The sequence below is a fragment of the Ipomoea triloba genome, chromosome 4 (genome assembly GCF_003576645.1).
Source record: "Ipomoea triloba cultivar NCNSP0323 chromosome 4, ASM357664v1".
Taxonomy (NCBI): Eukaryota; Viridiplantae; Streptophyta; class Magnoliopsida; order Solanales; family Convolvulaceae; genus Ipomoea; species Ipomoea triloba.
Genome location: NC_044919.1, coordinates 24,257,703 through 24,401,881, shown reverse-complemented (window position 1 = coordinate 24,401,881; position 144,179 = coordinate 24,257,703). Strand labels below are relative to the sequence as shown.

Genomic DNA, 144,179 nt, shown 5'->3' with positions numbered 1-144,179 from the left:
TAATCTCTATAAATTTGTAATGTTTTTATGATTTTTTTTTCTATATTTTCTTATGAATTTATTATTATATGTATTATTTTAATTACATTTATTATAATAGGTATTATTTTTAGGAATTAGAAGTTTAGCTTTAAAAAGTTCGGTTAATCTGTTAATCGACCGATTAATCGAAAACAATTTCAATTTGGCTCGATTAATGGTTAAAGATTTAAAAACTTCGGTTAAAATGGTTCGATTAATAGATTACACACCCCGTGTTGATATACAAAACTAAACTAAGAGATATTGTCCCAATATTAAATATGATGATGATGATGATGATGATGAGTACCCATTTTGGTCCCTCGACTATTAAGTACCAATTTTGGTCCCTCAACTATTGAAAATGACGGTTTGCCCTTCTATATAACGGCTGGTGGATGGAAATTGTAACGGAGGACCAAATTGAGCACAATTTTGCAAGTTAGATGACTAAATTGGGTATTTTTAATTCTATGGGACAAAATCAAGTATTACGCTATAATTGAGGGACCAAAATGGGTATTAACTCTTTAAAGAATTATTATTTTTATTTTTATTTTTATTTTTATTTTTGAAGGAATTATTATTATTATTATTATTATTATTGAAAGAATTATTATTATTATTACAACATAAGGGCATTTTAGTCATTTTATCGCTTCCTACCTTTTTTTTACATACCAAACACTTCCTACTTTATTCGTTGAATTGTAATTCCACCGAATTACAATTTTTTCTCCCCTAATTCCCTCCTCCCAACCAAATGCCCTGTTAATATGATTCAATGAAGATGGTTGCGCCAAGATCAGAATGCCTTTTTCATTCCAATCCTGTAAATAAATGCACACAAATCTCTTGAAAGAGTGTGATAATGGATTGAAGGAATCCAATTGGTCAATGCACTACGGTATGGTGAAATTAAATATGACATATTTAGAACTCAAATCAGCTGCAAAGAGCATATCATATTATCATTGGTTGGTTAGTGAATGCTTCTTCCTCCAGTGAGGGTTCTAGCACGGGAGTCCCAATCCTGATCAATGTCAGCTTCTGGTTGAGGAGTGTATTTGTTTAAGATCATCCTCAGAGAATGGGTAAATACTTTGTTCCTTACATTTTCAATATAAGTATTACATTTTTATTTTGATCTGACCCGTTTTATGAACAAGAATCCATGAGACGGTCTCAGACAAGTTAACAAAGTAAAACCATTTTTATTCAATCCGTTTTTTTACCGCTGTTCTAAAACATTTTGTTTGTAAAAAGGTTAAGAATTTGCAGTTTTTAATTAATTAATTAATTTGCCTTTAGGTAGTAAAGCAAGAGGCTTTGAGAAAATGGAAGGATACTTAACAGGGAAGGAGCTTCCCCACATTCTTAATTCACATAACCAATCAATATGAATTGATTTTTTGGATTAGCTCCGATCCTTTTAGGAATTCCTTTTCTATCTTGCTTTTTATTTATTTATTTATTTTTGGAGGCAGACCAACCTTGAAGGCGGCCAACTTGATTGCCTTTTTTTCTACAAGTCATGGTTTAATCTTGTCCTAACCAAACCACCTCAAAACTATAGCAGTTAAAAATCAATTTTTTACTTCAGATAGTTTCTCATCCTCTAATATTGGGAGAGGTTTAATGTGGACACTTAACAAATTTCAAGAACTGCTTCAACAATATAATTTGTCAAATCATATATACAGGCTTTTGAATTCTACATTTTACAAGAAACATTTTTTTTTTTTTTTTTGCTTCATCATAATGAATGTTTCTATGGATACTGAGCTGATTGAGAAATTGCATCCTGCAGATATTTCAAGGTTCTTTGATGTTGTTGGAACCACATAAACCAAAACTCAAAATGGTCTTCTGTCACTACTTGCACGTACTTCTCTGATGGATTCTTCAAATTTTTACTTTCATTTGCTGTTTTAATTTTAGCAATTGGGATTAACACCTTATAATGCACTCTCATTGACTTCCCACTAGATGAAGGGACTCTGATTGATCTCTCACTAAGAAAAGCAATCTTCTCAGTAGAAACAAAAAGTAGGCCAGGCAATGGACCAGCTGTTGTTGATAAACAACATTGAGAAGCCTTCAACAGTTTTTCACCTTCTCTAACACCGAAGTTCTTCTTGAACACCTTTTGAACACCGCCTGCTCGGAGAAGTTTCGCCCCTAGTATCAGCTTGCCCTTCACACTGTCTGTTATCTTTAAGGAGGTAGAAGTCTTACCATTTCTTGTTTTTGATGGCTTTGAAGAGAGAGACAGATGGCATTGGGTGGCAGAATCAGGAAGAGCCCATTTTCTTGAGCTTTGATTCAATAAAACTGCCCAGTTTATTGATTTGATGGTCTGATTTTGCTTCATCTCTGACTAAATTTTCTTCTTTGTATTGGCAAGGATAACAAGAAATTATCTTTGCTAAAGGGCGAGTATGTAGATTTGAATGAGGTGCTTTCTGGGATAACTGATTCTTTCACAAACAATATGTATTTATAGGGAGTTTTTGGATGTGAAGTTTGAGTCTGATGAGTCAGATTTATGTCATCATGAGACAAAAAAGTCAGAAGATGACTATAAACCCTTTTAGAAAAGATATCATACATATTATTTAAAAAGATTACAGTGGACATTAGCTTTACATGATGAGTCAGATATCATACTAGTCCCTGTGTCAAAAAGTAGTTGGGTGGTGCCTGATCTTAACAGGTAGACGATAGGTTGACTCAGCATTCTTTTGTTGATAGCTTGCATGTGATCTGGTGTAACGTACTGTTAGGCAGAGGTCGATAAAGGTCAAATTTATCTCCGGTGACTTGGGATTGTTGGGGTAAAGGGCTTAAAGGCCAAGACCAGCACTCAACGTTTTGAAAATGTGTGGCGGTATAAGAAAATAAAGTTGCATATTCACTACTAGCTATACATTTTGGCTTATTGGTAAGCTTTTGATCCAAACACATACTTACAATCTTCAATTCTTGAAATAATATCTTTGTTTCATGTATGGGGCAAGGGAAACTTCCCACATGCTAGCAGGTGAGGTCACTCACAAGTTGTGAAAACCAGGGTGTTTTAATGCTTATCTGCGTCACCACCATCTAAACTTTGAAATACTTTTCTAATATTTGATGTGTAAAGAAGGTGTAAGTTGCTGACAGTTGAATATTAATTTTGAGGTCATTGTACATCACCCTCTTTCAATTCACCAAATCTTGAATTCATAGACTTCAATTTTGTGAACAAAGAATTCGATCTGATGTGGATAAAAGACAAACTGGATAAAACAGAACTTAATTTCATTATAACTAGTTGCACTCTTTCTTAAGCTGTCATATATATGCATGTTCTTGTTGTATCTACTAGGGCTGTAGCTATATATGTGTTGCATCTTTGTTTTCCTTATTTCATTCTTAAGACAAAACTAATTGAATCATTCAAATTAAGTATACAGACAAATTTTGATCAGGTTATTGAGATTGAGAGATCTCTTTCTTAAGGCAATTCAAGTTTATTTGAATGTTTTGAAATCCCATGAGTTAATTAGTTGATAAGAGAGAGACATGGTTGATTTGATTAGCCTAGAATGCGTACGCTATGCTAAGATATGGATTAAGGGTTGAAAGAGAAAGAAGCTCTTATCCGATTTGAATTAGAATAAGAAATTTCGTCAGTCATTAATGATAATAAGTTATTGAAATATTACGTATATAGGCGAATAATGACTGGCCAATAATGTAACAGCCCGGATTTTAATTTGCCTGCTATATATATATGTCCTGGTAACATGGCTTTGTTTTGTTTTGAATTTCAAATAGTTTCAAAATATGGAGGAACTCAAATTTCGCTTTGCTTTCAATGTAAGTACTATGCCTTCTAGGCAGACTGAAGAATAATCAGTCTAGTCCAGTCTATTTTACATGCTACACAAAAACAATTTAAAAAGATCATATCAAATACATTAGAAAATAATAATTAGATTCAACAGTATGTTAAACATAAACGGAGAAGAATAAAGGGCAAATTTCTGATTGTCTAAAAATACCATCAATTATAAAATCTGCTTTCAACAAGGTAATAGATTTTCCAACGACCAAATCAAAAACAGGGATAAACACTCTAATGCTCAGATCCCCTACACAGCAGCATTATAAAAAAAAATCTAAATTTAAGATGATCTACTTCCACCTCAGGCTCTAGTTCAGGTCCAAGCTCGATCAACAATGCTTATCCTCAAAGATGGAACAACTGCAAGATCAGTTTGATCTTTTTGGAGCGCTGCTGGCCTATCAACTTTTGACCAATGGATAGGTGGGTTAAAGACCATAATTGGACGAAAACCAAAACAATGGAAAAAAAAAAAGACATTTTAAAAATTGGGTCACACTTGTGTGAGACCGCCTCACGAATCCTTATTCGTGTGACGGGTCGGTTCGGGTCAAAACACTATGCAAATGTCATACTTATATGTGCAATTATCATACTTATATGCTCAAATATAAAACTAATCAAGAATACAATTTTTGTTATTTTTTAGAGCAAAAGTAATACATTTTTCATATATAATAAGTAATGTTAAATATAATACTTTTGTGGAAAAATGTAATACTTTTAAATCGAAATGTAAAAGTATTGTATTTTCCCTTAAAAGTATTACATTTACCCTTATAAGTAACAAAAATTTTATTCCTGATTAGTATTACATTTGAGCATATAAGTATAACATTTATGCATATAAGTGTTACATTTGCATCTCGACCCGACCCGATTCGACCTGTCTCAGGGTGAGACGGTCTCACACAAATTTTTGCCTTAAAAATTTGTAAAAAAATAGGAAAACTCATTTTCCAAATGCCTTTGTTGTCCGACCCGGTCAAACACAAATGCAAATGGGACTTGTGTATCTCGAGATAGGCAAGTCCCCCTTGTTTTTGTGTGTGTGTGTGTTTTTTTTTTAAATTTGGTCTCCTGCTACCAACCCGGCTTCTTCGACGAAGGAGAAGTCAGCTACCAGTTTGGTCGCCAGAGACCAAATTAATAAAAAAAACAAAAACAAAAACAAAAAAAAACAAAACCCAAGTTCACTTGTGTATCTCGAGATACGAAAGTCCCACTTGCATTTGTATTTGACCGGGTTTGACAACAAAAGCATTTGGAAAATGAGTTTTTTCTATTTTTGTACCAATTTTTAAAATGTTCTATTTTTGTCTATGATTTTTGTTTTCGTCCTATTATTATGATCTTTAAGTTTGCAGTGAGGTCTCTTAAGGAAGCACCAAGCTTCCTATAAATTCGCAGGGGTATCATCTTCTGGCTCATCAGAAACAAGGACCGGGATAAGTGGAGAGATGATGGGGGTGACATCTTTCACATGTTTACCCTTCAGCAGCTTATGGTCAACCCTGTAAGAATAAACAACCTTCATTTTGACTTTATTGTCTTAAATCTCCAGTCCCTGTGCTGCTGTGCAATCAGAATGCGATAAATCAAGTTGGGAAGGGCAATTTCACTTTTTGCTCAGCTCTCTAATCTTGGCTTCACAAATGTCTTAACTCTTAATATGATTGAATGAAGATGGTTGGGCCAACATCAAAATGCCTTTTTCATTCCAATCCTGTAAATAAATGCACACAAATCTCTTGAAAGAGTGTGAGAATGGAATGAAGGAATACAATTCGTCAGTGAAATATGACATATTTAGAACTCAAATCAGCTGCAAAGAGCATATCATGTTATCATTGGTTGGTTGGTTAGTTAGTGAATGCTTCTTCCTCCAGTGAGGGTTACGTTCTAGCAAGGGAGTCCCAATCCTGATCAATGTCAGCTTCTGGTTGTACAATTCATTAACCAGGGAATGGGTTTAGGCCTAACCGATGAAATGACTAGATCGACACAAGGGTGAAGTATCCATTGGAAGCTAAATAGACAGATATATAATAGTCGAATAATGGTGAAAGACAATGAAATAATAAAGCAGGGATTGGAATGAGCATATATTAATCTTGTGCCAAAACTAAAGATTTAATAGATATGAAACTCAACATCGGGTTCAAAGATTGTCACACTAATTCGGTGTACTAATACGTACGTCAATCTCATGATCCAATGTTAGGACGAATTGGAATACGGAGTTGTCTCACTCTCGTGATGCTACCAATCTCTCTCAATAGGCTCAAATGTAAAATAGGCAAAGAAATAAACATTCATTAGTGTAAATACTTTGTTCCTTACATTTCCAATATAAGTATTACATTTTTATTTTGATCTAACCCGTTTTATTAATAAGAATTCGTGAGACGGTCTCTGACAAATTTCGACGAAGTTAAACCTTTTTTACTCAATCCGTTTATTTACCACTGTACTAAAACATTTTGTTTGTAAAAAGGTTAAGAATTTGCAGTTTTTAATTAATTAATTAATTTGCCTTTAGGTAGTAAAGCAAGAGGCTTTGAGAAAATGGAAGGATACTTAACAGGGAAGGAGCTTCCCCACATTTTTAATTCACATAACCAATGAATATGAATTGGTTATCTGGATTAGCTCCGATCCGATCCTTTAAGGAATTCCTTTTCTATCTTACTTTTTATTTATTTTTCGAGGCAGACCAACCTTGAAGGCGGCCAACTTGATTGCCTTTTCTTCTACAAGTCATGGTTTAATCTTGTCCTAACCAAACCACCTCAAAACTATAGCAGTTAAAAATCAATTTTTGACTTCAGATAGTTTCTCATCCTCTAATATTCGGAGAGGTTTAATGTGGACACTTAACAAATTTCAAGAACTGCTCAACAATATAAATTGTCAAATCATATATACAGGCTTTTGAGTTCTACATTTTACAACAAAGATATATATATTTTTGCTTCATCATAATGAATGTTTCTAAGGATACTGAACTGATTGAGAAATTGCATCCTGCAAATATTTCAAGGTTCTTTGATGTTGTTGGAACCACATAAACCAAAACTCAAAATGATCTTCTGTTACTAAGTGCACGTACTTCTCTGATGGATTCTTCAAATTCTTACTTTCATTTGCTGTTTTAATTTTAGCAATTAGCATTAACACCTTATAATGCACTCTCATTGACTTCCCACTAGTAGAACGGACTCTGATTGATCTCTCACTAAGAAAAGCAACCTTCTCAGTAGAAACAAAAAGTAGGCCAGCCAATGGACCAGCTGTTGTTGATAAACAACATTGAGAAGCCTTCAACAGTTTTTCACCTTCTCTAACACCGAAGTTCTTCTTGAACACCTTTTGAGCACCGCCTGCTCGGAGAAGTTTCGCCCCTAGTATCAGCTTGCCCTTCACACTGTCTGTTATCTTTAAGGAGGTAGAAGTCTTACCATTTCTTGTTTTTGATGGCTTTGAAGAGAGAGACAGATGGCATTGGGTGGCAGAATCAGGAAGAGCCCATTTTCTTGAGCTTTGATTCAATAAAACTGCCCAGTTTATTGATTTGATGGTCTGATTTTGCTTCATCTCTGACTAAATTTTCTTCTTTGTATTGGCAAGGATAACAAGAAATTATCTTTGCTAAAGGGTGAGTAGAGTTGAATGAGCTGCTTTCTGGGATAACTGATTCTTTCACAAACAATATGTATTTATAGGGAGTTTTTGGATGTGAAGTTTGAGTCTGATGAGTCAGATTTATGTCATCATGAGACAAAAAAGTCATAAGATGACTATAAACCCTTTTAGAAAATATATCATACATATTATTTAAAAGATTACAGTGGACATTAGCTTTAAATGATGAGTCAGATTTAAAAGTCCTTGTGTCAAAAAGTAGTTGGGTGGTGCCTGATCTTAACAGATAGATGATAGGTTGACTCAGCATTCTTATGTTGATAGCTTGTATGTGATGTAACGTAATGTTAGGCAGAGGTCAGTAAAGGTCAAATCTATCTTTGGTGACTTGAAATTGTTGGGGTAAAGGGCTTAAAGGTCAAGTCCAGCACTCAGTGCCTTAAAAATGTGTGGCGGCATAAGAAAATAAAGTTGCGTATTCACTACTAGCTATACGTTTTGGCTTATTGGTAAGGTTTTGATCCAAACACATACATACAATCTTCAATTCATGAAATAATATCTTTGTTTCATGTATGGGGCAAGGGAAACTTCCCACATGCTAGCATGTGAGGTCACTCACAAGTTGTGAAAAGCAGGGTGTTTTAATGCTTATCCGCGTCACCACCATCTAAACTTTTATATACTTTTCTCATATTTGATGTGTAAAGGTGTAAGTTGTTGACAGTTGAATGTTACTTTTGAGGTCATTGTACATCACCCTCTTTCAATTCACCAAATCTTGAATTCATAGACTTCAATTTTGTGAACAAAGAATTCGATCTGATGTGGATAAAATGGTGGACAAACTGGATAAAACAGAATTTAATTTCATTATAATTAGTTGCACTCTTTCTTAAGCTGTCATATATATGCATGTTCTTGTAGTATCTACTAGGGCTGTAGCTATATATGTGTTGCATCTTTGTTTTCCTTATTTCATTCTTAATTAAGACAAAACTAATTGAATCATTTAAATTAAGTATACAGACAAATTTTGATCAGGTTATTGAGAGCTCTCATTCTTAAGGCAATTGATGGAGATGATGAGTTAATTAGTTGATAAGAGAGAGACATGGTTCGGCTATGCTAAGATCTGGATTAAAGGTCGAAAGAGAAAGAAGCTCTGATACAATTTGAATTGGAATAAGAAGTTTCGTCATCATTAATGATAAGTTATTGAAATATTACGTATATAGGCGAATATGACTGACCAATAACGTAACAGACAGGATTTTTATAATTTGCCCGTTGTATATATGTGTCCTGGTAACATGGCTTTGTTTTGTTAAGAATTTCATATAGTTTCAAAATATGGAGGAACTCAAATTTCGCTTTGCTTTCAACGTAACTACTATGCCTTTTAGGCAGACGGAAGAATAATCAGTCTAGTACTCTAGTCCAGTCTATTTTACATGCTACACAAAGGCCCTGTTTGATAAATATGGCAAATTATGCCGTGCAAGGTGGACCTGGGTCCAATATGACGCCGTTTCACAAATTATTTTTTTTTTAAAAATTACTAAATATATAGCTCTGAAATGTGTGAATGTATGTGGAGGTTTGAAATTGTGAATATGGAGTATATAATTTGTGAATGTGGAGGTTTCAAATTGATAATATGGAGTATAGAATTTGTGAGTGTAAAGTTATGAATGTGTGAATCTATAGTAGAGTTGACAGAGTTCTAGTAGTCCTAAAATGTGTGAATGTGGAGGTTTCAAATTGTGAATATGGAGTATAGAATTTGTGAATGTAGAGTTATGAATGTGTGAATCTGTAGTAGAGTTGACAGAGTTCTAGCAGTCCTAAAATGTGTGAATGTGGAGGTTTCAAATTGTGAATATGGAGTATAGAATTTGTGAATGTAGAGTTATGAATGTGTGAATCTGTACTAGAGTTAACAGAGTTCTAGCAACTTGTAGCCTGTAATGTGTGAATCTAGAGTTCCCAAGTTGTGAACATGGAGTATAGGACCTGTGAATATAGAGTTTTGAATGTGTGAATGCATAACAGTGGTAATATAGTTACTAAACATATAGCCCTGTAATGTGTGAATGTGGAGGTTTCAAATTGTGAATATGGAGTATAGAATTTGTGAATGTAGAGTTATGAATGTGTGAATCTGTACTAGAGTTAACAGAGTTCTAGCAACTTGTAGCCTGTAATGTGTGAATCTAGAGTTCCCAAGTTGTGAACATGGAGTATAGGACCTGTGAATATAGAGTTTTGAATGTGTGAATGCATAACAGTGGTAATATAGTTACTAAACATATAGCCCTGTAATGTGTGAATGTGGAGTTTTCAAATTGTGAATATGCATGGAGAATAGGGTTTGTGAATGTAGAATTTGTGTTCTGTTGCGATGAGGAGCCGTTAACGCCGTTAATTTTTTTATTTAAAAACAAATATTGTGAAACATCGTCGTATTGGACACAAGTCCACCTTGCAATGTGGACCTGAGTCCACGACATAACAACTGGATAAATAATCAGCCTGTCAGTCAATTTTGGTTTATTTGACAACTATAAATTGTTTGGTTAATATGTTTTTTGTAACTCCAAAATACTAAAATTCAAAAGACTACTCAAAGCAACCTTTTCAATTTGCTTTTTGAGAAAAGAAATTATACCAAACAACTACCAGCTAACAACTAATCTATCAAATAATTTTCAACGATAAGCTAATGTTATCAACTAATCATACATTCTAACCCAATATGCTAACAACCATTTACCAAACAAGGTCAAAAACAATTTAAAAAGATCATATCAAATACATTAGAAAATAATAATTAGATTCAACAGTACGTTAAACATAAAGGAGCAGAATCAAGGGCAAATGTCTGATTGTCTAAAATACCATCAATCATAAAATCTACTTTCAACAAGGTAGTAGATTTTCCAACGACCAAATCAAAAACACTCTAATGCTCCCCTACACCAGTCGTTATACCATGGACCATGGTCCACAATATAATTTGCGCCCCTACACAGCAGCATTATCAAAAAAAAATCTAAATTTCTCATATTACTCCCCCTTTTGGCAATGGCAAAAACTTGTATGAGACCGTCACCGTTGGAAATTATGGTTTTTCCAACCTCATTTCCGACCACCCAAAAAAATGGTCGCAAAAACTGGCTTTTTTTCATTTTTCCGTCGGAGGGTTGCGGTGGTCGGAAAGTGGTTCCGACCACTGTATACAAAATGGTCGGAAAAGTTTCGCCGAATTCATCTTAGTGAATATTTACGACCACCATAGTGGTCGGAAATGTTTTTTACAGTTTAAATTGTTTAAACTGATCTTATTGTTGGGCCATCTTGTGGTCGGTATTTCCGACCACACTCAAAGGTGGTCGGAAAACTTCCTTTTTTTTTGGTTCAAATTTTAACTTGCATTTCTTCAACCGACCACCAAGTATGTTGACATGTTATGATGTTTATATAAACAACTAAATTCACCTAGTGTAACAACCAATTCACCATTCTTGTTATGAAAATAAGACTGTGTCGTCCTTTCCATGTAGATATATGAAATCATTTTCTAACTTCAATTCCTTAGAACATTTATTCTTGTTAGAACTCTACAATCCTAGTTCTATTGAAAATCATAATTCTATTTAGTTTCACAATCCCACGTAATGTATTGTTATAGTGAATATACTCTGGACTTACCGACTCATGCATACTGAGCCCAAATCAGATCCAACTATATGTATATGGAGGATCATTTTTCAATCGCTTTTGACATCTTGTCAAGAAGTAATTGGAGTCATTCTACAGCATTCTAATGCTATTGTTTATATAATGTCATTGTAAGTTCTAAATTGGCTTCTCTTCATTCTTCCATCTCTGCCTCACTTATACATACTTTATTGAAGTGTACTTTATTGAAGTGTAAGCATATATATGTGTGTGTGTGTTTAGACACCTTAAACGGTGGCGACGTCGTTTTGATATTATCGTCCTTGACATGGCGGAGAAAAAGCATGGTTCCGAATTGGAAAACTCATTTAACAAAATGTGAAAAGTCATATTTGCCCTCACATTTCACATCTCAAACGGAAAATTTTAACGGAAGGACTAGGGCAGGTCAAATTTGAAAAAAGGAGAATGACGGATGATCGATTTGAAAGTTTAGGACCATAGATGGTGGAACACTATACTCAAGGGACCTTGGCTGGTATTAACTATAGTGAAAAACAATGAAATAATAAAGCAGAGATTGGAATGAGCATATATTGATCTTATGCCAAAACAAAAGATTAAAGAGGTGTTTGGTTCACAGAATGTTAGATTACCTTAGTGAATGTTAGATTCTTGTGTTTGGTTTAGAATTGAAGTATGTAAATACGACAACGGAAATAAGACAAATTAATTAAAATGTCAAAAGCCTAAAATTAGTAATAAGATAAGGGAATGTGAGATTACCTAAAAATTGGAGTGTATCTCACATTCCCTTCCAATAGCTAAATACTTTATGTGGAGTAGTTATGTTACATTCCCTTGAAAATTACATAACTTGAACCAAATAAACTTAGTTATATTATATTCCCAAACAAATATAACCTTAGTTATCTTATATAACTTGAACCAAACACCCTCTAAGGGATATGAAACTCAACTTCAAGTTCAAAAATTATCAACACCAACTCAGTGTACTAACATGCCACGTCATCACTCTCGTGACCCAATGTTAAGCCCAATTGGAATACCAGGGTTGTCCCGCTCTCGTGACTCTAACAATCCCCTCATTTGGCTCAAGCAATCTTGACCTTTAATATTCTCTACTCTAGTAAATGAACTTAAAGGTCGTGAGATAGGGTCTAAGAGAATAAAGTTGCGTATTCACTACTAGGTATACGTTTTGGCTTATTGGTAAGGTTTTGATCCAAACACATACACACAATCTTCAATTCATGAAATAAAATCTTTGTTTCATGTATGCGGCAAGGGAAACTTCCCACATGCTAGCAGGTGAGGTCACTCACAAGTTGTGAAAAAACAGGGTGTTTTAATGCTTATCTGCGTCACCACCATCTAAACTTTGACATACTTTTCTCAATGTGTAAAGGTGTAAGTTGTTGACAGTTGAATGTTACTTTTGAGGTCATTGTACATCACCTGGCCTTCTTTCAATTCATCAAATCTTGAATTCATAAAATTCAATTTTTTGAATAAAGAATTCGATCTGATGGCAGAACTTTGTGGATAAAATTGTGGTTGCACTCTATTTTGGATAAAATTCAATTTTTTGAATAAAGAACTGGATCTATTTTGGATAAAACAGAACTTTCATGATGGTTGCACTCTTTCTTTTCATTATTTCTTTTGACAAAACTGATTATCTCATTCAAATCAAGTTTATTTGAATGCCCTTAAATCCCATAAATCACAAATGAAGATGTTGGACTCATTTGAGTTTGAAAAAATGGAGTATATATTGAAATTGGGGAGTTAATTCCATTTTTGGTCCTAGATTTATAGGTAACATTCCAATGAAGGTAACATTTTTGGTTGGGATTAACACCTTATAATAATAAGCCAATTCCTTGTTGGCTGAGTTGATAAGCATGGCCAGCCCAGTAGTATATATTGGAAGCATATTCCCTTGATTCTTGTTAACGTCTGATTTTGCGTCATCTTTGTATTCCTTTTCTTTTTGTTGACAATGATGGCGAGAAATTATGTAAGTTAAAGCTAAGGGTGAGCATATACTATACAAGTGAATGCGTATGTGAATCTCCACCATAAAAACTTTACTAGTCTTAGTTTGCTCCTTTTGTTTATGTTTCTTTGATGTGTAAAGCTATAAGCTGTAAGACAACTAACTATCCAAATTAAGGATCCTTATCTTAGATTGTTTTTTATGACTAAATGTTACATGCATTTTAAGGTCAGTGCACATTAGCACATCATCCTCCAGCTCAACACTTTTTAACCCATATATATATATATATATATATATATATATTCAACTTGATGGAATAATACTGTGATAAAAGAATATGCTGATTTGATCCTACAAGTGCCACCATTGCTATATTAAATTATGTCACTATTCACTAATGTTCATTCATTTCTACAAGAAGATTGCAATGCTCCAACAATTGCTATTGAGTTGGAAATGTTTGTTTGAGTTTCAACAATTACTCAATCATATATACAGCTTTACAACGTAACTTAATTTGTTTACATTTTATAATATAAAGAAAGAAATAAATTGTTTCTGATCATACTATGTGGCTATGTATTCTAAGGTTATATAGTTACTGAGCTTGAGAAATTGCATCCTGGAGATATTTGAAGGTGGTTCTTTGATGATATAGGAACCCCATAAACCAGAACTCAAAATGGTCATCTGTGACTACTTGTATGTACTTCTCTGATGGATTCTTCAAATTCTCACTTTCATTTGCTCTCTTAATTTTTGTAATTGGGATTGACACCTTATAGTGCATTCTCATGGACTTTCCAGTTGAAGAAGGGATTTTGATTGATCTCTCACTGAGGAAGGCAAGTTTGTGAGTAGAAACAAAGAGTAGGCCAGGCATTGGACCCGATGTTGTTGATAAATAACATTGAAATGCGTTCAACAGCTTTTCGTCGTCTCTAACACTGAACTTATTCTTGAAAACCTTTTTGACACCACCTGCTTGGAGAAGTTTTGCCCCAAGAATCAGCTTGTCCTTCAGAGTGTCTGTTATCTTTGGCCTTAGTTTCACTGGACCATAGAAATCAACTAATTATTAATAATTTATAATATATAGTTTGTTGCAGGTAGAGTGTTAATTAAGTTAGTTTGAATATCTACTATACTAACCATGCTCTCTGATGCCTTTTGCAAAAGAGTCCACCTTTTCTCCAGTTTTGTTCATCTTGCTAACTGAAGAATTTGTTTTACCTGCATTTTCATAACACTTTATCACTCAGACATCTTTCTATTTGAATTTTTTAAACGAAGTAAAGATTTTTGAAAGAGGTAATCTTACCATTTCTTAGTTTTGAAGAAGGAGAGAGATGGCATTGGGTGGCAGAGTGAGGAAGAGCCCTTTTTCTTGATCTCTGATTCAATAAAATTGCCCAGTAGTATATAGCAACCAAATCCTCTCCGATTCTTGATTTCATCTCTTGATTTTTCATCATATCTGTCTATCAGCAAGAAATTATCTTTGGTAAAGGGTGATGAGTATATTCAAATGAGAGCTATACAACTGATTCTTATGTAAATATGTATTTATAAGGAAATTAGGCAGTTGGTGCATGTTAAGTTTTGGTAGGATAATGAGTCAGATTTAGGTCATCATGAGCCAAAAAGATTCAAAGATGACTTTTGAAATCCTTAGCATTTAGAAAAGATATCATACATGCTATTAATTTATGGAGTATTTTTTTATCCATAATTTCTGAATATTAGCATTTTAGTAGTGCTTAATTGTATGAATAAGGAGTGATCAGCATGAGATTGAGTAAAACCCACACTGAGGAGAGCTGTAGTGAATTTATGGTACCAGTTTCGAGATGCTTGGCGGAGACCATATAAAGATTTCTTAAGCTTACATACTCGCATATCTCCCGGTTTTGCAAAGCCTTGTGGAACATGCATGTAAACATCTTCATGGAGATCACCATGGAGGAAAGCATTATTAACGTCAAGTTGTTGAATTTCCCAATCTTTCTTAACTGCTACTGCCAACAAACAGCGAACAGTGACCAATTTCGCGACGGGAGCGAATGTCTCATGAAAATCTACACCCTCGACTTGGGAAAAGCCTTTGGCAATAAGGCGAGCTTTATAGAGTTCTACCTCTTCATTGGGTTTGAATTTTATTTTGTAGACCCATTTAGAAGTGATGGCTTTCTTCCCAAGTGGTAGGGATACAATTTCCCATGTTCCATTTTGTTCAAGTGCCTGAATTTGCCTTTGCATGGCTTCACGCCAATTAGCATGTCGAACTGGTTGAGAAAAATGCTTAGGCTCATCATGGTTTGTGATGGCCGTCAAAAAAGCGCGATGTGAGTTTTAAAATTTATCATAAGCAACAAAAAAGGATAAAGGATATACCATGTTGCTAGTTGGAGATTTTGATGACTTGTCGAAAGATTGAGGTAAATCAACTTGAAAATCTGCTAAATGAGCAGGTTGGCGGCGTTCCCGTTGGCTACGACGGGGAGCAGGAATGTCTACAGCCGTGGGAGGTGAGCTGCTGGTTGTTTCTAGTGAGCTTGGTGATGCGGAAGCAGTGGGTTGTTGATCGTGTGTGGCTTCAACAACGACCTGGGAACTTGGTACGTCGATCTGTGTGATATCCTCCTTTTGAATGGTTGTACATGTTTCAAAGTTTGTAGGATATTCATCATCAATAATTCCAGATTGAGAGTGAATGGCAGAAGTATGGTTTAGATCAAAGCTTTCATTTCTGCATGGAAAAATATCTTCCAGGAAAACGACATCTCGGGATACAAGAAACTTTTGATCTGTAATGTCATAAAGCTTATATCCTTTCTGTCCACTGGGGTAACCAACGAAAATGCAAGGGCCGCTACGAGTTTGAAATTTATCATTATCATGACGATGGGCATATGCAAGACAACCAAATACTCGCAAGTGATCATAATCAGCAATTTTACTAAAAATAATTTCAAATGGTGTCTTGTGACTAATGGCCCTGGATGGCAACCTATTGATAATATAAACTGTAGAAAGTATACATTCTCCCCAAAATTTATGGGTAGATTGGATTGAAATCGCAATGCACGAGCAATTTCAAGAATTTGTCGGTGCTTGCGTTCCGCCACCCCATTTTGCTAAGGAGTACCCACACAAGAAGTTTGAATCAACATACCATACTTTTCATAATAATTAAGTAAAACATTAGTATGAAATTTTACACCATTATCTGTACGAATTTGCTTAACACGTTTACCAAACTGTGTTTCAACCATTTTGCAAAAAGAAATAAGATGGTGTTAACTTGAGATTTATATTTCAATAAATAAACCCAAACTCCTCTACTGTAGTCATCCACAATTGTGAGAAAATAATGAGCCCCACACGAGGATGGTGTGCGGTAACCACCCCAAATGTCACAATGCACCAATTCAAAACAAGATGCAGTTTTAATGTGACTAACAGGAAATGGTAAACATGTTTGTTTCGCGCGCATGCAAGGGTCACAAAAAGAAATTCTTTCACAATTATTATTGAAATATAATTAAATAATGTTCAAATTTTCTCACTAGGGGCATGACCCAAATGCCGATGCCAAAGTTTGATGTCTTTACTCTTAGATTGTACAGAGGCCGCCACAGTTGGTATCATTGTCGGTTCCAAACAGTATAAGCCTTCACGTAGCTTACCTATTCCAATCAACTTCTTCGAGCGTAAGTCCTGCATAACACAAAAATTAGGAAAGAAGATTAGTATAGAATTAAAATCTCTAGTTAATCGTGCAACAGATAATAAATTGCACTTGAAATCAGGTATATTTAAAACTCCATTGATTTTAATTCCATTGAGCAAGGTAGCTTGTCCTATATTTTCAATAGGTACTTTGTCGCCGTTCGAAAGGGTCACTTGGTAACTCATGCAACCTTCTTCAATTTTAGACAAAAGAGCTGGAATATTGATAATGTGATCTGTGGCTAGCTCTAGAATCAATAACCCATGTTTCATGATGCTCTAGCTTACCCGCCATATTGACGGTGGGGTTCGCAGAGCTTTCACCCGATTTTCCAACCTCTGAATTCAAAAGTTGCATTAACTTATTCATTTGGCCTTGTGTTAACCCGACTAAGGTTCCTTTCTCACTACCAACATGCACAGCTTTTGGACCCATGTTTTGTCGGTGGTGATTATTTCTTTCACGCGTTCCTTTATGCCAATTGGCCGGGTAGCCAATTATTTCCAAACATTGTTCTTTTTTATGCCAAAATTTCTCACAATGACCACAAGTGGGCCTATCCTTTCGTTTATTCTTATTATCTATGGGCCCTCCACATGATTTTTCAACACGCCGACTCTGCACATGGAAGGCTGTCATCTCTGTTCCATGTTTAGCCGTGGAGGAAACAAGTCGCTGTTGTTCATCTTCAGAGACCATGTGATAAGCAACACCAAGGCTTGATATGGGTCTCGTACCAAGAATTGACTCTTCACTGTATTAAACTCTTCATCCAGACCCATAAGAAAATCATAAAGTTGCTCCTTTTCACGCAACTCTGCGTATTTCTTTGTTAAGTTACACTTGCAACCTTGATAGTTACACATGGGCAAGGGTGCTGTGCAATTCATCTCATCCCACAAGCTTTTAAGCTTTGTATAATAGGTTGAAACAGTATCTTTATCTTGGCGGAGAAGTGTTACTGCCCGTCTAATTTCGAAGGCCCTTGGCGCACTTTCTTTGCCAAACCTCTCTTCTAGATCATGCCATATATCCCTAACAGTAACATCAAATCTAACACTACCACGAATATCCTTGTCCATAGCACTTTTAAGCCAACCTTTTACCATTGCATTGCACCGCATCCATGGCTGAAGATATGGTGAATCTAGTGTTGGCATAATAAGAGTTCCATCCACAAAACTCATTTTATTTTTTGCAAATAATGCATCAGGCATATCATTCACCCATTTACCATAATTTTCATCTCGTAATAACTCTACTAACATATACTTGTTCAGGAGCATCCGAGGCATGCAGATAATAAGGTGACATTGGATCAATCATCATTCCAACCCCCTTTTGTTGCCGACTATGATCCTTTTCGTTTGTCTCTTGCCGATGTCTTTCCTTTGATTGGACTTTGGCAATGGTGGCTCTGATGCCATGATGAAAAGGAGAAGGTTGACAGAAATCTACTTGCTATATGCAAGGATGAGACAGAACATGGTGAGGAAGATGAAATAATTATTTTATTGCATATTGTATTCTGTTGTTGAAACAAAGGAATGAAGGAATATATATATATATATATACAGGAAAAGTAATCTGCTAAGAATCCTAAGATATGTATGTGCAAGAATTAAGGAATACTAAAGGTAAGATTACATGGAAAAATATATTATTTTCCAAATCTTGTGATGAGAGCCGTTGGTGATGTGCATGTACGTGAAGTCCATCACTTAATTTTCACAAAGGGGTGTCTCATTGCTTAATTGTTATACTATGGACTAGGGTCTATCTTGAATTGTAAATAATAATGATGTGTATTCAGTTAATATGTGTATTTTCAGTTAATAAATTATGTCTTTAAATAAATTGAAGGACACATAATATATTAAGTACTACATGCATGTAGATAATTATATATATGTTGGGCACATATTGCGTGGCTAATAAATAATGGGCTATGACTGAGCTCTTTTTATGGATATGGTGATAGCTTACATGTTTTTTTTTTAAATACTACTAACTCTATTAGAATGCAGTATTTGTTCATGATAGCTTACATGTGTTATTGCAACTTTTAGCTTAGCTAGGTTGGCGTAGTGCTTTCATAAAATGAAATCTTAATTTGTTTGATGCAATTGTCAAAGGAAACTTCAATTCCCCGGGCGGGCACATGCTAGCAGGTCACAAGTTGTGAAAAACCAGGTGTTTAAATGCTTATCTGATCTGCATCGCCCCCATCACCATCAACCCATCATCTAATCTTTACTTTTCTCATATTTGATGTGTAAAGCCAACCATCCAAATCACATGATCAATCTGTGTCTGGGAAAAAGTTGTGAGGCCAGCCGTTGTTGACAGTTTTATGTGGTGGTCAATGTTTAATTATCACCGTACCCGGCCTCCTTCCCCAAACCTTGAATTTATAAACTTCAATTATGTGCTCAAATTCGATCTGATGGCAGACAAACTTGATCCGTTGGATAAGACCCATTGCTTGTCATAAATATAATTCATAGGTCCTGTTTGGTAAATAATCAGCCTATCAGCCAATTTTGGCTTATTTGACCACTATTAGTTGGTGAATAATAAGCTTTTTGTAACTTCAAAAATGCTAAAATTGAAAAGGCTACTCAAAGCAGCCTTTTTAATTAGCTTTTTGAGAAAGGAAATTATACCAAACAGCTATCAGCTAACAGCTAATTTATCAAACAACTTTCTACAATCAGCCAATATTATCAACAAATCAAACCTTCTAACCCAAACAGCCAACCCAATCAACTAACAGCCATTTACCAAACAGGGCCATAGTCATAAATCTCTTAGAAAAGCTTGATTGATCAGGTTGAGCAAAGCCTTGCTTTAGTTGACGATTCAGATTAATTATTTATTGCCCTGAATTAAATGTGATGTACCTAATTATTGTTTTCAGGTTATGGGGTAACCCGTCGATCGCAAATTATATTGTGGACCATGATCATGGCTGATACTGCAGTTGTGTTGAAAGGAAACTGTAGTTGCGCGGAACAGAGGCCGTTCATCCATTCAACACAATTGCAGTATCCTTTCAACATAACTGCAGTATCCATTCAACACAACTACAGTATCAGTTCAACACAACTGCAGTTCCAGACGGATTACATGGCCTCTGTTTTGCGCAACTACAGTTCCTTTTCAATACAAATGCAGTATCCGTTCAACACAACTGAAGTATCAGCCATGATCCATGGTCCACGGTATAACGATTGCCCGTCGGTGGCCAACCCTATTGAAATATTAATTGCAAGTGACGAGAATTTTTATTGCTGTGAAATATGAAGAATTCAACCCCTTAAAATGTCCCCCTCGCTAGGGTTTTAAATCATCCCCAAATCCAGCCGGAAACTTCTCCCTAATTCTCTCCAAAATTAGTCTTAAATTGCCTTAAATAAAATATTCTCCGCTAAGTATCTTGTGATCCAGTGACACCAAATTATTCATGTGAGCCTCATCACCTATGCTCACTAGTTAGATTAGGTTCCAATTTTTTTTTTAACTCCTTTCTCAAGGAAACATAAGATGACTGAGCGCCAAACTCCTTTTCTAGTCTTCCGACCCCTACCTTATTTCCTCTTTTGCCAACTCCTTTTCAAAGAGGCGCGAGATCATATGACTGAACACTGACTCAGTTGGCAATTTAAAACTAATAATTGTTACTTAATAGTTAAAAGGGAAGTCCAAATTGACTTGTCAATCGGTTGTGCAACAATCTCCTCTTGAATTGACTATTGCTGATCTGATTTCTTTGAGTACACTATGTAAAAAGGCATATAAAATTGTTTGCAATCTTGAATAAAATCTTGTGATCCATATGCCTCATGGTATTGTGTGCAATGTTGATTATGACTTACATCTTGAGAAGTTGGAGATCATGTGTTGATTATGGCTTACATCTTTATAAGGTAATAAGTTCTTTAGTATTTTTTTTTGTTTATAGTATTTTTAATTTCATTTATCATAACTATTATATTACTAAGAGTTAATGTTATATGATGTCCTCCAAGTATAGTAATTTTGTCATATTTAGTCCTAAACTTTCAAAATGACCACATGTAGTCCTTCGACTTTCGAATTGTTATCATCTGTGGTCCAAGTTAAGTACATATGGTTCTTCAACTTTCAAAATATAACCAACTATGATCTACCTGGAAGAACCACGAATGGTTAAAAATTGATGGTTGAAGGACTATTAATGGTTAACTTGGACCACATATGATAACAATTTGAAAGTTGAATGACCATGGGTGGTCAATTTGAAAGTTTAGGACTAAAGGTGATAAAATCATTATACTCGAAGGACCCCAGAGGGTATTAACTCATATATATATATATATATATATATATATATATATATATATATATATAATGGGTTGTGCTTGTGAATAGGGGTCTTTATAACAATTTTGGTTTGACATCACAAACCACGTATGACTTCCTAGATCCAAATTGGATTCAAGCAAAATTGACAACTAGAGATGACCGAACAGGGTATATAAATGTCACGATGCAAAATGTGAAGAAAATTTGTTATTTGGCCTCATATGTTCTCAAGTAAGTATTAATTGTTTTAAATAAAATAACTTATATATAATATACATCTATTATATATTATATTCACTTACAACTAATAAGTTATATATAATATACATCTATTATATGTTCTCAACTAATTATGTTCGGTAGTGGGCATTGGATGCATGTAAATGGCAATTTGTCCTCAATTATATGAAATCTATTTGTTTGATTCCAATGGAGGCGAACCACGTCAGAACATTAAAGATATAGTTGAAACGTATGTAAACTTATAAGTAATTAATAGTTATTATTAATTAGTACGATGCCATCCAGTATTTACGCGTATATTTTATCTCTTATATTTATAGGCCTGTGAAGACAACAAGTATGTTGAGTGGAAAGAAACCAACTCGTCCACTGAAATAAATTATATGTTTGGTAAGTATTTCATACACTCGTAAAACTACATATATTTTATTGTTTTTAATTAAAAAAATTCTTAATTGTTTTTTATTAAAAAATTCTTAATTGTATTTTAATTCAAATATAATGTAGTGTGCCAAGCAAGTTGGAAGTCCCGAATGCGAATTTTATGCGATGAAATTTATGTTGGAAATTCTTTCCACGCAAACACACAAAAGAATGGATAAGACAAATAATTTAATAAAAGAGTTAATACCATCTGGGATCCTCCAAGTATAGTGGTTTTAGCACGTTTAGTCTAAACTTTTAGCTTGACTACCCGTTGTCCTTCGACTTTCAAATTGTTACCATCTGTGGTCCAAGTTAACCACCCATGGTCTTTCAACTATCAAATTTTAACCATCCATGGTCCTTCCAACATGACCCCAACTAGTTAAGATTTTGAAAGTTGAAGGACCATGGGCAGTAAACTTGGACCATGGTTGGTAATAATTTGAAAGTCAAAGGACAACGGGTGGTAAATTTGATAATTTTAGTTTTAAATTGTTATTATTAATTCGTTTCAACTGGAATATTTATTAGCTTGATTAATTGTGAGATTATAAATATGAAATTGCGCAAGTTTGAATGTAGTTGTGATCTGTATATTTGAGCAGGTTTTGAGTATAAATTGATAAATAAAATCTAATATTTAATAAACAAATAAATATATCACGTCAATTTTTTACATAAACCGATGTGGTATGTTTATATTTAAATAAATAATATATATATATATATATATATATATATATATATATATATATATATATATATATATATATATATATATATATATGACGTCAGTTTTGTCAAAAAACTAACATTGTATAGTAACAATTTTTTTTATAAAATTACATACCACATCGGTTTTTTTATCGGTTTTTTTGTAAACAATCTACGTGGTATGTTATGTATATTTTTTAAAATAAAAAATAAACAAAAACATATCACGTCGATTTTTTGTTAAAAACCGATGTGGTATGTTATTTTAAAAAAATTTTAAAATATGCAATGTCGGCTTACTTTAAAAATCAACATCGTATATTTTTATTTCCCTTGTTTTTTAAATTTAATTAATGTATTATGACGTTGGGTATTTGCTAAAATCTGACGTTGTATGTATTTATTTAAAAATTTAAAAATAATATGCGACGTTGGTTTTTATATAACTTTATCCATGTGATGTTGATTTTCAAAGTTTAAAAATGTGAAAGATAAAAAAAATGTGAAAGATAAAACATATTATTATTATGATTTCAGCATTCGACTAATGACAATTTTATATATTATTGCATTCATTTTAAAAATTTGTACTACAAATGGTGTAAACAAATTTTATAAAATATGATAAATTATAAAATTTTTCAAATCTAATATAGTATAGATTATTTCAATATTACGAGCTCAAAATAAATTTATTTAATTTAATAACATAATTATTGTTAGTTCCATAAGAGTGTGGTAACACATTTTCCAAGTTCACAAAAAACAATAACATAATTATTGTTAGTTCATGAGCCAAGTTCACAAAAATTAAATATAAAAAATTGCTACCATGCTTACTCATTAAGAAAAATGTATTTTAAAATTGTCTAAACTCATACTCTTAAGTAAAAATTCAGAAATATACCTAAATACGTAATATAGTTAGGGATTGTATTAAATTATTTTAATTTTTAAATCCATTTCATTAATTATAAGTAATAAAATATGAAATATAATTAAGGAAATTAAATTATAAAATTAACAAAACGTGTGTTCAAAACTATTTAAAAATTTTTTAAAATACATACTTATATTTATGCACTATATTAACAATACAAAATTAAAATGCTAATTTTGTTAACTTTTAAACGTAATTATTTTAATTATAAATCCATCAGTATATATTATAATTACTGAAATTATATTATAGAATCTGCCTCTATATATATATATATATATATATATATATATATATATATATATATATAGATAGATTTTTGTTCAAATGTGGCCGTGCTCTCCCGTGCGGCCGTGCGGTCACACACCACTCAATGTTACAAAATACACCACTCAATGTTAAGAAACACACCACAATGAAAATACACAAAAACACCATAAAACACACCACACACCCAAAATAATGCACCATAACTCCCATGTCCCTAATGGTGCATTTGCTAATACTGTGTGGTGTATATTTGCATACCTAGTGGTGTGTTTTTTGGTGATGCGTTCCTAACGATGCATATTTGTGTGGTGCATTTTCTAACATTGAGTGGTGTATATCTGTATACATAGTGGTGAGGCCGCACTGTTCACACGTTAAGACGCGGCCACACTTGAACATGACCCTATATATATATATATATATATATATATATATATATAAGATGCAAATTTTAATTTTTGTCATATATGCAAATAATATATGTGTATATATATATATATATATATATATATATATATATATATATATATATACACACACACACACACACACACATACATATATATATATATACGACGTCGATTTTGTCAAAAAACTACATTGTATAGTAATTTTTTTTTAATTATAAAATTACATGAGATATTTTATTGCAACCAAAATAGCAATGCACAAATACTTCTATAATGTTCTAAGATTCTAGGCTTAACAATGCTAAACAGCGAAGCGAGGGAATTAAGTCAATGCCAATGCCACTCTCGTGGACATTGGCTATCACCACAGTTCTAATCCCATTCTCATAGCAATTAGACTAGGTGAGGCATTTAATCAAACACCTTGTGTGCATAATCCCTTCCAACTTCCCTTTCTCAAGAGCAAGTTAGAATTGTGAAAGGGGTGGCCATGGTGGATCCCTATTCTCATAGGTGAAACACCAATCCCGTATATTTCTTGCATAATTTGGCCACAATCAAACAAGAATCAAATAATCCCTAAAATCACAATCACTTTCATATTAAAAGCAATGCAAAACCTAGATTAAACAATTTAATTCATGTAAGCATTCATGCATAGCAATTTAATCTAAATCCCTAAAGGATTTAACTATCCATAATGGAATTGAAAACTACTCAAGGAGAGTTCCACTACCAATCTCCCCACACTTAGACCTTGCTTGCCCTCAAGCAAGACAAAACCAAGTTGAGCAAAATGAAATACCAGGCCTATTCAAAAGCAACCATACAATTCCAAAGATCAAGAAAATAAGCTATGCACAAGAAATCAATGACATGTTGTTCCTCTTCGACTTTGCAAAAATGGGAAAGTGAGTGTGGTACCCTCAATTGGCTCAAAATGTAAGGACCCCCCCAAAACCCCAAGGTCACTCATTATTTCGCATGGTAAACCCTCTCAAACATATAAATTCACAAGCACAGGGGTTTGATTCAATCCACTATTTCCACAGGCCTACCCAGCTGAGCCCACTAATGGGAACGATGCACACGGTCTTTCCAACTTTGCCTCATTTGGCCCCAAAGACCCATTTTAACAATAGTGATAGTGTGACACAAGCCTCTCCACGCATTTTGGCTTAGCGTGAGAATCTCTCCATTTTCTAATCACCTCTAGGATACACCGTTGAGTCAACCGCCTTCACGTAGAGCTCTACGCTTTTTGAAGTCTGTGCAATGGTTGCCCAAATCCTACGAGATGGCTCACCTCATATTTTCCCTCTCAAGCAAGGATAGCTTAAAGTCTTTTTTAGCTTTTTCTATTGACTCTTTTCAACCCCTCATGCCTTTTACAATGGGAGTAGGGAATCACACAATCTCACAAAAAATGAAAAATCTCTCCTTTTGCCTTGTGCCACACCAAATAAATTCAATTCCAGGTCATACCGCCTTACTTACCACAAACCTTACCGTATACACTCCCATTTCGAGAGATCTTTAACTGAGGTCTATGGAAATTGCGCATTGAACCACAAACAAGCATGCAAAATTAAATTAAAAACCTATTTGGGTCCTATACAAATCTCACACGGTGTAAGAGATGGTTTCCAAACATTTTCAACCAATTGAGCCTACAACACCCCATTTCCACACTTACAAAGTAAAATGAACAACAACATATCAAAAAGTTCAAATGCATATCTTATTTACCTCATCTTTACAATTGCAAGATCACAATGGAAAAAGGAATGGTATTCACAAGTATGTATAGCTGCTCAACCCTCCCCACATTTAGACCTTGCTTGCCCTCAAGCAAGAGGAAACACGAAGCAACATCCAAAGTGGGAATGGGTGCAAGGGGAAAGAAAGGAAACAACAAAAAAATAAAAACAAGAGAACCTGGAACCCATTGGAACACAAAGAACCGCAGAATAACAAAAGCAAAACGGGATACAACCCTGAACTCGTGTAAGCAAAGCTGTCAAAAATTCCTCAAACCATCAACAACCCGTCACGCACGGCCCAAGCTAGGCAATCACACAAATTGAAACCATCAGCAAAGCACTAGAAAGTAAAAGTAGCAGTCGTGATAGAGAGAGGAGAGTTGTCGAAGGGTTTTGGGTTTTGGTTATGGATCGCCGGGTCTAAAACAAAAGAAATTAAATTGTTTTCTTTTCTCTTTTTTTTTTGGGTAACGGTCAAGGTCAAGGTGTGACCTTAACCGTGACCAGCAGGGGGTTGCAAAAGGTTGGGGTCACGCTGGCGGTCACGGTGTGATTGCCAGCGTGACAACCCAACTTCAGAAAACATGATTTCCTCGTCACGATTGGGGTCACGGCGTGAACCCCATCGTGACGGTAGGTCAGAATGAGAACAGCAGTGTCACGCTGGTGGTCACGGCGTGACTGCCGGCGTGACACCCTACCTGATGTTGTAATGCAGTCGTTTGACCATGGTTTGTGCCAATTTTGATCCCGAGCATCCTCTCGTACTTTGTACATGTTCTTGGCCACACTTAGAACACGGAAATCAAAGATTAACTTCCTTCAACCATTTTTTTTAACTAAACACAAATAAAACAAATGAAACACATATGGACAATAAACAAGAATAAGAAATTAAATGGGCTTGGGGTGCCTCCCAAGAGCGCCACGTTTAACGTCTTTAGCCCGACGCAACTTACAACCGGCCATCCTTGAACACTTGGATGGAAATTAGTGTTTTCTCCCCATCCACTCGCTCTTCAAGATATGTCCTCAAGTGGTGGGCGTTCATAAACTCCTTAAAGCACATAATAGGCACATTCTCCTCACAATATATGTAATGAACTACATCCAAGACTATGCCATATTCTTCAGACTTCTTACATTCCTCCTTCTTCTCTTTTTCCTTCATCTTCTCTTCTTCTTTCTCATCATTGATTTTGCAATTATTCTCCTCGAATGACATGTGTTCCTCCATAACTTCTTCAATCTCGTCAACATTATCAATATTCACATCAACAGCTTTTTCACACTCCCCGTCATCAAAGATATCCAATTCTGAATCCTTATCATCATTCACAATTTCACAACTCTCATCAACAACAATATTTTCAATGCAAGCACCCACACAATCAATATTAGAATTATCAAAACAAATAGGCACACCTATATCATCACAAAGTAATTTCCTCATCATGCATATAACCACATGATTTAGCACCATTATTATCAAGAGTAGTAAGACCGCAACTAGAATCAAGAGTTTTACCATGTGATGGTTCAAACGTATCACCATGAGATTTTTCATTATCCAACCCTACTTCCACCTCCTCATCCTTCTTTACTTCAAATTCATTTCTATATCCCTCGTATTGATTTTCCTTCTATTGGCCTTGCAACACTTCACTAACGGGGATCTCTAGCTCACTCTCCCTTATATCTTCAATGACCTTCTCTAAGGGCACTTTGAAGCTCACTTGTTTCCTACGGTTATGCCCACCTTGATCAACCCTTGGAGTCACTCTAATATTCTCCTCCATGCTATCATCTGGCACAATGTTGATTCCCAAACGTCTCGCCAATGCCCAAGTTGCCTCACTCAATCCATACTTTCCTTGCAGCTTGGCATTGCATCCTTGATCAACTCCATCCCTCTGGTGCTTGTCCCTACATTCACATGAGAATTTTGCCTTACATCTACTGCAATAAAGGTACTTATGACATTGATACCTATAGTGAGAGCCTTTACAAGCATGACAAATCACTTGTAAGTTCATATCCTCAAACATATGTTCCTCAATGGTTTTGTAGGGATCATTTGGATCTATTGGTTTGGGTTCCAACCAATGTTCATACATGTGCTCGGCAATGGACTTCTTTTTAGGTAGAGGTGTGTTTTGAGTGTAAGGTTGTGGAGAATAGGCTTGGGGTGGGTAGTAGTCATATGATTGAGAATTAATGGCTCTTCTTTGTGGAAAGTAGTTCTCATCCTTATCATAGTGGCTATAGGGGTAAGATTGAAAATCGTAGCTCTGGTGAGATGTACTCCTTCTATCCCCATGCACGGTGCTCATAGTAGTAGTCCTCTTGATCATGATATCCCTTTTCATAATCATCCCAATAATACCTAGGTGTTTGGTACTCCCTTGAATGATCATAATCATGACCATAATAAGATCCTTGGTAGCTTTCCGGTGGATCATCATAGAATGATCTTCTTTGGGGTGGTAGTGGAACTCTCCTTGAGTAGTGGTAATCACCATATTCCCTATCATCACATTGAGCTCTTGATGATTTCCTTTGGGGTGGATCATCATACTTATCATATGCCTCATCATCATGTATCCTTAGTGGTGACTTTCTTGGTTGATATTGTGCTCTATAGTCCTCATCATCTTCATAACCATATGGTGAAAATCAGGACTGTAGTTGCCCAGAAGGAATCTGAGCCTGAAAACAGGAGACAAGACAGAAAGTGAAGGAGGATCGAAAACCACAGATTGAAGCTGCAATTGTGAGGATCATGAAATCCCGGAAGGTATTGGATCATAACAATATCATTGCCGAGGTCACAAAGCAGTTGCAATCTCATTTCCAAGCCAACCCTGTGGAGATTAGGAAAAGAATAGTCTCTTATCGAGAGAGATTTCCTGGAGAGGGATAGCGGGGATAGAAAGTTGTATCACTACCTTGCTTGAAATGAATCCCTTAGTTAACATCATGTTGTACAATCTCATATTAGCTTTTTCAGTTGACTCATACGTTTTTGGAACTTGTACAACAGTTGAAGAATTTCCAGATTTTCAACTTTATGCAGCCTATGCAGGTTCAGTTGGTTTTCATATTTCTATTGCTTTCAACTTGCTGCCTTTCAAATTTACTCTCTTATTAATAATGCTTTCTTCTTTAAACATTTGCTAAGCAAATATGTTCTTTCGCATACCCCATCGGGAGACTTATGTTTAATTTTCCTGAATCCAAGGTCGTTTCCTGAACAGATTCACAGATGTATATATGTATGAATTTACATTATGAAATGGTTCGAACTAAAATTGCAGATTTCCTTTCAAAATTTTCCTGCTACTTGATTTTTTCCTGCCTTTTGACATACATTGCAACATATCTACAGCAACACTAGCAAGTAGCAACATATTCTCATATAGCTAAGTTTCAAGAGAGAACAAAACACTAGCAAGTAGCAACATATTCTCATAGCTAAGTTTCAAGGGAGAACAAAACTATTTCTAAGTTTCTAACTACTTCATAAAACTTAAATAAGTTTCAAATTGCAAACTTAAATTGCAAATAGAAATCGCAAACTGACCTAAGCAGTAGCCACCTACGCAGACGACCGGAGACAGAGAGACGGAGCCACAGTGCTGCAGACGACCAGTGACCACCGCAAAGCTGCCGGAGGGAGTGATGACGGCAAGGCAGAGAGACGGCAGATTGTAGAAGTCGGCGTCGATGCAGAGGCGACCGCAGAAGCCGACTAGAGAGACGACCAGAGGTGGATGGCAAGGGAGTGAGGCCGGTGACCAGCATCGATGCTGAAGCGGAGTGGCGGATGACGTCGATGTAGAGGTGGAGTGGCGGCCGGCGTCGATGCAGAGGCGAAGTGCTGGTCGACGTCGATGGGAGAACGAGAGACACAGAACCAGGAAGGGAAATTGGGAATAGAATGCTAGGGTTAAGCTTAAGCCTAGGAAATAGATTTTAGTGAGCGGGAAAAATTTTCCTAAGTATTTGGTGGGAAATAGAATAGATTTTAGTGATGTAATTTTCATGCATCAATAGCGAGAGTAACAATATTTTGTGTATCAATAGCGAGAGTATATTTTTAAAATAAATATAAAATTAAAATTTCGTCACTAAATCATTGACTTTTAGCGAGAGTAATTGTTAACCGTCACAAAAACTATGCAAATAATACATTTAGTGAGGGGTTTTTCCACCCGTCACTAATTTTTGGTCACTAAAAACTGTTTTTCTTGTAGTGTTGGTTGCATATATCCTTCTTGGTCCTCGTAGTAATTTTCTGGTTGATATCTTGTTTGAGAATACATAACAGAGGATCAACCTACAATCACAAAGAAAAGATAGTGTTTTGCAACTAGAAGTAGTTGCTTGTGAGAGTAGAAAAAATTCAAGTATCCAAAAAGTTCAAAAACAAACAAAGTAAATTGCAAAAAAAAAAAAAAAACATGTAAATAATGGGGGTTAGACTCTCTAACTTAGATGATGGCTCATGTTAACCCAAATGAACATGCTACTCAAAACCGATGCCATTCCCCAGCAACGACGCCATTTGAAAGTTGTAATTTTAGTGGTTGAATTTAGTGATTGTCGTCCTCTAGGAATGGCTAGGAGGGTTTTGAGTAGCAAGGGATTAAACACGATTTCATCGAGTGTTTGAAAGCTAACCAAAATGATGTATTTGATTGCATGAGATAATGATAAAAACAAGTAATTAAATAAAGAAATAAACAATGATAAAGAGGAGGATTTAAATCAAATAGCAATGCACAAATACTTCTATAATGTTCTAAGATTCTAGGCTTAACAATGCTAAACAGCGAAGCGAGGGAATTAAGTCAATGCCAATGCCACTCTCGTGGACATTGGCTATCACCACAGTTCTAATCCCATTCTCATAGCAATTAGACTAGGTGAGGCATTTAATCAAACACCTTGTGTGCATAATCCCTTCCAACTTCCCTTTCTCAAGAGCAAGTTAGAATTGTGAAAGGGGTGGCCATGGTGGATCCCTATTCTCATAGGTGAAACACCAATCCCGTATATTTCTTGCATAATTTGGCCACAATCAAACAAGAATCAAATAATCCCTAAAATCACAATCACTTTCATATTAAAAGCAATGCAAAACCTAGATTAAACAATTTAATTCATGTGAGCATTCATGCATAGCAATTCAATCTAAATCCCTAAAGGATTTAACTATCCATAATGGAATTGAAAACTAAAACAATTGGAATAATCAACAATGAATTTAAATACAAAAGATATTGGAGAATTAAAAGGAGAAGAAATTAGAATTCTTACTTGAATGAATTTGTAAAAAGAAAATATGAAATTGAAGGTTAATGTGTGATTACAATGGAGAGTTCTTCTCTAAATCTTCTTCAAAACTAATGGAATTGTAATGGATTTAAGTTCTAAAGTGTTTGTAGAGAGAAAACCTAAAAGAAGACTTAGAAAAATTGAAAAAGATCCATTCAAAATAAAGCCTAAACCTATTTATACTAATGAAATTGCGCCAAAAAAACTACCTCTAGGATGCCTGGTCACGATGGAGGTCACGGCGTGACCTTCATCGTGACCAGACTTGTGCCTTGCGGGTTCCAGGCCGTCACGCTGCATGTCACGGCGTGACCTACAGCGTGACGCCTTGAATCCGCAAAGTGGCCTGCAGGTCACGATGGAGGTCACGGCGTGACCTACATCGTGACCACACAGGCCACTTTCAGATGGTGATGGTCACGCTGCGGGTCACGGCGTGACCTGCAGCGTGACACACACCATCTGAAAGATAACCATGGTGTCACGCTGTAAGTCACACCGTGACCTCCAACGTGACACCCTCCCGGTGGTGTTATCTGGCTTTTTGATGTTTTTTTTTTTTTTTTTTTTTTTTTTTTTTTTGTAAAAAATCTACGCGGTATGTTATGTATATTTTTTAAAATAAAAAGTAAACAAAAACATACCACGTCGATTTTTTTGTTAAAAACCGATATGGTATGTTATTTTTTAAAAAAAATTAAAAATATACATTGTCGGTTTACTTTAAAAATCAACATCGTATATTTTTTGAGTGTTACTGACTCTGTTACAAAAGTACTTTCTCAACCTACTGAAGCACAAAGAGACAGCGACGCCTCCACTAAGGCTCGAACCCACCCCCTTCCACATTAGGGTGCAACCGGATGCCACTAGACCACAAGGTCATTAGCACATTGTATATTTTTATTTCCCTTATTTTTTATATTTAATTAATTTATGATGTCGGGTATTTGCTAAAATGATGTTGATTTTTATATAATCCACGTCGTATCATTTATTTATAACGTTTATTTGTACGACGTTTGATTTTAACCGGTATCGTATGATATAAAAAACTGACGTTAAACTTATTTTTTGCGATAGTGTCCTTTTTCTACCGCCGAGATTGACTGGTCAAGTCCCGAGGCTGAGGACCAGCCCGTGCATTGATTTAACCCATGATGACCCACTGCCTACCTGAGTGCTTGTTTGACTACCCCTATTCCATGATCCATCATATATGTTTCTCTATCTACTTATTTACTACCCATAAACAAATATTATCATAAATGATATTTATTTTTGAAAAAAGGTTAAGAGTTCGCAGTTTTAAATTAAGGGAAAATGACACTATTTCCCCCTATGTTATGTGCTTATAGTACTTTTTTCCCTGTGTTATTAAAGTGGAAGTTTTTTCCCTCAATTATTTTAAAAGTGGTAGTTTTCTCCCTTAAAATAACTATTTCATTTATTTTTATTCTCCAACCGATTATTACTAATATGTATGTAAGATCACAGTTCGATACGAACCTAATCGAACACTGTAGCAATTGAACTTAAATAGTATAGACGGTTACGATTACGATTCAGAACCGAAAAAATAAAATAAAATAATTGTTGAATTTAGACTATTTTAAAATTAGAAATAAAATTATAAAAATAAATAAATAAGTTTTGATTGGCGGTTCAAAATCGAAATTGGAACCGAACCGTATTTTGATTGGCGGTTCAAAATCGAAATTGGAACCGAACCGTACCGATTTATCAAAATAAGTATCGAAATTGGAACCGAACCGTACCGATTTATCAAAATAAGTGTTTGAATTGGAACCGAACCGTACCGATTTATCAAAATAAGTGTTTGATCATGAACCGAACCGTACCGATTTATCAAAATAAGTGTTTGATCATCTTTACTATATATGACTGTGGTTAAATTCCGGTTCACGGTTCAACAATTATTTAATTTTATTTTTTCAGTTCTGAATCGTAACCAGAACCGTCCATACTATTTCGGTATAATTGCTACAATGTTTGGTTAGGTTCGAACCGAATCGTGATCATCCATACCTATAAGTAATAATTTGTTGGAGAAGAAAAATAAATGAAATAATTATTTTTAAGGGTAACAATGTCAATTTAACATTGCAGGGGGAAAAACTGCCACTTTAATAACACAAGGGAAAAAGTGCTATAAGCACATAACATAGGGGAAAAAGTGTGATTTTTCCTTAAATTAATTAGTTAATTTGCATTATAGTAGAAAAGCAAGATATAAACCCAGTGGGGTGGCTCAAGTGGCAAGTGAGCTCTCTTTGTGGGGAAGAATTTCGGGAGAACCCGGGTTCAATTCCCACAAGTGACGATTTCCCCTGGGCCAGCTCCCGTGCCTCGAGAAAGACCCTGTAAATTTACTAAAATAAAAAAAGGAAAGCAAGATATATGCATTGAGAAAATGGAAGGTTACTTAGCAGGGAAGGAGTTTCCCCACATTCTTAATTGGCCTAACCAAGATGCATTTGGATCACCTATCTGGATTAGCTTCTTTTAGGCATTCCTTTGCTATCTTACTTTTTATTTAATTTATCTGTAGCTGCTGACCAACCTTTGAAGGAATCCAGCTTGATTGTCACCTCACTATTACAGAAAAGACTTTTAACATCAGTTTTTTTTACCTACAACGTCTGTTTTTTGGCGACTTATTTATTCATGACGTTGTAAATCAATGATACGACGTCGATTTTTTAAAATCAACGTCGTATCCTTTTTAAAATAAATAAATTAAAGAAATGACGTCGGTTATTTTAAAAATCGATGTCGTTTTTTTTTTAATACAAATAACGTCGTTGTTTGTATTTTTAAAAATAAATTACAAATAATTCGAAATTATTGAAAAATATTTATACGAGTTCACAAAAATATTTTTTAAATTTTTGAAATAAATAAAATTATTATTTTCAAATAAAAAATTCACAAATTAAAATAATACTTCAAAAAAAATTTAAAAAACTAACAAGGAGGAGATAAAGACAGTGGTTGATGGCTACGGTGGTGGTGATGGCGGCGGTGGCAATGTGGTGACTGTGGTGAATGACTACGGTGGTGGTAAGGATGAGAAGAACAAGAGGGTCGCGATGGTGGAGTGTCGATGGTGAGAAGAAGAAGAGGAAGAAGAAGAAAAGAAGAAGAAGAAGAAGATGATGAAGAAGAACAAGATGAACAAAAAGATGAAGAAAAGAAAAGAAGATGATGAAGAAAAATGGGCGAATTGTGGCAATGAGGAGGAGAAGAAAAGAAGAAGAAAAAGGTTAAGAAAAATGGGCAGATCTAGATCTAAAAATATGCAGATCTAGGATACAACGTCGGTTATTCAAAATAGGGTTTTTCGAAATAACCGACATCATATCTTCAATTTCTTTTTAAAAAAAAATTAAACATATAACGTCGGTTATTTGAAATAACAGATGTTATATATATATTTTTAAACTAATGACATTTAGCGTCGGTTCTTTCTTGGGAGTCTATATGAACTACAGCAGCTAAAATTAAACTTTGACGTGGGAGTCTCATCACCTTATATTGTGCTTTTGTGTTAATGTCACAGGAATATAATGAGAGGATTATTAGATAGGTTTAACGTTGATATTTGGCAAGTTTATGTTGGAAAAATAGCAAACATCACATTGTTAGGGGTTATTTTGTGATACAAATATATGTGGGGACCACTTCTTATTTGGATTGGTTCAAAGTGTATTAAGTTCTTCGTAGTGATAAGAAAATATTGATATATGGTACGTTGTGCTCAAAACGTATAATAGGTGAATGAGAAATTAATTCTCAAAGTATATCCATTTAAATTAAAAATGAGGATGGAAAGAGTTATAAATAGCTTTTGTTCCACATTGAAAAAATAAGATTTGCATCACTATATATACAAAACCTTTATATTGAATTGGAGACTCTCGGGCGAAGGCATTAGGATAATATTCCTAACAGTTTCAAGAATTTCTTCAAAAATAATCAATTAGTCAATTTTATAGACAGCCTTTTGATTTCCGATCTACTACAACTTTGTCAGCATTTTACAAGTGTATATTATATAAAATAATATTTCTAAGGATACTGAGCTTGAGAAATTGCATCTTGGAGATATTTCAAGGTTGTTTGATGATGTAGGAACCACATGAACCAGAACTCAAAATGATCTTCTGTGACTACTTGTATGTACTTCTCTGATGGATTCTTCAAATTATCACTTTCATTTGCTCTCTTAATTTTGGCAATTGGGATTGATACCTTATAATGCATTCTCATGGACTTTCCAGTTGAAGAAGGGATTTTGATTGATCTATCACTAAGAAAGGCAAGTTTATGAGTAGAAACAAAGAGTAGGCCAGGCATTGGACCAGATGTTGTTGATAAATAACATTGAGATGCCTTCAACAGCTTTTCGCCATCTCTAACAGTACCGAAGTTCTTCTTGAACACCTTTTGAATGCCACCTGCTTGGAGAAGTTTAGCCCCTAGGATGAGCTTGCCCTTCAGAATGTCTGTTATCTTGGGTCTTAATCTCACCGCACCATTTCTTACTTTTGATGGTTTTGAAGAGGGATACAGATGGCGTTGGGTGGCAGCAGAATCAGGAAGTGCCCATTTTGTTGAGCTCTGATTCAATAAAACTGCCCAGTAGTTTATGGGAATCTGCAGGTTCTCTCCTGTAGTTCTTGATTTGATCTGGTTTTGTTTCATCTCTAACTTTGGTTCATTGTTTTGGGAAAGATAACAAGAAATTATCTTTGTTAATAAAGCCTAAAGGGTGAGTAGAAACAAATGAACTGCTTTCTGGTATATAGCTGATTCTTCTATAAGTAAAATGTTATGTATATATATAGGTTAAGTAGTCTGCAGTTGGTGGATCTTAAGCTTCAGTTGGATGAGTCAGATTTTGGTCATCATGAGCCAAAAAAGTTTAAAACCTAGAATAAGAGAAATATGGGTTTTTCATTTTTTTGTTTTTATTTCTATTTCAAAATCATATTGGCCACGGTATGAAGTAGTCACTACTGTAGTGGGATGATGATATGGTGACTCATGTTCTCTATGCTGATTGCATGCAAACATGTGTTAGTTTGTTGGGTGGCTTTGTGGCTTTCTGATCTCACATACTTTTGCTCTATCTTCAACAAAAGAAATCTTTGTTCCATGTAATGCTACTCACGTCTCAAGTTGCATCAAATGAAATCTTTGAATGCTTATCTGATCAGCAATATAATCTCTGCATCATCAAAACATTACTTTTATCAAGTTTGATGTGTAAAGGCAGAAATTTATGACCTCACATCAACCTGCCTGGCCCGTCTACAAAAAGTTTTGAGGCTGCCAGTTGGCTCGATCAGTCTTCTTTTTTTTTTTTTTGTTTTTTTTTCCGGGGGACCTATAACAAAAACAAGATATTACAATGATTTTTTATTTTTTATTATTATTATTATTATTATTATTATTATTAATTTTTATTACGATTTTCAAAAAACAAAATGCTTTACATTAAAAAAATATGGCGTGATGGAGGAATACTAGGTTGACCGGTCAAATCGCCCCTAAGGTAATCGGTCAAACTAGACAACCAAAATGCATGAGCTGCGTCCGCGTGGACAAGTCCAAAAAAATAATTGGACCAGAAAAAGTCCAAGAAGGATATCCAATACAAATTAACTTAGAAATCTAGCAAGAGTGGATTTATTATTCACAATGTAATAAGGATTGGGTCACTTCCCAATCCGAAAGTAACAAAAACTCCCAATATGAAGCAGTGTAGGAGTTTTATTCTTTTAACGCTCTCAACCCACATGCATAAGTAGACCCATACATGGGGAGGGGACAAGCAATATTCATTAATACAACAATATTTATTCTCTATATATTTCTCATATTCTCCTTATTTTAAAGGTAGTGTTGGCCTGCCGTTGACTGCCCAAAAGTCATAAAATAACCCTCTGCGCCACACATGGGGATTCGATACAAAAAGTTTACGTTTGTTTTTTCATCTGTAACCCAAACACAAGTCTAAAACCATAAAACATGGTCAGCACTTGTCGACATGCCCGATCTGGTCGGTTGACACACGACTTGCCCGAAACCCTTAGCTGATCATCAATAATCAAATTCCCATGCACTGTTTGGTCGCTCCATACGTCCAGCGGAAAGTGATAACGAAGAACACCCTCAGGAAGAAGTGTTGATGTCCACGGGACCGACCGCCCGAATCTCACTAGTTGACCCCGTGAGACCCTGCCTAGTGGTGGTAGAAGCAACAAAACACCTCCTAGAGGCCCTACAGCGTGACCTTGCACAGGAGAGAATGGTTCCCACCGCGATGGACCCCCATCGGTCACGGTCGACCACAAAGAACAAATGAGTAGGACAGGTTTCTGGAAATGACAAGGGGACCTAGCTAGTTCGTTGCTAATCAAGAAAAACGTCTGGCACGCTCAATCCTAAATCGATTGGGTGAGCTGAGTCAACCAGCCATATCTAATCACTAGAGCCATGACAACCAATCGGTCAGTACTCAACGGCGAAGCAATTGCTGTTGCAAAGCTTTGTAGATATGCTGTTATGGTTATTCATAACTTGCAAAATGGAATGAGTAGATCACATGATCATAAGGTCAAATCTAGGATTTTTAGTGACACTTCCAAGCTGTTGTTTAATGTACTTTTATTATGATACACCCAAAATGTTGGATGAATAACCTGGAAGTAAGAACAAGGATTTTGAACAACAATCAATGATCTTTATTAACCTTTGCATGGCTTTAAATACAATAAAATAACATATGAAAATGTTGATCCTATGCATATGCTAACGTTCATGCCTTATTCCGCAAAACTAGTTCATGGTTATAATATAGCCAACTAAGTCAACAAAAATTGAAATAAAAATAAAATAAATATAAAATAAATATATCAGCCACGATATTTTTCCATGTACATGCATGCCCTAATATTAATTCACATACTTTGGATTAGGTTTTGGAGTCCGTACGGACCGTCGTAGCTGTGGTGTATCAATACCACCCCTAAAACCGCAACCTTGTCCTCAAGATGCCCGTCCCTATTTTTAAGTATACTAAAAAAGATACCCGTCACTATTTTTATATTTACTTCTTTGTATGAGTTAATTTTATTTTTGGTTCTAGATTTATAGGTGACAGTCCACATTTAGTCCTTTTTTATTAAGACATTCTTATTTGGTCCTAGTATTACTGTGGCATAACCATTTTTAATCTTTCATCAACAAAATTATTGAAATGTCGTTAAATACAAAGACATTTCAATCTTTTTTATACTGATAAGTGCCAAAGATACCTAGCTAGTTAAGGGTCTAACTCAGGAGTGCAATTGTGCTTATTTGATATTCTTTTGTGAGTAACCTATGGTGTTTTATGCTCTAATGTGCTAACCAATTGTAAAGCTCTACTCTTGACATATTTTAGATGGTTTTATAGGTTTTTGAGGCTCAAGGAGAGAGCATATGTACTTGGCAAAGAAACAACCAAAGGTGGAGGAACAATGGAAGGTCCACGTTCACTTCCACGCGTGGAATGTGGCATGGAAAATATCTAGAAACTTCCACGCCACATGTCCACGCGTGGAGAAGATGAGATGAGGTTTAAGTAGGAAGTCCACGACGTGGAGTCGTGCGTGGAATAGCCATGGCGTAAAATGGAATACAAGTGCAATTAGAGGAAGCTATTTAAAGAGTGAAGTTAGATATTTTGAGAGGGGGGGGGGGATCTAGAATCTAGCAAGTTGGAATTAGACATTCTAGAGAGAAGTTAGAGTTCATTCTTATAGTGTAGAGAGATGAACATTTACTTTCATCATTCAATCTTGTTGAAGGAGATTTACTTTCAAGCTCTTTGATTTGGAATTCAATTGCTATTGCTTAGGTAATTCTCTAATTCTACTTTGATTTGCTTTGCATTTTGATTTCAATTGCTATTTCCAATTTGTGTGCAATTAGGTCAATTGTGTTTTACATTTACAATCATTATTAGGTAATCTCTTCATTAGGAATTGAATTGTGAAGTGACATGATGCTAAGTGTAGTTCTTCATTTCTAAATTGGAGATTGGATTGTGTGAATTGGAGGAATTATTCTTGTTCATTGTTAATGAATTGTGTGTTTTCCTTGACTTGGGAGTCTCATCACCTTATATTGTGCTTTTGTGTTAAATGTCACAGGAATGAGAAGATTGTTAGATAGGTTTAATGTTGATACTTTTTTATGTTGAAAAAATAGCAAAAATGACATTGTTATTTAGGGTTATTTTGTGGTACAAATATATGTGGGGTTCACTCCTTATTTGGGTCGGTTCAAAGTGTATTCAGGTTCTTTGTAGTGATAAGAAGATATTGATATATGGTACATTGTGCTCAAAACGGATAATAAGTGAATGAAAAATTAATTACCAAAATATACCATTGAAGTTAAAAATGAAGGTGGAAAGAGTTATAAATAGCGTTCGTTCCACATTGAAAAAAGAAGAATTGTACCACTAAATACAAGATCCTTATATTGAATTGTATATCACAGAGACTCTCCCGGGCAAAGGCATTAGGATAATATTCCTAACAGTTTCAAGAATTTTTTCAACAATCAATCAGTCAATTTTATAAACAGCATTTTGATTTCCGATTTACTACAACTTTGTCAGCATTTTACAAGTATATATTATATAAAATAATATTTCTAATAAGGATACTGAGCTTGAGAAATTGCATCTTGGAGATATTTCAAGGTTGTTTGATGATGTAGGAACCACATGAACCAGAACTCAAAATGATCTTCTGTGACTACTTGTATGTACTTCTCTGATGGATTCTTCAAATTATCACTTCATTTGCTCTCTTAATTTTCGCAATTGGGATTGATACCTTATAATGCATTCTCATGGACTTTCCAGTTGAAGAAGGGATTTTGATTGACCTATCACTAAGGAAGGCAAGTTTATGAGTAGAAACAAAGAGTAGGCCAGGCATTGGACCAGATGTTGTTGATAAATAACATTGAGATGCCTTCAACAGCTTTTCGCCGTCGTCTCTAACAGTCCTGAAGTTTTTCTTGAACACCTTTTGAATGCCACCTGCTTGGAGAAGTTTAGCCCCTAGGATGAGCTTTCCCTTCAGAATGTCTGTTATCTTGGGTCTTAATCTCACCGCACCATTTCTTACTTTTGATGGTTTTGAAGAGGGATACAGATGGTGTTGGGTGGCAGCAGAATCAGGAAGAAGTGCCCATTTTGTTGAGCTCTGATTCAATAAAACTGCCCAGTAGTTTATGGGAATCTGCAGGTTCTCTCCTGTAGTTCTTGATTTGATCTGGTTTTGCTTCATCTCTAACTTTGGTTCTTTGTTTTGGGAAGGATAACAAGAAATTATCTTTGCTAAAGCCTAGCTAAAGGGTGAGTAGAAACAAATGATCGAACTGCTTTATGGTATATAGCTGATTCGATCTTCTATAAGTAAAATGTATATATAGGTTAAGTAGTCTGCAGTTGGTGGATCTTAAGCTTCAGTTGGATGAGTCAGATTTTGGTCATCATGAGCCAAAAAAGTTTAAAATAAGCTAGAATAAGAGAAATATGGGTTTTTCATTTTTTTTATTTCTATTTCAAAATCATATTGGCCCCCGTATGAAGTAAGTAGTGACTAGTGTAGTGGGATGATGATATGGTGACTCATGTTCTCTATGCTGATTGCATGCAAACATGTGTTAGTGTGTTACTGCAACTTTGTTGGGTGGCTTAGTGGCTTTCTGACCTCACTTACTTTTGCTCTATCTTCAACAAAAGAAATCTTTGTTCCATGTAATGCTACTCACGTCTCAAGTTGCATCAAATGAAATCTTTCAATGCTTATCTGATCAGCAATATAATCTCTGCATCATCAAAACATTACTTTTATCATGTTTGATGTGTAAAGGCTGAAATTTATGACCTCACATCAACCTGCCTGGCCCGCCTAGCAGAAAAAGTTTTGAGGCTGCCAGTTGGCTCGATCAGTCGGTTTTCTTTCTTTTTTTTTTTTAAATATTTATTTATTTATTTTTACTTTTTACTACGATTTTCAAAAAACAAAATGCTTTACGTTAAAAAAACCGGCCTGATGGATAGTATAATAGGCTGACCGGTCGAACAGCCCCTAAGGTAATCGGTCAAACTAGTCAACCAAAATGCTTGAGCCGCGTGGACAAGTCCAGGAAAATAATTGGACAAGAAAAAGCCTAAGAAGGATATCCAATACCAAGTAATTAACTTAGAAATCTAACACGATTGGGTTTATTATTCGCAATGTAATAAGGATTGGGCTTCCCAATCATAAAGTAACAAAAACTCACAATATGAAGTAGTGTATGAGTTTAATTCTTTTAAGGCTCTCATCCCACTGGCATAAATAGACCCATACATGGGGATGGGACAAGCAATATTCATTAATACAAAAATATTTATTCTCTCTATATTTCTCATATTCTCGTTATTTTAGAGGTAGTTTTGGCCAACCTTTGACTGCCTAAAAGTCATAAATTAAAACAACCATCGGCGCCTTACGTGGGGATTCAATACAAAACGTTTACGTTTGTTCTCCTACTGTAACCCAAACACAAGTCTAAAACCCTAAAACATGGTCACCACTTGCCGACATGCCCAATCTGGTCGGTTGACACACAACCTTCCCAAAACCCTTAGTTGATCATCAATTCAATTCCCATGCACTATCTGGATTGGTTGCTCCATACGTCCAGCGGAAAGTGACAATGAAGAACACCCTCAGGAAGAAGTGTTAATGTCCATGAGACCAGTCACCCGAATCCCACTAGTTGACCCCGTGAGACCTTGCCTAGTGGTGGTAGAAGTAACAAAACACCTCCTAGAGGCCCTATAGCGCGACCTTGCACAGGAGAGAATGGTTCCCACCGCGATGGACCCCATCGGTCACGGTCGGCCACAAAGAACAAATGAGTAAGACCGGGCTCTAGGAATGACGAGGGGACCTAGTTCGTTTGCTAATAAACAAAAACGTCTGGCACGCTCAATCCTAAATCGACTGGGTCAACTGAGTCAACCGTCCATATCTAATCACCGGAGCCATGACAACCAATCGGTCAGTACTCAACGTCTAAGCAATTGTTGTTGCAAAGCTTTGTAGATATGCTCTTGTGGTTATTCATAACTTGCAAAATGAAATGACTAGAGTCTAGATCACATGATCAAAAAGTCAAATCTAGGATTTTTAGTGACACTTCCAAGTTGTTGTTTAATGTACTTTCATTATCATTATGATACACCCAAAATGTTGGACGAATAATTTGGAAGTAAGAACAAGGACTTTGAACAATAATCAATGATCTTTATTAACATTTGCATGGCTTTAAATACACGAATGAAATAACAGATAAAAATGTTGATCCTATGCATTTGCTTTAAATACACAGAATGAAATAACACTGGAGAAGAATCCACAAAGTAACGAGGCACGGAAGGAGGTGGACGACCATAGAGGACATAGAAAGGTGTCGTACCCGTGGATCTATGATAAGAAGAGTTGTACCAAAACTCCGCCCACGGAAAAAACGAATCCACTGGTGAGGATGCCGATGAGTAAAACAACGAAGATATTGCTCTAGACATCGGTTCACAACTTCCGTCTGGCCATCCGTTTGGGGATGATTGGCGGTAGACATCTTAAGAGACGTGCTAGAGGACTTGAATAATGCCTTCTAAAAGTTATTGGTGAATACTGGATCACAATAAAAAACAATAGATTTTGGAATTCCATGTAGCTTAACAACACCCTCCACGAACACCAATGCAACGGACCTGACAATATAAGGATGAGCAAGAGCAAAAAAAATGTGCATACTGACTCAATCGATCAACCACAACCAAAATAGAGGTCTTGCCATTGGACGGGGGCAAACCATCAATGAAATCCATAGTGACATCGTCCCAAACAAATTCTGGAATAGGTAAAGGTTGTAGTATTCTTGCGGGAGATAGGGATGATGCTTTAGCACGTTGACACACATCACACACTGCTACAAAGATGTCTACTGTCCGAAACATTGACGGCTAATTAAACACCCTAGAGAGGCGCTTGTATGTGCGGAGGAACCCAAAATGTCCCGTAGAGGGTGTGGCGTAGAACTCATGCAAAAGTTGGGATATTAGTGATGTAACACCCCAATTTTCCACTCTTATACTTTATTACAAATCAGTAATCAGACGCTGCGAAAGCTTACATTTACTCAACAGAAAACTGGGTGCTACCGCCACACCTAGAGTGAATTCTATCACCTCTTTGACAAACTCCACTCTAAGTGCTAAGGCTAAACTTACAACACCAACATACTACAACAACATCATAGTAGACCTCAACCTGCACTTCTCTTCTATTCTGAGCTCATCGGGTACAGAGGTACTCACTAAACTGCATCTGATAAAAACAATACACATTGAAGTGTAGTTAGCGCGACGGCTAAATAAGGATATCCACGGGTTATTCAAAACTAAATAAAGGTTTTGTAAAAAAATTGTTACGTAGAACCCTATCCTTACTCATCAGCCGAGGTTCTACCTGCAACAGTTACACATAGCAACGTGCACACATAATAGGCAACAATTTCAATATCAATCTTAAATCACTTTCCCTCTAGACGAGGTCATACAATAATCNCGTCCATATCTAATCACCGGAGCCATGACAACCAATCGGTCAGTACTCAACGTCTAAGCAATTGTTGTTGCAAAGCTTTGTAGATATGCTCTTGTGGTTATTCATAACTTGCAAAATGAAATGACTAGAGTCTAGATCACATGATCAAAAAGTCAAATCTAGGATTTTTAGTGACACTTCCAAGTTGTTGTTTAATGTACTTTCATTATCATTATGATACACCCAAAATGTTGGACGAATAATTTGGAAGTAAGAACAAGGACTTTGAACAATAATCAATGATCTTTATTAACATTTGCATGGCTTTAAATACACGAATGAAATAACAGATAAAAATGTTGATCCTATGCATTTGCTTTAAATACACAGAATGAAATAACACTGGAGAAGAATCCACAAAGTAACGAGGCACGGAAGGAGGTGGACGACCATAGAGGACATAGAAAGGTGTCGTACCCGTGGATCTATGATAAGAAGAGTTGTACCAAAACTCCGCCCACGGAAAAAACGAATCCACTGGTGAGGATGCCGATGAGTAAAACAACGAAGATATTGCTCTAGACATCGGTTCACAACTTCCGTCTGGCCATCCGTTTGGGGATGATTGGCGGTAGACATCTTAAGAGACGTGCTAGAGGACTTGAATAATGCCTTCTAAAAGTTATTGGTGAATACTGGATCACAATAAAAAACAATAGATTTTGGAATTCCATGTAGCTTAACAACACCCTCCACGAACACCAATGCAACGGACCTGACAATATAAGGATGAGCAAGAGCAAAAAAAATGTGCATACTGACTCAATCGATCAACCACAACCAAAATAGAGGTCTTGCCATTGGACGGGGGCAAACCATCAATGAAATCCATAGTGACATCGTCCCAAACAAATTCTGGAATAGGTAAAGGTTGTAGTATTCTTGCGGGAGATAGGGATGATGCTTTAGCACGTTGACACACATCACACACTGCTACAAAGATGTCTACTGTCCGAAACATTGACGGCTAATTAAACACCCTAGAGAGGCGCTTGTATGTGCGGAGGAACCCAAAATGTCCCGTAGAGGGTGTGGCGTAGAACTCATGCAAAAGTTGGGATATTAGTGATGTAACACCCCAATTTTCCACTCTTATACTTTATTACAAATCAGTAATCAGACGCTGCGAAAGCTTACATTTACTCAACAGAAAACTGGGTGCTACCGCCACACCTAGAGTGAATTCTATCACCTCTTTGACAAACTCCACTCTAAGTGCTAAGGCTAAACTTACAACACCAACATACTACAACAACATCATAGTAGACCTCAACCTGCACTTCTCTTCTATTCTGAGCTCATCGGGTACAGAGGTACTCACTAAACTGCATCTGATAAAAACAATACACATTGAAGTGTAGTTAGCGCGACGGCTAAATAAGGATATCCACGGGTTATTCAAAACTAAATAAAGGTTTTGTAAAAAAATTGTTACGTAGAACCCTATCCTTACTCATCAGCCGAGGTTCTACCTGCAACAGTTACACATAGCAACGTGCACACATAATAGGCAACAATTTCAATATCAATCTTAAATCACTTTCCCTCTAGACGAACAATTTCAATATCAATCTTAAATCACTTTCCCTCTAGACGAGGTCATACAATAATCATTTACTTACTCAAAGCATATATTGCTAAACATTTAAGCATATAAGCAAGTAATGGAAAAAATATTGCTAAACATTTAAGCATATAAGCAAGTAATGGAAAAACACAAATTAAACATTTAAGCATATAAGCAAGTAATGGAAAAACACAAATTTCACCTTTTTGTTCTCAATCACTTTCTTTAAAAAACATTTCCCTCCTAAGGAAATTCTCTTCACTTTTCACCTTTCAGAGAGATCACCCACAACCTTTGGGTATTTTCAATACTTTTCACATACCTCTTCTCCGTAGCTACAGTATTTTCAATACTTTTCACATACCTCTTCTCCGTAGCTACAGCGTAACTACATTCATATTCATACCTCTTCTCCGTAGCTACAGCGTAACTACATTCATATTTCAAAATCCACTCCGTAGCTACAGCGTAACTACATTCATATTTCAAAATCCACTTGGTAGCTACAGCGTAACTACATTCATATTTCAAAATCCACTTGGTCCTAGATAGAAAGTGAGTGTGAGGCCTCTGAGTATCCTTTCTCCACTTTTGACTGACCACTTGGATCGTTCAACTCGGGTTCAGTGGTCATCGTCCGGTCTAATACTGATCCCCTGGACTTATAGGAGCGTTGGAATGATTCCTAGCTAGCCTCACTAGGTTCATAAGAACGACCCCTACCCGAAAATAGAGTGACTATACTTAAGTGTGCACACCCCTGCAGGAGACCCTTTTCCTTCCGGGTGATATAGTACTCGGTGAATAGACTTCGCCCACAACAGTATGAACTGGTCATACAATAACGTAACCACCATACGGGTGAGGCATTTTAAGCTCATCTTTATCCCGTAGGTTACAAGACTAGGTCCTTCACCACTTTTACTAGAACAAAGGTTTGAAAACATTTTCCTTCCTTTTCCCTTTCATTGAGTCAAAATCACTTTTTAGACATTTTCCACAAAATCAAGTCCTCCTTTGAAATCAATCACCATTCTTAACTTAGTTCAAAAGTCTTGCCTCTCAAAACATTTTGCTCAAAACATTTCTCATCATCACACTACACATATGTATATATGCACTCAACATAACATTTTCCACATTTATGCATACTCACATAAAGTACACATACCATATATATATACATAATACAACCTTTATTTAATTATACGTATATACTCATATATGTACATATATATATATATATATATATATATATATATATATATATATATATATATATATANTATATATATATATATATATATATATATATATATATATATATATATATATATATATATAGTTTAAACACACACACATCACACGTGTATATATATACATAATACACACATAACTATATATACTACACGTACATACATATGTTTCATATACATAATACACACATATATATATTTACTATACTACAAACATATATCTAACACACACACGTACACAGTATATATATATATACATCATACTACACACAATATATATATATATATATATATATATAATCATACTACACACAATATATATATATATATATATATATATAGGCCCTTATTCACATGAGGACAATATTAATAGAGGACTATGAGGTTAAATCATATTCATCCAACATAAGAANATCATACTACACACAATATATATATATATATATATATATATATAGGCCCTTATTCACATGAGGACAATATTAATAGAGGACTATGAGGTTAAATCATATTCATCCAACATAAGAATAGAAACGGCTGAGATTGGGCTACATAATTTGGAAGATCATGGCTATAAATAAATATGGAGGGCAAATGAGAGATTTGGTATATATCAATTTTAATTTTGGTATGATTTATTTAACAAACATAGAATTTGAATTCAACTATAATTATGGTAGAGTCTCCATTCTTCCAAAGAAACGTGAGGTGTGAAGTGGTGGATGATGCGCCAACTGAGTGCAAAAAATAGAAGTTTATGCTTGAATGAAATAGAAACAGAAGACTGGTATTTCAGTATCTGGTAAACGTGTGTACCATTGTTTCATTAATTGTGTGACAACGTTTGATAAATTGTATGCCATATATGCTGTAGGTCGGGCTTTAAAAAAAATCCTATGTACATAATTATGTACACTTTGAACAAAATAGAAGTGGAATTTGTAATTACTAGAGTTATAATTAAAACAAAATGACACCGAATTTTTTTTAAAGATTTATGAATATAAAGATGAGTGGATAGTTGGAATTAGATAGCCATGTATGTGTATAACGTGTGCACCATCATATTGGGAAGAATAACTTCAAGCATAAGGAAATTCATATTTTAGAAAGGACAAATATGAAATTCGTATGTATGAGTTACAATTCAAAAATGCAAACAAATTTTTAACGGAATATATAATGGGATTATATTATTAATGTTATTTGATAAATTCAGTGCCAATTTATGAGATATTGTGTGCCAACCAGGGCGGGATTTTTTATTTGCGTGGCCCTATGCCGGTAAATAAGTGAGGTCCTATCAAAGTATAAATAAATTATGAATTAAAGAAAAGTGATACGCGTAAATATTACGGAGTAGAATTTTTTTTGAATAATATGTAGTAGAATTTAGATCAGTCATGAAAACCTAATTTTGAGCCAATATAATCACAAATACATATACTAACTATTGGGCCATGACTGGACTAGAGGCCCCCAAAATTTTGGGGCACTGTGCAGTTGCACATCTTGCACGCTCTAAAATCCGACCCTGGTGCCAACTTTAAATATATTGTGTGCCACATATCCTTACAACGGAGGGTAGAATTCCATATGTCATTTTGTTCGGACACTTAGAAAACACTTCAAGATGCTAAATAGGGGTAGAGAAAACTAACAATACTTTTGAATATATTACTCATTTTGTGTGCGCACTGAAACAGACGATTATGTCAATAAACGGGTGAATGTTTTAGAGAAAACTAAAAATAAAGTACAATTCAAGTGCACACATTAAATGGGACTTTGGCACATAAGAAAATCCAAAACAAATTTAATTTTTACCCAGCGTTGAAATACATTTACACATGAATAAAGAAGATCATTTCAATGATATTTCAAAGTTAACACAATTTTCGAACGAAGTTTAGATATTAAACATAAGGCAAAAACTTGGCACACAGGTCTTCTAACGCCTCTACAAAAAGTGAAGGTGGCACCCTAACTTTAAAAGTAAGAAACCTTCCCCGCTCCTCTGCATTTAAATCAGTATCTGGAGCATCCCAAAGAGGATCCCGTTGCATCCTTTCTAAGAAAGGAGATGAACCTTCAACAAAATCGTCATCATCATTACGCAGCTAAGACGAACACCCTATTGAAGATGCTCCCTTGGGTTTTTTTTGCTGCATGCCACCAACGAACAAAAAAATTAACCAACAGTGGCACACAGTATAACAAATAGTGGCACACAATAATACGAACAATGGCACACAATAAATCCAAGNATAGAGGACTATGAGGTTAAATCATATTCATCCAACATAAGAATAGAAACGGCTGAGATTGGGCTACATAATTTGGAAGATCATGGCTATAAATAAATATGGAGGGCAAATGAGAGATTTGGTATATATCAATTTTAATTTTGGTATGATTTATTTAACAAACATAGAATTTGAATTCAACTATAATTATGGTAGAGTCTCCATTCTTCCAAAGAAACGTGAGGTGTGAAGTGGTGGATGATGCGCCAACTGAGTGCAAAAAATAGAAGTTTATGCTTGAATGAAATAGAAACAGAAGACTGGTATTTCAGTATCTGGTAAACGTGTGTACCATTGTTTCATTAATTGTGTGACAACGTTTGATAAATTGTATGCCATATATGCTGTAGGTCGGGCTTTAAAAAAAATCCTATGTACATAATTATGTACACTTTGAACAAAATAGAAGTGGAATTTGTAATTACTAGAGTTATAATTAAAACAAAATGACACCGAATTTTTTTTAAAGATTTATGAATATAAAGATGAGTGGATAGTTGGAATTAGATAGCCATGTATGTGTATAACGTGTGCACCATCATATTGGGAAGAATAACTTCAAGCATAAGGAAATTCATATTTTAGAAAGGACAAATATGAAATTCGTATGTATGAGTTACAATTCAAAAATGCAAACAAATTTTTAACGGAATATATAATGGGATTATATTATTAATGTTATTTGATAAATTCAGTGCCAATTTATGAGATATTGTGTGCCAACCAGGGCGGGATTTTTTATTTGCGTGGCCCTATGCCGGTAAATAAGTGAGGTCCTATCAAAGTATAAATAAATTATGAATTAAAGAAAAGTGATACGCGTAAATATTACGGAGTAGAATTTTTTTTGAATAATATGTAGTAGAATTTAGATCAGTCATGAAAACCTAATTTTGAGCCAATATAATCACAAATACATATACTAACTATTGGGCCATGACTGGACTAGAGGCCCCCAAAATTTTGGGGCACTGTGCAGTTGCACATCTTGCACGCTCTAAAATCCGACCCTGGTGCCAACTTTAAATATATTGTGTGCCACATATCCTTACAACGGAGGGTAGAATTCCATATGTCATTTTGTTCGGACACTTAGAAAACACTTCAAGATGCTAAATAGGGGTAGAGAAAACTAACAATACTTTTGAATATATTACTCATTTTGTGTGCGCACTGAAACAGACGATTATGTCAATAAACGGGTGAATGTTTTAGAGAAAACTAAAAATAAAGTACAATTCAAGTGCACACATTAAATGGGACTTTGGCACATAAGAAAATCCAAAACAAATTTAATTTTTACCCAGCGTTGAAATACATTTACACATGAATAAAGAAGATCATTTCAATGATATTTCAAAGTTAACACAATTTTCGAACGAAGTTTAGATATTAAACATAAGGCAAAAACTTGGCACACAGGTCTTCTAACGCCTCTACAAAAAGTGAAGGTGGCACCCTAACTTTAAAAGTAAGAAACCTTCCCCGCTCCTCTGCATTTAAATCAGTATCTGGAGCATCCCAAAGAGGATCCCGTTGCATCCTTTCTAAGAAAGGAGATGAACCTTCAACAAAATCGTCATCATCATTACGCAGCTAAGACGAACACCCTATTGAAGATGCTCCCTTGGGTTTTTTTTGCTGCATGCCACCAACGAACAAAAAAATTAACCAACAGTGGCACACAGTATAACAAATAGTGGCACACAATAATACGAACAATGGCACACAATAAATCCAAGAGTGTACACAAAGCTAATTATACGGGCACACAAACAGACTTGGTGAAATTCTGGTTGTTTTTATAAAATAAAACACAAGTGCACACACCAAAAAATAGATGGGCACACATGTAATGGGACTTGGGCACACATTAAGTTGTTCGGGCACACACGTGAATGAAGAAGGCACACACACATAGCGAAAGAGTGCACACACGAAACCAGGAAAAAAAAACTACTAGAATAACTATAAACTCATTGCAAAATAGTGAACGAAAAATAAAGTAATAGTTACCAAAAAGAGAGGCATGCAACATTTCAAAACCGTGCACACGTAGTACTCTAAATGTGCACACAACACAAACGGGGACACAAACTCGAACCGGGCAAACAAGGCATCAAGTTAATTTCATTCACAGGCACACAACATTCAAAAACTTGGCAGAAGAAGCACCATAGCTGTGCACACAACATGATAACCGTATATATAAAATCCTGTCAAACAGTTAAAGATCATTCTAAGTGCTTCCATTTTTATATGGTTCACCATTTCACATAAATAAAGTAGAAATCATTCATTCTAGAGTATCTGTATCAAACTCATCTTTTAAAAGTAGAAATCTTATTTTTCCATTACCATTCTGTAGAAATAAGTGCTCATACTGTAAGCTTATCAAATATAGCATACTAAGAATAAACTCTAGTGTTGAATAATTTTTATGGATAAAAAGTAAAAAGCTACAGTTTTAAATGAAAAAAAAATCACATTCATTGCAAAATAAAAGATATAGAACTTATGCGCAATAATCAGAGATGCCTGAACTTCCAGTTTGAACCGCAAGGTCTCCTCTGGTTGTGCCTGGTTCAGCATTAAGAGGATTTGTAGCTCCTATTAACTTTCGGGCTGATATGACAACACTGATGCCCTCCCAAGCCTGGCAAAACATAAAGAACCATGCTTTAAGCTTGAGGATTGCTTAGATACTTGGTAAATTCACCCCACACAACACACCCAAAAAAAAGGCATTCTAATGGTTGTTATTTATTCACCTTGTCTTATTTTAGCTGTCAGAAATAACAAATTCTATTATTTTACATTCGAGGCACACAACTGACATCTCATAGGCACACACTATATTATATATAGGCACCCAATTATATGCATATGCTTGTTCTACCATTAAACGGTTACTAGTATACGACCCAAAATCAATTAACACATCCATGCATATGTTTTCACCAAACCTACTAGGGGACCTATTTCTTGATAAAAAAGAATGATATAATAGTAAATGATGTGATGAGTGCTAATGCTATAAAGGGAAAATCTATGAGTCAAGAAGTTTTGGCTGCTATTTCTGGTCCAAATGCTGTTAATAATTTCAAAAACAAGAAAAGGTTCAGTGCTAGCAATACAAACAGATTTGTTAAGTGTATGTATTGTTGGATGAATGGTCATACAATTGACAAGTGCTACAAAAAAAAGTATGGATACCCTCCAGGTTGAAACATACCTAATCAACAGATTGCCCGGCCTCCTATGTCATCGTTGGTAGGGATAATTCTTTTTAAAAACAAAAATCAGAAACGGCGAGACCAAAATCCTAAAACATTTAGAATGCCCCCAACCACACATGCAACACCATCCAGTGATTTCACAACATACATGCACCAACATTCAATGATTCAAACATAAAAACAATCAAAACAATAAAAAAAAAAAACCAACAGAAACGGCGATGGCGATACCGACCTAGTTCCGACGCTAACGACGAACCTCCAGCCCGTTTGCCCGGTTGCCACCCTCCTCGCTCGGCCATTGACGACCTAAGCACGCCGCCTTTTAGGATGAACTCAATGTCACCGAGTACTGCTCTCCAACCGCCAACGTCGACGAGAAGCAGACTGCAAGGAAAGAAGGAAGAGAGACCATCGCTGAGACCGGGGCTGCGAGGAAGAAGAAGAATCGTAAAAAATTGGAAAAGGAATAAGAATCTTCGGTGTCGTATTACCCAAAACAAAACCGTAAAACAAGCCAACCTTAATTAAAACACATTATACAATAGACAAAAATACCCCCATCCCCTTAATCAAACTCAAAACACGCCTTTTTTAAACAAATATAATCTAAAATTCTAATTAATCTACACCATTAATTTTTAAAAATCAATGCACAAGATTTGCCCTCATATTCCTCCATAATGTATGTGTCCTCACCCGAATAGACTTCTATATATATATATATATATATATATATATATATATATGCACATATCACGACACACACACCCACCACATATACACACGGCATATACATATATATTTATACCTAAATACATAATTTCCCCACTTCATAGCATATGTACACCACATAACATATAGGTTTCATGCACACCAATCAACAACAATTCTTAACCTAGCTATCAATTATCTAGTTTCAAATAACCTCAACCAAATAAGGGGATTCCTTACCTCAAGAAGGTTTACTAACACCGTAGGAACAACTCTTCTTACCTCAAGAAGGTTTACTAACACCGTAGGAACAACTCTTGGATCTTTTAGAAGGTTTACTAACACCGTAGGAACAACTCTTGGATCTTTTCCCCAAATTCACCACACCGTAGGAACAACTCTTGGATCTTTTCCCCAAATTCACCGTAAATCCTATGATCAAAATCAACACCATAACACAATATTTTAAGAAACTAAGCTTAGAGTCAAGCTCTAGGAAGGAATGCAAAGCTTTCTACCGAATAAAATTGAAATCTTACCGAATAATCTTGAGAGTTGTGAAGAAATTTGGCTATGGAAGCAAGGTTTTAATGGTGGAGGAGGATGAAGAATCACACACTCTCTCACCCTTTCTCTCTTTTCGGCAATTTGAAGTGAAATGGGAAAAAATAAATGGGAACAAAGCTTTTATATTTTCCCTTATGTGATAAGAATGAGGAGTCTTGAAGACTAAGTCACATTGGATCATCCCTTATATGATAAGAATGAGGAAGATGTGGATAAAATTGTGACACTTGTCAAAGTCTTATGGTTCCTCAAGAAAAATATCTTCAATTGGACTGGTAAGGGTTAAAACAGATGAATTCTCGGTAGAGAATAATCTAAATCCAATAATTTTCGAAACCACAAATTTATTCCAGTCTAAACCTCAAAATTGGGCTAGGTTCGGTACACCGCAAAATTTAGCGATGCAACGATCACAATAAATTTTTGCTGCTATGGACCAACTTAATTAAATAGGAAACTCAAGAATAATAATATAGTGCCTAATAATCCATTTCCTAGGACAAACGGGTCCGAACACAAGTTCCTAAAAATTTTACGGTTCGTGACCGGCACGCATGATCGCAGCTTATTGGAATTAGTGAGGGGTTACAAGTGAAGAGGTAGGTGGAACTACAATTTTGTGTTTAAAGAAAACCAGCCCATTACACATAGAGTATGGCCCATCCGGGTTTTGTTAGGAACATAATGTAATAAGTTTTGATGATACCAAATGTATATCAGAATCCCCTAAGTCTCGAATGATAGGAATCTATGTAAGTTCGACAAGTAAACTAAGAGCGAAAATATAACCGGGTAACTTTGAGCTCAACTCGGAAAATATTTAAGCTTAAGGCAAACTTGATTGAACATTTTAGATGTCTTCGTGTTGTAAGTCTATAGTCAGATCAGAAGAAGGCACGAGACTACACTGGAGGAATAAGGGTCTGCGAGACATCAACTAAGTCTCGAGACATAAGCAGAGTTCGAGAGATAGAGTCTCTCTGAACATCAATCCAGTTCGAGACATGGATTCGAGACATCAGTCAAACGATACACCAAACCAGGTCTCGATACACTGACACTTCTCTATAGGACTGAACGGCAGTAAAGGAAGCTTGGATTAAAGTAATCTAAGTTTGGAGAAGAAGAATATCATGGAGATAAGCGAAGGTGCCTACAGAACGTTATGGGATTTACCGGAAGTAGATGCCACGTCAGAATTGCACAACAAACGGATAGAAAGTGCACCAATCCAAAGTCGGTCTTATTCCCTAAATCAAGGATCATGGGAATATAAAAAAGAGTAACTTTTGCCAAAAAGAGTAAGTGGAGCATGGACTCTAGAAAGTGGATTAAAGAATATTCACTACAAGACAAAAGGCACAAGTTGCAAGACCACCACTCCATGGAACATGCTGAAATTACTCAAGTCCCATGATCAGCATGGGAGATAAATTTCAAACGGAATAATTATCCCTCCAACGGAATTATTCCTCAAACTCTCATATATAAGGGCGTGAAGACACAATCACTAAGAAGGTGACCGAATATAACAAGCGAACTGATTTGCAAGAAGTGTCTAATTCAAACGTTCAAGTGCAAGTGCCAAATCTGGAATATCATCCTTGATATTCAATACAACGAGAAAAACACAACTTAGTGTTTGAGAGAGTTACAAAGCTGAAACATATACATATCCAGAAGGTGACCGAAGTTGGTCTACATCGACATTATTTCAACGATAGCTTTTGGTCAGATTGGAGTTTGTTACATCAAACTGTGACAACCAAAGGACCTTGCTTTGGATTAAGCAAGAAGAGGCGGAGTAACCTGGCTGCTGTCTAGTGAAGATCCTGAGGCTTGAGGTGGGCTTGGTGATCAAAGCTCAAGTGCTCGAGAGGTGGAGTAGCTGGAAGCAGGGAGAAAAACCTGAGGAGAGGCGGAGTAACCTGGGAGCTGTCTTGTGAAGATCCTGAGGCTTGAGGCGGGCTTGGTGATCAAAGCTCAAGTGCTCGAGAGGTGGAGTAACAAGAAGCGGGGCGAAAAACCTGAGGCTTGAGGCGGGCTTCGTGATCAAAGCTCAAGCGCTCGATATTGTACTAAAAAGGGAAGTTTTAGTGCAATCCTTCTAGGGAGTTTCTAGAAGAAGAGTGGACGTAGGCGGGTTGGCCGAACCACTTAAAAATCTCTCTCTCGCATTAACTTTCTACTTTTATCTCTCGCTATCTAACTCTCGAACTGCACTGCATATAATAGCACTTCTCGAACTAACTAAAACTCGTGCTAATTAAAAGGGGATAACATTTTCCGCTGCGCATAAAACTTTGTCTTCATCCCGTGAGGTATCGGACCTAAACATCCTAAGTCCAATACACATGAGAGGTCGAAAAGATTTGCAAAATCTTATACAAGTCTATTCACCCCCCCTCTAGACTTGTACCCCATCCTCTTGGGACCAACAATTGGTATCAGAGCAAGTTCTCTGATCGATATAAACCTTTGTTTATATTGCCTAGAGATCCTTCTTTGAAAATCTTTTAAAATCTTTTCAAAGCACGAGATAAATTTTCAATATGGACAGCATGTTGTCGAGACATCTTCTTTTTTATCTTAGCAGGTTCGATGACTGGAAAACACGCATGCTTGCGTACCTATCAGCCCTCCACGATGAGATGGCCGAAGTTATAAAAACTGGACCAGTCAAGATTGTGATGGTCAACACTGCTGCTGCACAAACCAAAGATGCACCAAAGTATGTCCCAAAGCCTAAGGAAGAATGGACAAGTGATGATAGGAAGAGAAACAACTTGGACAACATTGCCAAGGACATCCTCTTCAGAGCCATAGACGAGACCATCTTCCCAAAAGTAAGAAAATGCACAACGGCAAAAGAGGTATGGGATACCTTGGTGTTAATTTGTGACACCCCAACCTTACACAGGCTGAGATAGATAAAACTTAACCCAACAGCTGCCTATCTCAACCAAAAACCATAACATAGCGGAAGCGAATTTAAAACTTAAGGGCGTCATGCCACATCTAGGTATAAACACACCCTAGATGCACAGGCTAATCATAAGAATCAAACTAAGCTGTCATATATAAGATAGAATAAAATCCTCAAGTCATATTCATCAAAACCCAAGTACTAGCCAAAAGTATATAATGTCATAAAATCTCATAGTGGCACACAGGCCCAACAATCAACGTCTAAACAAGGTAAACTAAGGCTAAACATCCTCAGATAGAAAAGCTCTAGCGCGCTCTCGCATAACTACTCCATACCTGGAAAACACACAAAGAACCATTAGCAAAAGAATGCTAAGCAACCACCATTCACACCCGCAAGGAGGTATAGATATACATAAGCTTGTAAATAGGTTTACACACCCATATAGAATATAAACACCAACAAACTGTTCAACAGTTCAAAACCGATACTCAACAACAATAAGCTGAACGAATCAATAACCAAGACTCAATCAAACAAAGCCAATATCCAACCACGAAAGCATAACACAAGAACGAACCAATAACCGAGATATCAACTGAATAACCATCCAGAAGAACCAACCAAACTCAACGAGAACAACAAGGTAACAACCGAATAACATAAAGGACTCACAAACCAACCAAGGAAGAATCCCAACTCCAATCTCCAAATCCCCAATACCAGCCACCAAACCAAGCCAATCTCATAGCCACAAATCAAGAGTCAATTCCGGAAAACCGGTACGCAGGGGTAAAACCCAATCACAGGGACCGAAGTCCAATCACAGGGGTAATGAACCCAATCACAGGGGCAAAAGCCCAATCACAGGGACCGAAGTCCAATCACAGGGGTAATCAACCCAATCACAGGGACCGGAGTCCAATCACAGGGGTAATGAACCCGAACATAGTCAATAGTAGCACAGTTAGTTCATCCAACAACTCCCAACGATACTAACAAACCACCATCACATACTCATACTCCAACACCATCCCAAACAGCCAACCAAAGTGTTCCTCTCAATTATGAACACAAACAAACTCCCAGGTAATGAATTCCAAAGAATCAATGGACCAAGAGTACAAAAAGGGAAACTAAAGACATGAATCGATCTCCAAAATATGGTAATAAATACCCAACAAAAGGCATGGATAAATACCCCAAAACCATGTTAAAATACCCAACAAAAAAATCCAACAATAATCAGAACAAAGGGCCAACAACAGACAACAACAACAGAAAGCAGTTCACTGGAATCGATTTTCCTAGTGTCCTTGCGGAACACATCAACGGTCCTCAGACCTCCGCCGCACCCCTCCGCAAGGAGGAGGCGGTCCTCCACAACGGAACACGCTCAACCGTTCAACACCACCGCCGTGGCCTTGCGGAACTCCTCGGCGGATTACATTGTGCCGCCGAGGACCTCCGCAAGGTCAACCACCATTCCCAGATTCCAGAATACTCCCAGACCCGAAAATGTTCCAATTCCAAAGAGCAAAATCAGACCAAAATACACCAATATTGCATCAAATTAGAGGCCAAAAACATGGAAATCCAAACCATCAATGATCATACAACACTAGGCAAAAGATCAAGATGAAATCTAACAAATAGATTCAACAAATAGGGCTAATCACAAAGAATTTTCAGGATTTCCAACACCAAGAACATCATATAGAATAGGAGTGAATAAAATAGATTTTGATGGACATAGTGGTTACCTTTAAGAGCTTTTCTCAATCCAATCAAGCCTCAAACTAGTCCTCTAAGCCCCACCTCCTTCTTGATCATCTTTTACCCAAAGAACCCGAAAAGAACTTTATAAGAACATGCAAAAAGACTAACAAAAACACAAAATGCAAGATGGATTCTAGGATAGATGCACTTACCCACTCCTAACCAAGCTTAAAAGAGCAATCTTTACTTGAAAACTTGTAGGGAAATGAAGATCAATCTTTGGATGCAAGATGAAGGGAAATGGCGTGGGAAATGATTATAGGGAGGAAGAGGAGTGTAAACTTTTAGGGTAATTTTGATCTTCAAATTATATACTAAGAATACATACAATATTTAGGGTGTAAGACATTAAATGTGAAGTGGGCATAAGTTAGGAATATTATAAGAGATATGGGAATTAAATATAATCAAGACTAGTAAGTTGGGCTAATGAATTCATCCCTTACAAATTAAATATAATGATTAGGACAAGAAAGCCCATAGAATGTCTTAGGATCATTACATATATATATATAATATAAGATCAATAAATTGGGCTTGTAGGAATATTTAATTACAAAGGTTGTAAGGATCCAAATTGAATAAAATCCCCTTACAAGAATAAATTCAATTAATTGGGCTCTTGATTAGAATAATTAAATTAGGCTCAAGAATATATATATATATATATATATATATGTATCAAATTGGAAGAATTAGCCCAATTAAAATTAATTAAATTGCCCAAAAGAATTAATTAACGAACGATAGGCTTGAACGAATTTACGGGGTGTTACATAATTGGTGAAGGTGACGAACAGGAAAAGGAGAACAAGCTCACCGTGGCAATGAAGAAGTTTGAGGACTTCAAGATGAAACCGGGTGAGAGCATCGACAGCATGGAATCTCGGTTCATGAAGCTATCAATCGAAATCAGCGATCTGAAGATCTTACGAGGTCTTACCAAGGAGTGGGAAATGAAGGTGATCACAATGAGAGATCACAGAGATCTAAAGAACACCACAACTGACCAACTATTCAGAGATCTCAAAGCTTTCGAGTTCGAGATGTTCCCGAGAGATGAGGATGTGGTGGACAGATGGAATGTGGCATTGGTTGCTGACCAACCAACTACATCTTCAAGGTCAGATTCTAATCCCACAAATATTTTATCTAATGAATAGTTTGCTCTTTTTATGAGAAAGTTCAGGAAATACATGAAGAAAACACCGGAGAGCAATACAAGTTCACCTTCCTCCTCAAGAAGGAAAAATGAAAGATTTACACCCAGAAGGACGGAGGAAGAAAATCAAGGTCTTTGCTACAACTGCAGAAGACCTGGACACTTCAAGGCCGAATGCCCTTACCCTATGGTAAGTAAGTATCAAGGTCAAGAAGGCAGGGATTCCAGAAGGAAAGAGGAATCCAGAGAGAAGCCAGCACAAGGTGGCTTCAAGGGAGAAACAAAGACACATCCGCGCAAGAAGGCGCTTGTTGCTGAAGAACTCGAGAAGGCAATCGAGGAGTCCGAGACGTCGAGCTCCAGCGATAGCAGCAGCAGCTCAGAGGATGAGAGGGGGCTCATCTGCTTATACACTACAGAAGAGGAGGATCAATGCTTGATGGCTATCAATAATGAGGTAACCTCCACTTCTACTTCTCGCTGCTCTATCTCTACTTCTCAATGTTCTTCGTTTAGAAGCGATGAGGATCCCTTCGAGACTATGGAATTGCTCAGAAGGAACCTCAAAATCGCTAATAGCACTCATGCTAAAGTTATGGAGGAAAACAGCAGGCTAATTGCTGAAAGAGAAACACTTAAGAATGTCTCGAAAGAGAATTCAGAGTTAACTCTCAAAGTAAGCAACTTAGAAGTTGAAATAATCCAACTTAAGGAGGAGTGCAAAGCTCGAGAGGTTAAAGAGCTTAACCTTAAAGAGGTCATTGCATCATATACTAATTCCTCCAAGGCTATGGAGAAAATGGTAAATGATCATAGACCCACAAATGATAGAACCGGACTTGGGTTCCATCAGAACAATCTCTCGAAAGATAAACAGACCACTGGTTTGGGAACTTCAAATAATGGAGGATCTCAATCCAAACCAAACAAGGGTCATAAAGGACCAACAGAAAGGACCAGGGTAGCTATTCACAAACCGTCCCTATACACCAGAAATGGAAAGTATAGGAAAGCTACGAAGAATGGCCGGGTAAATATTATCGAGAGATCATCTAGCTATCTCTCGCAAGGCCATTCCGAGTACAAGAAAAGCTACACCCCATATAATGAGCCTCAAGGCAAATATGGAAGGTCTGAGATCTAGAAGTTTAGGAGATCACGGATGGAGGAAGGCAGACACTTCCCATCCAGTGATGATTGGTCAAATGAATAAGAACCGTGGGATAAACTTCAGTTCCTATGGTACCACTTGACCAAACAGGCAATGAAGGGTATGGTGCGTAAACCCGAGGTTAAGCCTCAACCAAGACTATCTTACGCACCTAAAAGGCCCCGAGTCTTTGCTAGCATTCCTTATGATTATCAAACGTGTAATGGCTACATTGCACCTAGACCTGGAGTAATGGGTCCAAGGTATAAATGGATGCCTAAACTTACTAACCAATCAGGACCCAAAGTTTGGGTACCTAAATCCACTTGATATGCCTGCAGGACACCAGGGACACATGGTTCATTGACAGTGGATGTTCGAGACATATGACGGGAAACTTAACTTTACTAGAGAACATCCAACCTATCGAAGGTCCCTGGTGACATTTGGAGACAACGAGAAGAAATGACGCACAAAGGCTGTTGGTGAAATCCATAAGAATGGATTGGTGATCAAGGGAGTATCCTACGTTGAAGGGCTTAAGTTCAACCTCCTTAGCACAAGCCAATTCTGTGACAAGGGATACAAAGTGATCTTCACCAAAAGCAAATGTCAAATCATACAAGAGGAATATCTCGAAGTCGTCCTGGAAGCAGCAAGGAAAGGAAACATGTACATAGTGGATTGGAGATCTGCCAAACCATCCCTATGTATGCTAGCAAGGAGCAAGGAAGACTTATGCTGGGATTGGCATAGTAAGCTTAGCCATCTGAACTTCAAAACTATCAACAAGTTTACAAAGAGGAATCTTGTGGAAGGACTGCCCAATGTGACGTTTCGAAAGGATAAGATCTGTGAGGCATGTCAACGCTGTAAACAGATCAAATCCTCTTTCAAAAACAAAGCTGAGACATCATCCACCAGACCATTAAGTCTCCTTCACATGGACTTATTTGGACCGGTGGATCCACCCAGCATAAGAGGAAGGAAGTAAACTCTTGTGGTAGTAGATGATTACATAAGATTCATCTGGACCGTGTTCTTAACCAAGAAGAGCAAGACAAAAGTTGCTTTGCCAAATCTCTTGAAACAAATGCAAGTTGAAAAGGACGTTTCGATATTAAAGATCCGGTCAGACCAAGGTGGAGAGTTCGTAAATCAAGTGAGCGAGAGCTACTGCAACGAAAATGGGATTCATCATCAACTATCAGCTGCTCGAACTCCTCAACAGAACGGAGTTGCTGAAAGAAGGAACAGAACTCTCAAGGAAGCTGCAAGGACCATGATCTCACAAGCCAACATATCTCAGGGATTTTGGGCAGAAGCAGTCAACACAGCATGCTACACCCAAAATCGGTCCTTGATCGTGAAAGGAGCTGGAAAGACTCCATATGAGTTGTGGAATGGAAGGAAGCCGAATGTAAGTTACTTCCATACATTCGGGTGCAAATGCTATGTCCACAACAATGGGAAGACTCAACTGAGAACCTTTGATGAAAAGGCGGATGAAGGAGTGTTTCTGGGATACTCATCGACAAGTAAAGCATTCAGAGTCTTCAACAAGCGGAGGTTGGTGGTTGAAGAATCCATACATGTCTCTTTTGATGATAGAGCATCAATAGATCAACCATCAAAGATAATAGAAGTAGCTGAAAGTTCAGAGGAAATTCAGCCAGAGTCTATCGAGAGATCAGATCTACCTCTCGATAGTTCGATAGATCGAGATGTAGCAGAACTCCAGTCAGAATCAGACGACGAAGAAATCACCAAGGAAAAAGCATCTAGATCAGTTGAACCAATCTAGATTACAGCTGATCAACCCTACCTCAATCTATAACGGAAGCATCGACTGAGGAATTACAACCAGATTTAAGATGGTTGAGAGGTCACCCCGCTGATCAAGTGATTGGAGATGTACGTGACAAAGTTCAGACCAGATCAGCTTATCGGGAGAGGAACTTCATCAGTTCGAGAGGAACGACGTCTGGGAACTGGTTCCGAGACCTCATCATCAGAACGTTATTGGCACGAAGTGGGTTTTCAGAAACAAGATGAATGAGGATGGAGTCATTGTTAGGAACAAGGCCAGACTTGTTGCTAAAGGTTATTGCCAAGAGGAAGGAATAGATTTTGATGAAACCTTCGCTCCTGTTGCACGTCTCGAAGCCATACGCATTTTTCTCGCATACGCAGCCTTCAAAGATTTCAAAGTATATCAAATGGATGTCAAGAGCGCTTTTCTGAACGGACTTCTCGAAGAAGAGGTGTACGTTGAACAACCTCTGGGTTTCTTGAAGGACGTGGGAGCTGACAAAGTATACAAGTTGAAGAAGGCACTTTACGGCTTAAAGCAAGCTCCGAGAGCTTAGTATGATACACTATCCTGTTTTCTACTTCAATGTGGGTTCACCAAAGGCCTAGTGGACAAAACATTGTTCAGAATTAAGGATGGGGATCATATCTTATTGGTGCAAATCTATGTGGATGATATTATCTTTGGGAGCACCAATCCAGACCTATGCGAGAAGTTCTCAAGGTTGATGAAAGGAAAGTTCGAGATGAGCATGATGGGAGAACTCAATTACTTTCTTGGGCTTCAAGTCAGACAGCTTAAGGAAGGTATCTTCATCAACCAGGAAAAATACACTAAGGATCTGCTCAGGAAATACAACATAGAAGGGAAATCTTCAGTCAAAGTACCAATGGGAACCTCTCTACGTATCGATGTTGACAGCGAAGGTCGAGAGGTCGATCAGACTACGTATCGAGGTATTATCGGATCCCTTCTATATTTAACTGCTAGTAGACCAGATATATCATTTGCAGTAGGTGTATGTGCTAGATTTCAGGCAAGTCCTAAGGAAAGCCACTTGAATGCATCGAAAAAGATCCTTAGATATCTCAAAGGTACGCAAAGTGTTGGGCTTTGGTATCCGAGAGGTGGATCTTTCGAACTTATGGGATATTCAGACGCGGACTTTGCCGGTTGCAAAATAGATCGAAAGAGTACATCAGGGACATGTCAGTTTCTAGGAGGGAGACTTGTCTCATGGTTTAGCAAGAAACAGCATTCGATAGCTACAAGCACCGCTGAGGCAGAATATGTAGCAGCTGGGAGTTGTTGTGCTCAAGTGTTATGGATGAAGCACCAACTATTGGATTATGGGGTTGAATGTAAAGAGGTGAAAATTATGTGTGACAACACAAGTGCTATTGTTATTACTCAGAATCCAGTATTACACTCAAGGACAAAGCACATTGATATAAAGTATCACTTTATTCGGGACCATGTTGAGAAAAAGGATATCACGTTGGAATATGTTGCAACGGAGGAGCAACTAGCAGATATTTTCACAAAAGCTTTGTGTGAAAGTAGATTCTCTCAACTAAGATTAGAATTGGGAATGATAGAATTGGGTTGAATGGTCAAATCTTATCTCCTTGTATTAAGTGTCATGCACTGTTACGCATGTGAGGAGCGTTTCATCAACTTTATGGCAGCTTTGGAGTTACACAGCATTGAAAGGTCATTCAATATGGCAACCCGTGAATCTACAGTTTCTACTCTTTGGGCTATAAATAGAGGGGTTCTCTCATCAGTTTATGTCATCAACTTCTTCATGGAGAAGAAGAAAGGAAAAGATGATATACCGTTCTTTTATAGAGGGAGGAAATCAGCAATCAAGTCCAAAGATTTCCAAGGAGAGAATTATCCAGATCTAACGACGGGTGAATAGATTGCGGAGCTTCCTGATAATCCAAGCAAGGTCATATGCGAGCATCCTATTCCCATCCATAATGAATGGCTCCCCAAATGCGTGGAGATCCAAAATGATGGGAAATTGGAGTCAGGTGAAGATGCTTGCACAAGCAGGACGCCTACCGCTGCACATTCTGGAAAAGAAGTTCCTCACAACCAAGGGAAAGGGGAAAGGAGCCTCTGAGGAGTGCAGCAGCGGAGAGGCAGAGAAGAACAAGAAGAACGAGCCACCTCTAGTTCTGTAACTCAGTCAGAATAGGATGTAGATGGCTAGTTCTTGTTCTAAATAGATTCCTATTTGGCTAACCAAGGCCAAACATAAGTTTCTCTGGAATCTAATAGGATATTGATTCATATGTAATGCCTTTGGAATCACTAAATGAACTTAAGGAAATGTTCTAAGTGACATCTTTTGAATGAATCAATCTTGTGTTCTCTATCGCAATCTGTGTTCGAACGGTTATTCGAGAGATACCATGTCAGTTCAAGCTAAAACGTTATGTCTCGAAGAAGGGTAGTTCGAGAGTTCACTTCGAAGGTTAACAAACTGACTCTCTGTATATCTCTGGATGGAGGAATAAGGAGGGTTAGGGATTAATCACTCAGGGGGAATATCATTAACCAAAAGGAAGGCTTAAGTGGAGGTATAAGGAGGTTTAGGGATCAATCACTCAGGGGGAAGATCCTTAAACTAGCACCTCGAGCAGTTTTACCTTCGAGAGGTAAAACTGATGCTTCAACGGATATAAGTGGAACGGCTATTTTTGGTTTTTAATGACAACAACGTGGCCATCAGTTACTAACGGTTTCCCATGTTTTAAGGTCTCTATCTCGGATAATGGGAGCATGCTTATAATGGTTTTATCTTATTTAAACCTCCACTCAAAACCGTCACCTGCAATCCCAAAAATATCCTTACCATACATTATACATCCAACCGTTATAAAAGGGTATTCTTGACTTTTCGCTTATATTTAAATGAGCCGGATCACAACCGTGACCCATATCCTCAACCCTACCCAAATATCCGACCCAAATCTAGCACTATAAAAGCCTTACCCATCTTCTTTACCCGGATTTAAGCTCACATCCGAATACCCAAAAATTTCCCAAAACCGAATACTGTACTCATTCCCTCCAAAACTTCAATCTCTCAACAATGGCGTCCGATTCATCATCCTCAACCTCATCTACCGACGCATACCAGAAGGAGGTGCAACACATTCGCACCCAAATAAAGCAGGTCAACGCGAGAAGCATCCTTGACAAAAGCGGGTTCGTTAAGCACTCGGAGGATCCAAAGAAGACAGAGAAAGTCCTCAAGAAGTTCGAGAAGGCAGGGCTTCTTAAGTATATGGAGCATGATTATCGAACCATCCACGCCTTGGACTTCACCGAGTGGTTCGCAAATGCCAAGGTCACGAAGGGCGCAATAGAGAGCAGCGTCAACGGAATCCACATTACGACATCTGTGGGTGACCTAAGAGTGGCATTCGACTTTCAGGCACCGGAGGAAGCAGTCCAGCACCTCTCGGATTACGAGTTGGACAAGCAGATGTTCTGGGACAAAATCCGACTGGAGACTGCACCGCAACGAGCATCCTCTGCCCTCCGCAAATTCCATCTCAAGGAGAGGTATGCTCTAGCTGCCGATTTGATAATGAAGTTTGTCCTCGGCAAGGTGTCTGGAACCGACGAAATCAATCTGGACATCCTCAAAGTTCTCCATGCCATCTGGAACAACACCAAACTGAACTGGGCACAGATCATCTTCGACTCCTTACTACAGCAAGTGCAAAGCTCAGTCTCAAGTGCCAACCAATTGATCAGTAAAAAGGTTGGTTTTGGTTTTGTTGTTCAGTATATTTTAGAATTGAAGGGCTTGGAATTGAGGGAAGGGCGAGAGATTCATCGAAATACCTATATGGGTAGGACGAAATCTCAAGCTCCGAAGGGTAAAAGTGCTAAGGATGAACCATCCCCCTCTAAGCCGAGAGTTAAGGGCAAAAGGAAAGCCCAGCCAGAGAGTGCTAACTCTGATGATGAACCCTTGGGAAACTTGATTAAAAGGGTTCAATTGCCAAAAAGGGCCAAGAGGGCCAAGAAAGTTTCTGTCAGTCAGGTCCGAGAAGTGGTTCCAGCGATGATACAAGTATCATTTGAGAACAGGGCACAGGCCCAGGGGGAATCTCAGGCTACATTGGCCGCTGAGATTGAGAGAGTACCCCCTACCAGGTCTCTATCTGGAGCTCTGTTTGTTGATTTAAATGTTGCTGATGATGGTGCTGAGGGGGCTGCTGAGTCTGGGGTTGGACCTCGAGAGGAGGTTCGAGAAGTTGAAGGCACTGGGATCAGTGATCCAGTGCGGACAGAAACAGAGGAACCACGAGAGGTGGTTCGAGAGATGGATGTTCCGGCAGCAGATGAGAATGTTTTAGATCAAGCAAGAGGCTGCTGATGATCAGGGCACTGTGGTCAGGGACCCAGTGCAAAGTGCTGAAAATGTAAGCCTAACGCCAATGGAGTCTGCCCGGATTGAAAGGACCATTGCTCAAGCTCTGGCAGATGTTGGGCTGATTAGTGATCTCTCGGATGGTCATCGAGAGGTCAGTAAACATGCAGTGAGTTGTGCATCACCAACAGAGCACGTGTTGGAGAGAACAGATGCTGAAGTATGCTCTCAGTTGAATCAAGCTGATGACGAGGGGACTACCTTGGATGATTTCTCCAGAGTGCTTCGATGGATTGAATGGAGAACTGGTCCCATTGATCAACTGATATTAAGAGCAGCAAGTATGGTGGCTGAAGAAGACTTCGCTCTTAATTGGTTAAATATCACAGAATTACCAGCCACTGATCTGCTCAACATTGCCCATGAGATGAATGTGACTAAGAAAAATCTTGGTCGAACTGACAAAGGAAAGGGCATAGCAGATGCACAAGAAGAGGAAGTTGAGTCTGAATTGGATCCTACTGCTGAAGCTCAATTTCAAGAAGAACTCAGGCTTGCCACTGTTTTATCCTTGGGACAGCAAGTCGAAATGACGAGAGGTCCAGGAGAAACCTCTAGTGTTGCGAAAGATAGCATTGATCAACCCATAGCCATAGCTGCAATACCCGTGTCCCAGGTTGCTGATTCTGCTTTGGTCCCTCATGCAAATGCTTCGAGAGATGCTTTTGATACCTCTGAAGCACAAGGAGTGGCACAAAGTTCAGATCCACTACTGCCACCGCATGAGTCCACACCCTCGACACATGAAGATGAAGCACAAACTGTTCGAGAGGGTGAAATTCCGTTGCTCCAACTCCCTGGCTTTCCCATTGACATGGAAATGCCATCACCATTCCTGCTGCCTACTGACGATGCAGCAACATTTGCAGCAAGGATGGCTGATAGAGAAAGGTGGAGTGCACCAGTTGCTCCTGAACCGATTGAGATTTCTGACTCTTCCGAGCAAACTGAGGTGCACAATGAGCAACAAGAGCAGAATGATACAAGTCCTGCTGGTTCGAGAAGTGCTGAGGAGACTGATGTAGCTATCGAAGGTGGAAATAGGGAAGCACCTATCGACCCTTCATCTCCAAAACCACCAGTAGATGACCAAGTTCCCAGCACTGGTTCGAGAGGTGAAGCTGAGGGGGAAGTGCCTTTGGATGGAAATCGGGAAGCATCCAACACAGAAGTACCCTCTCTCGCTGATCCAATCCAGTCAGTTGCTGAAGCTGAGGCTCCAGGTTCGAGAGGTGACGAGCAAGAAGTGATCCATCCCTTAGGTGGAAACCGGGAAGCGCCTGACATGGAGCTACCTTCGAGCTCTGAACCCAGTGTCCTTGCTGATCCTCAGAGACAAATTCGAGAGGTGGACTCGCAGATGCAAGTCATGGGTGGAACTCTGGAAGCACCCAAGTCCCCTCCGACGAAAGGTACTACTGATTCTCCTTCTTCTCCTTCTGACTTTGGTTCACAGGCCGAGAGAGTGTTCATTGGCGAGGTGCGTCAATTCATGGCTGACCAAACTCAGAAGATGGCTCAACTCGAGCGCATACTGGCTGTTGTTCGAAACCATGCAATGCCCGTGGCTGGCACAAGTACTTCTCAAGCTCGCCACGAAGAACTCCTCGAACAGACAGTATGGGCTGAGGATGCAGCACAAAAGGCTGCTGATGATGCTGCTGTAGCTCGCTCAGAGGCTGAACGCACGAGAGATGAACTAGCTGATCTACGAGCTGAATTTAGAGCCTATCAAACTTCCAGTGAGCTTCGACAGGATATAATGAAGGCCATGCTTGACGATCTGTCGAATCAAGTGCCTGCCCAGCTTGAATCACTCTTCGAAGGGCTGACTACGCTCCTTTCCCGTGGTGATGCTGCCAACAAGGGGGAAATTAGTCAAAGAGGAGGAGCAAGAGGCAAGAAAAGGGCAGCAAGCAGTGAACCAGCTGGACCTCCTACGAAGATTACAAAGACAATAAGCCAACAAATGGAGGAAGTTAAAAAGGCAGAAGCTGCAAGGCTCCAGCGCACACTGGAAATGGAAAGAAGAAGAGCAGAAGATGAAGAAAGAAAGAAGAAAAGACAAGAACAATTGACAGCCAAGGAGAAGGAAGATGAGAAACTCATAAGAAGTCACAGAATAGGAGCAAAAGAAGAGAGCACAAAGTTCCTAAACGACATCATAGTAAGCTTCATCGCTAAAACTGACTTCTCGTTTCATAGTGGCTTAAATCCTTCAGAATGCATTGAATGGTGGAGAGACAGGGTAATCGAAGGGGATCTCATAGGAGAAGCCTTCATCAACTATATTCACCTTGACGTCTCAGAAGAGTATCGAGGAAAGGTGAACTCTGAAGATCCCGTCAAGACACGAGCAGCCATAAACGAAAAGAGAAAGGAAAACAAGTAGTAAGCTCTCGATGTCTAAATGCATTCTTTCCTTGTGTTGTTCTTTATACTCTTGTAATCTTCTCTTCTTACACTTTGTAAAACATTCCCTTTTATGCTTAATATATACATATCTTTTGCTGGGGGTGTTGTGTGAGTTCTTATCTTATGCATTAGGATATTAGCTCACTTGTCAAACTTACCATATGCGCTGAAAATAAAATCAATGTTCTTTTCTTGCTAAATCAACCATATAAGTAAGTATAAGTGTTGGCATCATCAAAAAGGGGGAAATTGTTAGGAACATTATGTAATAGGTTTTGATGATACCAAATGTAAATCAGAATCCCCTTAGTCTCGAAAGATAGGAATATATGTAAGTTCGACAAGTAAACTAAGAGCGAAAATATAACCGGGTAACTTTCAGCTCAACTCGGAAAATATTTAAGCTTAAGGTAAACTTGATTGAACATTTTAGATGTTTTCGTGTTGTAAGTTCACAGTCAGATCAGAAGAAAGCACGAGACTACACTGGAGGAATAAGGGTCTGCGAGACATCAACTAAGTCTTGAGACATAAGCAGAGTTCGAGAGATAGAGTCTCTCGAGACATCAATCCAGTTCGAGACATGGATTCGAAGCATCGATCAAGCGAGACATCAAATCAGGTCTCGATACTTTTCCATAAGGCTGAACGGCAGTAAAAATAGCTTGGATTAAATTAATTTAAGTATGGAGAAGAAGAATATCATGGAGATAAGGAAAGGTGTCTACAGAACGTTATGGGATCTACCGGAAGTGGATGCCACGTCAGAATTGCACAACAAACGGATAGAAAGTGCACCAATCCGAAGTCGGTCTCATTCCCTAAATCAAGGATCATGGGAATATAAAAAGAGTAACTTTTGCCTAAAAGAGTAAGTGGAGCATGGACTCTAGAAAGTGGATTAAAGAATATTCACTACAAGACAAAAGGCACAAGTTGCAAGACCACCACTCCATGAAACATGCTGAAAATATTCAAGTCCCATGATCGGCATGGGAGACAAGTTTCAAACGGAATAGTTTTCCCTCCAACGGAATTATTCCTAAACTCTCATATATAAGGACGTGAAGACACAAGAAAAAAGAAGTTTGAAAATTGAGAGAATTCTAAGTGATTTGCAAGAAGTGTCAAATTCAAACGTTAAAAGTGCAAGTGCTAAATCTGGAATATCATCCTTGATATTCAACACAGCGAGAAAAACACATCTTAGTGTTTGAGAGAGTAACAAAGCTTAAACATATACATATCCAGAAGGTGACCGAAGTAGCTCTACATCGACCTTATTTCAACGATAGCTTGCGGTCAGATTGGAGCTTGTTACATTAAACTGTGACAACCAAAGGTCCTTGCTTTGGATTAAGCAAGAAGAGGCGAAGTATCCTGGCAGCTGTCTAGTGAAGATCCTGAGGCTTGAGGCGGGCTTGGTGATCAAAGCTCAAGTGCTCGAGAGGTGGAGTAGCTGGAAGCGGGGAGAAAAACCTGAGGAGAGGCGGAGTAACCTGGGAGCTGTCTTGTGAAGATCCTGAGGCTTGAGGCGGGCTTGGTGATCAAAGCTCAAGTGCTCGATAGGTGGAGTAACAAGTGGCGGGGCGAAAAACCTGAGGCTTGAGGCGGGCTTCGTGATCAAAGCTCAAGCGCTCGACATTGTACTAAATAGGGAAGTTTTAGTGCAATCCTTCTAGGGAGTTTCTAGAAGAAGAGTGGACGTAGGCGGGTTGGCCGAACCACTTAAAAATCTCTCTCTCGCATTTACTTTCTGTCTTTTATCTCTCGCTATCTAACTCTCGAATTGCACTACATATAATCACTTCTCGAACTAACTCAAACTCGTGCTAATTAAAAAGGGGATAACATTTTCCGCTGCGCATAAAACTTTGTCTTCATCCCGTGAGGTATCGGACCTAAACATCCTAAGTCCAATACACACGAGAGGTCGAAAAGATTTGCAAAATCTTATACAAGTCTATTCACCCCCCCCCCCTCTAGACTTGTACCCCATCCCCTTGGGACCAACAGNCCCCCCCCCCTCTAGACTTGTACCCCATCCCCTTGGGACCAACAGAGAGCAGCGTCAGCGAAATCCACATTACAACATCGGTGGGTGACCTCAGGGCAGCATTCGACTTTCAGGCAATGGAGGAAGCAGTCCAGCACCTCTCGGATTTTGATTTGGACAAACAAGCTTTCTGGGATAAAATCCGATTGGAGACTGCACCACAAAGAGCATCCTCTGCCCTCCGAAAATTCCATCTCAAGGAGAGGTTTGCTCTGGCTGCCGACCTAATCATGAAATTCATCCTCGGCAAGGTGTCCGGAACCGACGAGATCAATCTGGACATCCTCAAAATCCTCCATGCAATCTGGAACAACACCAAAATGGACTGGGCACAGATAATTTTCAACTCTCTACTACAGCAAGTGCAAAGCTCAGTCTCAAATGCCAACCAGTTGATAAGTAAAAAGGTTGGTTTTGGTTTTGTTGTTCAGAGTATTTTACGTTTGAAGGGCTTGCAGTTGAGGGAAGGGCGAGAGATTCATCGAAATACCTATATGGGTAGGACGAAATCTCAAGCTCCAAAGGGTAAAGGTGTTAAGGATGCACCATCTCCCTCAAAGCCGAGAGCTAAGGGCAAAAGGAAAGCCCAACCTGAGAGTGTTAACTCTGATAATGAACCCTTAGGTAACTTGATTAAAAGGGTTCAACTGCCAAAGAGGGCCAAGAGGGCCAAAAAGGTTTCTGTTAGTCAAATTCGAGAGGTAGCATCGTTGATGATTCAAGTACCATTCGAGGACAGGGCACAAGCCCAGGGGGAATCTCAGGCTACACTGGCCGCTGAGATTGAGAGAGTGCCCCCTACCAGGTCTTTGTCAGGAGCACTTTTTGTTGATATAAATGTTGATGGTGCTGAGGGTGCTGATGAATCTGAGGTTGGACCTCGAGAGGAGGTTCGAGAAGTTGAAAGCACTGGGATCAGTGATCCAGTGCAGGCAGAAACAGAGGAACCACGAGAGGTGGTTCGAGAGATGGATATTCCAGCAGCAGATGCCAATGTCTCAATTCAAGAAGCTGCTGATGAACAGGGCACTGTGGTCAGGGACCCAGTGCAAAGTGCTGAAAATGTGGTACAAATGCGCATGGAGTCTGCACGGGTTGAAAGAACGATTGCACAGGCTTTAGCAGATGTTGGGCTGATCAGTGATCTCTCGGATGGTCATCGAGAGATAAGTGAACAAGCAGTGACTCGTGCATCACCAAGACAACCTGTGTCTGCTAGATCAGTTAGGACAGATGCAGAGGCTTGCTCTCAGTTGAATCAAATTGCTGATGATGTGCCTACCGTGGATGATTTCTCCAGAGTACTAAGATGGATTGAATGGAGAACAGGACCAATTGAACAGCTGATTACGAGAGTAGCAAGCATGGTGGCTGAGGAAACTTTTGCGCTTAACTGGTTGAATCTTACATCGATCCCAGCCAATGAACTCACAGATCTTGCCCATGAAATGAATGTGACTAGGAGGAATCTTGGTCGATCTGATAAAGGAAAGGGCATAGCTGATGATGCACGAGAAGAGGAAGCCGAGTCTGAAATGAATTCAGCAGCTGAAGCTCAATTTCGAGAGGAAATCAGACTTGCCACTACTCTATCCTTGGGACATCAAGTAGAGGTGACGAGAGGTCCAGGAGAAACCTCTGGTATTGCGAAAGATAGCGCTGAAAATCCCATAGCAACAGCCGCAATACCTCTGTCCCAAGTTGAAGACTCTGCTCTGGGTTCTCAGGGAGATGCTTCGAGAGATGAGTTCGAGACCTCTTAAGCACAAGAAATGGCACCAAACTCAGTTCAACCACTGCCACCACCTGAGCCCACACCCTCGACAGATGAAGATGAAGCACAGACTGTTCGAGAGGGTGAAATTCCGTTGCTCCAACTCCCCGGCTTTTCCATTGATATGGAATTGCCATCACCATTCCTGCTGCCTGAAGACGATGCATCAACCTTTGCAGCCAGGATGGTTGATAGAGCAAGATGGAGTGCACCAGTTGCTCCTGAACCAATAGAGATCCATGACTCTCCTGTGCAGAATGAGCAACGAGAGCAGAATCACACAAGTCCTGCTGGTTCGAGAAGTGCTGAGGAGATTGATGAGACCATCGAAGGTGGAAACCGGGAAGCACCTGTCGATCCTTCATCTCCAAACCCACCAGCAGATGACCAAGTTCCCAGCACTGATTCGAGAGGTGAGGCTGAGGGGGAAGTTCCTTTGGATGGAAACCAGGAAGCATCCAACACAGAAGAACCCTCTCTTGCTGATCCGATCCCATCAGCTGCTGAAGCTGAGGCTCCAGGTTCGAAAGGTGAAGAGCGAGAAGTGATCCATCCCTCAGGTGGAAACCGGGAAGCGCCTGACATGGAGCTACCTTCAAGCTCTGATCCCAGTGTTCCTGCTGAACCTTAGAGGCATGTTTGAGAGGTGGACTCGCAGATGCAAGTCATGGGTGGAAATCTGGAAGCACCCAAGTCCCCTCCGATGAAAGGTACTTCTGATTCTCCTTCTTCTTCTAACTTTGGTACACAGGCCGAAAGAGTTTTCATTGGCGAAGTGCGTCAATTCATGGCTGATCAAACTCAGAAGATGGCTCAAGTCGAGCGCATACTGGCCGTAGTTTGAAACCATGCAATGCCCGTGGCTGGCACTAGTGCTTCTCAAGCTCGCCACAAAGAACTTTTCGAACAGGCAGTATGGGCTGAGGATGCAGTGCGAAAGGCTGTTGATGAGGCTGCTATAGCTTGATCAGAGGCTGAAAGTACGACAGATGAACTAGCTGAGCTACGAGCAGAGTTTAGAGCCTATCAGAATTCTAGTGAGCTTCGACAGGACGAGATGAAAGCCATGCTTGATGATCTGTCGAACCAAGTGCCTGCCCAACTCCAATCACTCTTCGAGGGGTTAACTACTCTCCTTTCCCGTGGTGCTGATGCCAACAAGGGGGAAAATAGCAGTCAAAGGGGAGGAGGAAGAGGCAAGAAAAGGGCAGCAAGCAGTGAACCAGCTGGACCTCCTATGAAAATTCCAAAGACAACAAGCCAGCAAATGGAGGAAGCCAAAAACGCAGAAGCTGCAAGACTCCAGCGCTCACTGGAAATGGAAAGAAGGAGACAAGAAGATGAAGAGAGAAAGAAGAAAAGACAAGCACAACTAACAGCCAAGGAGAAGGAAGATGAGAAATTCATAAGAAGCCACAGAGTAGGAATGAAAGAAGAAAGCACGAATTTCTAAGCGAAATCATAGTAAGCTTTCTTGCCAATACTGATTTATCTTTTCATAGTGGCCTAAATCATTCAGAATGCATCGAATGATGGAGAGATGGGGTAATTGAAGGAAGCCTCATAGGTGAATCCTTCATCAACTACATTCACCTTGACGTCTCAGAAGATTATCGAAAGCAGGTGAACTCTGAAGATCCCGTCAAGACACGAGCAGCCATAAACGAGAAAAGGAAAGCAGACAAGTAGTAAGCTCTCGATGTCTACATGCATTCGTTCATTATGTTGTTATTTATCTTTTTGTAATCTTTTCTTCTTATGCCTTGTAAAACATTCCCTTTTATGCTAATATATACATATCTCTTGCTGGGGGCGTTGCGTGAGTTCGTCTTTTACGCATTAGTAGACTAGCTCACTTGTCAAACTTACCATATGCGCTGAATATAAAATCAAAGTTTTTCTTGCTAAATCAGCCATATAAGTAAGTATAAGTGTTGGCATCATCAAAAAGGGGGAAATTGTTAGGAACATAATGTAATAAGTTTTGATGATACCAAATGTATATCAGAATCCCCTAAGTCTCGAATGATAGGAATCTATGTAAGTTCGACAAGTAAACTAAGAGCGAAAATATAACCGGGTAACTTTGAGCTCAACTCGGAAAATATTTAAGCTTAAGGCAAACTTGATTGAACATTTTAGATGTCTTCGTGTTGTAAGTCTATAGTCAGATTAGAAGAAGGCACGAGACTACACTGGAGGAATAAGGGTCTGCGAGACATCAACTAAGTCTCGAGACATAAGCAGAGTTCGAGAGATAGAGTCTCTCTGAACATCAATCCAGTTCGAGACATCAGTCAAACGATACACCAAACCAGGTCTCGATACACTGACACTTCTCTATAGGGCTGAACGGCAGTAAAGGAAGCTTGGATTAAAGTAATCTAAGTTTTGAGAAGAAGAATATCATGGAGATAAGAGAAGGTGCCTACAGAACGTTATGGGATTTACCGGAAGTAGATGCCACGTCAGAATTGCACAACAAACGGATAGAAAGTGCACCAATCCAAAGTCGGTCTTATTCCCTAAATCAAGGATCATGGGAATATAAAAAAGAGTAACTTTTGCCAAAAAGAGTAAGTGGAGCATGGACTCTAGAAAGGAAGCTTGGATTAAAGTAATCTAAGTTTTGAGAAGAAGAATATCATGGAGATAAGAGAAGGTGCCTACAGAACGTTATGGGATTTACCGGAAGTAGATGCCACGTCAGAATTGCACAACAAACGAATAGAAAGTGCACCAATCCAAAGTCGGTCTTATTCCCTAAATCAAGGATCATGGGAATATAAAAAAGAGTAACTTTTGCCAAAAAGAGTAAGTGGAGCATGGACTCTAGAAAGTGGATTAAAGAATATTCACTACAAGACAAAAGGCACAAGTTGCAAGACCACCACTCCATGGAACATGCTGAAATTACTCAAGTCCCATGATCAGCATGGGAGACAAATTTCAAACGGAATAATTTTCCCTCCAACGGAATTATTCCTCAAACTCTCATATATAAGGACGTGAAGACACAATCACTAAGAAGGTGACCGAATATAACAAGCGAACTGATTTGCGATGTTAATACTTATGGTGCGCCATTTTAACACTTAAGGTGCGCCATTTTTTTAAACTAAAGGTGCGCGATGTTAATACTTAAGGTGCGTCATTTTAACACTTAAGGTGCGTTGTTCTAACACTTAAGGTGAATGTTTCTATCACTTAAGGTGCGTCATTTTTAGCTTATGCTTCTTCTTTAAAACACAAATATTTTTTTTTTAATTTTTCATTGATTTGATCCGTTGATCTATATTTGATCAAGCTCAGATCTAACCGCATGATCGCACCTGAGACCTCTCTCACGCCCGAACCCGTCTATATATATATATATATATATATATATATATATNAACACACCACAATTTTAAGAAACACACCACAGTGCATATTTGTGTGGTGTGTTTCTTAACATTGAGTGGTGTATTTCGTAACATTGAGTGGTGTAAACCGCACGGCCGCACGTAAGGGCACGGCCACACCTGAACATGACTCTATATATATATATATATACATATATATATATATATATACATATATATATATATATATATACATATATATATATATAAAATGACTGAATTGAACATTAAGGAAACTTACTTGGCATACAATGCATAGAACATTACTAAAAAGTTAATTATTTAAAATATTAAGTATACTCAAATATTCATTTTTGTTATCTCTTACTATTTCATTAGTTATTATTTAGTAAATTTAGAAACTAAATGGAAAAAAAAAAGGATATTGGTGCTCTTCTTCCCTATTTTTATATTTAATTTTTTGTATAAGTTAATTTTATTTTTGGTCTTAAATTTATAGGTAACAGTTAATTTTTAGTCCTTTTTTTATTATAACATCCTTATTTGGTCCTAGTATTATTGTGGTATGATCATTTTTAATTTTTCATTAATAAATTTATTGAAATGTCATTAAATACAAAAACATTTCAATCTCTTTTTATACAAACTAAGTTGAATCGCTATATTTTTTATGTTTATTTAAAAAAAATCATAATTGAAGACCGAAATGTCATTGTATTTTACGATAGATATTTAAATTGTTTTGTGGATAAAAGATAAAAATGATCATGTCAAAATAATACTAGAACCAAAAGTGGATGTTCTGATAAAAAAAAAGGCTTAAAGTGGACTGTCACCCACAAATGTAGGACCAAAAATAGAATTAACTCCTCTTTGTATATATAAATCTTGGAATTAAACAAAAACCTTCATAGCAAACACCACTCACACAATAAAAAAGATTAGTCTACGAACTGAAATTTCTTGAAAATGTACTCAAGGTTTTTTTTTTTTGAATACTACTGACTCTATTACAATGCAGTATCTGTTCATAACTACTTTCTCAACCTCCCCACTGAGGGGCGAACCCACCACCTCCCATAACTACTTTCTCAACCTATTGAAGCACAAGAATCAGTATTGCCCCTGAGGGGCGAACCCACCACCTCCCATAACTACTTTCTCAACCTATTGAAGCACAAGAATCAGTATTGCCCCTGAGGCTCGAACCCACCACCTCCCATATACAGGGAAGGCTTTGATGCCACTGGACTACAAGGTCCTTGGCGAAAATGTACTCAAGGTATTTATTGAAAACTCGATCATTTACATGTTTTCGTTTTTGTCATATGCAGTCTATGTGATTCTGACTTTTGTTATTTGTTTGTGCCTATGTAAACTTTGAAAATTCTGGCCATGTTTGGTAAATAATTAGTCTATCAGCCAACTTTGGCTTATTTGACCACTATTAGTTGTTTGGTTAATAAGCTTTTTGTAACTCCAAAATGCTAAAATTCAAAAGGCTCCTCAAAGCATCATTTTCAGTTAGCTTTTTGAGAAAAGAAATTATATCAAATAGCTATCAGCTAACAGCTAATTTATCAAACAACTTTCTACAATCAGCTAATATTATCAACAAATCATACCTTCTAACCCAAATAGTCAATCGAATCAGCTAACAGCCATTTACCAAACAGGGCCTCTATCTTTTGCTTTTGTTTTTATCTAGAGTATATATACTGATTTCAAGTGTGTCTGCAGTCTACAAGGAAGGCCACTGTTGGCGCCGTGCTTATCTCTCCAGGTGGTGCTTTCGCTGCTGCTTTCAACAGCCCCTTGCAAGGACTGCTTCTCCCCACTGATGACCGAATCATTGGCATGTAAAGAGGTACTTTCATGGATTAAAGATCGTGGCTTGACGTCTGTGGACCTTTGCACTGATTGTTCCAGTCTTCAACGCTTGCTCTCATCAGAACATAACACTCTTTATTCATATGTTGCTTTTTCTGTTAATGCCTCGAAGGCTATAATGTCAACTTTTGAACACTGTTTGGTGAGTACGGTTTCTAGATCTGCGAATCTAACTGCTCACTCTCTTGCTTCTTTTGCCTTTTCACAGGCCAACGCTTTGTTCTGCGATTCTATCCCGCCCGACTCTATTGCGTCTTTGATTTAATATATTGCTATTTGGTTGGTTTTCAAAAAAGATTAAATTTATGTGTCTGTCATATATTGTGCTTTGGTGTGGGACCGTTCTTAAATTAATTTTCTAAATTATTAATATATATATATCTTAATTGCATAATAAATTTCAAGAAGATGAAGAGAAAAATAAAGAAAAGATGTCAGCTGCAACTTGTTGAGCATTTTGATTTGGTAAAGAAAGTCATGCTATGGTTTAATTAGGTCTTAAAGGATAACTTCAAAGACTTGAGAAAATTCTTTTTCAAGTAGAAATATGTTAAGCAATGCATCTTCATCAAGTGTTTCGCGTGAAAAATAATCAAGAAATTTTATTTTAAAAAGTTTTTATTTGAATTGTGTTGTATTTGTTACAACATATAATTGTAATATAATATTGTAAAATTTTGTTTCTAAATTGATTATTGTAATATAAAATTGTAAAATGAATATTGTAATATAATACAACATACAAAGTAATTATCTGTTATCACTTTTTTTTGTCACTGCTAAACATTTTTGAGTTAATAGAAATTCTTATAATAAGTACAATTATTGTGACTAAAGTGTTGTCACAATAAAATGATTAATTGCAACGATTTTAATTGTTACTAGATCATTTTTTTGTAATAACATATTTGGTCATAGAATGTTAATTTAATTTATTGTGGCCTCTATTGTTATCAGTCAAATAATACTTTTAGTGTAAGTAAACCTTGTCACAAAAATCTTGAGTAATTATGACAACTTTTCAAAAGTCGTCAGTATTACAATAGTGACAACAGGTGACGACTTCAAAAATTGGTCACTAATGAAATTGGTGACAAAAAATCGATAATTTTGGTGACAACTTGTGATGTCACTAAATGTGAAATTTCTTGTAGCGATCATTTGGCTGCCTTGTACATCTGTTGGTGTACCCATCAACGACTAAGCTAAGGTCTGCCGGAAGATTGATTCCTACATAAAAGAATAGAGTAATTTCAACATTGGTGATTTGAAAGAAAAATATTTGCAGATAAGAGTTTAAGTTCCTAAAATAAATCTGATAACCATCATCAAAATCTATACAACAATTATTCCTAATAATATATGCAATTTGAATTTGTAACAAAAAGGCCTTCTCATATGCAAAGGTGTAAGTCAAATGTCAAAATGAGCTCCGAAAGCTTGAGGAGATTAAGAAGTGCTGGATCCTATCATACAATTCTAGTTAATCCACAAATTAAAGGTTCAAATCAGACAACTGAGTCGGCTGGCGACCTCAAATCTTTTTGTAGACAAGCTAAGGGTGATGTGATTTGGAAGGGTGGTCAAATTTGTGCCTTTACACCTCCTCAAATATGAGATAAGTAATGTTATATTATACTTGAAAATCTTTTGAGCTTAAAATAAAGAGTTACAATATTCATCTGTCAAAAACAACTGAGCTGACCGGCGGGCTCGATCTCAACTTTTTCTAGACAAGCCATGTTGATTTGAGGTCATAAATTTCTGCCTTTACACATCAAACATGATAAAAGTAAGAATTGCATATGGGCATTCAAATACCAGGTTCTTGTGAATAGCATGTGGGAAGTTTCCCTAGCTAGCTAGATTGCCCATTACATGAATCAAAGATGAGTCATCATATCATCAATCCTACTACCAATTCAAAATGCTAAATAATTAATTTTAAAAAGAAAAGCACATACGCTATCTCTTTCTGAAAGGAACTTGTACATCTCATCTCATAACCTTTGTGGGTCATGATAATCAAAATCTGACTCATCCAACTGAAACTTAAGATCCACCAACCGCCCACTTGACCTATATATACATATATTCCTCATGGAAGAATTAGTTGTGTACCAGAATACATTTCATTCCATTCTACTCATCACCATTTAGCAAAGATAACTTCTTGTTATCATTGGGATCAAATACAAAAATAAGTTAGAGATGAAGCAAAATCCCATTAACAACTGGGCAGTTTTACTGAATCAGAGCTCAACAAAATGGGCACTTCCTGATTCTGCACCCACCAAATGCCATCTGAATCCCCCTTCAAAAGTAAGAAATGGTGCAGTGAGATTAAGACCCAAGATAACAGACACTGTGAAGGGAAAGCTGATCCTTGGGGCAAAACTTCTCCAAGCAGGTGGCGTTCAAAAGGTGTTCAAGAAAAATTTCAGTGTTAAAGAAGGGGAAAAGCTGTTGAAGGCATCTCAATGTTATTTATCAACAACATCTGGTCCAATGCCTGGCCTACTCTTTGTTTCTACTCATAAACTTGCCTTCCTTAGTGATAGATCAATCAAAATCCTTTCTTCATCTGAAAAGTCCATGAGAATGCATTATAAGGTATCGATCCCAATTGCAAACATTAAGAGAGCAAATGAAAGTGAGAATTTGAAGAATCCATCAGAGAAGTACATACAAGTAGTCACAGAAGATCATTTTGAGTTCTGGTTTATGTGGTTCCTACACCATCAAAGAACCTTGAAATATCTCCAGAATGTAATTTTTCAAGCTCAGTATCTTTGGAAGTATATATTCTTTAGAATCAAGCATAAAAATATAATTGTAAAATGTGAGCTACTGTATATAAGATTTACTGATTTTTTAAGAAGTTGAAATTTTCCAAGTATCCACATCAAACTAACCTGTCTAATCCTGTACTGTGACACTAACACAAAAGAACAATATGATCCAGACGATGAGACCCCCAAGCCAAAGTTTCCCAAGACATTAACTGCTGTAGTTTTGAGCGAGTTTGACCTGGTTTAGTTTTCAGATTTGTTTGGTCGGTGATGTGGCATTGGTAGGTTGATGATAAGATTATACATTCAACTGTAGACGATAAGGCGATCATGTTAGATGTAAGATTTCTCATCCATATATATAAGCACAGGTAATTGGCTAATTGCGTAATTCTCATATGAATAGGATTATATATATATATATATATATATATAATTATATATATATATATGTGTGTGTGGAAGGGTTATAGCTTCCTGCGCGTTGACGCACCACAAGCATTAAAATGACTCAGTACACAAATCATGCACTTAAAGTTTTGAAATGGGCGCCTTAAGTATACAAACCATGCACCTTAGGCACACGAACAAAACACCTTAAGAACACAAACCACTCACCTAAAGTTTTAAAATGGTGCACCTTTAAATTTCAACAACCAGCGCACTATAAGGCCTGTTTGGTTGGATGTAGTTTGGGGGGAATTGCAATACACTGAATTTCCAAACTACAGTGTTTGGTTGGAAGGAATTGCAATTCCCTCCAAATGATGAATTGCAATTCATGGTATAAAGACAATTTTGCCCTTCCTCCCATACCCGTCTTTTTTTTTTTTTTTTTTGAAAGAATTATTATTATTATTATTAATTTAAAAGAATTATTATTATTATTATTATTATTATTATTATTTGAAAGAATTATTATTATTATTATTAATTTAAAAGAATTATTATTATTATTATTATTATTATTATTATTATTTGAAAGAATTATTATTATTATTATTATTTGAATGAATTATTATTATTATTATTATTATTATTATTATTATTACTACTACTACTACTACTACTATTACTACAACATCTACCACAACATAAGGGTATTTTAGTCATTTTGTCGCTTCTTACATTTCAATTCCCTGTACTCCTATTTCTGCATACCAAACACTGTAATTTCAATTCCTACTTTATTCATTGAATTGCAATTCCACCGAATTACAATTCTTTTCCCCCCTAATTCCTTCCTTCCTCCCAACGAAACGCCTGTAAGTATACAAATTACGCACCTTAAGAAGTAAAACAATGCACCTTAAAGAAGAAAAATCGCACATCTAAAGCTTTAGTTGACGCACCTTAAGTTTCAACGTTGATGCACTTAAGCACACAAATCACCAACCTTAAGAAGGAAAACCTCGTATTTAAAGCAATTGCACCTAGAAAGCTAACTGCCCGAGAACCCAATTTTATATATATATATATATATATATATATATATATATATATATATATATATATANTATATATATATATATATATATATATATATATATATCCTAATCATATGAGAACCACTCCCCATGTGAAAATTTGTGGATAAATTTAAATCATTAATCTGTAAGATTTGATGCATAAGAAATTAACTAACAAATGAGCGGGATTGTTTTTCATAAATATTAAAAAATTAAAAATGAGCAAGTCATTTTTATAAATATTATAAAGTTTTGTTTATTTTCAACTATTAGATTTACTTAGATTAATGATTTGAAGTTATCGGCACCTTACCCAGAAAATGATTTTCACCAGGTTATGGAACTATTGAAAACTCATAGGTTTTTGTAATAGGTGAATTGAAGTCAAAACATTTATTTTAAATAATACAATAGAAAACTGTTTTTCAACGGCGATTTGTTTATAACCGACATGATATCATAGAGGTGAAATCCTATTTCTGTAATAGTAATACAACATCAAAATATTATTTAAATAAAAATTTCTGATGCAATGTGAAATACTAAATTAATTATTTACTATATAAATTTTCAATAATAGGCAGATTTCAAGAACTTCAAAAATCAGTCAATCATATATACAGGGTTTTTACTTTGCTCTATTACAACTTTGCCCACACTTTACAAGCTAATAAGTAAACTTTTATGCCTGATTCTAAAGAATAATATCTCTAAAGATACTTAGATTGAGAAATTGCATTCTGGAGATATTTCAAGGTTCTTTGGTGATGTAGGAACCACATAAACCAGAACTCAAAATGATCTTCTGTGATTACTTGTATGTACTTGTCTGATGGATTCTCCAAATTCTCACTTTCATTTGCGCTCTTAATTTTTGTAATTGGGATTGATACCTTATAATGCATTCTCATGGACTTTCCTGTTGAAGAAAGGATTTTGATTGATCTATCACTAAGGAAGGCAAGTTTATGAGTAGAAACAAAGAGTAGGCCAGGCATTGGACCAGATGTTGTTGATAAATAACATTGAGACGCCTTCAACAGCTTTTCCCCTTCTTTAGCACCGAATTTCTTGTTGAACACCTTTTCGACGCCACCTGCTTGGAGAAGTTTTGCCCCAAGGATCAGCTTGCCCTTCACAGTGTCTGTTATCTTTGGCCTTAATCTCACTGCACCATTTCTTAGTTTTGAACTGGAAGAGTGATGGCATTGGGTGGCAGAAGAATCAGGAAGTGCCAGTTTTTTTGAGCTCTGATTCAATAAAACTGCCCAGTAGTTTATAGGAACTGGGCTCTCCCCAAATCTTGATTTGATCTGATTTTGCTTCATCTCTAATTTCTGTTGTTTATATTGGCCTGACTAGGATAACAAGGAATTATCTTTGCTAAAGGGTGTATGTATGTGTAGACTCCAAAGAACTGTTAGTTTTCTGGTATACTAGAACTGATTCTTCTATTAGTAATTATAATGTGTATATATAGGTTAAGTTGGCAGTTGGTGGATCTTAAGTTTTTGTTGGATGAGTCAGATTTTGATCATCATGACCCAAAAAGTTTAAAAGATAAGGTTCATTAAGTCCATTGTAGAAAAGATACCACTGCACACTTGGTCTGCTATTTGTATTTTTTTATTTTTTTATATATAAAGTAATTTTCTAAAAGAATGTTGTGAATATTAGCATGGTAGTACTTAATTCCAGATCAGAGATGGTCAGCAAATATAAGAAATTATGTTGGCCCATGTGTCAAAAAGTAGTTTGATTGGTCTAAAGAAATAGGTAGGAGGAGGCCGGATGTGATGATATGATGACTAATCATCTTTTCTGTGGTGAGTGCATGCATCATGTGTGTGTTACTGCAACCTTTAGAGCATCACTACCAATAGATTTTGGGTGGTTTATGTCAAAAGAGATGTCATTGTGTCAAGAGAGAGAATATGAGAGATAGTGAGTAGAGATCATCTGCTAAACAAGGTCCATGAAATAGTATTTTCTGACATTATAATTTACTGTTATGCGCGTTATGCGCACAGCAGCCCATGCGGCCAGCGCGTGCACTGCACGCTCAGGCGCGCCTTATAACATTATTTTTTTTTTAAATTTGATTTGTTTTAAAATTTCCCCACTCCTATTTTCTCTTTATTAATCACACTTACAAAAACTCCTAAAAAAACACAAAAAAAAAACTCCATTGATAAGGATGCTCTTAGTGTGTTTATGATCTTATCTACTTTTCGTGCCACATCTTTGTTCTATGGGTTGGCGGAAGCCCACAAAGAATCAAATCCATCAATTGATGAGTTGGTAGATTGTTGACAGATGTTGGTAAAGCCGTAAAAGGCTAAGTTCTACTCATGCCCTCATGAAAACGTAATGGCAGTCTATAAGAAAAATAAAGTTGTACCTTCATTACTAGTTATAGTTTTAGGCATAGTGGTAAGCACTTGATTCTAATAAAGATGTATCATAGCTTTTGGAATAGTGGTAAGCACTTATCTTAACAAAGTAATATCAGAGCTAGGTTACGCGTTTGAGTCAGAGCCCAACAAAAGCAAAAATTGTGCAGTTAAGAGTAACAGGTGTCGGAGGAAAATTATTGGCAGGGGACCAATAAAGGGTCAAGTTACACCTTCATTATTAATTATAACTTTTGACATAATGGCAAACATTTGATTCTAAGACCACGTAAATGATTCAATGGTCAAGGAAAACTTCCCACGTGCTACTCAAAATGCAAGTTGGGAAGAACCCTGTTTTTGAATGCTTATCTGCAACTCTCGTGCATCATCCAAGCATTACTTTCGTCATCTTTGATGTGTAAAGGCACAAATTTATGATCACCCTTACAAATCGCATCAACCCTGTCTTGAAAAAGCCGTGAGGCCGCCACCCGGCTCGGTTGTTTTTGACAGACCACTGTAACTTTTTAATGGTCAACTAACATCACCTTTCATCTCCAACTTCAATTCAGTTGCGTAATCAAAGAATTCTGGTAGCACAGTGTTGTTTCTAGGGCTGTTAGCGAACAGAGCTTTCGACAAACTACTCGTGTTCGAACTCGGTAAGCGTTCGTTTATGTTCATTTATTAAGGTAAACGAACATTAACAAACAAAATTTAGAGTTCGGTTAATAAACGAACAGAGTCTGAACAGTGGTAAGCTCGTTTGCTAAGTGTTCGCGAACAAGCTCGTTTGTGTTCGTTTAGTAGTGTTCGTGAACAAGCTCGTTTGTGTTCATTTAGTAGTGTTCGCGAACAAGCTCGTTTAATGTTCGTTTAATAATGTTCGCGAACATGTTTATATATATATATATATATATATATATATATATATATATATATATATATATATATATATATATAAGATGTTAATGCAGATTATTTATTGTTCGCGAACAAATGTGTTCATGAACATGTGCAGGTGTTTGGTTATTAAGTGTTCACGAACGTGTTCATGAACGTAAATGAACGTGTTTGTTAACGTTTGCGAACACGTTTGTGAACGTGTTCGTTAACGTTAACGAACACGTTCGTGAACACGAACGCTTAACAAACGAACACGAATAGGATTTTCAAAAACCTTAACAAACGAACACGAACACGAACACGAACATCCCAAAATCCTTAACAAACGAACACGGACAACCTCCGTTCGTTTATGTTCGGTTCGTTAATAGCCCTAGTTGTTTCTGAGTTTTAATACTGACCTTGTTACAATGTAGTATATGTCTATACATACTCTTAACTTATTGAAGCATAAAGAGTCAATGTCCCCAATTATGTCATTTAACCACAAAATGTTTGGCGAGTAAATACTTCTATTTAATCATGAAGTATTGGGAAAATTTTAAGGAATAAAAAGAGAGTTTTCGTGTGAGAGGAAAAATCAGATCGAATTTTGAAGTTCCAACAATCATTCAAAACATTCTGCCTATTTGTAAGAGAAATGGAAATAATTAGTACTAATGACAAAACATCATATCATAGATTCGCGCAACCTGTTTTGTTACTGCGCAACAAAGGTTTCTAATAATGTGTTTGAGCAATATATAACACGGGTTCGCGTAAAACCTCTGCTTCACCCTCAATTTTGGCATAGAGGTTTGGCTGATAATTTAATCACCTTAATCCATTATTCTCCTAATCTCCTATTTCAAATTTAAAATAATATTCATAACTCAAATAAAACCAAAATATTATTTAAATAACACATTTTTAAGAAGTTCAAAAAATCATTCAATTATATATACATGCTTTGCCCACATTTAACAAGCTAAGTATATTATTATACAGAAATATTTCTAAGAATACTGAGCTTGAGAAATTGCATTTTGGAGATATTTTAAGGTTCTTTGATGATGTGGGAACCACATAAACCAGAACTCAAAATGATCTTCTGTGACTACTTGTATGTACTTCTCTGATGGATTCTTCAAATTCTCACTTTCATTTGCTCTCTTAATTTTTGTAATTGGGATTGACACCTTATAATGCATTCTCATGGACTTTCCAGTTGAAGAAGGGATTTTGATTGATCTCTCACTAAGAAAGGCAAGTTTGTGAGTAGAAACAAAGAGTAGGCCAGGCATTGGACCAGATGTTGTTGATAAATAACATTGAGATGCCTTCAACAGCTTTTCCCCTTCTTTAGCACCGAATTTCTTCTTGAACACTTTTTCGACGCCACCTGCTTGGAGAAGTTTTGCCCCAAGAATCAGCTTGCCCTTCAGAGTGTCTGTTATCTTTGGCCTTAATCTCACTGCACCATTTCTTACTTTTGAACTGGAAGACAGATGGCATTGGGTGGCAGAACTAGGAAGTGCCTGTTTTGTTGAGCTCTGATGATTCAATAAAACTGCCCAGTAGTTGATGGGAACTTGCAGGTTGTCTCCAATTCTTGATTTCATCTGATTTTGCTTCATATCTAACTTACTTTTGTTCTTTTGTTTTTGCAAGCTAAGGATAACTAGAAATTATCTTTGCTAATAAAGCCTAAAGGGTGAGTAGAATTGAATGAACTGATTTCTGGTATACAACTAATTCTTCCATAAATAATGTCTATATATAGGTTACAAGTAGTGGCCTGGGTAGTTGGATGAGTCGGATATTGATCATCATGACCCAGAAAGGTTACAAGATGAGATGAGATTTTTAATTAAGTAGTCCCTTTCAGCGTATCTGCTTTTAATTTCATTTTGGATTGGTAGTAGAGGAGAAGGATTTGATGATATGATGACTCATCTTTGATTCATGTAATGGACAGTCTAGCTAGCTAGCTAGGGAAACTTCCCACATGCTACATACTCACAAGAACCTGGTATTTGAATGCCCATATATATGCAATTCTTACTTTTATCATGTTTGAGGTGTAAAGGCAGAAATTTATGACCTTACATAAACATGGCTTGTCTAGAAAAAGTTGATAGGGCGCCAGTCGGCTGGATTGTTTTTTTTTTTTTTTTTTTTTTTTTTTTTTTTTTTAAACCAAAGAAGATTGCATTAACTCAAGTCCAAAGAAAGGGTGTTACAAATGATAGGGCGCTTGTCGGCTGGATTGTTTTTGACATATGAATATTGTAACTCTTTTAAGCTCATAAGATTTTCACGTATAAACGGTATAATATATACTAGTTTTTCACGGGCATTACATAAATGATTAATATTTGTATTGAAATAATTAATTCAAAATATATTAATGTAGGATTAAATAGGAGAAATTTATTATAGTTGACATTCAAATTAAAGTTTAATTTGCATTTTTAAAAAATAATTATCTAAATACTTATTGTAGTTGATATGGTGTTAGGGGTGGATACTACTTTTGGTTGGAATTACTCAAAATTTTGTTAATTCGCTTTGGAATAGGTTTGTGATTGTCTTGGTCTGCATATTGCTTGTCAGTGTCTCATTTGCAATTGGGTTACTACTGGTGCTAATTTGTAAAAGGCAAAAGCTTGTGTGAGACCGTCTCACCATGAGACGGGTCGGGTTGGGTCGGATCAAGATGCAAACGTAACACTTATATGCACAAATGTCATACTTATATGCTCAAATGTAATACTAATTAGGAATAAAATTTTTGTTACTTATAAGGGTAAATGTAATACTTTTAAGGGAAAATACAATACTTTTACATTTCGATTTAAAAGTATTACATTTTTCCTCAAAAGTATTATATTTGCCCTTATAAGTAAGGGGCACTTGTCAACATTATTTATTATGAAAAATTTATTAGCTTTTCTTTTATAAGTAGCAAAAATTCTATTCTTGATTAGTGTTATATTTGAGCATATAAGTATGATATTTGCACATATAAGTATGACATTTGCATGGTGCTTTGACCTGACCCGACCCGACTCACGAATAAAGATCCATGAGACGGTCTCACACAAGTGTGACCCTTTGTAAAAAGAACAAATTTGGTGTAATTAGTTTTGTTACATTAAAGAAATAGGATGTTGATTCCCTAGCTTACTCCTCATTTTCTAGACATTGATCATCCTAATTACTTGTTGCTTTACTTTCACTTGTTACTTTGATAGTGCTCTTTGTTTATTATTATATTGAGACTTAGCTTTCTACAGCTGATGAATGTCTTTAACCAATGCTTTTTCCTTGCACATTTTGGTACTTTTTGCTTGTTACTCATCATATTATGGAGTCATTTTGGTCACTTATGGAAGTATTGCTTGTGTTAGGTTATTTGATATAGAAATGATGTTTTGAAGCAATTTGATCAAGTTTTTGGTGTCGCCTTAACACAAGAGCATTTTTGGATGATCAAAGTAATGACGTTTGGGACATTGGATGTTTTGAGATGGACCATGGCGTGACTTGCAGCCAAGGAGAGCACCGAAGCAATCAAAGACCTATTCGGCGAGCCACGGTGTGTTCGCACTCGAGGAAACCACGCAAATTAATCTGCCTGGTGACCACGGCCGTGGCCACGCTCGTGGCAACCAGGTAGAGTTTCTGCCTGGTGGCCACGGGTGTGGCCACGCTCATGGCCATGCCCGTGGCCACAAGGCAGACTTGCCCTGTAATCTGGCCACGGCCGTGGCTGGCCCCCTGCAACATTTTGACAGCGTGTTTTGGTCATTTAAAAGCTTATTTTCCCACCCTAAAAGACATCTCTCATTTTATCTTCATTTCCTAGCTAGGGTTTGTTTAGAATAGCATATAATAGAGTAGAAAACTAGTTTCCATTCACTTCCAAGCATCAAGAACATAGCAAAGGTTGAATTCAAAAGCTCAATAGAGAAGTTTTTCTTATCTATTTCTTCCTTTGATTTCTCTTTATGCTTTCATTTACTTTTTTTTATGTTTTGCATCTATTGTTATATTATGAGTAGCTAAACCATTTGGGACTAGGATTTGGTTTGATTTCTTGCTATTGATGCCTAAATAAGTTGTATTGCATAAAGGGGATTATTCGGGTGTTCTAGGGTTAGTTGTGTGATTTGGATTTGTGATGACTTTGTGTATAATTGTTGGATCTCTTTTATATGCATGTTTTGGAGTGTGTTTGTTGCTACGAGAGTAGAGCTTGTACACTAGCCACACGTTCACACACTTAATGCCCAATACGAGAGTATTTCGGGTATTAAGGAGTATTTATGCTTTGTGTTCTTGTTTAGGCAACTTTAGGATGGATTGTCACGAGAGTGGAGTTCATAGTGAGGCTGCAAGTCCAAATAGCTACGAGAGTGGTATTTGGACATTTTTGTGCATCTCACTTACCCTATGCATTGTTTTAATCCCCTAATCCTAAGTAGAATAATTGGCATCTTAACTTGAATCAACCAAGTCCCGGTCATTGTTTAATTTGTCATTTGCTAAACCATATCAACTAAACTCCTTAACGATAGGCCTAGCTTCTATAAGAATAGTTTTAGCTTGTGCTTAACTCCACATTACATCAATTCCTAACATTACAAGAGCCATCTCCAGTGGAATGATATCTAAACTCTATACTGTGATTTGATAATTGATGGACCCGTGAAAAAGTCCTTGTCAACAACTTTTACGCACGTGTTTTTAGCCGTGCATTGCTTAATTCCCATTCGCTATCCTTAGAGAACGACATCTCGAGGGTTGGGGGAAACTTCACCTTTCTCAACATACTTTCCTTCCCACACATACTACGATTATCAAAATTTCTTGGTTTTGATTTCATTATATCAAAATTTATTTATATTAAATTTATTACAAGTATTAATTAATAAAATTAATTATATCTTAGTATAAATATTAATTAATATAAAGTTTATTTATAAAATTAAAATCTAGTTATGTGTGTGTGTGTGTATGTATATATAGTATGTGTATATATATAAAGATACATGTTATTTGTTAAAAAGGTTTAATGTGACAATTAAGATCGTTGTAATTAATCATTTTATTGTGACAATACTTTAGTCACAATAATTGTACTTATAAGAATTGTTAGTAACTCAAAAATGGGTATCAGTGACGAAAAAAGTGATAACAGATAATTACTTTGTATGTTTATTATATTACAATATTCATTTTATAATATTCTATTACAATATTCAATTTAGAAACAAAATTTTACAATATTATATTACAATTATATGTTGTAATAAATACAACATAATTCAAATAAAAACTTTTTAAAATAATTTTTTTTATTATTCTTCACGTGAAACACTTGATGAAGATGCATTAATTAGCATATTTTTACTTGAAAAAGAATTTTCTCAAGTCTTTGAAGTTATCCCTTTAGACTTAAACCACGTGCATGATTTTCTTTACCAAATCAAAATTCTCAACAAGTTGCAGCTGAAATCTTTTCTTTATTTTTCTCTTCATCTTCTTGAAATTTATTATGCAAGATATATATTAATAATTTAGTAAATTAATTTAGTAACGGTCTCACACCAAAGCACACTATATGAGTATATGACTGACATAAATTTAATCTAAACACAAATAATATATAAACTAAATATATACACACACTTGAAATCAGATATATACTCTATATCAAAATCAAAAGCAAAAGATCGAATTTTCAAAGTTTACATAGGCACAAACAAATAACAAAAGTCAAAATCACATAGACTGCATATGACAAAAAACGAAAACATGTAAATAAGTTTGGCAAAAACTTGTGCGAGACCGTCTCACCATGAGACATGTCGGGTTGGGTCGGGTCATGATGCAAATGTAACACTTATATGCACAAATGTCATACTTATATGCTCAAATGTAATACTAATCATGAAATTTTTTTTTTTTACTCATAAGTGTAAATGTAATACTTTTAAGGGAAAATACAATACTTTTACATTTCGATTTAAAAGTATTATATTTTCCACTGTTTGGTGGTGGTTGTAGTGGCTGTGGTTGTGGTTGGTGGGGGTGTTGTTGATGTTGAAGTGTTGAAGATGGGAATAACTGGGCTATAGGTTATTAGGTTTATGGTGTGGTTGCTGAGTTGGAAGCTGGAAGCTAATAAATAATTAGGCAGTAGGTTATTTATTTTGAGTTAGTTTGGTTTATCGTGTCAATAAGTCTTGAAAGTTTATTATTGTATATTTCTCTTGTTTAAGTTAATTTAATATGAGGTTAGTATCATATTTGGAGTGGTGCCAAGGTGTGAGAGTTGGAGGCAGCCCTTGTACAGGGGTGTTGCAGTGATGGGCAGCACAGGTGCCAGGGGTGGTGTGGACCTGGCATATGTCGCGGCTATTATGGAAGGCCGGCGACTGAAGAATGGTTCATGAGGAACCAGTTTGTGTGCACGCAACAAGAAAACGGGAAAACGCTGGTGGTAGGCAGCGGTTATAAGGGTTTATGGAATGAGAGGCTGGTGCGCTGCGGTGTTAAGCAGCGGTGAAATGGGTGTGGGGTGTGAGAGGCAGGTGCACTGTGGTTGTGGTGTTTGGCCTGGTTTGTAGCTTTGTGGAAGCTTTGTTGGTGCGGACAAGGTGCATTGTGGATTGACTTGGCACAACATGGTTCGAAGATTCAAGACTTATAGTTCTAGATTTGGAGTCTTATGGTTCATGTGACACATATGTAACAAGTTGGGCATGTTGAAATCTATGCTCCAACTTGAGGGGGGGGGGGTGTTAGAGATATAAGGGTTAGTTGTGATATCTACTCTTAGCCCTAGGTTTTAGTGTTAGTAACTTGTGGCTAGGGTTAGTTCTACACTAGTATATATAGCTCTACTCTCTTGTACATTTATACACAGAACATATATACGAATACTTAGTTTTGCTATTCTATTGTTTAACAGCTATGAAGGTTTTTGTTTAATTCCAAGGTTTAATTTATATATACAAAGAAAATTAATTCCATTTTTTGTCATAGATTTGTGGGTGACAGTTAGAGTTGTCAAAACGGGCCAGCTCGTATTGGTTTGATCCGAAAACCGGCGGGGCCGTTTTTTCATGGGTTGAGATTTGCCCAATCCAACCCGTGTAGGACGGGCTGATGAGCAAATTTTTTTTAATTAATATTGTTAAAATTATTTTATTATGTATAAACTAGGAATCGCGAACGCCTAACCTCTACGTCAACAACTAACCCCATTTGACCATTTCCAATCAAGCACATTAAAAGTATTATTTGATTGATAACAATAGAGGTCACAGTAAAATGATTAATATAATTGCAATGATTTTAATTGTCACTATATCATTTTTTTTGTAATAACATATTTTGTCACAGAATGCTAATTTAATTTATTGTGACCTCTATTGTTATCCATCAAATACACAGTAATACTTTTAGTGTAAGTAAACCTTGAGTAATTACGACAACCTTTCAAAAGTCGTCAGTATTACAATAGTGACAACAAGTGACGACTTCAAAAATAAAAATCAATAGTTTTGGTGACAAGTTGTGCTGTCACTAAATGTGACATTTCTTGTAGCGATCATTTGGCTGCCTTGTACATCTGTTGGTGTACCCACCTACGACCAAGGTTTGCCGGAAGACTAACTCCTACTTTTTTTTTTAGTACTACTGACTCGTTTAAAATGTAGTGTCTGTTCATAACAAATTTCTCAACCTACTAAAGTACAAAGACTGACTCCTACTTAGAAGAATAGAGTAATTTCAACACTAGCAGTTTGAAAGAAAAATATTTACAGATCAGAGTTTAAGTTCCTAAAATACATTTGATAACCATCATCAAAATCTATACAACAATTATTCCTAATAATATATGCAATTTGAATTTGTAACATGAAGGCCTTCTCATATGCAGAGGTGTAAGTCAAATGTCAAAATGAGCTCCAAAAGCTTGAGGAGATTAAGAAGTGCTGGATCCTATCATAGAATTCTGTTTAATCCACAAAATTAAAGGTCCAAATCAGACAACTGAGTCGGTTGGCGGCCTCAAATCTTTTTGTAGACAAGCTAAGGTTGATGTGATTTGGAAGGGTGGTCAAATTTGTGCCTTTACACATCCTCAAATATGAGGTAAGTAATGTTATATTATACCTGAAAATCTTATGAGCTTAAAAACAGTTACAATATTCATCTATCAAAAACAACTGAGCTGACCGGCATCCTCTCAACTTTTTCTAGACAAGCAATGTTGATTTGAGGTCATAAATTTCTGCCTTCGAGGCGGCGCCGGGGTTGTTCGGCTTGCCGCCGAGTCTCGCGGCGCAGCTGGTCGGAGTTGGTGGGCCCTCCACCGGGGAGTGCGGGTTTCTCGGAGATTATATGCACACATTTACTCTCTCTCTCTACTGGGTGAAAACTCCGTTGATTTACTTGTTTGCTGAAAGAAGATAATCAATTCTTTGTATAAGCATTACAGTATATGTAGGTTTTGTTTTAATTTGTGTTTGATTTTGGTTTAAGAACTGTGGATGAAGAGTATTTGCAGAAATCGCACAGCTCGACAATGACGGCCAGGTAACGAGTCGTTGGGACTCAGCTATTAATTCCTATTTGTTTTATGTTTGGAATCGTTGAGTCGTCTCGCTGATTGTTCTAATAACACGTTGTTATGAAGAAAAAGGAAAGGAAAGTAAAAAAAAATGCCAGGTAAGGCTACACGTCATCTAGGCAACCGGCAAGGAAGGGAGTGTACCGGCTATTTGGTAAGATTGCAAGGATTTTACTTGTTGAGGAATGTAATTTCACTTTTTTTTAGTTCGATGGCCCAATTGCATTTTCAGGTTTCGTTCAGTGGCTAATTTGACCCTTATTCCAAAAAAAATTTAGCACTAATTACAAAACATCATAAATTCGCGCAACCTGTTTTGTTACTGCACAACAAAGGACGTAAAACCTCTGCTTCACCCTCAATTTTGGCATAGAGGTTTGGCTGATAATTTAATCACCTTAATCCATTATTCTCCTAATTAATCTCCTATTTGAACTCAATCTTCTTTACATGTCTACCAAGAATTTAGGGGGCGTTTGGTTCAGGGTATCTTACATTACATAAGTAATCTGAGTCTGGTAATGTTATATTACCTTGTTTGGTTCAGGTTATGAGATTACCTGGTAATGTTATATTACCTCAAAGCTGATGTGGCGGTAATGTTTCAAGGTAACGCGATTATCCCCTTTTTTTTTTAGGTAATCTTAGATTACTTTGAATTATTCCAACTTTGCACTTGCTAACTAATCTTTATATAATAATAATAATAATAATAATAATAATAATAAATAGAGTTAATTCCAATTTTGGTCCTAGATTTATAGGTGAAAGTCCACTTTTAGTCTTTTTTTTTATTAGAATGTCCACTTTTGGTCCTAGTATTATTGATACATTACCATTTTTGGTCCTTTATCAACAAAACAGTTTAAATATCGTTAAATACAAGAACGTTTTGGCCTTCAATTATTGATGTTTTTTAAAAAATAAACATAAAAAAGATAACGATTCAACATACTTTGTATAAAAAAGATTAAAATGTCTTTGTATTTAACGATATTTTAATGATTTTGTTGATAGTGGACTAAAAATGGTCATGTCACAATAATCCTAGGACCAAAGTGGACATTCTAATAAAAAAAGGACTAAAAGTGGATTTTTACCTATAAATCTAAGACCAAAATTGGAATTAACTCATAATAATAACAACAACAACAACTACTAACAACAACGTATATAAAATAAATATATATTTATATAATCGAATATACATGTGTATATATTTATATATTTATTTTTTTAATATTAAGCATCGATATATTCATTCATATAAATTAATAAATACATACATTGAAGACACAAACACATATATATAAGGGAAAATCGCACTTTTGGTCCCTCAAATGTTGTCCGATCTGCAATGTGGTCCCTCTAAGTCAATTTTAGTTAATTGGGTCCCTAATAGTCTTAAATTTTAGTCAATGTAGTCCTCCGGTCAAATTTCTCACTAACTAGTGTTAAAACCATGGGCAATTTAGTAATTTCGCAACATCCACCCAATTTTACCCTAATTTCTTCTGTTCAGTCGGACGACTCCGTGGGAAATTGGACCTGGGTGGAGTCGAACGACCCCGTCCCTCTCGTCGGCATGCAGAGCAGTGGCAAGGTTCAACGGACGGCGTCGGCAGGCATAACAGCCGCGAAACTCTGGTCTTCGGCCTTCCATATTCAACGCAGCAACCACCATTATACAGATTGGAGATTTCACTGCCACATGAACTAATTTTACTCAACAGGGCGCCACTAATGCACTTTGCCTTTGGACTCAAATATTGGAAAAATGCTTCTGATGGGTTCCTTCATCCGATGCCTAAACCCACGTGTTCAATGAGCAATCCGGCCGATCGGAATATAAAGAAGAGAAATTCGAGTTGGCCATTAACCTGAGTAGTTTAACATCGGGACTGGAAGGCCAGAGGAAGAACACGGCGACCGTTTAGAAGTCAACGGTGCAGATTTCTGATTGATTGAATACTTGTATGCAGAGAACCAAAGCCCGTTCTTTCTTTCCCCTCTAATTTTTTGCTTTCTCCTTTGGTTTGTGAGAGGGTTTTTCGCAGTTCACATTCCTCTATGTTTTCCTTCTTTCTGTAAATTCCTCTTCTTTTATTTATTTACTTTTCGCAGTTTGTCAGATAGAGTCACATGGAATTGGAAAACATGATCGCTTTGGTTTCACGTATTGGCCGGCATTTGCAGCGTTATGACAACGGTCATCGTCAAGTCGTCGGGTATTTCTTCTCTTCGTTCCCCATAAACTAAACAAGTAACTGGGAGTTTGTTGGTTTGTAATTATGCTGTTTGACTTGTTAAAGTATGGTGATTGAACTTTGGGGTCTAATTTTTACTTCCTAGTTCCAGATTAATGGCATAGTTGAAGATGGGATGAGGGTGAAGGTAAGGTGGTAAAACAATGATGTATTGGGGTTGTTGGGGTTCCAATGGCAGGGGTGGTATATAAAAAACTGCGTCGGAGAAGAAGGCGATTGGCTGTCGGATTTCTTTGCTCGTCGGAGACTGAATGAGACCGACGACAGGGATGAAGAAGACGGGCATGGATGGGAGAAATTCAGGTGGGTTGCGAAATTACTAAATTGCCCATGGTTTTAACACTAGTTAGTGAGAAATCTGACCGGAGGACTACATTGACTAAAATTTAAGACTATTAGGGACCCAATTAACTAAAATTGACTTAGAGGGACCACATTGCAGATCAGGCAACATTTGAGGGACCAAAAGTGCGATTTTCCCTATATATAAATAAGTAAACAAATAATATATATATATATATATATATATATATATATATATATATATATATATATGTATATATTTATATTATTGAGGACATTAAAGTAAATTGATCCATAAAACTTAAAATATAACCCTTAACTAATAAACAAAGTAATATTATATTTCACAATCCAAACCAAACCCATAAGGTAATCTTACATTCTCCCAATCTCACATTACCTTCCTGAAGGTAATCCTATTACCTGAGTTATACCACTGACTATTCTTGTTAGTTACTGTGTGGTCTACAATTTTATCTAGACTTTTTATGATCCTTGGGAATTGGGACTATATATTTTCATGTCTTTACTTAATGGGCTCTCTTGGGAGTCTTTAAAGGCGTATCTCTGGTTGTGTTTGTTGCTATTGCTGGTGTTCCATCTTGTTATTGCTTATCTAAACTAATTGGGCAACCTTGTTTTCTTCCTCTTATCTGGTAGATAAGTTCAATGACTTTAATTTTTTTTTTAGAACTAGGAGGCCAAAGAATTCCTATTTGCGTTTTTTTTTTGGGTGCAACAGAGGGACCAAGGTCCCTAGAAATTTCTATTTGGGTTGAAATGTTTATGTCTCAGTTTTGGTGCAATTCCGAGTTCGTCTGTTATCATATTTGAAAGTCCAATGCGCCCGAAAACCCTAAACCGTACCCTATCCTGGAAACTCTTTTGGTGACTTTCGAAACGGGCTCAAAACACATGGAAGCCTTCTACTTAGGTTGAAATTAATGTCCATAGCTCAGTTATGGTGCAATTCCGAGTTCACGAGTTTTTGCCAAAAATTTGACAAAAGGGGTGATTAGTGCCTAAAATAGTATGGATCACACTTGTGTGAGACCGTCTCACAGATCCTTATTCGTGAGACGAGTCGGGTCGGGTCAAAGCACCATGCAAATGTCATACTTATATGTGCAAATCTCACGCTTATATGCTCAAATATAACACTAATAAAAAATACAATTTTTGTTACTTATCAGAGAAAAAGTAATACATTTTTCATAATAAGTAATGTTGACAAGTACCTCTCACTTATAAGGGCAAATATAATACTTTTGAGGAAAAATGTAATACTTTTAAATCGAAATGTAAAAGTATTGTATTTTTCCTTAAAAGTATTACATTTACCCTAATAAGTAACTAAAATTTTATTCTTGATTAGTATCATAGGTGCAGCTTGACCCGACCCATAGGGAGACGGTCTCACACAAGTTTTTGCCAAATAGTTGTCTAAAATTTGTGACAAAAACATTATCCCAATCTTACCTAGTGGACACAATATACGAAAATCAGTCAAAGAAGGGAACAAGAATAAATCCTCACAAAGTAAGCTACAGTGTTTGGTTAGGTTCGAACCGAATCGTGATCATCCGTACATATAAGTAATAATTTGTTGGAGAAGAAAAATAAATGAAATAATTATTTTTAAGGGTAAAAATGTCAATTTAATATTTCAGGAGAAAAAACTGCCACTTTAATAACACAGGGGGAAAGTGCTATATGCACTAACATAAGGGGAAAAGTGTCATTTTCCCGAATTAATATTACTTCTCTTCTTTTATCTTCCAGGTTAAATAATATACTGTATTAAATAAATACAATTAAAACAACAAAATCACAAGTGGCACAAAGTGACTCCCTTAAATGGGAAGTCATCGGTTTGAGCTCCAGTGAGAGCAGTATTGACTTTTTGTGATTCAGTATGTTGAAGAATTAGTTAACCACAACATAACAAACTCTTATACTCACTCTTTGAAAATAAATTGAAAGACTAGCAGATCAATAAATAATAAAATTTCTATCAAATTTAAAATAATATTAATAACTCAAATAAAACCAAAATATTATTTAAATAATTGGTAGACTCTGAAATATTAAATTGACTACTTAACATATAATAAAATTTCCAACAGACACAATTTTTAAGAAGTTCAAAAATCATTCAATCATATATACAGGCTTTGTCCACATTTTACAAGTATATTATTATACAGAAATATTTCTAAGAATAATGAGCCTGAGAAATTACATTTTGGAGATATTTTAAGGTTCTTTGATGACGTGGGAACCACATAAACCAGAACTCAAAATGATCTTCTGTGACTACTTGTATGTACTTCTCTGATGGATTCTTCAAATTCTCACTTTCATTTGCTCTCTTAATTCTTGAAATTGGGATTGACACCTTATAATGCATTCTCATGGACTTTCCAGTTGAAGAAGGGATTTTGATTGATCTCTCACTAAGGAAAGCAAGTTTGTGAGTAGAAACAAAGAGTAGGCCAGGCATTGGACCAGATGTTGTTGATAAATAACATTGAGACGCCTTCAAAAGCTTTTCCCCTTCTTTAGCACCGAATTTCTTCTTGAACACTTTTTCCATGCCACCTGCTTGGAGAAGTTTTGCCCCAAGAATCAGCTTGCCCTTCAGAGTGTCTGTTATCTTTGGCCTTAATCTCACTGCACCATTTCTTAATTTTGAACTCGAAGACAGATGGCATTGGGTGGCAGAATTAGGAAGTGCCTGTTTTGTTGAGCTCTGATGATTCAATAAAACTGCCCAGTAGTTGATGGGAACTTGCAGGTTGTCCCCAATTCTTGATTTCATCTGATTTTGCTTCATCTCTAACTTAATTACTTTTGTTCTTTTGTTTTTGCAGCTAAGGATAACTAGAAATTATCTTTGCTAATAAAGCCTAAAGGGTGAGTAGAATGGAATGAACTGATTTCTGGTATACAACTGATTCTTCCATAAATAATGTCTATATATAGGTTATAAGTACTGGCCTGGGTAGTTGGATGAGTCGGATATTGATCATCATGACCCAGAAAGGTTACAAGATGAGATGAGATTTTTAATTAAGTATGCCCTTTCAGCGTATCTGCTTTTCATTTTGGATTGGTAGTAGGAGGAGAAGGATTTGATGATATGATGACTCATCTTTGATTCATGTAATGGGCAGTCTAGCTGGCTAGGGAAACTTCCCACATGCTACTCGCAAGAACCTGGTATTTGAATGCCCATATGCAATTCTTACTTTTATCATGTTTGAGGTGTAAAGGCATAAATTTATGACCTTACATAAACATGGCTTGTCTAGAAAAAGTTGATAGGGCGCCAGTCCGCTGGATTGTTTTTGACAGATGAATATTGTAACTCTTTTAAGCTCATAAGATTTTCACGTATAATATATACTAATTTTTCGAGGGCATTGCATAAATGATTAATATTTGTATTGAAATAATTAATTCAAAATATAGTAATGTAAGTTAAATAGGAGAAATTCATTATAGTTGACATTAAAATTAAAGTTTAATTTGCATTTTTAAAAAATAATTATCTAAATACTTATTGTAATTGATATGGTATTAGGTGGTGAATACTACTTTTGGTTGAAATTACTCAATGTTTTGTTAATTCGCTTTGGGGTAGGTTTGTGATTGTCTTGGTCTTCATATTGCTTGTCAGTGTCTCATGTGCAATTGGGTTACTGGTGCTAATTTGCAAAAAGAACAAATTTGGTCTAATTAGTTTTGTTACATTAAAGAAATAGATGCATATATAGAATTCCTAAGTTGATTCCTACCTTACTCATTTTTAGACATTGATCATCCTAATTACTTGTTGCTTTACTTTCACTTGTTACTTTGATAATGCTCTTTGTTTAATTAGTATTATATTGAGACCTAGCTTTCTACAACTTTTACGCACTTGTTTTTAGCCGCGCATTGCTCAATTCCCATTCGCCATCCTTAGAGAACGACATCCCGGGAGATTGGGGGAAACTTCACCTTTCTCAACATACTTTCCTTCCCACACATACTACGATTATCAAAATTTCTTGGTTTTGATTTCATTAAGTCTCTCTATATATGCTAGTGATGTTGTGTTTGGCGAGATCTACACCTCTTATGTACAATTTCCTTTTGGAAAGTTTTACATGTCGAATGGGTTTTCGTTTAAGGAAATTAAATAGAGTGTGCATTCCTAATTGTTCTATACGTCTGAGTCTGATCTCTGATCACATGGAGGTGACTTTATGAGACACTTTGGTATTTCTAAAACTTATGATACATTACATGAACACCTCTATTGGCCTAGATGAATAAGGATGTTGAGAATTTTGTGAATAATTGTACTACTTATCATCATGCTAAGTGTAAATCCCTTCCCCAAGACCTTTACACGCCATTCTCTGTTCCTAGTGGCCCGTGGCTTGTTATTTCTATGGATTTTGTTCTAAAGTTACCTATGAGTTTTAAGAGAAAAGATTCCATTTTTGTTGTAGTTGATCGCCTTAGTAAGATGGCCAAATTTATTATTGTTTGCACTAAAACTGATGATTGAACTCATATTGCTAACCATTTCTTTATTATTGAGATTGTTCAAATGCATGGCATCCCTAGCTAACACTATTGCTTCTGACAGAGATACTAAGTTTCTTAGCCACTTTTGACGTGTTCTATGGGCTAAAATTGGACTAAGTTTCTATTTTTTACTACTTAATTGTCAACCTCAAACGAATGGACAAACAAAAGTACATATATATATAGTTAATAGAACCTTATCTCAATTACTTAGAAGTGTGATCTCTCATCTAAAAATCAGAAATCATGAGAAGAATGTTTACCTCATGTTGAGTTTGCTTATAATCGTGCAATATATTCAACCACTACCGTGTCTCTTTTTGAAGATGTGTATGTTTCAATACGTTATCTCTTATAAACTTATTTGCTTTGCCTTACAATCCGCATGATAGCTTAGATGGATCGGAGATGAACGTGCCAAGAAGATTAAGGAGATGCACGTTAATTAAACTCAAAGAGAAAATAGAGCGAATGAACGAATAGATAATTGGTTGAGTGAACAATACAAGGAAGAAGATCATATTTGAGCCGGGAGATTGGGTGTGGATTCACTCGCATAAAGACTGTTTTCCCCATGAGCGAAAGTCTAAGCTAAACTAGCGTGGAGATGGCTTTTTCAAGTGATATCATGGATCGAAGACAATGCTTATAAGGTTGATCTAATTAAAGGAGAATACAATGTCTCTTCTACTTTCAATGTTTAATTTCATGTTTGTCCCTGTATGATTTATAGATTCGAGGTAGAATCATTTTCAAAAAGGGGAGGATGATGCAGACTAGCATACTGAAGATCCATTAAGAGTATCAATTGGACCAATCACAAGGTCCAAGTCTAAACAATTAAGACGTACAACTCTTCATTGGTACAGTTATGTTTAAAGATGGTGGAAATCCAAGTCAAGCCTAATAGAGAAAGATGAAGAAGAAATCAAGGCTTTTTATAATTCTTTAAGTGTTGATTTGGAGATTAAATTATGCCCAAATCCACCCTATTATTTTTGGCCATTGTTAGTTAAAATGTTTTGCATGAGAGAAAAAACACTATTTTGTATTTAAAAGGATTCCTTAAATCCCTTTGTAAATAAAATTATTTTTACTTACTTTTTAGATTAGGTTTAGGACACTGTTTCCCATTATATTTATAACTAAAATGCCACGCTCCTCTACCTATAAATATGGCACGACCATAGCAGCTTTAGATGACTTTTCTTTCAATGAAGCTCTCTAGTCTTTCTTTATACTTGTGTAAGAAACCTTATTGCTAACTGTGGACTCAATTAGTGGCTAGCTCGCAGACTTGAATCATTCTTTCTCTCTTAGCTTCAACCTTAGATCGATTTAGGTTTGTAGACTCGTTCTTGGGTCAAAGGAAACTAGACCCAACTCTAGTTGATTGAAGATATCATCTCAAGGTACTTGAAGCTACAACGGGATTCTTCCCAAGTCTTTGAGGATTCGGGATCAGACTAAGGGTTACACATTGATAGCTATTTAGAATAATACTCTATTTTATTTGAATCTAGAACTAGGTTCATTCATATCACTGTCCCAGCTTATCAACATCTACCCTAACCCCTATAACCATAAACTCTAAGCACTACATGAAAAACCCTACACCATACACCCTACTTAAACCCTAAAACTCTCAGAACACTAAACCCTAACCACTAACCCCTAAACCCTTACCCTAACACCAATCACCCTAAACAGTAACTCTTAACCAATAAAGCATAAACTCGAAACTCTAAACCATTAACCGTAAACCCTCCTTTATAAACACACAGACCTACACCCCCACAAAGCACAAAGTCCTACATTCAAGAACAACTCTCCCGAGACCCACCAGAATGCACAACCACCAACAAAGTAATGCACCACTAGTTTCATAGAAATGCATACCTTTACTACCAGGAATGCATAACTTTTACTCTAGGAGTGCACAAAGGTATGCAAAATTTTATAAGGCACACTTTAAAACCCTAACCTCTAAACCACTAAATCCTAAACCCCAAAAAATTGACCACCAACAAACTATAATGCACAATACTGCCCCATATTATGCAAAACATTTTGGTGAAAATACTTTTTATTCGATAAAAGAGTGACAATATAGATTTAAATAAATGTAATTTTTTTTTATTATTATATGTATTTTGTGTTATGTAAAAAAATTCTAATGTAACGATCAAGATGAGTGTCAATCGCATGCACTCATATAATTATGTATTCCGTACATTATTGCATAGAGTATAATTAAAAATCTTTACCAATAATAATTTTAAAAACATTATAAATTCTTTCTACAACTTCCCCCCCCCCCCACCCCCGAACTCCATTTTTCTGCCACCATCCATGGTGTTGAGCAATTGATTTACACAAGCTACAAAAATCCTTTTTATTTCTTGTTTGCCGGATTTAATTGTTGAATGCTTAACTTTAAAATAGAAAATTTGTTTTATCCTAGGAAACCAAGGCTACAATACTCCTAACACATTGGGGATATAGCAAATGAGGTTTTAAGAAAAGTGTGAGTGTCACACAACTCGAGTTTGAAACACGTAACTTTTGATTTTTTAGTACATGTTTGATATTTCAGAATTATTTATAAATATTCCAACATAGCCAAGTTTAACAAAATAAAATTCTCCATTTGCTACTATCTATAACTTTTGGTGTAATGGTAACGCTTGATTCTGCCAATTAGTATCAAAGCGAACTTCTTGCCATTGAAACATGACATAACAGTTCGCTATCTGACATAAGCGCTTCATCTTGACAAAAGTTTTTCTTGTTGTACTATATGCATATTTAGCTAAGTTTCTTTTTTTTTTCCTTTGAACCGAATAATAAAATTAAAACCCTCCATTATCGTACTATGGGATCCTGCTCTCGCTTGAACCCTCCTCTCCCATATTTAATTTTTCGCGCCCAGTTTGCTGTGCATTCGTTTTTAGTTTGTTGTGCATTCGGTCTCAGTTTGTTATGCATTCGGTCTCAGTTTGTTGTGCATTCATAGTGTGAATGTTGTGCATCTCGCCCACTTTGTTATGCAGTTACATTCATAACCGTTAGATCAGTTCAAGTGGATGATTCGGATTAGTCCACAGGGTTCTCACCTGTTCCGGAGCCTATTTATATATATAGGTTCCGGATCAGGTGAGGACTCTGCAGAATCAAATGAGAACAAGGTCCTCCCGTAAAAAGTAAAAATTGATCTCAATCATCCTAGGTTCATTATTAGTTGAGGGTTCTAGTAAAGAAAATAGAGTCCATTGTATAATTATTGTAAACTTTCCAAGTTTGTAATTTTATTTTATTTAAAAAAAAAAAAAAAAAAAAAAAAAAAAAAAAAACCTCACTCATTTCCCCTATTTTCTAGCAACTGATCAAATCTGATGAAAAGTGAAATTTTCATTTAATTTATTCATTTTACATGAGTAGATGCATGCATGCAGGCCATGAGAACAGCCAAAATGATCTCCTTATGCCACATCACCGGCCAAACAAATCGGAAAACTAAACCAGGTCAAACTGGCTCAAAGGGATCATATTGTTAATGTCACAGCTGTACACGATTAGACACTTTAGTTTAATATGGATACTTGGAAATTTTCAACTTCTTAAAAAATCAGTAAATCTTATATACTGTAGTTCACATTTTACAATTATATTTTTATGCTTGATTCTAAACAATATATACCTCTAAAGATACTGAGCTTGAGAAATTACATTCTGGAGATATTTCAAGGTTCTTTGATGATGTTGGAACCACATAAACCAGAACTCAAAATGATCTTCTGTGACTACTTGTATGTACTTCTCTGATGGATTCTTCAAATTCTCACTTTCATTTGCTCTCTTAATGTTTGCAATTGGGATTGATACCTTATAATGCATTCTCATGGACTTTCCAGTTGAAGAAAGGATTTTGATTGATCTATCACTAAGAAAGGCAAGTTTATGAGTAGAAACAAAAAGTAGGCCATGCATTGGACCAGATGTTGTTGATAAATAACATTGAGATGCCTTCAACAACTTTTCCCCTTCTTTAACACTGAAATTTTTCTTGAACACCTTTTGGACGCCACCTGCTTGGAGAAGTTTTGCCCCAAGGATCAGCTTTCCCTTCACAGTGTCTGTTATGTTGGGTCTTAATCTCACTGCACCATTTCTTACTTTTGAAGGGGGATTCAGATGGAATTGGGTGGGTGCAGAATCAGGAAGTGCCCATTTTGTTGAGCTCTGATTTAGCAAAACTGCCCAGTTGTTTATGGGATTTTGCTTCATCTCTAACTTACTTTTGTATTCGATCCCAAGGATAACAAGAAATTAAATTATCTTTGCTAAAGGGTGATGAGTAGAATGGAATGAACTGTTTTCTGGTATACAACTAATTCTTCCTTGAGCAATATGTATATATAGGTCAAATGGGCGGTTGGTCGATCTTAAGTTTCAGTTGGATGAGTCAGAGTTTGATCATCATGACCCACAAAGGTTACGAGATGAGATGTACAAATTCCTTTTCAGAAAGAGATAGCGTATCTGCTTTTCTTTTAAAAATTAATTATTTAGCATTTTGAATTGGTAGTAGGATTGATGATATGATGACTCATCTTTGATTCAAGTAATGGGCAATCTAGCTAGGGAAACTTCCCACATGCTACTCACAAGAACCTGGCATTTGAATGCCCATATGCAATTCACTGCATCATCATCATCACTACAATGTAACATTATTACTTTTCTCATATTTGACTATTTGAGGATGTGTAAAGGCACAAATTTGACCACCCTTCCAAATCACATCAACCTTAGCTTGTCTACAAAAAGATTTGAGGTCGTTAGCCGACTCAGTTGTCTGATTTGGACCTTTAATTTTGTGGATTAAACAGAATTGTATGATAAGATCCAGCACTTCTTAATCTCCTCAAGCTTTCGGAGCTCATTTTGACATTTGACTTACACCTCTGCATATGAGAATGCCTTCATGTTGCAAATTCAAATTGTATATATGGTTAGGAATAATTGTTATATTTTTTTTTTGCAACCACCAATGTTGAAATTACCGGCAAATTATACTGTGCACCACGGTGCACATAGCAATGTGCACCACGTACCTAAACGACGTCGTTTTGAGCATTGTAAACTAATCGTCCGTTTTTTTTTTGGAAATCATGTTTCCCGTTTCAGCCGGTCTTTGTATTTATGTTAATATTCTGTGTATTCCAAGCAATCATTCTGTGTATTATAGGCAACCGTTCTGTGTATTATAGACAACCGATATGTGTATTCATGTTAGTAACACATGTTGTGATTTCGTGTTAGTAACACATGTTGTGATGTGTTTGTGCATTCGAATGTTTAGGATGATGAGTTCTGTGTATTTTTGTGTAAATATTATGTGTATTCATGTTATTAACACAAGTTGTGATGTGTTTGTGCATTCGAATGTTAGGAGGATGAGTTATGTGTATTATGGGCATCAATATTCTGTGTATTATGGTCAAACATTCTGTATGTTCTAGGCAAACGTTCTGTGTATTCTATATAATGATTATGTGTATTATAGATAATGAATTCCCTGGAGTCATTCGCGTCCACTAACATATGTGTATTTTGTGTTAATATTCTGTGTATTCTGGGCAAACATTCTGTGTATTCTAGGCAAACGTTCTGTGTATTGTAGATAATGATTATGTGTATTACAGATAATGAATTCCCTAACTCATTCGCGTCCGCATCTACTAACACCGAAACGACGTCGTTTTACATACATGGTGCACATTGCTATGTGCACCGTGGTGCAGGGTATAACGATTGGAAATTACCCTATTGTTCTCAAGTAAGAGTTAGTCTTCCAGCAGACCTTAGTCGTAGGTTGGTACACCGGTAAATGTATAAGGCAACCAAAGGATTGTTGACTGCACGGGCTCACTATCGGCAAACCTTATCCGTAAGACCCCTCAATCATTTTAGTTAGGTCAATGGTAGACCCCAAGATTCATGTGTATAAGTCGTTCCATAGATGTTATATCATCCGTGATTTGACCATAACTAACTCTCACAAGTATTGAGTCAAACACCGCAGACCTTTGGTAGGCACTATTAGGACTCTAGTAGCTAGTCTACTTATACTATACTTTTACTTCCTCTAGCTTAACATATCTTTGTATATATTTCATACTATATATTTGTACATATTATTGTGTGAATAATATTCTATTCAACTGTGTCTTCATCTGGTATCAGTCAATAGGTGATTCATGACCTCTGTGATCATTCCCAATTTGTTTAGCCATACCGTGAGTGATGTCGTGTCTGCTCCTCCGGGGGCTCCTCCTAACACATTGCAATCAACTCATCACTTCGTCTCCATCAAGGTTATCTCCAAGAATTAGTTGTTCTAGAGAACTCAGCTGCATTCATCCCGTTTCTCCATGGCCAGAACTTAGTCGGGTATGTATGTAGATGGCTCAACTGTTTGCCCATTGGCAGTTTCTCTCCTATGTTAGTGATGTTACACCTGCTCTAATCTATTGTTTGTTTCCTGGGTTCAACAGGATTAGTCTATCCTATCTATGATCATATCCTTTCTCTTAGAAGAGACGCTTCCTTTAGCGGTTGGTCATGCTACGTCGCGATCTTTGTGGGTGGCGATTGAAAATTCCCTTAGATCGTCTACACGTGCGTGCTCCTTGAGTTTGTTGAGTCAGCTGCAAGGGCTTCTTCAAGGTGATTTGTCTATAGCAGAATATTTGGGCAAGGCAAAATTCTTCGTTGAAGAGCTTTCCCTCGCCAGAAGATCTATCGCAACAGATGAACAGAACTTGTACGCTTTTCGTGGTCTCCGGGTAAAATATAAAGGTATGGTTTTGGCGTTGGCGACGAAAGGCACTCTAGTTGATGAGTAAAATGGTGATAGTAAAAAAAGAGGGTGTAATTGTCGTTCCGCTGAGGATTGAGACTATGACACGTACTTGTATGATATGTAGAATTCTAGGCACTAAAGTTTTGGAATTCACTAGAACCCAAGCAAACTAAGATTAAGGAATGAAAATAAAATAATGCAAAACAAATAAGGGATAAACTATATGATAAAAGAATGGGTCAGATTAGGGGTATTGCAATATTGATGCTCTAACAATCTCAAAATTAGGGAAAAACAATTAACCAAGAGATTTATTGGCAATGCACTCAAGAATTCAGTTCAGCTACTTTCGTAATCAATAAACTAGAATTAGGCTAGGATTGCCCCACTTTCGTGATACATCAACCTTAACCTTAAAACACAAAAGCATTATAAGCTCCCAAGTTACCCCTATTCTCATAGTAGGAAAAATTGGGTTGAAATTGGTTAGACTGAGTCTTTCACCCAACTTTCATTGTCATGAAATCCTCTCCAAAGCAAATCAATAAAAGCTGCGCATCAATTATCCATAAGAGGAATTTATAATCCAATTCAAACATAAAAACCCTAGATTAATTAATTATCCCCTTTATGCAATAATCATAAACCTAGCATAAAAAATAGCAATAAAACCCTAATCTGAACTCAAAAGCTAACTACTCACGCATCATAAAAGTAAATAGAGCAAAACTATAATAAATAACCATAAACATTGCAAGAAATATAAAGGGAAGAGAAAACTTTACTGATAATGAAGAACAAATCTAACTTCAATCCGTGATTCCAAGCTTGAAATTAAATAATCTAATGTAAAACTAATCTAAACTATACTATGGAAATATAAAGAGAAGAGGAAAAATAAACTAAAACTAACTAGGGTTTGAAACTCCTTAAATTGTAGAGAATATGTAGAATATATAGGAGATAGATGGGCCTTGGGCCCATGAGGCAGCTTCCAATTCTTTTCCAATTCTTATTCTTGTTTCATTTCCTTCCTTAGGTAATTTCCTTTTCTTCCAAAACTTGTCCAAAATCTTCCAAAATTCTACCTCTGCTGCTCCTTGTGGATAATTCAACCCCTGAGACAATATAACACGCAAACAATTCTCAATTTCACTAGGGTAAAGAAAATAAGCATCAAAACAACTAAAATAAGGAGTGAATTATTGTACAAAATAGTAGATATCACTAGTTTCTCTTGATCAGCTCTCTGATTACCTCATGGCACAACACTTTATTTAATTTGTGCAGAGGATTTTTCTTCTGAGTCCGTGCCGGCAGCCATGTTTGTCCGTAGTGGTGCTGGGCCAGAGTCTTCTACTCATGGTGGCAGATTTGTAGTCGTTTCGGTCATACGGGGATAAATTGCTTTCGTCACTATGAGGATACCCCTGCTCCGCGAGCTCATGTTGCGTATTCATATGAGATGGCTGCAACTCTGTTTTTGGATTCATGGTTCCCAGATACTGCTGCAACACATCTTGCGACCCCAAACTTAGCGGCTTTGTCAGGTTCCGATGGGTATAGTGGTTCTGACATACTTGGATTTGAGAGTATAGTTCAGGTTTGAGAATTTCTAGCGTTGGCTATACTTCAATTTCTTTTGGTTCTCATTTATTTTCCTTACATAATGTGCTTCATGTTCCTAAACTTACAAATACCTTATTGTCTATTCATCGATTTACACTGATAATGATGCATTTTTTGAGCGTCATCCGTTTTACTTTCTTGTGAAGGATCGTGTCACCAAGGAAACTCTGCTTAAATGGGCCACATCTAGTGGTCTCTACTCTCTTTCTAGGTTGAGTTCAGTAGCTCTCATATCCTCTAAAGCTTCCTCATAAACTTGGCATTGTTGTCTCGGTCACCCGCATTCTTGTGTGTTACTTCGTGTTTTAAAGTCTTGCTTTGTTGCTCGGCTCAGATCAGTGCACTTCACCAATGTGTGTTCTGCATGACAACTAGGCAAGTCTGCTCGTTTTTCTCTTTCTAGAGTTGATAGGTCTAGTGCTAATGTACTTGGTTTAGTTTATACGGACATTTGGGGTCCTTTTCCTGTTATTTTTCTGACGGTCATCGCTATTTTCTTATTTTCATTGGCGATTATTCTCGTTATGTTTGGCTTTATCCTATGAAATTAAAGTCTGACATTTATGATAATTTTACTAAATTTCATACTTTAGTTGAGCGTCAATTTCATGTTCGATTAAGTCCATTAAAATCGATTTGGGTGGTAAATATCGTAAGTTGGGTCGTCACTTTGCTCAGCTTGGTATTCGTCATCGTCAATCGTTTGCTTATATGCATGAGTAGAATAGTAGAGTAAAACGTCGTCATTTTCACATTGTTGAGACGAGTCTTGCTCTTCTTGCTCTTCTTGCTCATGCTATTGTTCCATCTCGTTTCTGGCACTTTGCATTTGGAACTTCGATTTATTCGATTAATCGTCTCCCTACGTTTGCACTGTTAAATGCCAGTTTGTATTCTGTTGTTCTTGCTAAAAGCCCATACTATAGTTTTCTTCGGGTTTTTGGTAGTCTTTGTTATCCACCTCCCCCACTGTATAATCGGCACAAGTTTGACTTTCGTTCCTCACCATGTGTGTTTCTGGGTTATCCTGCTTCCTACCGGGGTATCGTTGTATAGACCTACGTACTCAGAAATTCTTTATGTGTAAACATGCTCGCTTTGATGAAGGTATTTTTCCTTTCAGTTTACAGACACAGGTTTCCGTTCCACCTAAATTGGCTCCAGGGTGTGTGCTTAATTCCTGAGGTGCTACTCGATCTAGTCTCTGTTGGTGTGGTGCTGACTTTTCACCTCAATTTTGGAGTGATGTGCTTGTGGTTTCTTCTAGTGTTATTGGTTCATTGTCTATATATAGGTTATAATGCGGCTATTTCTGATTCGCCGCTTGTGAGCTCCAATGCTATTGTGTCAACTGTCCCACGGTGTACTCACTCTATGATTTTGTGCCATACGACCAGAGGTGACCCAGCAAGTGGTGCTACTCTTGTTTCTATGGCTAGAACTAAACCTACGTGCTATTCCCAGGCCGTGAAATTCCCAGAGTGGCGAGATGCGATGGCACTAGAATTTAATGCCTTACTACAGAACAAAACGTTGAAGTTGGTTCCGTTTCACCCCTCTATGAATGTGATTGGTTGTAAGTGAGTTTTTCAGATTAAGCGAAATTCATATGGATCTATTGAACGTCACAAGGCTCGTTTAGTGGACAAGGGTTTTAAACAATTAGCTAGTGAAGACTATTTTGAAACATTATTTAGTCGGGTGGTGAAGCCTACCACGGTTCGATTGTTACTAGCACTTGCTGTTTCTGGTGGCTGGTCTATGCTACAGTTAGATGTAGATAATACTTTCCTTAATGGGGCTTTGTCTGAGACGGTTTACATGAAACAACCTTCGAGTTATGTTCATTCTACTTTTCCCACACATGTTTGCAAGCTTGAGCATTCTCTTTATGGATTGAAACAAGTTCATTGTGCTTGGTTTCGTCGCCTACATGATTTTTTGATATCCATTGGCTTTTGAATTTTAAAGACCGATGTTTCTCTGTTCATTTATTCATCTGAGGGGCAGACATATCTCCTTGTTTATGTTTACGGTTTTTTTTTTTATCATGGAGCATGATAAAATTATGGTTTCCTCTCTCTTAGATAAGTTTTCCACAGCATTTAAGGTTCGAGAATTGGGGTCGCCACATTTCATTCTCTACATAGAGACGCTTCCTGTTGCTGGTAGTTTGGTTCTCTCTCAAACTCGCTATATGACGGATATTCTTAACCATGCTGGCATGAAGAATTGCAAGTCTGTAGGGACTCTGATTTCTTTCCCACAGAAGCCGGTGGATCATTCCTCTACTCCCTTTGTCGATCCAAAGTTGTACCGTAGCCTAGCTGGTGCGCTTCAATATCTTATAGTGACGCCTCTTGATATTTTTTTTGCGATGAACATGTTGTGCCAGTCTATGCATTCTCCTACTGATGTGAATTGGTTAGCTTTGAAATGAGTGCTCAGGTATGTAACGGGTACTCTACGTAAGCTGTGAACTGGTTGTGCCAGGCTATGCAATCAATGCACCTTAAGCACACAAACCACGCACCTTAAGCACACAAACTACGCACCTTAAGAAGGCAAACTACACAACTTAAGAAGTAAAACAACACACCTAAAGCTTTAGATCGACGCACCTTTAGTTTCAACAAAAAACGCACCTTAAGTTCTCAACTTAAGAAATGACGCACCTTAAGCACAGAAACCACGCACGTTAAGAAGGAAAGCCGCGCACCTAAAGTTTGACCTAAACGCAAAAAACCCAAAATGCATGCCACTGCATGTTTTTTTAATATGTGTTAAATCTGGACGGATTGATTTTAGCGAGATCAATGACTATCATTCTACCACATCGTTCACCTGGACACATTCACTGCATTTGATCTCTATTATATATACAATATGTGTATATTGATCTCTCACAACAGACGTAGAAAACTAGGGTTTCTTTTAACTCAATATTAGTGATTCCTTCATCATCTCCAATACACAATAGTGTAGATCTTCGTCTCCAATACGCAATAGCACAGGTCTTCGCCTCCAATACCATCATTAGTACGCCTCCATTTGTATCTTTGCGTCGTCCTCTTAGAAGTTGTATCTCTTTCAATTATCTTTCCAATTCCATTTGAATAACTTGATTTGAACATTCATACGTTGAGATGTGATTAAAGTACCAAGACGTTTTTCAAAAAAAAAAAAGTACCAAGACGTTATTGGACAGAGATAAACAAAGCATAATTTGTTACACTGACAATGCACTCACGGGCGTGAGCATTAGCGTGAGTCTTCATCTATCTTCACTCCAAAATGCACGTTTCTTCATTTTCTTTGCTCCTTTGAGTCTTGGTTCATGCCATGATACTTCCAAGTTCCAACTCCTTTTTCACCTTCTTGTTCTTTCACTACTCATGGAACACACAGCACCTTTTGTGTCAAAATGACTTTAAACACATCCATTTGAGCTCCAATATACATGATTTTGCAATCAATGCTTCCTAATAAGCACATAATTAACTACCAATTAACATAAAATCATATGAATTTTATGTCAAATATGTACATAAAAGTAGTAAGAATTGGTCGTCATATATCGTTATTAAGGAGTGGACTAATAGAGTGGTCAAATAGGATGTTCGCTAAACACAAAACATGCCAAGTAATTAAAAGCTAGCTGTTCTCACAAATTGATTTAGGATACTATCACAAAAACATGATATTATTACAACGTTTTTTTTTTTACTTTTTACTACGCTTTTTAAGCATAGTATATACTACCATAGTAATATAAAAATGACACAGTTTTTAAGCATAACTAGTATTTTCACCCGTGCGGTGCACGTAATGGATTTGCTATGAATATTTGGATCAATATATAATTATATAAATTATGACATATATATTGTCAGCAGTTCTTGGAAAGGATGATCATTCAGGTTCTGTAAGGGGAATTGATTCATACTCTACCATACAAGGAGTTTTTGGTAGAGCAGATCGGAAACAAAGCACATCGAGTGGGATTTTCACAGCAGATGCTGTCAAACACATGATGGATAAATGCAGGGAAGATACAATTATGGAAATGGAAGAAAAGATGAAACCCAAGATGGAAAAATGCAGGCAAGACACAATAATGGAAATGGAAGCAAAGATGAAACCCAAGATAGATAGCATGGACCAACAACTCAAGTTTCTGATGAAGAACATATCGGGGACACATCTAGTTTCACAAGGGGTCTCAGTTGGAACTCCTCAAAGTGTCTACACCCCTTATGATCCACCACTTTGTGATATACCGCTTACTCGTAGCAACTGTCATTCAGTTGACACATATCCAGTTACAACAATTAAGGTAATATCAAAAGTTATTTCATATATCAAAATATCATTTGTTGTTAGCTTAAGATTAACACACGTTTTTTAATAATAGAGTCCAAAAAGGTGTTCACTAGCAGTATGTCACGATGTTGGTGTCACACCAACTGTTGTTGCAAAGGGTATGGTTCACCCAAGTACAGACGGGGTTATGGTGCCTAATCAACCATTGCACCTTAATTGTGTTAAAGTTTGGGTAGATGAAGTGGTTGATGGGGTAGAACAATTTAATCTCCCCATGCCAACTCTGGAGTATGCCACTATAGCACATATCGTTGGTAATTTTGTACAATGGCCTGTGCATTTAGTCTTTTTGGATGAGGTATACATTCTTATATTTAGTTATTAAGTTAGTTTTCATTGTTTATATTTAAAATGGTAGTAAAATTACACTTTTATATTTGTAGAATTTACCAACAGATAATAAGAAAACAAAAGATCAAAGTGGTGATTTATCTGCTACTGGTACACGAGCTCCTATTGTGAATGATGATGCCTTACAGCAGTTGGGGGACAATTGCAAGTATTTAGTGAGTTTGTTGACAGGTATTTCACTTGATAAAGACTACATTGATGCGGAGATAGATGAGTCAATCTTCCATCATAAAAACATGAAATATATTTTTGTGATGATGGATGATATAAAGGATTTGCTCACGATGAGTTGGCTTGACGTCTCAATCATCCAAGTGTATATTTTGTAAGTTTCTTTATTTTGTATATAAAGGATTTGCTCACAATGATATATATATATATATATATATATATATATATATATATACATATGTACATATATACATATGTACATATATACATATGTACATATATACATATGTACATATATATATATATAGGGTAGAGTTCAGGTGTGGCCTGGTCATTAGGTGTGGCCGTGTGGCCTATTTTCAGCCATTAGATCATATCAACTCATCAAATCAACGCGCAATATATNTCAAAATGACTTTAAACACATCCATTTGAGCTCCAATATACATGATTTTGCAATCAATGCTTCCTAATAAGCACATAATTAACTACCAATTAACATAAAATCATATGAATTTTATGTCAAATATGTACATAAAAGTAGTAAGAATTGGTCGTCATATATCGTTATTAAGGAGTGGACTAATAGAGTGGTCAAATAGGATGTTCGCTAAACACAAAACATGCCAAGTAATTAAAAGCTAGCTGTTCTCACAAATTGATTTAGGATACTATCACAAAAACATGATATTATTACAACGTTTTTTTTTTTACTTTTTACTACGCTTTTTAAGCATAGTATATACTACCATAGTAATATAAAAATGACACAGTTTTTAAGCATAACTAGTATTTTCACCCGTGCGGTGCACGTAATGGATTTGCTATGAATATTTGGATCAATATATAATTATATAAATTATGACATATATATTGTCAGCAGTTCTTGGAAAGGATGATCATTCAGGTTCTGTAAGGGGAATTGATTCATACTCTACCATACAAGGAGTTTTTGGTAGAGCAGATCGGAAACAAAGCACATCGAGTGGGATTTTCACAGCAGATGCTGTCAAACACATGATGGATAAATGCAGGGAAGATACAATTATGGAAATGGAAGAAAAGATGAAACCCAAGATGGAAAAATGCAGGCAAGACACAATAATGGAAATGGAAGCAAAGATGAAACCCAAGATAGATAGCATGGACCAACAACTCAAGTTTCTGATGAAGAACATATCGGGGACACATCTAGTTTCACAAGGGGTCTCAGTTGGAACTCCTCAAAGTGTCTACACCCCTTATGATCCACCACTTTGTGATATACCGCTTACTCGTAGCAACTGTCATTCAGTTGACACATATCCAGTTACAACAATTAAGGTAATATCAAAAGTTATTTCATATATCAAAATATCATTTGTTGTTAGCTTAAGATTAACACACGTTTTTTAATAATAGAGTCCAAAAAGGTGTTCACTAGCAGTATGTCACGATGTTGGTGTCACACCAACTGTTGTTGCAAAGGGTATGGTTCACCCAAGTACAGACGGGGTTATGGTGCCTAATCAACCATTGCACCTTAATTGTGTTAAAGTTTGGGTAGATGAAGTGGTTGATGGGGTAGAACAATTTAATCTCCCCATGCCAACTCTGGAGTATGCCACTATAGCACATATCGTTGGTAATTTTGTACAATGGCCTGTGCATTTAGTCTTTTTGGATGAGGTATACATTCTTATATTTAGTTATTAAGTTAGTTTTCATTGTTTATATTTAAAATGGTAGTAAAATTACACTTTTATATTTGTAGAATTTACCAACAGATAATAAGAAAACAAAAGATCAAAGTGGTGATTTATCTGCTACTGGTACACGAGCTCCTATTGTGAATGATGATGCCTTACAGCAGTTGGGGGACAATTGCAAGTATTTAGTGAGTTTGTTGACAGGTATTTCACTTGATAAAGACTACATTGATGCGGAGATAGATGAGTCAATCTTCCATCATAAAAACATGAAATATATTTTTGTGATGATGGATGATATAAAGGATTTGCTCACGATGAGTTGGCTTGACGTCTCAATCATCCAAGTGTATATTTTGTAAGTTTCTTTATTTTGTATATAAAGGATTTGCTCACAATGATATATATATATATATATATATATATATATATATATATACATATGTACATATATACATATGTACATATATACATATGTACATATATACATATGTACATATATATATATATAGGGTAGAGTTCAGGTGTGGCCTGGTCATTAGGTGTGGCCGTGTGGCCTATTTTCAGCCATTAGATCATATCAACTCATCAAATCAACGCGCAATATATATATATGTTACAGAACACACCATTTACGTACTAAAACACACCAGAGGACCGATAAAACACACCATTCCACACAATATACCAAATGCGTCTATTCACTTAAAATTCATCAATATACTTAATAAAACACATCATTCTACGTATTAAAATGTACCACAACGTGCCTCATGTCAGATTATAAGCATACACTGTTTACACATATTAGAAAACATGTGCTAAAATATGCACCATTATACGTATTAAAATGCACCACACTTATTAGAAACACATTTGTTAAAATACACATCATTCAATGTATTAAAATGCACCAGGCGACGTATTAAAACACACCATTCCACAACACAGTTACACATCATTCTACGTATGAAAATGCACCAACGGATAGATTAAAACACACTATTCTACAACAAAGTTAATGCACCAACATACGTAATAAAACGCACCACAGCATGTATTCAAACGCACCACACTATGTACTAAAATGCACCTTTCCAATTCATGTAATATAAATACTAAAATTACCATAATAACCCCACTTAAACATACACGAATTTCAGTAAGATTAATGAAATTGGACGGTGCTGATTAGGCCGCATGACCGCACCGGACCTCGCCGCCGCATTTGAAACAAAATCTATATATATATATATATATATATATATATATATATATATATATATATAGNAATGGAAATGGAAGCAAAGATGAAACCCAAGATAGATAGCATGGACCAACAACTCAAGTTTCTGATGAAGAACATATCGGGGACACATCTAGTTTCACAAGGGGTCTCAGTTGGAACTCCTCAAAGTGTCTACACCCCTTATGATCCACCACTTTGTGATATACCGCTTACTCGTAGCAACTGTCATTCAGTTGACACATATCCAGTTACAACAATTAAGGTAATATCAAAAGTTATTTCATATATCAAAATATCATTTGTTGTTAGCTTAAGATTAACACACGTTTTTTAATAATAGAGTCCAAAAAGGTGTTCACTAGCAGTATGTCACGATGTTGGTGTCACACCAACTGTTGTTGCAAAGGGTATGGTTCACCCAAGTACAGACGGGGTTATGGTGCCTAATCAACCATTGCACCTTAATTGTGTTAAAGTTTGGGTAGATGAAGTGGTTGATGGGGTAGAACAATTTAATCTCCCCATGCCAACTCTGGAGTATGCCACTATAGCACATATCGTTGGTAATTTTGTACAATGGCCTGTGCATTTAGTCTTTTTGGATGAGGTATACATTCTTATATTTAGTTATTAAGTTAGTTTTCATTGTTTATATTTAAAATGGTAGTAAAATTACACTTTTATATTTGTAGAATTTACCAACAGATAATAAGAAAACAAAAGATCAAAGTGGTGATTTATCTGCTACTGGTACACGAGCTCCTATTGTGAATGATGATGCCTTACAGCAGTTGGGGGACAATTGCAAGTATTTAGTGAGTTTGTTGACAGGTATTTCACTTGATAAAGACTACATTGATGCGGAGATAGATGAGTCAATCTTCCATCATAAAAACATGAAATATATTTTTGTGATGATGGATGATATAAAGGATTTGCTCACGATGAGTTGGCTTGACGTCTCAATCATCCAAGTGTATATTTTGTAAGTTTCTTTATTTTGTATATAAAGGATTTGCTCACAATGATATATATATATATATATATATATATATATATATATATACATATGTACATATATACATATGTACATATATACATATGTACATATATACATATGTACATATATATATATATAGGGTAGAGTTCAGGTGTGGCCTGGTCATTAGGTGTGGCCGTGTGGCCTATTTTCAGCCATTAGATCATATCAACTCATCAAATCAACGCGCAATATATATATATGTTACAGAACACACCATTTACGTACTAAAACACACCAGAGGACCGATAAAACACACCATTCCACACAATATACCAAATGCGTCTATTCACTTAAAATTCATCAATATACTTAATAAAACACATCATTCTACGTATTAAAATGTACCACAACGTGCCTCATGTCAGATTATAAGCATACACTGTTTACACATATTAGAAAACATGTGCTAAAATATGCACCATTATACGTATTAAAATGCACCACACTTATTAGAAACACATTTGTTAAAATACACATCATTCAATGTATTAAAATGCACCAGGCGACGTATTAAAACACACCATTCCACAACACAGTTACACATCATTCTACGTATGAAAATGCACCAACGGATAGATTAAAACACACTATTCTACAACAAAGTTAATGCACCAACATACGTAATAAAACGCACCACAGCATGTATTCAAACGCACCACACTATGTACTAAAATGCACCTTTCCAATTCATGTAATATAAATACTAAAATTACCATAATAACCCCACTTAAACATACACGAATTTCAGTAAGATTAATGAAATTGGACGGTGCTGATTAGGCCGCATGACCGCACCGGACCTCGCCGCCGCATTTGAAACAAAATCTATATATATATATATATATATATATATATATATATATATATATATATAGAGTCATGTTCAGGTGTGGCCGTGCCCTTACGTGCGGCCGTGCGGTTTACACCACTCAATGTTACGAAATACACCACTCAATGTTAAGAAACACACCACTCAAATATGCACTGTGGTGTGTTTCTTAAAATTGTGGTGTGTTTCATTGTGGTGTGTTTCTTAACATTGAGTGGTGTATTTCGTAACATTGAGTGGTGTAAACCGCACGGCCGCACGTAAGGGCACGGCCACACCTGAATATGACTCTATATATATATATATATTTGCAAGAAATTCTTATTATTTCTTAATTTTTCAGATTTCTTAATCGATTATGCAATGACTTTGAAGTCAAGTCAATTGGGTTTGCTTGTCCGACTCAGATCTCATTGGATATTCTTAAACGTCATGTCCCCACTGTTACTTCATATTTTATTCGCGTCATGGAGCTGAACAAAGATAAGGAATTTATTTTAGCACCATATGTTTTTTTTTACTTTACTAATATAACTTAATAGCTTTATTTGAAGTATTAGATATTAAATTTTTAATATGTATGTGTATTTTTTAAATGCAGTTCTCATTGGATACTTTTGGTGATTTCCATACGGAAAAAGAGTGTATATGTCTGGGATCCCTTGCCTTGTAATCGCGACATTGATCTAGTTAAAGCTTCCCTGAATCTGTAAGTAAATACTATACCTTATATTATTAATATAAGTATTTTAACTTCCATTATATTATTTACAAATTTTTATGTATGCTTATAATTAATATAGGGCATTTCGCTCTATTCCTACGGATGGACGGAGTAAGTCCTTCAATTGGATACAATGCAAAGTATGTATGAATATTGAATTTAAGCTTTAGTGTGATATTTTAAATTACAAAGAATTGTTTAACTTACTAAAATATATATGTATTTTAGAGTGCCCGATACAACCAGGACATGTTGAGTGTGGATATTATGTCATGGGATACATGCTTGACATCGTGACAAAATATTCATCTGTTGATCGTTTGGATGCGGTAAGTAAATTTAAATAGAACTGTGTATGGTTAAATTATACTTTATTAATTAACACTTTTAATAATTCTATTAATTAAATTATTTTGTAGGTATTTCAAAGCAATACTGCGTATTCTATTGACGACATAAATGAGATTCGGGAGCAATGGGCAAAATACTTCTTCTCTCAGTGCGTGTAACTTTTGTTTTATTAATAAAGCTATTATGTTTTAATTTAAAGATAGTATTGTCTTTTGATTATATATATTATTGTATTAAAGTGGATGTGATGATATCAAGTAGTATATATTATGCTTTGATCATATATTGTGTTAAAGTGAATTGATTTAATTTTGTGATGATGTTAGTTTGAAAGTATTTTGTTAGTATCAATGTTAGTTTAAAAGTATTGTGTTAGTATTGACGTTAGTTTGAAAGCATTATGTTAGTATTTATGTTAATTAGTTTGGAAGCATTGTGTGTTAGTATTGATGTTAGTTAGTTTGAAAGTATTGTGTAAAACTGTATTGTTTGATATGCATTTAAGCTGTAACAGGTACATGAATTAAAAAAATTAGGGATATTAATTAAAATAAATGAAATAAAAAAATATATATTTCGCTACCGTTCCTAGCTAGGAACGGTCATCCGCTACTGTTCCTAGCTAGGAACGGTAGCGAATGAGTAAACTTTTCGCTACCGTTCCACAACGGTAGCGAAAAGTCAAGGACAATCAGTGACTGTCTCATCCGCTACTGTTGTACAACAGTAGCGAAATGTCATTTACAACAGTAGCAAAAATGTGATTTTGTACTAGTGAGTGCAATTGAAAAAGATACTTTGGATTGATTATGTTTTGTGATGTTATCCTTGCTTGAATTCTACCAAATAATAATTGTTGAATTAATAGCTAATGTGTAGATGTAAGCATCCGATGCTGAAACTTTGGTGACTTTATATATCAGTATTTAGGATTTTTATAACTTGGGCAAATGTGCTCTTTGAAAAAAAAAACATAATATCACCGATTCGAATTACACATTATTGAAACCTCTTTGTAGACGACATTGGTAGAAGTAACAGAATCTTGTCCATCCTCATCTAGAGCTAACATATTCAGGCCATCAGAATGGGTGACTCTGGAATAAGCCACGTACAATTGATCGTGATTAAACACTGATTTTTCAGCAATAACCTAACATAAGTTAGTGTTTGGCCATGGCTTTTGTTGATAGTCATGGCATATGCGAGCATCAATGTGAATTGTTTACATTGGAACTTGAAGAGCAATCTTGTATCAGAAGGAGTGAGAGACATTCGAGAGATAATAACTTTGGCTCATTCAGGTGTGCAATTAACTATTCTTACTTCGACGATGAGATGCATACCGTTGCCAAGACCAAGAGAGTAGTCTATGTTCCACAATAACATAACAGGTGCACCAACCTTTAATAGATTCATTCTCTTCTACAATTTTTGTTATCAGCATACCAGTGCCAAATCACCCTCTGAATCCAACCAAGCCAACTCAAAGCTACAACAATTAAAATCAAACTTTGACTTGGAAGGGAATCAAATATTGTGCCTTTTCTGTTCATATCACAGGATTGGATATTTTAATGTGGAGTTAATTCCAGCAATGGTCCCCCGACTATGTTGATTTTCCAAAATTTGTCCTCGTCTTTTAATTTGAACGAAAAAGACACTTGACTATCAAATTTTTTCTAATGTTAGTCCTTCCGTCAAAAACTTGTTAAGTGAACGTCAGTTGAAGGGGTAAAGTAGTCCTTTCACCTGCAATATAATTCCTTACATTTATGCTTACATCCATGCACTCTCCGATACCCTGCAATGGCCTGTATTGCTTGGCGCTCCGGGCAGGCTCTGCCTCCACTTCGTTAGAGGAGATGAGCCATGTCCGTGCTTAGTCAGGAGGCGACATGAAGAGGAGTCTCCGGTGGTATGACTTGGTCGGCTTCGGCCTTGACGGGATGGTCAGCACCAGCATCTTCATGACCACCGGTCGCACCAGCCATGACTATGTTGGCCTTGCCATTGTACTGTCATTCGTCATTTCCAGTCTCTGTGTTCTCCTCTCTGTGTTTAGCTACACCAAGTTTGCCATCAAGATGCTTGTCGCCGGCGGCGCTATCAACTACATCTGCACTACATTTGGTCCTTACCGAAAACCTAAATCAATGAATTAATTAATTAGTTTTAGAATATCTCCAGAGAACTAAATCCAACTATATCACCTGATCAGTTCACGTTCACGGAGTCTGATTTTTGAACGCTAATTGATTTGATAATTGCAGGGTGAAGATGTACATAGATGTGCCAACTTCAATTGCTTATAAATGCTATGCTGATCGGGAAGCCATTCCTCAGTGGATGCCTTTTGTTTCATCTATTAAGATTTTGGAGGACAAGCCTGACCTATCTCGATAGTCTCTCAAGTATAAAGCATTTGGACAGGATATTGAATTCTCATGGCTTGCTCGTAATATGCAACCTATTCCAAACCAGAAGATTCACTGGAGATCTCTTGAAGGTCTTCCTAATAGAGGAGCTGTTCGATTTTACCACTACAAGAAAAATCGCGAATCGCGACGAAAAATCGCAAGGAAAATTATTCCGTCGCAATATCGCGACGGATATTGCGATGGAATAGTTTCCGTTGCAAATTAACGATGGAATTCGCGACGGAAATTAATTCCGTCGCAATTTTTAGCGCAAAGGGAAACTTAAACCCGCGAAATCTTTTCGGTAAAATATTAACGACGGAATTTGCGACATATGTAAATTACGTCATCCATTTAGAGACAAAAAAGACGATGGAATGTAATTCCGTCGCGAAATGACAACAAAAATAACGAGAGAATTGATTCGGTCGCAATTTTTTTAATTTTATTTTCCTCCGCTCCTTGAACGGCGTTTTTTGTTTTTCTTAATAAAACCCTAGTCTCCATTCCTCTTCCATCTCTGTTCCTTTTCCTCTCTTGTCTTTGCCTCTCGCCGCTCACCTCGCAGTCCTGGACTCCAAGCGGACCAAGCCTCTGCTTCTCGCCGCTCCAGTCGCAGTCGCCGCTCCAATCACACTGCAAACCTGGGCTCACTAGTATGAAGGATGGAGATTTATTTTCATATTCAAACATTATCTATACTCATTGTATTAGAAATTGAGATAGTCTTATGATTGGTTGACCTCTAGCAACACTTGTGAGAGAGGACGAAAGAATCATTGATTTGAATTTTCTTATTGGCCCCAAGTTGTATGAAGCGAATTGGTTGGACTTGGTGAAAGGGGGGTTTATTGTAAATGTGCGGTGTGCTGAGGTGTGGTGTCCTATGACAAAGGAATTCTTTGCCGACTATTTGAAGAAAGAGAATTCTAAGAAGAAACATGTTTGTGATCTTCTCATACGTGTTCCATTAAGTGAGTTAATATTTACCTTTTCTAAATTGAGAATTTATATTTCTCGGCGGGGCCGGGTGGGGGTGGGGGGAGCTCATTATCTGTCGAAATTAATTTTGAGAGGATTGTTGTAGACTGAAATCATATATTTGGTAGGAATTTGTTGTTTTATTTTGCTTTTTTTTTAATACTTTTTTTTTAATTTTTTGAAGGGTATTCGCGTCTGTTGTACAAAGAACAGACGCCGATTCCCTATTTTTTAATATTTTATTGCCAAATAGCGACGGAATTGCGACGGAATTATTCTGTCGCCATATTTCGCGACAGAATTTTTCCATCGCGATTCCGTAGCCATATTTCGCGACAGAATTTTTCCGTCGCAAACGGAGATACGACAAGCTGATAGATGACGGAATTTTGCGGTTTCACTATTCCGTCGCGAATCGCGATTTTTCTTGTAGTGTACCCTAAAGGTGCTTCATCATGTACTGTTGAACTAACAGTTTCATATGAAGTTCCTCCATTGCCGACTCTAGTGGCATAAGCATTGCAACCTTTCCTTGAAAGCTTACTGGTCCGCGGGTTGGAACGATTTGCAAAATTTGCCAAAGGTCACACAGCTGCACAGCAATAAGATATTGGTTGGAACATTAAATATGTACACATTTAATTTAATATACAGACACTGTGATGCGAAGTCAGCTTCATCAGTTGCTGAGGTTGCTTCACATAATGTTCATTTCTTACGAATTAGGTACGAGAACAGCTCAACCAACACAAGAGATACCTAAAAAAAAAAACTATACCACCTCAATTGCAGGGGAATTTCTGGCATTCATAACCGGAGCTAACCGGAGCTATCTTCAAAAAAAAAATAACCGGAGCTAACCTAATCATCGATTACGTCCTCTCCAACGAGATCGATTTCGTAGCAGTGGCGGTTGTCTTAGCCCTAACCCTAGTCATATGCTACAGATTTTCCACAACCACATTATATCTCTAATCATTTTTCTCCTTCCTCTTTCAGTACAAGAGGAAGTTCCCTGTTGAACATGGTGCTGCAAATCCTGTTCATCGTGTTCGTGATAGCGATAAGGTGGCGATTTGAAGAATGTGGGAGGGAGGAAGAAGGCTGACTTTGCTTCTGGATCTCCGGGAAGAAGAGCCGCCTCTGCTCTGCCGAAGGAGATCTGTTCGCGCGGAGCTGGAGGACGTCGCTGCTTTGCCGGAGCTCCACCATAGCAGGCGTCTCTGACCAACGAAGCGAGATGAAGGGAGAAGAAAGAGAGTAGAAGGTTCAACCGATATAATGAAGTGACTAATTTACCCCCACACACATAACACCTCACTAACGGGACATAAACGAAAAAATCAACATAGTTAGGGGAATATTGATGGAATTAACTCGTTTAATGTGTATACTTAACAATTTCCAAGAACTGCTTCAACACTTAACCAATCTTATATACAGTCTTTTGAGCCCTACAACTTTGTCTACATTTTACAAGGAAAGAATCCTAATGGATATTTCTACTGATACTGAGCTTCAGAGATGATTACATTCTGGAGATATTTCAAGGTTCTTTGATGGTGTTGGAACCACATAAACCAGAACTCAAAATGGTCTTCCGTAACTATTTGTATGTACTTCTCTGATGGATTCTTCAAATTCTCACTTTCATTTGCTCTCTTAATTTTGGCAATTGGGATAGATACCTTATAATGAATTCTCATGGACGACTTTCCAGTTGAAGAAGGGATTTTGATTGATCTCTCGCTAAGGAAGGAAACTTTGTGAGTAGAAATAAAGAGTAGGCCAGACATTGGACCAGATGTTGTTGATAAATAACATTGATATTGGACGAAGAGAAGAAGGAATAGCTTAAGGGCTTTATTGTAACTTTCCTATCTTTGGTTTATTATTGGTTGTTGCAACCGTCACTGTCATTATCCCCATTATCCCCTGTATATATTTCTTCTCCCCAGAATAATGAAATCACTTTTCACCTTTCCACACAAACCAGCTGTGTTCACTCTCTCTCTCTAACCGTTCTCATCTGCTCTCCGTCATGGTATCAGAGCCAAGGCGAGGCAGTTACGCCGCCGCGGTCTCCGGCACCGGCGAGTCTAGTGAAGGAGCTCGCGCGACGTCGCCGATCGTTCGCTCTCCAGTTCGCAGAAATTCTGTTCCGCAGAGGAACAATGGTGGAGAGGACATAGAGAATCCTCTCTACCTCAATGTGAATGAAAATCCAAGCTCAACTCTGGTCAGTCCACCGCTCACAGGCAGCGCAAACTACAGTTCATGGAGTATTTCAATGCAGGAGGCATTGGAGATCAAAAACAGGTGGGGACTGGTTGATGGAAGCATCGTAGAGCCAGAGAAGACTCATCACCAGTACGCCGCTTGGAGAAGATGCAACCTGATCGTTTGTTCATGGCTTCGCAAGTCTGTTTCCCCATCGGTAGCTCAGAGTGTTATGTATATGAGAAAAGCTGTAGACATCTGGAATGACCTCAGAAGGCGATTTGCTCAGCGCGATCCACATCGGATCTCACGACTTCAGTACGACATCTACGCCTTGAAGCAAGGTAACCTATCGATTAATGATTACTACACAAAATGCAAGTCTCTGTGGGAAGAAATGAGTGCTCTCAGGCCTTTACCTATCTGCAAATGTGAGCCACGTTGCTCTTGTGATTTAATGGATGAAATCAGAAAGGATCAGGAAATTGATCAGATAATTAGGTTCCTAGAGGGGCTGAACGAAGACTATAACACCTTGAAATCAGGAATCCTTGTGCTTGATCCTCTACCTGACATACACAAGGTGTATGTCATGGCAGAAAAACATGAAAGACAGCTGAATGTTGCCAATCTGAACATTGGAGGTCTGGAAATAAGCCATGCTAATGCTGCTAAGACTAGTACAGACATTGTAGAGGAGCTGAGCCAAATCAATGCCAATGCGGTCAACTACTCTAATGGTAAGAGATACATGAATACAACAGGAAGCAGTAGGAACATTGCTAAATGCACTTTCTGTGGTATGACTGGACATACTATTGAGAAATGCTACAAGAAACACGGTTATCCACCGGGGTGGATACCAGGTTTCAGATCCAAAGGCAAACAACAGCTAGGAGCAGCTACCACAAACACTGAGCAGATTCAGAACTTGATAACTCTCCTCCAGAGTCAAATCACGCAGAATCAACCATCTACCACTGCAGCAGTTTCCCTCACACCTAACTTCAACAAGGCAGATCCCTGTGGTGAAGGCAAGTATACTATTCCTACTCAAATTAACTCTGTTGCTTTGAATTCTTCCACTTGGATCATAGACTCCGGGGCCACTGATCATATTATATGTTCTCTTAAATACTTCAATGAATTTTATACTGTGAGAGGGGCCATGGTTAACTTACCAAATGGAAGTAGTGCTGCTGTTGAACATATGGGTAATATAAGGCTGAGCAATAATCTGTGGTTGAAGAATGCCTTGCACATCCCATCTTTCAAATTCAATATCATCTCTGTTAATAAATTGCTCCAAGATTCTGCTCACTCTTTGATATTTACCTGTGGTCAGTGTCTTCTTCGGGAGGACCATGGGAGGATGACTGGCTTTGCTAAGGAAGACAAAGGACTATACCTGCTGAATGATCCACCAAATATTAATGCTAATGCTTGTAATAGTTTTGCTATGCAGTGTTCCTTACTTGAACTTTGGCATCAACGCCTGGGGCATTTCCCCATGAATAAATTCCATCTTCTTGATGATGTTCATGTTTCTAGTGCAAAGAATTTAATGTGTGATGTATGCCACCTCGCTAAACACAAACGATCCCCTTTCCCGTTGAGCAATACTTCTTCGAAAGCCTGCTTCGATTTAATCCATGTTGACATTTGGGGTCCGTTCCATGTAAAATCCTTGAGCAGTGAACGCTATTTCTTGACCATTGTGGATGATTATTCAAGATATACATGGTTACGACTGATGAGAAATAAGTCTGAGGCTAGAGAAATGCTGAAAAATTTTCACAAAATGGTTCACACTCAGTTTGGCCTAGCCATTAAGATCATACGCAGTGACAATGGACGGGAGTTCAACATGGAAGAATTCTTTAATGAAAACGGCATAATCCACCAGAGGTCTTGTGTAAATACTCCACAGCAAAACGCCGTAGTTGAGCGCAAGCACCAACACATCCTAGCTGTTGCTCGTGCTCTTCGATTTCAGGCTGGGCTTCCTCTTGAATTCTGGGGATTATGTGTTATACACGCGGTTCATCTCATCAACAGGCTCCCTTCAGTGGTTCTCGAATGGTCCAGCCCCCATTACAAACTACACGGTACCAACCCTGACCTCAATAACCTTAAAGTGTTTGGTTGCTCATGTTATGCTTCCACTTCAGCGTCATCTCGCCATAAATTAGCTCCGCGTAGCAGGAAGTGCGTTTTTGTTGGAATTCCTGCTGGTGTGAAAGGCTACATTCTGTATGATCTTTTGAATCAGTCCACTTTCATCTCAAGGGATGTGATTTTTTATGAAGAACACTTTCCATTGGCAACCCAAGTCCAGTCTGAAGCACACCCGCAGGTTCCCTCTCTGCCTAATGTTCCTATATTTGGCTGTGAGGAATTTTCTTTTGATACAGATGATATTGAGCATCCTCGAGTGCATCCAGACATGCCTCCCAATGTGCCACCTTCAGATACAGTTCATAATGATATATCTGTGAATAACAACAGAGACATGAGCATGCCAGCTGAACATAGTCCGACTCATACATCCAATTCAGAACATACTTCAGTTGCTCAGCCTCGAAGATCTACTAGAATACGTCAGCCTTCAAGCAGGTTACAGGACTATTACTGTGACACGGTCACTTGCAATAGAACCTCGCCTCACTCTCTATCAAATATTGAGTCACTCGATAATCTTGACACCACCCACAAAGTTTTTTCAGCAGCAGTTGCTTCCATTGCCCAGCCAAGAACATACAAACAGGCTGTCCAACAAGATTGTTGGAAACAGGCTATGAATGATGAGATCATTGCCCTTCAAGAGAATAAGACCTGGGAATTAACCGAGCTACCGCCAGGAAAAACACCCATTGGCTGCAAATGGGTCTACAAAGTGAAGCTCAAGGCTGACGGCACAATAGAAAGGTACAAGGCGAGGCTTGTAGCAAAGGGTTATACACAACAGTTTGGCGTAGATTATCTTGAAACCTTCTCCCCGGTGGCAAGACTGACCACGATTCGCACATTCATCAGTGTGGCAGTATCTAAGTCCTGGCACATTCATCAAATGGACATTAACAATGCCTTTCTTCACGGGGATCTTAATGAAGAAGTTTATATGCTCCTACCACCGGGTTTTGAGAGTGAGAAGCCCAACCAAGTTTGCCGACTCTTAAGATCATTATATGGTCTTAAACAAGCAAGTCGTCAATGGAACGCCAAGCTCACCGATGCTCTAATCTGCGATGGTTTCACACAATCAGTAGTTGATCCCTCATTATTCACCAAAAGCGAGGGTGACGGTTTCATAGCCTTACTTGTCTATGTCGACGATATTATCGTCGCGAGTGCTAATTTGGACCTTATTCAGCGTCTGAAACAGCTTCTGAACATTGCGTTTAAAATCAAAGATCTAGGACCCTTGGGTTTCTTTTTGGGTCTTGAGGCACACATGGGAGAAAATGGATTATACCTGTGCCAACGAAAGTACGCCATCGACATACTGGAGGAGGCTGGGTTCCTCCAATGCAAACCGGCTGTTTCACCAATGGTTCCGGGGTCAAAATTGTTACATGGTGAAGGAAAAATGATCGAAGATCCTAGCCTATACAGACGTCTAGTTGGACGATTGTTATATCTCACCGCTACTAGGCCCGACATCGCTTATGCAGTACAACAACTGAGTCAGTTTGTTGATGCTCCTACAGACTTGCATCTCACAGCTGCTCATCGTGTTCTAAGGTACATTAAGAGCTCTCCGGGCCAGGGGTTATTTTATCCCAAGAACGACGATTTACTTCTCAAAGCTTTCTCTGACTCTGATTGGGCCGCTTGCAATGAAACACGCAAATCAGTTACGGGATACTGCATATTTCTTGGTTCTGCGCTCATATCCTGGAAATCAAAAAAGCAAGCAACCGTTTCCCGGTCAAGCTCAGAAGCTGAATATCGAGCTCTGGCCGCCACTACCTGTGAGATTCAGTGGCTCACTTATCTGCTCCATGATCTGAATATCGTCATGAACAAACCGGCAACCCTTTTCTGTGATAGCAAGTCAGCCGTGGCAATTGCTGAGAATCACGTTTTCCATGAAAGAACAAAGCATATCGACATTGATTGTCATGTAGTCCGGGAGAAGCTGCACCAAGGGCTGATCAAACTTCTGTCTGTCTCATCCGAAAACCAAGTAGCTGATGGTTTTACTAAGCCTCTGCCTGTCTCTATGTTCTGCAAGTTTAAATCTAAGCTGGGCGCACAAAATCCATACGCTCCAGCTTACGGGGGGGTATTGGACGAAGAGAAGAAGGAATAGCTTAAGGGCTTTATTGTAACTTTCCTATCTTTGGTTTGTTATTGGTTGTTGCAACCGTCACTGTCATTATCCCCATTATCCCCTGTATATATTTCTTCTCCCCAGAATAATGAAATCACTTTTCACCTTTCCACACAAACCAGCTGTGTTCACTCTCTCTCTCTAACCCTTCTCATCTGCTCTCCGTCAATTGAGATGCCTTCAACAGCTTTTCGCCGTCTCTAACAGTACTGAAGTTCTTCTTGAACACCTTTTGGATGCCACCAGCTTGGAGAAGTTTGGCCCCTAGGATCAGCTTCCCCTTCACAGTGTCTGTTATCCTTGGCCTTAATCTCATAGCACCATTTCTTATTTTTGGTTGTTTTGAAGTGGGAGACAGATTGCATTGGGTGGGTGCAGAATCAGGAAGTGCCCATTTTCTTGAGCTCTGATTCATTAGAACTGCCCAGTAGTTGATGGGAACCAGGCTTGATTTCATCTGATTTTGCTTCATATCTAACTTTCTTTAGTTCTTTGTAAATATTGACAAGGATAACAAGAAATTATCTTTGCTAAAGCCAAAAGGGTGAGTAGAATGAGATGAACTGATTTTTGGTATACACCATTCTTCCCATATATATATATATATATATATATATATATATATATAGAGAGAGAGAGAGAGAGAGAGGGGGGGTTAAGTTGGCAGTTGGTGGATCTTAAGTTTTAGTTGGATGAGTCAGATTTTGATCATTATGACCCAAAAAGTAAAGTTACATTTTTGTTTATAAATCCTGGCCTTTGAGAAAAAAGGTACCATGCAATGCATGGTTGCTAGTTTTTATAATTATTTTTGTAAAAGATTGTTGTGAATATAGTATTAGCATGGTATATGTAGTACTTAAATTGCAGAGATGGTTTTGTTACAATGCAACTTGCATAAGAAATTAGGGAGTACAGTTTTCATGTCTTTTTATTTTGGATTGTTTGGTTGGACCTAGTTGTAATTCAATTACAGCAAATATTTAACCCGACTCAGATACCAAATGTTATATAATAAGGAGAAACAAGAGTAGGGAAAACTCATATCATTATTATGCAACTAATATAGCCTTTTATATAGGCATTACAAAGACAGAGAGAATGCAATGAAATAGAAACAAACAAACCACGTACTAATGATCTACCCACTAACAAAGCACGTATTAACAAAATAACTAAGCACTAACAGCAAGCAACCAATAATGTCAAAATACTAGGACATACATTATTATTTATTTCAATAATATTTAACAATTATACAAAAACATTTATATCACTTCTTTCCTTCACATTCTCAATAATTCTATTCCTCCCTACCAAATAATATCAAATTTAAATTCTTACTTTATTGTCACTTTATTCTTTGCCCACTTTCTTTTCCTCCCTAATTCATTCTTTCCAAGTTCCAACCAAACACCCATATTGTTTTAAAATCATTTTGGCCCGTCTGAGAAAGTAGTTGGATTATGTCTGGTCTAAACATGTAGGCACGACTCACGAGGACGATCATATCTGATGACTCATCTTTTGTATGCAGATTGCATGCATGCATGTTAGTGTGTTACTGCAACGAAACTTTTTAGCTGTCTTAGTGGCTTTATTTCTGATCAAACTAACCCACTACTTTTGTGATAATCTTTGGTTGGCAAGGAAAACTTCCCACATGCTACTATAGTCACAAGTTGCAATTTGCAAAGTACATTACTTTTATCATCTTTGATGTGTAAAGGTACAAATTTAAGACAGGCCTTCCAAATGACATCAACCCTGTCTGGAAAAAGGTTTTGCCATACCAGCCGGCTCAGTTGTTTTTGGCAATGCATATATATCATCTCCTTCATCTCCAAATATTGAATTGGTGAACTTCAGTTGCATGATCAAAGATTCCAGATGGTTAACCTTTAGCAAGGCTAACAAACATGACCTTTTTATAGAAATCAACCAATCATTATATTATAGACCATGGTTCACGTAAGGGTTCATCATTATAATATAGACCATGTTCACCTTATAAGGTGAACCCTGACATAAGATACATGTTTATTATATTAAAGGCACATTTTTAATACACTAAAGGTTCATTTCTTGAAAATACATTATTTGATTTACTACCAAATAGTGTGCGTTATACATAATATCAATCATATACATTTAGAATATTTCAAATGTACATTTACTCATGGTTTGTAATATCTATCCTTATTCCGTGATGCATGAATAAATAATAAATTTTTAATATACTAAAGGTACATTATTTGATCGATCGAGTTTGGAAGTAGGCGCATTGTTTTGTATACTATCAAATAATGTGCATTCAGTACATAAATAATTCACCTTTAGTAAATTAAAAATAATATACCTTTTATTCATGGTCAACACAGAATTTGCCCCACAATATAAGAGCGATCTCATCCAGTTTTTCTACCAATTTTTTTGTAGGCCCCAACATCCACTTTAGCATCCATAATGAATGTTTAAACTCATTCTTTTTTTCTTAAATATTTTAGTGTTTTTGCTTGTTACTCATTGTTTTATGGAGTCACTTTGGTCACTCATGAAATTATTGTGTTTGCTAGGTGATTTTGCAAAGAATTGATGTTTTGAGGCATAAGGTGGACTATTTGAACAAGTCTAGCTTTGAAGTCACCTAATCTTGAGAGCACAATTGGATGACTGAAGTGATGATTTTTTGGAGTTTTGGGCACGCTGGGATAGACCATGGCGTGACTCGCCACTGAGGAGAGCACCAGAGCAATCACCAAATTAAAGACTTTGGAGCATGGTTGCAGTAGGCGCTAGGAGTTAGTCAGACGGTAAATTAGAGCTTAGCGCCTAGGCGACAACATATAAAAAAAAAATAGTGCATGTGTGTGGGTGTATGTTATATATATATATATATATATATATATATATATATATATATATATATATATATATATATATATCTGTTCAAATGTGGTTGCGCCTTCCTGTGCGGTCGGTGCGGTTCACACCACTCAATATTAGAAAATGCACCACTCAATGTTAGAAAACGCACCACAATAAAAATACACAAAAACACCATAAAACACATGTCACACACTCAAAATAATGCAGCATAACTCCCCTACCCCTAATGGTAAATTTGCTGACACTGTGTGGTGTATATTTGCATACCTAGTGGTGTGTTTTTTGGTGATGTGTACCTAACGATGCATATTTGTGTGGTGCATTTTCTAACACTGAGTACTGTATATCTGTATACATAGTGATGAGGCCACACTGTTCACACGTTAAGGAGCGGCCACACTTGAACATGACCATATATATATATATGGTCATGTTCAGGTGTGGCCGCGCCCTTACGTGCGGCCGTGCGGTTTACACCACTCAATGTTAAGAAATGCACCACTCAATGTTACGAAATACACCACTCAATATGTATATATATATATATATATACATATATACATATACATATATATATATATATATATCTTACTTCTTTTATTTATATAAATAAATAAATTATATATAATAAAAACAATTAACAAGGCCGACTCTCTCGAGTTAACTCGACTAACTCCGCCGAGTTGGGTGAGTTAACTCGACCGAATTTGGCAGAGTCGGTCTACTAGGGAGCGATTCACCTCGGCCTAGGGGCGCCTAGCGCTTAGGCGACCTCGGAAACCGATTTTTGCAACAGTGCTTTGGAGACATCTCTTGCTAGCCATGGGCGTTCCCAAGCCCGTGACTAGCAGGCAGAATGCAAAATGCATTATGCTTAGTGGGCACGGGTGAGGCACGTTGTGCTTACTATACCGTGCCCACAATCTAGTAGCTTTTTTATTTTTATTTTTAATTTTTTTGCTAGGCACGGGTTCGGCCTTGCCCGTGCCTAACCTGTACAACATTAAAAAGACTTTTTGCTTTGTTTTAAAGGGAGAACTCTTTTCACCAAAAACACAATTTTCATTCCCCTTTCATTCCCTAGTTAGGTTTAGCTCTAGAATAACTCAAAGTAGATTTCTTGTTCCTTTCCATTTCCAAGCTCAATAACACTTTGCAATCTTTTATTTCAAGGCTTCAATACAGGAGTTTTCTTATTCATCTCTTTCATTTGCTTTTCATTTAAGTTTTCAATTACTCTTTTAACATTGTGTATCTATTGTTATATTATGAGTAGCTAAGTGTTTTAGGACTAGAATTTGGTTTGATTTCTTCTTACTGATGTCTATTTGAGTAGTATTGCATGCATAAAGGGGATTATTTGCATGTTCTAGGGTTTGTTGTGAAATTGTGTACGAAAGTGGTATTTGGACAATGATGTAGTGTATCTCACTTACACTATGTCTTTTTAATTTCCTAATCCTCAGTAGAATATTTGGCATCTTATCTTGAATCAACTAAATCACGATAATTTGTTTTACTTGTCTTATTTTCTATTTGCTTAATCATATCAACCCAACCTATTAGTTATAGTCCTAGCTTCTAAAATGGTAGTTTTAACTTGTGATTAACTCCACTTTGCATCACTTCCTAACACTACAAGAGTCATCTCCAGTGGAACGATATTTTAACACTTTACTATAATTTGATACTTGATAGTTGTGTAAAAACATCTTATCAAATTTGACGCCGTTGCCGGGGATGACTTGATTATGAATGTTTTGTGGTAGTTAACATTGGTGAATTGAAATGCTATTTAACGGATATACTTGAACTTATATGCACACAAGATCCAAGGAAGTTGGAGGCTTGCAACCACTTGACTTGGAAATTGAAAGAGGTGTCAAGCAAAGGAAAACGGAGCATCGTGCCATTCTTCAACAACAAAAGGTAGCCTTGGAGAGCACAAGCCATTTCATGTGTTATTAGGGTTTGTGTTTTTGAACAATTGTCCTTTGGAAATGACTTATTATGGTTTTTGTGTACTGTTCTTTAATGATTAAGTTTTTAGTTGCTTAAATATTATATTGTTATTTCATTTCGAGTTGCATGTATAGTTTAAAGTGTTTTGTCAAATAATAGCTAAAGGGAGAACTTGTTTTTTTTTTTGATAAGATAAGAGGGATGAAATCCCAAAGACGAGAAACAAAAACTAAACACCGCCCCGACTCCGGGGAACTAAACGGTGAAAACTAGCCCCAGCTTGATCCTCATAAAGAATATCCTCTAAGTCAGTAGGGACCATAGTCAACTCTGAGAAACCATCGGCCTGATGCATGGACCTTTTTGCGAGAGCATCCGCCAACCTATTTTGTTCGCGATAGACATGGTTGAAGCAAATATCTTCAAAATGTTGGCACTCTGCAAGACACCGCTGAACAAGGTTTGCAACATTCCCATGAGCGAAAGAAATACCACGCAACAGCTCAACCACGGATTTAGAATCACATTCCACTTGGAGCTTACGAACACCCATTACGGTAGCCATCCGAATTCCGTGGAGCACCCCCCATGCTTCCGCTTCAGTAATGGAACAACTTCCAATGTTACAAAGAAAACCCCGTTGCCAGCGACCTTGGACGTCCCTCATAACTCCGCCACACCCAGCAGATCCAGTCGCGGCTGAGTATGTGCCGTCGACATTAACCTTCGCCCAGCCAGCAGGCGGCTTCTGCCACGACACCAAATGTAACACCCCAATTTTCACATCTTGGATTTATTACAAAATCCTAATGATACAACACATTGCGGAAGCGTTTAACCAATCAGCAGAAAACTGGGTGTTACCGCCACACTCAGGTATCTTTCCTATACCCAAACGTTAAGGCTAAACTTACAATCTCAACTAACCATATCAATATCCAAATATGTACATATGGAAATAATTCTTCCAAGGTATCTATTCTAGGATAGAGTAATCTTCAACCTCGACTCCCATCCTATTTAGAGCTCATCGGCCACAGGGCCCACGCTAGACTGCATCTAATAAATGACATCGGCCACAGGGCCCACGCTAGACTGCATCTAATAAATGACACAATGAAGTGTAGTTAGCCTAGACTGCATCTAATAAATGACACAATGAAGTGTAGTTAGCACGACGGCTAAGTAAGGAATGACACAATGAAGTGTAGTTAGCACGACGGCTAAGTAAGGATATCCATGGTCACTCGAAAATAAACAAAGGTTTTCGAAACCACAATCAATAATACAATAAGGTAAATGATAAGTGCCAAAATGTTCATGTTTTCACCTTGCATTTAAGTTTATATTCCTTGTCATTTGCTATAATTTTGCCCAAAATGTTCTCATTTGATTCATTGGTGTGTTTAGGCCCAATTCTTGGTGATTTAGATGAATTGAATGATTTTTGGAGCATTTCGGATGCATGTAGAGTCAATGGAAGCTTAGAAGAAGCTATGAAGATGAGAGAAATACCTCTTGAAGAACCAAAAAGTGGTGTTTTTAATGGTCTTAGTCATTTGGACAAACAAAGGCAAAATTGGAGCAAAAGAGCAAGAAGTTGAGATTCCCGCACAATTCGTCCACTGTTCGGTTTTTTGGCCATATCTCTTCGTAGGAATGTCCAAATTAAGTGTTCTTTATGTCATTGGAAAGCTAACTTGAAGGGCTACAACTTTGATGAATACCATATACAAAAATTCAAATTATTCGGGGGTCAAAAATGGCCTAGAAGTCGAGGTTTGTGCACAGGAGCACTGCCCGGTGGCCACAAGTCTGGCCACGGGCGTGGCCCGACCCGTGGCCACAAGGCAGTGCCACTGCCTGCTGGCCACAACCTGGCCACGGCCGTGGCCACAACCGTGGCCAGCACTCTGCTTTTTTCTGCGCTTTTTTTACCCTTTTAAAGGGATTTTTCCACCCTAAAAGGCCATCTCTCATTTCATCTTCATTTCCTAGCTAGGGTTTGTTTAGAATAGCATAGAATAGGGTAGAATACTAGTTTCCATTCACTTCCAAGCATCAAGAACATAGCAAAGGTTGGATTCAAAAGCTCAATAGAGAAGTTTTTCTTATCTATTTCTTCCTTTGATTTCTCTTTATGCTTTCATTTACTTATTTAATGTTTTGCATCTATTGTTATATCATGAGTAGCTAAACCTTTTGGGACTAGGATTTGGTTTGATTTCTTGCTATTGATGCCTAAATAAGTTGTATTGCATAAAGGGGATTATTCGGGTGTTCTAGGGTTAGTTGTGTGATTTGGTTTTGTGATGACATTGTGTATAATTGTTGGATCCCTTTTATATGCATGTTTTGGAGTGTGTTTGTTGCTACGAGAGTAGAGCTTGTACACTAGCCACACGTTCACACACTTAATGCCCAATACGAGAGTATTTCGGGTATTAAGGAGTNTAGCCATCCGAATTCCGTGGAGCACCCCCCATGCTTCCGCTTCAGTAATGGAACAACTTCCAATGTTACAAAGAAAACCCCGTTGCCAGCGACCTTGGACGTCCCTCATAACTCCGCCACACCCAGCAGATCCAGTCGCGGCTGAGTATGTGCCGTCGACATTAACCTTCGCCCAGCCAGCAGGCGGCTTCTGCCACGACACCAAATGTAACACCCCAATTTTCACATCTTGGATTTATTACAAAATCCTAATGATACAACACATTGCGGAAGCGTTTAACCAATCAGCAGAAAACTGGGTGTTACCGCCACACTCAGGTATCTTTCCTATACCCAAACGTTAAGGCTAAACTTACAATCTCAACTAACCATATCAATATCCAAATATGTACATATGGAAATAATTCTTCCAAGGTATCTATTCTAGGATAGAGTAATCTTCAACCTCGACTCCCATCCTATTTAGAGCTCATCGGCCACAGGGCCCACGCTAGACTGCATCTAATAAATGACACAATGAAGTGTAGTTAGCACGACGGCTAAGTAAGGATATCCATGGTCACTCGAAAATAAACAAAGGTTTTCGAAACCACAATCAATAATACAATAAGGTAAATGATAAGTGCCAAAATGTTCATGTTTTCACCTTGCATTTAAGTTTATATTCCTTGTCATTTGCTATAATTTTGCCCAAAATGTTCTCATTTGATTCATTGGTGTGTTTAGGCCCAATTCTTGGTGATTTAGATGAATTGAATGATTTTTGGAGCATTTCGGATGCATGTAGAGTCAATGGAAGCTTAGAAGAAGCTATGAAGATGAGAGAAATACCTCTTGAAGAACCAAAAAGTGGTGTTTTTAATGGTCTTAGTCATTTGGACAAACAAAGGCAAAATTGGAGCAAAAGAGCAAGAAGTTGAGATTCCCGCACAATTCGTCCACTGTTCGGTTTTTTGGCCATATCTCTTCGTAGGAATGTCCAAATTAAGTGTTCTTTATGTCATTGGAAAGCTAACTTGAAGGGCTACAACTTTGATGAATACCATATACAAAAATTCAAATTATTCGGGGGTCAAAAATGGCCTAGAAGTCGAGGTTTGTGCACAGGAGCACTGCCCGGTGGCCACAAGTCTGGCCACGGGCGTGGCCCGACCCGTGGCCACAAGGCAGTGCCACTGCCTGCTGGCCACAACCTGGCCACGGCCGTGGCCACAACCGTGGCCAGCACTCTGCTTTTTTCTGCGCTTTTTTTACCCTTTTAAAGGGATTTTTCCACCCTAAAAGGCCATCTCTCATTTCATCTTCATTTCCTAGCTAGGGTTTGTTTAGAATAGCATAGAATAGGGTAGAATACTAGTTTCCATTCACTTCCAAGCATCAAGAACATAGCAAAGGTTGGATTCAAAAGCTCAATAGAGAAGTTTTTCTTATCTATTTCTTCCTTTGATTTCTCTTTATGCTTTCATTTACTTATTTAATGTTTTGCATCTATTGTTATATCATGAGTAGCTAAACCTTTTGGGACTAGGATTTGGTTTGATTTCTTGCTATTGATGCCTAAATAAGTTGTATTGCATAAAGGGGATTATTCGGGTGTTCTAGGGTTAGTTGTGTGATTTGGTTTTGTGATGACATTGTGTATAATTGTTGGATCCCTTTTATATGCATGTTTTGGAGTGTGTTTGTTGCTACGAGAGTAGAGCTTGTACACTAGCCACACGTTCACACACTTAATGCCCAATACGAGAGTATTTCGGGTATTAAGGAGTATTTATGCTTTGTGTTCTTGTTTAGGCAACTTTAGGATGGATTGTCACGAGAGTGGAGTTCATAGTGAGGTTGCAAGTCCAAATAGCTACGAGAGTGGTATTTGGACATTTGTGTGCATCTCACTTACCCTTTGCCTTGTTTTAATCCCCTAATCCTAAGTAGAATTATTGGCATCTTAGCTTGAATCAACCAAGTCCCGGTCCTTGTTTAATTTGTCATTTGAAAAACCATATCAACCAAGCTCCTTAACGTTAGGCCTAGCTTCTATAAGAATAGTTTTAGCTTGTGCTTAACTCCACATTACATCAATTCCTAACATTACAAGAGCCATCTCCAGTGGAACGATATCTAAACTCTATACTGTGATTTGATAATTGATGGACCCGTGAAAAAGTCCTTGTCAGTAAAATACACGTTACCCAGCAAATCGCAGTCTACCTGCAAGCAATCTAACAACAAGCAGTTTCACTTTATCTTAGTAATTCAAGCATATAACACAGTCATTAATTCACCCGTGGGGTACACAACTCCCACCTCTAATGTTAGGACATCTTACGGTTAGCTCTCACACCTTACCCGTGAAGTACACAACTCCCAACTTTAATTCATACGTGGGGAACACATCACCCACCTTTAATTCGTACATGGGGAACACATCACCCATTTTTAAGTAACACGTGGGGAACACATCACCCATCTTTAAGTAACACGTGGGGAACACCTCACCCATCTTTAAGTAACACGTGGGGAACACATCACCCATCTTTAAGTAACACGTGGGGAACACATCACCCACCTTTAATTCGTACATGGGGAACACATCACCCATCTTTAAGTAACACGTGGGGAACACATCACCCACATTTAATTCGTACATGGGGAACACATCACTCATCTTTAAGTAACACGTGGGGAACACATCACCCACCTTTAATTAATACGACTCCATAGCCAACAATCCTATCCAAAAATATTTTCCCAACTCGCATACTTAGTTAGTGTTAATCACATCACAGAATATCCAAGCATAGAGTCATAATAATTTTCAAAACATAGTTATTTTCCACGTTAATATAATACACAAAAATAATATTTGTCAAGATTGTTTCTAACCATTCTTTTTCAGAAAATTTCAGCTTGGCGCAGTCCCAAAGATTGAGCCGATAGAAATAGTTCCCGAACTCTTTTTCACTTGAAATTTTTATGGTAGAACCCCAACTTATAGTACTTAATGTCCATAAAAAGTTTTGGTCATTTTGATCCGCGAATAAACCCAGAAAATTCCGTTTTTGCCCTTGGCAGTGTGCTGTCCAGAGTTTTTCTCTCTGGACCAGTTTTGGAAAAAAATTCGAAAACCATACTTATACTACTCCGCTCATTATGAAATTTTATATGTAGGTTCTACACTTATAGATCTACATGTCCAAAAACATTTGGATCAAAATACCTTACCAATTTTTCCCAATAATTTTCAGAAGTCACTGCCAGAGACTAGCTTGATTTTATTTCAGTATTTTCACAAGTATAAGTCTATAAGGGCATAAATACAACATATACATGCATAAAATAGCTATGAACATGCATAACAAATTTATCAAAAATCAAAGCAAAGATTTTTGAGCCAACTTTTAGATCTATAACATAGCACATACTTTTCATATAAAAATTTCTAATTCACATAATCTCCTAGCATTTGCCTATCTCCAAGTGATTGAACCGACTTAAGGGATTCCTTACCTTTGTAGAAACCTTTAAAAACCGTACTAGTTGATGGTGTTTTCCTTGGATCCCTTCACCAAAGATCCTAACATAATACCATAATAACAATATTTTCTTATATCTTAAGTTCAAGCTTAAATCTTAGGAGGGATTGAACCGAACAAAACCGAAGTTCTTACCTATAGAAGAGCTCTTGGAGTTGAAGAAATGCCTAGGGTGTTCTTGGATCACAATGGAAGACTAGACTAAAATAATTCTCCTCTTCTTCCCTAAGTGTATATTTCGAAATAGAGGGAGAGAGATGTGATCTTTGTGTGATTTTGTTCTTGAATCACAAGTAACAAGTGCAACATGACCATGCTTTCATAAATGCCACATTAAATGATCAATCTTAGTCTAGATTTGCCTCCATACCTCATTAATGCCACATTAAATGCCCAATCCAAGCTTGGATTCATTTGCCACATGTCAACACCCCATGGATTCCTTACAAGATCTCAAATCTAATTGGCCAGTTTATACTTATATCAGATGAATGTTCGGAGGATTATAACTTAATTCGGGAGAATTCTAATACCAAAATTATCGTAAAAATATTCCCGTCGCAAATCACCAATTTTGGGAATTTTCCGATAATCCGTTAAATTTAGGTACAGAGTCCGTAACAATTTATCCCTTACAGTCCAATTAAAATTTTCCTCGAACTAGCTAGCATTTCATGCTTAATCGTATGATACTTAATAATCCCAATTCTGGAAAATTCGAATTGAATCTACATCCTTAAAATTTTCTCGGTTCGTGACCGGTACGTAGTTCGCAGCTTATCCAGTGGCGGAGCCACAATGGGGGCAGTGGGGGCAGCTGCCCCTACTCCCCCAACACATATAATGTATATATATTAATTATACCAACATTTAAAGAATTGCTAGGTTGGCTTGGATGGTAAAATCTTAGTATTAAATGAAATGGGCAGCAGTTCGATCCTCTACAGCAACATACACTTACTTTAGGTTTTCGAATTTTTTATTTGTATATTGTGGCTTTTAAAATATATATACATAGCCTCTACAGCAACACACACTTAGTTTAGGTTTTCAAATTTTTTATTTTTAACATTGTGGCTTTTAAAATATATATACATAGTGAGATGAGTGAAATGTTATTGTTGACATTTTTTTAATATTAATAGTGTGAATTCTAATTGGATTTTTTATTTGTCACATTGTGACTTTTTCTCTTTTTTATTTTCTTTTTTCTTTTTTAATATTAATAGTGAGGTTAATGATTTATAATGTGTTTTTTATTCAAACTATTTATATTTTGTTTTAAATATTTTTTATCTTGATGTATTTTGATTTTTCATCACTAGTCAACAATATTTGTGACTCGGTATCTAAATTTTTCATTTTTTTTTCAAAATATCTCGTTAGTTTTAATCTTTCGCCGCCCCCACTGGAGTAAATTTCTGGCTCCGCCACTGAGCTTATCGATAATTAATCCTTAAGAGAAAAATTATTTCAAGCACCGAATAGTTTTCTCTTAAATGTCATAGCTTAAAAAAATTTATATCGCTATTTTCGAATCTTAGCTTTGCCGGAAAAACCGAGGGGTTACACCAAAACAGGCACCGCCTGGCTCCCATGCATTCCCATAGTCCTATGATAAGCGAAGGCAGCCGCAATATCCAACTCCTGCTTCAAAATCCACTCGAGCTTCTGATTGATAGGCATAGAGCGATTGTTAAAGATAACATCGTTACGCCACTTCCAAATCCACCAGCACCGGATCGCGAACTTTTGCGGCCACTGAGCACCAAGACCCATTGACTTGTCTCCTTTGAGATTAGCCATTAACCACTCATCCCAACCTAGACTGTCGAGGGATTGAAGCGCTCGGGAACACAAAGCAGCAGTCCATATACGTCTAGCATCACTGCAATGTCAAAACAAATGATCAAGATCTTCTGGATGTCCTGCACAAAGACAACAAAATATATTAGATGTTAGTTTTCGCCGAGCTCGTTCAACATTTGTCATAATACGGCCATGTTGCACAAGCCAAAGGAAAAAACTGATCCTGTTAGGCACTTTTAGATCCCAAATATAAGACCAAACAGGCGAGACCCCAGAAGGAGAAAGGGGAAGAAGAAC

The 144,179-nt window shown here is 36.9% G+C and overlaps 12 protein-coding genes and 1 long non-coding RNA gene across 13 annotated transcripts; 2 read left to right on the top strand and 11 right to left on the bottom strand.

Moving 5' to 3' along the window:
- Nucleotides 1–1,677: 1,677 nt before the first annotated feature.
- Nucleotides 1,678–2,474, bottom strand: LOC116017335 (GEM-like protein 4). Its single transcript, XM_031257896.1, has one exon. The coding sequence runs from the start codon at nt 2,393–2,395 to the stop codon at nt 1,793–1,795; it is 603 nt and encodes a 200-aa protein (XP_031113756.1). The 5' UTR covers nt 2,396–2,474; the 3' UTR covers nt 1,678–1,792.
- A 4,433-nt stretch (nt 2,475–6,907) lies between these two features.
- On the bottom strand, nt 6,908–7,510 carry LOC116016039 (GEM-like protein 4). The gene has a single exon (XM_031256205.1). It carries the CDS (start codon nt 7,508–7,510, stop codon nt 6,908–6,910), a length of 603 nt encoding a protein of 200 aa, XP_031112065.1.
- A 6,203-nt stretch (nt 7,511–13,713) lies between these two features.
- LOC116017618 (GEM-like protein 7) lies at nt 13,714–14,778 on the bottom strand. The gene is made up of 3 exons (XM_031258233.1): nt 14,590–14,778; nt 14,421–14,501; nt 13,714–14,321 (listed from the first exon to the last, which is right to left on the bottom strand). Exons 1-3 carry the CDS (start codon nt 14,741–14,743, stop codon nt 13,867–13,869), a joined length of 690 nt encoding a protein of 229 aa, XP_031114093.1. The 5' UTR covers nt 14,744–14,778; the 3' UTR covers nt 13,714–13,866.
- Nucleotides 14,779–17,636: 2,858 nt separating this feature from the next.
- On the bottom strand, nt 17,637–18,269 carry LOC116016038. The gene has a single exon (XM_031256204.1). It carries the CDS (start codon nt 18,267–18,269, stop codon nt 17,637–17,639), a length of 633 nt encoding a protein of 210 aa, XP_031112064.1.
- Nucleotides 18,270–35,546: 17,277 nt separating this feature from the next.
- On the bottom strand, nt 35,547–36,182 carry LOC116016037 (GEM-like protein 4). Its single transcript, XM_031256203.1, has one exon. The coding sequence runs from the start codon at nt 36,180–36,182 to the stop codon at nt 35,547–35,549; it is 636 nt and encodes a 211-aa protein (XP_031112063.1).
- A 3,786-nt stretch (nt 36,183–39,968) lies between these two features.
- On the bottom strand, nt 39,969–40,882 carry LOC116014739 (GEM-like protein 4). Its single transcript, XM_031254686.1, has one exon. It carries the CDS (start codon nt 40,829–40,831, stop codon nt 40,322–40,324), a length of 510 nt encoding a protein of 169 aa, XP_031110546.1. The 5' UTR covers nt 40,832–40,882; the 3' UTR covers nt 39,969–40,321.
- A 9,730-nt stretch (nt 40,883–50,612) lies between these two features.
- LOC116015501 lies at nt 50,613–53,605 on the bottom strand. The gene is made up of 3 exons (XR_004097629.1): nt 53,574–53,605; nt 52,813–53,006; nt 50,613–51,994 (listed from the first exon to the last, which is right to left on the bottom strand). It is a non-coding gene; the product is annotated as an uncharacterized LOC116015501 (long non-coding RNA).
- A 13,552-nt stretch (nt 53,606–67,157) lies between these two features.
- On the top strand, nt 67,158–73,384 carry LOC116016036. The gene is made up of 4 exons (XM_031256202.1): nt 67,158–68,041; nt 68,156–68,366; nt 68,661–69,151; nt 72,427–73,384. Exons 1-4 carry the CDS (start codon nt 67,158–67,160, stop codon nt 73,382–73,384), a joined length of 2,544 nt encoding a protein of 847 aa, XP_031112062.1.
- Nucleotides 73,385–80,763: 7,379 nt separating this feature from the next.
- Nucleotides 80,764–81,536, top strand: LOC116016035 (GEM-like protein 4). Its single transcript, XM_031256201.1, has one exon. It carries the CDS (start codon nt 80,862–80,864, stop codon nt 81,534–81,536), a length of 675 nt encoding a protein of 224 aa, XP_031112061.1. The 5' UTR covers nt 80,764–80,861.
- A 1,936-nt stretch (nt 81,537–83,472) lies between these two features.
- On the bottom strand, nt 83,473–84,336 carry LOC116017337 (GEM-like protein 4). Its single transcript, XM_031257898.1, has one exon. It carries the CDS (start codon nt 84,237–84,239, stop codon nt 83,622–83,624), a length of 618 nt encoding a protein of 205 aa, XP_031113758.1. The 5' UTR covers nt 84,240–84,336; the 3' UTR covers nt 83,473–83,621.
- Nucleotides 84,337–87,106: 2,770 nt separating this feature from the next.
- On the bottom strand, nt 87,107–87,951 carry LOC116017569 (GEM-like protein 4). Its single transcript, XM_031258177.1, has 2 exons — nt 87,248–87,951; nt 87,107–87,206 (listed from the first exon to the last, which is right to left on the bottom strand). The coding sequence occupies exons 1-2, from the start codon at nt 87,827–87,829 to the stop codon at nt 87,144–87,146; spliced, it is 645 nt and encodes a 214-aa protein (XP_031114037.1). The 5' UTR covers nt 87,830–87,951; the 3' UTR covers nt 87,107–87,143.
- Nucleotides 87,952–99,566: 11,615 nt separating this feature from the next.
- LOC116017737 (GEM-like protein 4) lies at nt 99,567–100,351 on the bottom strand. Its single transcript, XM_031258365.1, has one exon. It carries the CDS (start codon nt 100,246–100,248, stop codon nt 99,628–99,630), a length of 621 nt encoding a protein of 206 aa, XP_031114225.1. The 5' UTR covers nt 100,249–100,351; the 3' UTR covers nt 99,567–99,627.
- Nucleotides 100,352–105,644: 5,293 nt separating this feature from the next.
- On the bottom strand, nt 105,645–106,360 carry LOC116017851 (GEM-like protein 4). The gene has a single exon (XM_031258493.1). The coding sequence runs from the start codon at nt 106,278–106,280 to the stop codon at nt 105,696–105,698; it is 585 nt and encodes a 194-aa protein (XP_031114353.1). The 5' UTR covers nt 106,281–106,360; the 3' UTR covers nt 105,645–105,695.
- Nucleotides 106,361–144,179: the final 37,819 nt, after the last annotated feature.

Bases quoted from the DNA above. Each gene is read 5' to 3' on its own strand.
- LOC116016037 (XM_031256203.1), bottom strand. From the start codon at position 36,182: ATGAAACAAAACCAGATCAAATCAAGAACTACAGGAGAGAACCTGCAG.
- LOC116017337 (XM_031257898.1), bottom strand. From the start codon at position 84,239: ATGAAGCAAAATCAGATCAAATCAAGATTTGGGGAGAGCCCAGTTCCT.
- LOC116016038 (XM_031256204.1), bottom strand. From the start codon at position 18,269: ATGTTAGTAGAGTTATTACGAGATGAAAATTATGGTAAATGGGTGAAT.
- LOC116017335 (XM_031257896.1), bottom strand. From the start codon at position 2,395: ATGAAGCAAAATCAGACCATCAAATCAATAAACTGGGCAGTTTTATTG.
- LOC116014739 (XM_031254686.1), bottom strand. From the start codon at position 40,831: ATGAAGCAAAACCAGATCAAATCAAGAACTACAGGAGAGAACCTGCAG.
- LOC116017851 (XM_031258493.1), bottom strand. From the start codon at position 106,280: ATGAAGCAAAATCCCATAAACAACTGGGCAGTTTTGCTAAATCAGAGC.
- LOC116016035 (XM_031256201.1), top strand. From the start codon at position 80,862: ATGAAGCAAAATCCCATTAACAACTGGGCAGTTTTACTGAATCAGAGC.
- LOC116017569 (XM_031258177.1), bottom strand. From the start codon at position 87,829: ATGAAGCAAAATCAGATGAAATCAAGAATTGGAGACAACCTGCAAGTT. The intron at 87,207-87,247 runs TATCTCCAAAAT...GTATTCTTAGAA, and splicing joins ATCATCAAAGAACCTTAAAA to ATATTTCTGTATAATAATAT.
- LOC116017737 (XM_031258365.1), bottom strand. From the start codon at position 100,248: ATGAAGCAAAATCAGATGAAATCAAGAATTGGGGACAACCTGCAAGTT.
- LOC116017618 (XM_031258233.1), bottom strand. From the start codon at position 14,743: ATGATGAAAAATCAAGAGATGAAATCAAGAATCGGAGAGGATTTGGTT. The intron at 14,502-14,589 runs GTAAGATTACCT...ATGAAAATGCAG, and splicing joins TTCTTCAAAACTAAGAAATG to GTAAAACAAATTCTTCAGTT. The intron at 14,322-14,420 runs GTTAGTATAGTA...TCTATGGTCCAG, and splicing joins AAAAGGCATCAGAGAGCATG to TGAAACTAAGGCCAAAGATA.
- LOC116016039 (XM_031256205.1), bottom strand. From the start codon at position 7,510: ATGAAGCAAAATCAGACCATCAAATCAATAAACTGGGCAGTTTTATTG.
- LOC116016036 (XM_031256202.1), top strand. From the start codon at position 67,158: ATGGAGTCTGCCCGGATTGAAAGGACCATTGCTCAAGCTCTGGCAGAT. The intron at 68,042-68,155 runs GTGGAGTGCACC...TGGTTCGAGAAG, and splicing joins AGGATGGCTGATAGAGAAAG to TGCTGAGGAGACTGATGTAG. The intron at 68,367-68,660 runs GCTCCAGGTTCG...GACCAAACTCAG, and splicing joins AGTCAGTTGCTGAAGCTGAG to AAGATGGCTCAACTCGAGCG.